Source organism: Vigna umbellata, chromosome 11 (assembly GCF_029865625.1).
Source record: "Vigna umbellata cultivar VRB3 chromosome 11, Vumbellata_1.0, whole genome shotgun sequence".
Classification (NCBI taxonomy): domain Eukaryota; kingdom Viridiplantae; phylum Streptophyta; class Magnoliopsida; order Fabales; family Fabaceae; genus Vigna; species Vigna umbellata.
The window spans coordinates 3,425,922-3,570,100 of record NC_142175.1 but is presented as its reverse complement, the minus strand read 5'-3'; the positions used below and the strand labels follow the sequence as shown (position 1 = coordinate 3,570,100).

General features: G+C 34.4%; 6 protein-coding genes, 1 long non-coding RNA gene and 2 pseudogenes across 19 annotated transcripts; 6 read left to right on the top strand and 3 right to left on the bottom strand.

The window, feature by feature from the left end:
• Positions 1–420: 420 nt before the first annotated feature.
• On the top strand, positions 421–1,755 carry LOC124828660 (metallothionein-like protein 2). The gene is made up of 2 exons (XM_047302015.2): positions 421–581; positions 1,305–1,755. The coding sequence occupies exons 1-2, from the start codon at positions 520–522 to the stop codon at positions 1,468–1,470; spliced, it is 228 nt and encodes a 75-aa protein (XP_047157971.1). The 5' UTR covers positions 421–519; the 3' UTR covers positions 1,471–1,755.
• A 12,665-nt stretch (positions 1,756–14,420) lies between these two features.
• On the bottom strand, positions 14,421–20,108 carry LOC124828659 (RHOMBOID-like protein 1). 3 transcript variants are annotated; one of them, XM_047302014.2, is made up of 6 exons: positions 19,641–20,108; positions 17,992–18,155; positions 17,604–17,767; positions 17,244–17,503; positions 15,461–15,587; positions 14,421–14,793 (listed from the first exon to the last, which is right to left on the bottom strand). In XM_047302014.2, the coding sequence occupies exons 1-6, from the start codon at positions 19,952–19,954 to the stop codon at positions 14,671–14,673; spliced, it is 1,152 nt and encodes a 383-aa protein (XP_047157970.1). In that variant the 5' UTR covers positions 19,955–20,108; the 3' UTR covers positions 14,421–14,670. The 3 variants fall into 3 exon arrangements, with proteins under 3 accessions (XP_047157970.1, XP_087958369.1, XP_087958370.1); XM_088102243.1 differs by lacking the exon at positions 19,641–20,108 and adding an exon at positions 18,328–18,912; XM_088102244.1 differs by lacking the exon at positions 19,641–20,108 and adding an exon at positions 18,276–18,293.
• Positions 20,109–30,182: 10,074 nt separating this feature from the next.
• On the top strand, positions 30,183–31,339 carry LOC148190786 (uncharacterized). Its single transcript, XR_015782846.1, has 2 exons — positions 30,183–30,724; positions 31,108–31,339. It is a non-coding gene; the product is annotated as an uncharacterized LOC148190786 (long non-coding RNA).
• Positions 31,340–36,505: 5,166 nt separating this feature from the next.
• LOC148190785 (uncharacterized) lies at positions 36,506–38,659 on the top strand. The gene is made up of 4 exons (XM_088101514.1): positions 36,506–37,444; positions 37,528–37,751; positions 37,847–38,104; positions 38,471–38,659. Exons 1-4 carry the CDS (start codon positions 36,509–36,511, stop codon positions 38,553–38,555), a joined length of 1,503 nt encoding a protein of 500 aa, XP_087957640.1. The 5' UTR covers positions 36,506–36,508; the 3' UTR covers positions 38,556–38,659.
• A 630-nt stretch (positions 38,660–39,289) lies between these two features.
• LOC148190784 (uncharacterized) lies at positions 39,290–39,845 on the bottom strand. Its single transcript, XM_088101834.1, has 2 exons — positions 39,669–39,845; positions 39,290–39,592 (listed from the first exon to the last, which is right to left on the bottom strand). Exons 1-2 carry the CDS (start codon positions 39,843–39,845, stop codon positions 39,290–39,292), a joined length of 480 nt encoding a protein of 159 aa, XP_087957960.1.
• A 3,431-nt stretch (positions 39,846–43,276) lies between these two features.
• Positions 43,277–48,756, top strand: LOC124819948 (Tetratricopeptide repeat (TPR)-like superfamily protein). Of its 8 annotated transcripts, XM_088102258.1 has the most exons (5): positions 43,277–43,531; positions 44,220–46,744; positions 47,319–47,698; positions 47,833–47,872; positions 48,441–48,756. In XM_088102258.1, the coding sequence occupies exons 1-2, from the start codon at positions 43,366–43,368 to the stop codon at positions 46,280–46,282; spliced, it is 2,229 nt and encodes a 742-aa protein (XP_087958384.1). In that variant the 5' UTR covers positions 43,277–43,365; the 3' UTR covers positions 46,283–46,744; positions 47,319–47,698; positions 47,833–47,872; positions 48,441–48,756. The 8 variants fall into 8 exon arrangements, 7 of the variants coding, with proteins under 7 accessions (XP_087958384.1, XP_087958386.1, XP_087958385.1 ...); XM_088102260.1 differs by lacking the exon at positions 47,833–47,872 and having other exon boundaries at positions 47,319–47,533; XM_088102259.1 differs by lacking the exon at positions 47,833–47,872.
• Positions 48,757–54,782: 6,026 nt separating this feature from the next.
• Positions 54,783–58,232, bottom strand: LOC124819947 (transcription factor AS1 pseudogene; annotated as a pseudogene). 2 transcript variants are annotated; one of them, XR_015783006.1, is made up of 2 exons: positions 57,916–58,232; positions 54,783–56,228 (listed from the first exon to the last, which is right to left on the bottom strand). The product of XR_015783006.1 is annotated as a transcription factor AS1 pseudogene, transcript variant X1 (transcript). The 2 variants fall into 2 exon arrangements; XR_015783007.1 differs by lacking the exon at positions 57,916–58,232 and adding an exon at positions 56,360–57,898.
• Positions 58,233–74,495: 16,263 nt separating this feature from the next.
• LOC124819949 (transcription factor AS1 pseudogene) lies at positions 74,496–77,173 on the top strand (annotated as a pseudogene). Its single transcript, XR_015782839.1, has 2 exons — positions 74,496–74,890; positions 75,824–77,173. The product of XR_015782839.1 is annotated as a transcription factor AS1 pseudogene (transcript).
• A 30,519-nt stretch (positions 77,174–107,692) lies between these two features.
• EMB2730 (Ribonuclease II/R family protein) lies at positions 107,693–137,566 on the top strand. The gene is made up of 14 exons (XM_047298467.2): positions 107,693–107,988; positions 108,782–108,938; positions 109,069–109,182; positions 109,280–109,357; positions 109,428–109,559; positions 110,353–110,574; positions 112,922–113,104; positions 122,251–122,313; positions 122,425–122,531; positions 122,620–122,769; positions 127,765–127,924; positions 128,646–129,041; positions 135,804–136,028; positions 136,925–137,566. The coding sequence occupies exons 1-14, from the start codon at positions 107,762–107,764 to the stop codon at positions 137,048–137,050; spliced, it is 2,340 nt and encodes a 779-aa protein (XP_047154423.1). The 5' UTR covers positions 107,693–107,761; the 3' UTR covers positions 137,051–137,566.
• The last annotated feature ends 6,613 nt before the right edge of the window (positions 137,567–144,179 follow it).

Here is a 144,179-nt window from a genome sequence, read left to right as displayed (position 1 = left end):
AACTTAAACACAAATTATTGAAAGATAGAGATTTCTTTTTCACAAATTTAAAGAGAATAATAGACGCATAGATTTATTACAAAATACACTTTCATAATAATTCATAATATTTTAAAAATTAAAAGTTAAATAAAGATAGAAAAAATTAAAAATTAGAAAACTAAAATTGCTTTTAAACAGTGCTTGAAATTAAGAGAACAAACTTTTAATAAAACCAACCTCATTTATGGTGATACGTATCCTTCCAAGAGCATGAAATATTATTATCGTTATCGTACACCACAGAAATTGAAAAAGAATAGTGCGAAAACGACGTCGACATGGGAAAAGTCGTAGCATAGTTGTGCGCCCAATACAGATTGAGACACGTGGACGTTCAAGATTTCACACACTCTCGGCGACTCCTTATAAATTGGGATCACGCTTCGTTTAAACCCATTCGAGTGAGTTTAGTAAACAGCTAATAACCATTTCTTTGTTCTACATCAGTGTGTGCCTTTCGCTTCTTCCATTTTGAGAATGTCTAGCTGTGGCAGCAAGTGTGGATGCGGAAGTAGCTGCAGCTGTGGCAGCAACTGCGGGTATATAATCACTTTTTTTTTTCTAATATGTTTGATTATCTCTTAATTAATTTTTAAACCGCGTTTCAGTATGAAGTTGTCTGCACTACGTGAATTCTTATCTGTTGGTGCTTTTCCTTAAACCGGCTTTTTGTTTTTCTTCTTTACGGAATGTGTTGATTGGTTTCTGGATACTCGTTTTATTGAGTTGTGTGGATATTGATAATTGATTAGTTTCTGTGCTCAGTTTTCTAAGCGATTGGAATTGCTGCTTTAATCCAGGGATTAGTTTAGCTCTGTTTCTTTCATCTCAATTTTTTTGTTGGAAACTTTTGTTTATATTTTGGTTCGACTTTATATATACACATCTCTTTCAGAATCGTTTCTTCTTTGACCGTTTTGTTAAATATCTCGTATTAATTAAAGTAAATTTATGTTATATAATAAGTCTAGATCTCTCTTTAGAGGATATAATTAATATAAATTTATACAGTGAATTTTATAAGATAGAGTAACCTTTCAAGTTTCTTGCGTGTAAAAAAAAGATCTGAGTATAATTGTTACATATTTTTGTACCAAATTCTTCGATAAATTGTCTCCAAAAAGTGACACTTTCCGTTTTCTCTGTTTTCTGCACGGATTTTCTTACACGATCTCTCCAAAAAATGACACTTTCTCTTTTATTTTCACACATGTTTTCAGGAACCTAATTCGTTGATTTTTTTTATTTTTATTTTTCCACAGTTGCAGCAAGTACTCGTTTGACATGACCGAGAACACAGCCACAGAGACTCTAGTTTTGGGCGTTGGACCTGTGAAGCCCCAATTGGAAGGTGCTGAAGTTGCAGCTGAGGACAATGGCTGCAAGTGTGGATCAAACTGCACTTGCGACCCATGCAACTGCAAATGAGGTGAAGATATATAAAGCTTGAAGCAGATATAACTGCAATATATGTATGAAAAGTACACACTTAATAATAATAAGTTTGTGTTGTGTTCAATCAACTCGATTTGAAGTTTCATAATAAAGTGGGCATGGCTAGCCTTATTGCAAGTTCAAATGCTCTGGGATTTGTCGCGGGTGTTATAAGCTATGGTCACTTGTGTTTGTTCTGGCTTATATAAATTATGTAGTTTGAATCATCAATCACTATGTGCTTATAAATGGAATACTATTGATGTTGATCTCTAAAAAGTGACCTCACTTTTCTTTAATTGCTATCTCATCTGCTTGCGATGAGATTACAAATTTGAAAATCAAACGCGGAGACATAAAAAGGAGGAAAGCCAAAACCTAAAAACGAAGCTTTCTTGTTTCCTTTCTGGTATATGTAGTTCTCTTCTCATTCTTCATTCTGCTCCGGTTGACATCATTACAAGAGATTTTACTTCCTATTTGAATGAAGAATTTCATGATTTTTTAGATATTTTACTGTATTAAATTTAAATTGATATTGTTTTTAATTATTTTATTTTAAGTAATTTAAATTTATTAGCTTTTAACTGTTTTATTTGTATAAGGTATTTTACTTACTATGTAATATGGAAAGAAAATTAAACATTAAATAATTAATAGTTTAAAAATATTAACATTAATAATTTTCTTAATCCATTTTAATTAATATAATTTCTTGCTCATGAATAAGAGAACAAAGTTGTCGAATACATTTATTATAATTTAATGAATGAAAAAGTTTGATGAACACCTATTGAGTTTTTAACTCCTATATCACACCTACTGGAAACAAAATTATTATTCTTATTTCTCTAGGAGATTTATTTTAAATTATTTTATATTTTAAAATAATATTATTTAATAGGTGTGGGATAGAGGTTGAATGAAAATTTGGATGTTAGTTAAATGAAAGGCTAAAATGAAATTTTAAATTTTGAGTAAAAATTAATGGAAAGGACTTAAAGTTAAATAATAAAAATAAATAAATATGAATTGATAAAAGAATAATAACAATATCAAAAGAATAATAGATAAATGAGACATTTTCTATTATTAAAGGAGAAAAATAAATTAAATGACTTAAATTTTTTAAAGTAAAAAAGTTGGAGATTGAAATGATAAAAAGAGTTATTAGAAATTGATTTCCCGTATTTCATTTTTCCTAAACTAAAAAGTGTAATTTTGATTCAACTCGATGACATCATTTTATCCATGAATTCAAATCCATAGATAATAATAATTTTTATGAAATTATCAACCGATATTTTTCGTTTATTAAAGATTTGTTAATATTAATAGTAGGTAACGTGTTATGAATTGTCCGTCAATAACTTTTATCAGTAGTTACTTAATTACTAACTATTTTTATCTGTTGTAAAATTACTCAATGAAAGGATATTAAAATTTCGTATCTCCCTTTGTTTTGTTTGAGTCGTTGAGAAATATTATATTAAACAAAAACTAATAAGGGAGTAAATTGACTTGTTTGATAAAAATGGATATTTTAAAATTGTCTTTAAAATTTATCATTTAATTAAAACATTTTATTTTATTTCGATAATTTGGCTAAATTAAAGAGATTAAAGAGAGTGAAGAATACAAAATTCATACATTCTTGTTAGTCTTTCTAAAGTGAGATCAACTCAAACACTAAAAATAAATCAAACTTACAATCATACAAAAAAACGTAAGGTTTAGATAACTCCTCTCTTGAAGACACAAAGATGAAAGACACTTTCCTAGAATCACATAAGGAATAAAACACTTCATTTGAGTCATACAAAGAATGAATAATTTCTTCTAACAACAACAACACACTCAATCACACAAAAAACCCACTTAGTTGTAATCTTGTTGACTAAGAAGACCAAGAGTGGTATGAATACTCAGTTGTAATCTTATTAAAGATTATAATTGAGTCTTATGCGAAGAAGAATGGATGTAGCTTGGTTGGAGTGAACCAGTATAAAAATATGTGTGCAATTGTTGTTTACCCTTTGTTTAAACACTTTTCTCATAAAACCTACAACTGCATTTTTATTTCTATATACAAGAAAATTCCAGACTAAATGATTCTTATTCAACTGAGGAAGTTCTTATAAATACTACAGTGTACATTCTGAATAACATGTCCAAAGAAATTATCATTCAGAATCATTTACAAGGTTGAGCGTTTGAGTATTCATTTAATAAATTCAAAACTCGACAAATGTACTATATTAGAAGGTTGTGAGAAGAATTTTTCTATTAACACTATTCAACCCCCTTCCCCTTCTAGTGTTTTTCAGGTACTTCAATTGGTATCAAAGCTAACCTTGCAAGGTTAGTTCTTAGCATAACTCGAGGAAACGATCCTGAAATATGAAAAACAAGAGGTGTAACTTTGATGGTCTCTATCATCTCTACAACAACTTGTTTAACAAGGAGCAACACAACTTCAAGAGCATTGACAACATCCTTGAAGAAAAAGAAGACGATCTCATGTATCACTCATAAGACAATGATGGTGGAATAGACTTTTTTTTATCTAGATTCGGTTACTAAAACTTGTGACAAAATTCTAGCAAAATGTGCAAAACTGGTCAAAGCCTGTCAAAGAATGAAGATACTAATTAAGGGAATTAAACAAAGAACTCACATCATTCAAAGAAAAAGTAGAAAAGCACCAAAGGAATGTTCACAATACAGAAGAAGAACTGGCTATCTCAAGAAGAGAAAACGACCAATCGATATTGAAGCACAAAGAATTGGTCAAGGATACAACAAGGGCAAAAGACACCAAAAGTCTCAACTTTCTCACACAAGATAACCACATACTAGTTGACAAGTTACACAAAATATATGGAGAAAATAGGGGCTTGAAAACGCTTATCAAAAGAAGTCAATACATACGTATCAAGAAGACATCAGAAACATCAACAGGAGAATGAATCATGTTACAAAATCAAAAGAAACCATTCCCAAATTCACACTCTAACTATGTGATAAGTCTATAGCCAACACAATCAACAAGAAAGAATACAAGGTTAGATGAGTACCAAACACTCAAATTCTCAAACTCCCTAATGTGCTGGATGATTGAGTGGAGACACCGGTTATGAGACTCGGGAAATGGCTTTTGACAGTACACAACAGAAAAAGGGTATTCATCCCTAAGCTAGATGAGTCAGAAGTGGGAAGCAATCACCAAAGCAAAGAAATAGAAAGGAAAAATCAAAAGTTGAGGAAGAAAAAGGTACCATCCTCTGTTGTAAAATAACATATCGCACAATATTATTTGCACCTTGGTTAGTAAATATATGTGTGTGTGTGTGTGTTTGTGCATGTGATTCACCTATTCACACTAAATGCATCAATATAGAATTCAAAAAGAGAAAATTGATCAACATCAAACAAGCGTCTAGACACCCTTACCATTTAGGAAACATTAAACTCACCCACGAGTCTTAATTAGAACCCACAAAAACCTTAGAGATAATTAAAAATAGCACTAAATTGTTCTAGCTCTCTAAGTTTGAAAACAGTTGAAAGAATTTGATGCAATACATGCTAGTACACTCATAAAGCGTCTAGAGAGTCAATCGTATAGGATATACAAACTAAGTTACATCATGCTTGATATCATCTAATACAAACTCCCTATAAGCAATTGCAAGCGTAGGCACAAACCATGTTTAACAAAGTCACAAATGACACTTGACACGTCATTCAAAACATAATTCCTTTCACAACTTAACCCTCCACGTCATAGTCTGGCGTGTGGCACTCTTTAAAAATTAGTAATGATGGCTCTTTTTGAAATCTCTGACAAATACAATTTCTTAAACCTACCTCATTCTCTCACATCACAACCGCCAAGCCTAAACCCTTCGCATTCCTCAAGATCACCAAAACCTCATTCTTCGTGTCCCTCGAGCATTCTTAACCCTATCCTCAAAAACCTCAATTTTCTAAAGGGAACCTCAAAGAAATCATGGTTGATCAAGCGGAAGAAGTTATCACTATCGAGGAAGTATTCTCTAATGAAAGGAGAGCATCTACTCTACTTCATCAATGGACAAAGGAATCAGAATCTATGTGGAACACTGGACTAATCACAAAGAAGTGAGAATCCACGATTATGACATATTGTGTGACAGACTCTGTGAGGGATTCACCATTTCTTTGAATGGGATTCTCCCATCCTACCATAACTTATCTATTAGTTCTAGAAAAATATGGAACTAAGAGGAAAAAAAGAAATTATTTCGAAAATTCTAGTACAAGAAGTAACTATCCACATTGAGACCATAGCCAAGGCTACCGAGTGTCCCAGAGTGGACAACTGCTTCTACGATAATTGGGACATAGTGTACAAAGAAGAAAGAAAAGTTGAAAAGCTACTCTACGAGAAAAACTTCAAACTAGAATATGTTGGTATAAAGTTAATCTACAAGGATTTGACCCGACATGCAAAGATACTTCAACATGTTTGCTCTAAGACCTTTCTCCACAAGAATAATGCTCATGACCACATCACAAAACTGGGTAGATTTTCCATCTACCATATGATGATTAGTATTTCATTCAATCTTCCTCACTTGATTAATTTGATGGGTTGTATTAGAGGAATGAATGGTTACAATTTTTAGACATATTATCCTTGCCTGATCCAGAATAATGCAACATTGAGGGATTATGAATCGTTTGATGTCAACCTCCCTCTCAACCCTAGTCAGAAATGCCATACTAGTGAATGGTGCAGTTAGAGGCCATAAGTTCAACACTGGGAACCTCAAGCAAAGAAAACTATAAGTGAAGAAAGTCAACAAAGTTCCCCCTATAGAAAGAAAGCTTATAGTAATTGAAAGGAAAAATAAAGCAGCACCCCTTCATGAAAATGTTGAACAAAAGGAATGGCTCTCTATGAACTGTTTCAAGAGAGGATTTAGTGAAGTAGATAGAGGCCTAAAGAATTGTGAGGTCTTGAGAGATGAAGAACAAGTGCAGTTGCTCAGCGTTCTCCAACCTCATCTATCGAAACAATGTCCAACTCTTCATCACTCTATCTAATAGAGCAAATACAACACCTTAATAGTGGTAGGATTATCAAGCTTCCTCAACCCGAACACTCTAAATAGGAAGAAGAAAAGAGAGTGAAGTTATTGTCAATTGAAAAACAAAATCCTGAAGAAGAATTAAACTCCAATGATGGACTTGTCATCGAAGAACAAAAGAAACGTACAACCTCTAATGATGGACTTGTCATCGAAGAACAAAAGAAACGTACAACCTCTAATGATGGACTTGTCATGTTTGGAAGTTTAATAAAATAACATTAAACGAAATAAGAATCTAAAATTTACATAGGATGAAGTATAAGACTTAGGCTCAAAAATCCCCAACACAAAAAACTCTTAAGAAAACTCTTAGGATTGTAGAAAACATAAAAACACCTAAATCAAAATACTCAGACACAATGTTAAACGACTGATAAGTCAAAGCGTCTAAGAAAGTTATGTTAAATGCGTAAGCTTACTATACTCAAAGGGTATTCGGTTAAACTCTCGGGAAAACGAAGAATGTCAAGATAGTGTCTTCAACAAAAACACTCTAAAAGCTTAAACCTAAAACACAAAAGAAAACATAACATGTTAAACACTATTGATTTAAAAAGGTAAAGTTACAAAAAGTAACAGTTTAGACGAGTCGTGCATTCTTGCATGAAAAAAAAAGCTATGTGATCCAAAGTTAAAACTTGGATACAAAGTCTTGGTACATTTTATCAAATAATTGTTACGTGAACAATATTTGTAAATTCTTAACTTTTATGAAGTTTCTCAATCAACAAATTATGTTTCACTAAGCAAATTAATGTTATAAAGTACAAGTATTATTTGTGCTTGTAGACACTCTTAACTAACTCCTTCAACATTATTTCGACCTATAATCACTCTTAACTAACCTCTCGAGTATTGTTTGAACTTTTAGTCACTCTTGGTTAACCCCTTAAGTATTGTTTTGAATTGCAGTCACTCCTGATTAACCCATTTTAATTAATTAAGTATTTTTTTTTCAATAATTCAATTTTGATTTAGTAAAGTATTCTTTCATCAAGTCACTTTTAGCATAACCAAATATTCTTTAAACAACCCACTTCTAGCTCAAATAATTATTATTTGAACAATAGTCACTTCTGGTTACTAACTGATTATTCTTTATCAAACAAATACTCCTAACTAAGATGGATAAATTATTTGAATAGTGATCAACATATTACAAAGTTTCTCACTAGAGAGGAGGAATATTGCCTTTCAACGTATACAAGGTTAAACACATTCTACTAGTTTGCTAAAATGAACACGAAAAATGTTCTTACAAAACTATTTAGGTGCACAAATATTTTTGCAACATTTTGACACTTATACAATGTAAGTTTTGTCTTCTTCTTCTTAGATGGCTTTATATAATTGTGGAAGATAAATAGTTGTCACGAATTATTCTCTAGGCATTAAGTTGACTTTAGACTCACTTGAGTGTCCTTCCTTACATTGAAAAGTTTTGGCACTGAAGAGGCCTTAAATGCAATTCTTCTCTTCAAGAAACATCTCAATAACTTGTTCAGACTTATCATGTTTTGATCAATGAGCCTTTTACTTGAAATCATATAAGGCTTAAATTTGTAGTGAGTAAATAGTTTTTTCTAGAGTTGATAGAATAAGTGTCAATAAGTTGGTGAAGTACCTTGATATTGTTTTTGAAGACATAGTTGAGGATAAAAGTTTTGAAGTGAATCCTCTAGATTATACAGAAAATGAACATTCCATATAACATAAAATGACTATCTATCTATATATATATATATTTGTGCAGTACAATGTTAATCTAATATGTGTATCATCTAATCATATAAATGCTTATATCCAATGTAAAATAATATATCATAGTGCCACATCGTTTGAGAGATAAAACACTTGTGCTTTACAAATGAACATCAATCATGTTTTAAATAAAATTTGTGTCTTTCGTATTATTTCTGTTGCTCTTCACATATTTGAATTAGATGAAAACATAAGTGAATATTTTAGGAATTGATAGTTATACCAATTATTTAGTTTTACTTGTCATATATTTTTTTTGAAATGTTAAAAATTACATTTAATATCATATTAACTTGGTTACATAATTTTCTTTTATTTGTTATGACTTATGACATTTTAAATTTAAATTTACAATATTATGAGGTTACGAATATTGATATTGTTATGCTTTGAACTTTAAATTAGTATATTCATAAGGCCCAATTTTAAAAATACCATCATTAATTCAATTAATGTATTTATTTTATTTTTTACTACTTGAACTATTTTTTAAATTATATAATTTTTTTAAAAATATTTTTCAAAATAATGGTATAGACAAATTTGTTAACTTTTTATATATTTATAGTTCCATGTTCTATAAATAATTAACTTCAAATAAATTATTGTTGAAATTAAAGATGTAAGAACTTTTGTAGAACCCATTATTCAAGAATCAAAGAAAGATTGGTGATTGGAAATGTAAAGATATACACTTTTCATAAAATTACATATATTGGCAAGTGTAAAAGTGAATGATATCTATCAATGTGACTCATCATATATATATATATATATATATATATATATATTATATATATATATATATATATATATATATATATATATATATATATATAAAAGTTCTCCATGATGGACGTCCTCAAGAGCACTTCACTTTATTTCTCATCACAAATGTTTTCGTTTGTTGTCTACTTTCTTATTTGGGTTCCTTTCGCATCCATAGATGTCTGTATTAAAGTTGTTGATACCATGTTTGTTACCTTTGCATTTATACCTTGGCCACGATATATATGATTCCCTACCCTTTTAAAATGAATCCAAGCACCATATATAACCAAAGTCCAGTAGGTTTTCTTTTGTTAGCAACAGAAAAGAAAATTTTTGACAAATTCTAAAATAAAATTCATATCTATAACGTAGTATCCAAATAAATCAATTTATAAAATATCACTTTCCATCCAAAATTAATTATTCTGTTAATTTTATATACGTCATTCAACTTTTTTTTTTACTACTCGCATTTCAATTCCTAACCATTTGTGTCTTTAATTAAGACGCGGTTTTATAACACAACTAGATAAAAAAAATGGATGCTTCTCTTTTTTATTGTGGAAGTTTCAAGACTAATGTTGGGACATTTTTTGTTTTGAAAATAATAAGAAATGTGTTTTAAGGAGAAATTTGTTATCTTATTTTACTTATGAATTTTGTACATAGAATATTACCAAATATTTACAATATTTCAATCATACTTTTATAAATCTAAATAATAAATAAATATATTTTTATATTTATATAAAATATATTTCTAAAAAAATATTTTTCGAAAAATTAATTTAAATAAAATAAATATTAATCAAATATTTTAAACATTCCTCCTTATCTTAATATTTGTTTATTTGTATTTCAAATTTCAAATTTATTTTCCATAATTGATTCCTTCCTCCATTTTTTTCACTTGTAAATCTTATCCTTTTTTTGTTTTCTTTTATATGGAATCACATTTTCATTCTATTTGACATTCTTCATTCAATTTTTTCTTTTATCAACGTTATCTTCTTTGTCTATTGTAAATTTTATGATAATGACATTCAACTTTTTACTAATATTAGAACGTGAGATTTTATCTACTTTCTTCACTTAGACATCAAACTTATTAAAGATATATCTATCTTCTTTTGATTTTGATCTTTTTTCTATTTTATTTTCTTAAGAAGGTAGTCAACTCTTATTTTCTTAAATTCAAAGCAAAGTTTTTGTCTTTCATAGGAGCTTTGAATATTTTTTTGTTATTTACATCTTAAATAACAAAAAGTTTGTTTCTAAAGGACACATTATAACCTTTATCTAACAATTGAGTGACACTTAACAAACTTTTATTAACTTAAGAAACTATAAGATGTAAAAAATTAATCTGACACCTAAATGATTTTTAATTGCAATTGTTTCTTTACAACAAGTTTTTTTCATTCTCAATTCTTACTTTACAAATATCATATTTGTTGAGTTGTTTTAAAAGTTCTTAGCCATTAGTCATATGATTTGTACAATTACTATCTATAATTCAACATTTTATGAATTTGTTGATTGTAACACATGGTGTTGCAAAAGGTAGTTCCTCCTCTAATTTCCCCTCTAAAATGTTGACATCTTCTTGAGGATGTTGAGATTTTCATATTTATCTTTTCAACATGTCCTAATTTCCTAAATTTGTGGCCTTTTGCATCTGGCCTCCACCAACACTTGTTTGTGTTTGGTGATTATTTTTCTTGCAATAGGATCAAGATGAAAAAATATGTATTGTTGTTTTGGTTGTATTTGTTCCTTTTGTTCTTCACTTCAAACATATTACTAATGTCCAACCAAACAGATTCAAGCTACCATTAAAACGGTTTAAATACAGCAGAACGAACTACTAACATTAAAGGAAGGGGCAAACGAAATAGCAACAGAAACTGGAACGAAAATGCACAACAAAAAATAGTAAAACGAAATGAAATTTGAAATGAAAGCAAAGCTGAAATGCGAAAATGAAAATGAAAACGAAAGTGAAATGCAAAAGCAAGAACAACAACGAAATTGGAGTGAAAACTAGGGAAAATGAAACTGTAAACGAATTGAAAAAATAAACAGAGAATAAGAACACACAAAATGTAAATGGAATGAAAATGAAATTTATATAAAACATAAAAACGAAAAAGGAAACCTAAAAATAAGAGCAGTTGTTCTACATTTAGCACCAAGGAAAAATAGAGAATGAGAATAGAATAGTGCATAGGCACTTCACCCTAGGTCCATCCCTCATTTGGGCCTCTTACTAATTCACCAAAAATGGCCCAATATTCAATTCTCACCCAAAATAAAAAGAAATAAAATTACAAATGAAATTAAAACAAATGTTGATGTGGAAAGTAATAAATGATGTGACAACCCTCTTAAACTCCCAATTCTAATTCCAAAATTTTCCTTTAAACTAATAATGAGAATAATTAAGCTCAAATAATTCATATTAATTAAAATATGAATTATTGGTCAAATTAAGCCCAAATAGAAAAATTGAGAAAATTATGGAAAGTTAAGCATAATTCACTAATGAAATTTGGTACGGAAATACCTTCAACTGCATGACCTTCTCTCATTAATCTTCATTGTTTTTGTCCTTGTAAGACAAGTATCACTTCTGTCAAAGTACAAGTCGATAAATCTTTCCTGTTTTTCAACAAAGTTGTTAGATGTATTATATTTATCTTATCTTTATATTTTATCTTTATTTAGTTTGTTATTATTTCTTATTTGTATTTGGGCTCAACCTATATTTCTTTTATTATAAATAGACGACCCTGTTTGTATATTCAACTACGGGAAATTAATCTCATACATTGTTTTCACTATATTCAACATGATATCAAAGCCTAGTTCTTTTGAGGAAAAATTTCTATTGCCTCTGTCACTACACCTGTCATTGTCGGCGGCAGCGCCGACTATCGCTACTGGTAGCGTCACTGTCTATCGTTGTCACTACCGAAGTTTCAGTTTCAACTTACGATCACATGATTGTGATAGTCTCGGTCAGGCGACCACCATGCCGTCAACGACGCCTTCATCGGAGATCCTATGCACTATTAATGCCTTTTGAAGTTGTGGATTTTCTCCTTTTACCGTCATGCGTGGTGGTACGTCCCGTCTCCTCTCAGGTAGCGATTCAGAGCATCGAAGTCGCTCTTTTTCCTTTTTTTAGGTTTGTCGTGTGTGGTTACACATCTTGTCTCCTCTCATGAAGCTATTTAGAGTGTCGATGTCGCTCTTTTTCCTCTTTAAGGTGCCTTGATTGGAGAATCTTGAATTTTTAAGGTTTCTCGCTTTTGTTCATCAATGACTTCTTCTACTGCTTTCTCTTTTGGCCTCCCTTCTGTCACCATTACGTTTGACCTATTCATATATGTTTTTTTCCTATGGCAAAGATGGCTTTTGTCAGTTTATTTATAGTCATGGTGGCTCTTCAACAATGACCACTTTATCCATTGGATGTCAACAATGCATTCCTCAATGATGATTTGCAAGAAGAAATTTCTATGGAGCAACCTCCGGAATTTGGTTCTCTAGGGGAGTCTTTTGGGTTGGTATTTTGTCTTCTTTGTCGTTTTTGCAAATCACTAACAATTTAGTGTGCCACTCAAGTGTAGAAGCAGATATTTTCACTAAGTCTTTATTCATTATATTGGTAACAAGCTTGATACATACGATTTGTATGTACCGGCTTGATGAGGAGTGTTAGATATATTATCTTTATCTTTTATCTTTAGCTAGTTTGTTATTATTTCTTATTTGTATTTTGGGCTTAATCCATATTTCTTCTATTATAAATAGAGGACAATATGTGTATATTCAACATAAGGGATATTAGTCTCATACATAGTTTTCACTATATTCACCAAAAGCAACATATGTTTTGTATCTCTATGGGATTATTACTAGAATTTTTTTCAATATAACTGGAATTTGAAAATACATTATGCAATAATTTTATCTTGTTAGCAATATCTACGCTTTAATATTCCTTAGTTATTTTAGGCTCTTCATCTTTTTGTAACTCAAACTTTCTTATCAAAACTTTCATATCTCAAATTTTTTTTTTTAATTCATATTCTCCTTTCAAATAATCTCAAATTTGTTTATCTCAAATTTGTTTAGGTGATTTGAAGGTCATGATTTTAGTGATGATCATTTGTGAAACACCAACAAATAAATTTGACTTCACCTTTATCTTCTTTGTTTTTTTTTCTTTTTGCATATTGATTTGGGCCATGGTATTTTTCAAGCAAGAAATCAAAGGTGTCATCTTGCTCTAGAACTTTCTATAAGTATATCCTCTCGAAATAAGTTTGCATTATCAAATCGTGAAAAAAATGACTTGAGAAATTTTCTTCTTCCATTCCACACGTCCCATAAGAATGATAACTTTGATACTATTGTTAGAATTTTTGGATTTTAGAAATATGTTTTGAAAATATAAGATATTTAATAGATATGTTAAATAAAGAAACTTATTATTTAATTTTATTCATACACTGTATATATAGAACAAAGTGTCACAAAATATCAAATATTTACAACATGTCAAGTTTTATTTTCTAAATTTAAATAATTAATAAATATATTTTTATCATTATATAAAACATTTCTAAAAAATAAATATTTTCTAAAACGTAATTTAAATAAAATATATTAAGTAAACATTCTCACTATAACATAGTGAGATAAGAGAAAAATGCAGGTTTCTAGACTAATGTTTAGAAAATTGTACCTCAAAAAAAACGAAATAAAACTGTTAGAAGAGAGGGGAGTTCTTTCTTTTATTTTCCCTCCATTAGGCCATAAATAAAAGGAGAAAAAAATGCCAAATATACAATGGGAAAATGTGAGGAAGCTAGACTAGGGTTTTGTTGAGAAGTGAAATTTTGGATTTTACAAGTTTTTCTATGCTATGGTTAAATTTTAACAAAGGAAAACAAAAATGGAAAAATGAGAAGGAAAAAAAGTGAATATTATGAGAAATAATTTAGCTAATATATCAAGTTCTAAAAAAAAATTATTTATGCATACTCTGCACTAAAAAGGAATGCATAAACTAATTTCGTAAATGAAATAATTTATTCCATTTTTTTCGACTACTTTTATTTTTCCAAGAGTATATTGAAAAATTAAACGAACTCTATGTGATTAGTTAGCGTTAACTAATATTAAATTAGCTTACATTAATCATAAATGCAGTCTATTCTTAACAACATTTTCTTAAGCTAAATTTGTAATGCAATCACAAGCTATTAGCAAACAGGAGTTAGGGTGATACATTAATCATCAATAACTGTATCTTTGATCTCACACAAAGGTAGTAAAGAAATAGAAAATCAATCGATATTATATACACTGGAAAATGAACAAATCTACAAAAGCAAAATGAATATTTTCTAATCGTGTCTATAAATAAAAGAGCACTGAAGTTTGTTTGAGAGCCAGAAACACTACTATGGACAGATGAACATCTTCCAATGATCATCACTTTTGTAAGAACTCAACTGCAAAGTTGAGTACATAGTTGCTGGATCTGGGAACTGGTTGGATCTTGCATGAAGTATGTACTGGATTTACCATTGCTTGAGCATGTTACATTCAGCTGGTTACCAAGCTGATTTGACTGCATTAGTAGTATTTAAACAACATTAACACCATACATTAAGAACCAAAAATAACAGAAAACAACATTTTAAAACTGTTAATGAGTACAAGGCAGTTTTGGAATTTGATGATAAAAAAGTCTTAAAAATTGAACACAAAATCTAACTTAACCTTATAAAAATTGTTTGTAAGAGATTTGAACAGTTATATACGGTAAATTTGACTTATCTATGTCAGTGAGATCTCTAACAAAAAGCTGCATTTAATAAAAACATTGAAGCAAATATTTTTTAATCCCTTTTTGTCTAGTTTATAGAAAAGTGTCAGATGTGTTCTCTATTTCCATGAACAAACAATGGACCAGAAGGAAACAATATTCTCTGATGATCAAGGACTACATCTAATACATTTCCATAAATGAGATAGACTAAAGGAAGACAACTTTTGTATGACTAAATACAAACATATGCCCTGTTTGTAAGAACTAAAAACATTTTTAATCTGGGAACATGTGTTCGATTGATGGTAATACCAAGATGATTTCTTCTTCGCAGATCGCTAAATAGTTGAGACATGTTGTACAATAATAGTACAGTAATACATGGAAACGGTGTGAGATGTAAAATATGTAAATTCATAGGATATGATATTACTCATGAGAAGAAGCTTTCAGGTAAAATGCTTACTACACAATATGATGGCTCTGTATGGCAGCTCCATTTTGACGTTGGAACACAAGACAGATAATGGCACCAGGAGCAGTGGTCATTTGCATCAACACCACGGAGAAGCGCGACAAGCCCAACAGAAAGCCTGTTACATACGAAAAGTTAACATGGACAGAACAAATGGTCTATATTAAATATGAATAAACGGAAAAACACAAGAATACAAATAAAATGAGGGAGCAGGCACAGCTCTGAAAAGAGAATTCCTATCGTATTTAAAATTCTTGAGTTTCAAAGCAATCAAATTTCTTTAGCAATTAACAACTAAAAAGCATGCATCCACTCCAGTGTATAGAGTTTCACGAATTTAAATTCTTTACTAAGTTTTTTGTGCTGTCCTTCTACCGAGTCTTCAACATACAATGATGTTAGTATATTTAAAAAGTTTATTTTATATTTTAAAACATTAAAATTGGTGTCCATCAGTGTATTTTGAATGCTCAACATAGAGACAGCACCAAAAACTCAATAGAGAAGAATCTGGACTCAGTTTCACCGACTACACATCAATAGAGAAGAATCTGGACCAGTTTCAGCGACAACACATCCTGTGAACATGGTGTAATCAACTTGTAACTTTAAGAGCAAGGGCAAAGCTTCGTTTGAATCTTTATTATTTAAGACATCTCTAATTATATTTGGTGACATTTTATCTTCTGTGACCTCTGCTTCTGTAAGCAGTAGATTCTTACCTAGTACAATCCTGAAAAGGTTGTTAGGGAAATTCTGATGTCATTCAAGCCAGTAAAACATTACCACAAATTTTTCAAGAAGCATTAAACACTATTTTCATGGGTTGACCTTAGGGTCCTTCTCATATATATATATATATATATATATATATATATATATATATCAATAGGACCAAAACTTTTCATTGATTTACTTAAACCACTTTTGTACTCATACTCCCCATTGAACAACACTGAATTAAACCACCATTTGAACGAGTTTACTCCACTATTTAAAGGAGATTACAATAGATGAATACGATATTCATCTACCAATGCTATCAACAATTTGTTCACTATTAAAAAAATATAAGTATATGGTTCCACTCAATCAATAACAACAATACAGTGAGTATTAAATAGATCAGCTTTGCACGATATAAAAAGAACCATCTATCAATGTATGGTTCGTGTTGTGATCTTTTCTGCAGAACTTTAATATTAGCTTTGTTGCCAAAAACCTACGATCTAGTATCTGTTTAACATTATTCATTTCATCAGTGCCACTTGGAATCACATGTTTGAGTTCTATATAGTCCTCAGAGATTCAAGTAGAAATTGCAGTTAGTCTTTCTAAAATTGCATATAACTACAATAATTGTTTAAAAGAATCTTCCTTTTTCACACCAGCCATTTATCTAATTAATATTAGCAAGAACAATTATTTTACAAATGACTGTAAAATTAATTAAAATCATGAAACTGAGTTTCAATATACAGTAAATGTAAGAGCAGAATTTTTATGGGTTTGATATGTTTCTAGCTTCTGCCTAAAGCATACAACTTGGCTTGTCAAGGTACATGTATTTTTCTTTCAGTATACTACAAACTGAATCCAAACCTCTTACTACCTGCGGTAAACCAAGACTGCATCTACCCCAACATCTAGAGGAAAGTCCAGGTTTCATGTTATATGTCAGCAGGGTTAATTATGTTAAGTCTCTCCTTGCATCATGCATTACAAAGAGCAACTTGATCTTGAAAAAAATGACACTTTAAAGAATGCTTACCCAACAACTAGAATGACAAGAGAGAGGACCCATAAGATGCACTGATACTTTTTGAATTTAGGCTTAGCTCGTTCTGGAGAATAATTTAGGGGAGCATAGCGTTGGTTAACCCATCCAAACTGGGGACGTATCAGAAACACAAATCCGAGAAGAAATCCTGTAAGAAAGCCTCCAATATGAGCAAAGTTGTCCACATGTGGGAGAATTCCCACTGCTAGATTGATAACGATGATGATCACAAGGGTGAGGAGTGCTGCCAGCTTCACATGAAAAGAAAACCTTGATTGTCAGTAGGTTGCTTTTAAGATGTTCTCTCCTTTTGAAACACTCACAGTTTCAAACGAGCAATTTAACAAGCACCTTGTTCTCATATATAGTCCAGTTAGTAATGAGTTCCGAAAGCATGCCTCCCAGCAAGCCGAAAAGTGCACCAGAAGCACCCACAGAAATGTTTGACTGGATGAAAAGAGCAGAAAGCAAACTTCCCCCAAATCCAGATATGACAAATAGCAGTCCAATAAACACTGTTTCACAAGTATTGAAGAATCAGTTAAGAATTTAGAGCTAAACCAGGTAAACAATAACATGACATAAGAAAAGCACACATCTTAGTTGAGAAACTAAAGTCTAAAGGGAAATTTTAGAGAGATCCAATCTAAATTACTATGACAGAAGCTGATAATCACAAGCCACATAAAAATGAAACAAGCCTTAATCTTGAATATGTCACATCATCACACATACATACCAAACCCAAATTCTTGCTCAAGCCGAATTCCAATTACTAGAATACCCAACATATTTGCCAACAGATGGAAAACCCCACCATGCAGCCACATACAACTGATAAGGCGCCACCCCTGGTGTCTATGAACCACTCTGCTCACATCAAGAGCCCCCATCTTCTGTAACCTGAACAATAATCAAATCCCGTATCTTCAATTCCAGCAACAGTCAAATTCATAATCCAAATTTCTCATCAGATAATGAAAACCACACAAATAAATCTCAGTACTATTTCAACATCATTACCATCACCACCATTATGCGATAATAAATTTAAATAGTATATAATCATAAACACCTAATAGCCAAAGCAATTAAAACTTGTTGATATCTCAACAAGGATAACTCAGGTCTTTAAGAAGTCCAATGATGTCATGTGATCCATATAGCCAATTTCCCCTCGCAAGATAAACATTCTGCCTTGTCATCTATGATTTTTGGATCACAAGGACATTAATATTAGTTATCTCTAGTAAAATCTCTCTTCTCAAAACGTTTTCTCAAACTCAATATATTACTTAAGGTATCTAAGTCAGCCAACAACACTTTAACAATCTATGATCTATAACAATTACTATGTGATATTCTATTTTGGTTTCCCTTTTTTATTGGACACTTTTATTCTTGATTTTTTTTAAGTAACTGGCATGTTTATCTCCATTTCATGCTCTTTTTAATTTCCTCACTATCATATAGAGTTAACTCCTTACTATCTTTTCCTATTTCTCCCTCATTCTCCTTTGTTTGCACCCTCCTTCATTTTTTTTTCTTATTTTAAAAAGACGAATCTCAGAAACATTTTTTCAAACACTTCATTTTTATCGTGACACTTAATGAAAACGAAAGAGAATTAGAGACAGTAACATTTCTCCATTTCTTAGGCTTAAAATCACGGTGAGACTTAAACAATAACAGAAATAAACTAAATGAAAAAAAAAGTACTGAAATATTCAAATACATTAATAAGAGTAACAACAATACAATTAAACGTCTTAAAGGAAAGTCCCCACTTCCCCAACCGCAATTACAACCACAACATCAAGGTTTCCATTGAACCACAAATTGCAGCCAGATTTGTCCACAGCTTTTCCTAATATCAAGATCATAACGATTCCGGTCCCTTTTTATCCATAACTTTTTGCAATATCAAAGATCACTATTTAAAACATTGGTACAATTATCCATAACTGAATAACACTTTAAAAACAATTACTTACTTTTTAAAACCCATTTTAGTAAGAAAAATAAACAATTATTTACCCAAAGTAAACATAAACAGGCTCACAAAACTCATTAAACCCAGAGTAACACCAACGCAAATTAGTCTCATAGCTCGACCAAAAATCCAAGCTTGCAAAAACAAAAACATACAAGATTCTAATTGAGTTTCTTAAGAAGGGAACTTTGAGGCTAACTCAATACTCCAATATCAGCTTTCCAAGAGATGAGGATTGCTCCATTTATATGATGTAAAAGTAAAACTTTCTTATCTATATGGGATCTCGAACAGAGTTGATTGAACCGCGTGTTAATTGTAGTAAAAAAAAAATTAGCTTTGTTCAATTCCTATGAATCAAAAGAGTGACAAGAATAATAAAAAAACTGACTCACGTCAAGGATGAAGGGCCCAAGAGGGGGTTTTCTTTGAAGGGCTGGAAGGAGAAGCGACCCAAGAAGGTGGCAATGCAGGAGACAGAATTCTGGGGGCAGTTGTTGACATACATAGTGATCACAAACAAAACTATGTTAGCAACAACAAAGAGAGGTATCAACCAAGGAAACCACTTGCGGTAATGCTTGACTTCCTGTCTCTGGGGCTGAACCGGGTACACAGTTTCCACGGCCACAGGGTGCACCATGTTGGCGTTGCTTCTCTTGGAATTGACCCTGAGGTGGATCTCCAAGGGGCGTGGTTCTCCGGGCATGAATGTGGGTTGATTTGGTAAGAGTTTGGGAGTGGAATGGATCGAGTCAGAGGAAGGTGATGTAAGGATTTTAAGAAGGGAAAATGGGAGGTTTAGCTCAACCACTTCGGGTGGACTTTTTGTACATTATTTGTATTTGTTTATCGTTCAACATGGAAATCTCTTTTTTATAATCTCTGAATGAATTTTGGCAAAACGGGGATAACGTACTACAGAATGTTCTCATTTTCAGCAAAGAAAAAAGAAATTTTTCTTTTGGTTTCAGATAAGAGTACTGTGGTTTTTGAATTTTTACTCTTATTTTCGGGCTCAGGAAAATGACTCTTGGGGTAAAATATTACTCAGTGACTTTCCTTTTCATCAGTGTATAGTGTGATGACTCTTGAAGGGTAAAAGCTTAGTACTATTTTTCAAGAGTCTTGGTTAAATCTTTAATACATACATATATATATATATATATACATACATATATATATATATATATATATATATATATACATATATATATATACATACATATATATATATATACATATATTATATATATACACCGTTGAGTTAGTTTTTTTTTAACTTTAGATTATAATATAATTTTATTAATTGATAAGCATGATCAATGAAAATATAATTTGAATGAGAAAATGATACAATTATCATACTATAGGTTCAGATTAACACACCAGTTTCCAAATTTGGATATAAAATTAAAATTAATATTTTTCCAAATCCGTCAATTTCTTTTTATGTATTGAATGTATTCTGTATTTACATTATAATTTTGAAAGTATTAAAATGGTTTAAAAAGTTAAAATATTAATCTGAAATATCTTTAAATACATAAAAAAACTTTTACTTATAAAAATTATATTTATTTATTTTTAAAGTTTGAGAACTAAATTATATTAAAATTTATGATAAACAAATTCTAATTAATATTAATGTTTAAGGATTAAAAACATTTTTGATATATATATTAAGCCTAAAGTGTAAATTGTTTGTCTTTTAAATTTAATCACCGTAAATGTTTCACATCAACTTTTAGGTTTGGGACAAATGTAGACATGAAAATGGATTAAAAGTCAATAGCGTTTCACTAGAAAATATGTCGAATGTTAAATAGGTGTGGCAAATTCAAATGATGAATAATTCATTATCGGGCACGTTCTTTTATTTCTCAACTACAACTAACTTCAATGTTTTATAGTAACACCTCACATCCTTTTCAGTAATTTGAAGTAGATTACAAAGATATTTCTTGATCTTGAAAAAGTTATATAACATCTTTTAGGTTTTGTTAACTTAAATGGATTTGGGGAGAGTGATTGAATGAATTTGAGAGGATTTAAAGATAATTTTTTTTTGTTATTTATTTAAGTGGATTTGGAGGTAGGTGAGAGTGGATTTGGAAGTAAATTTTTTTAATCTGTCACATCAATCAAATCCTATACTAATTCTCACAAACGTTGCTTCCAAATTCACTCTCACTTACCTCCAAATTCACTCAAATAAACAACAAAAATATTTATCTTCAAATCCTCTCAAATCCACTCAATCACTCTCCCCAAATACATTCAAGTGAACAAAGGGTTAAGAACATTTTGTCACTCGTTTAAGGGTTAAATAAGATTTTCTAAAACCACACATTCTTATCAAGAAACATGATGAAAAGCAAATTTCAAAAAGCTCCAAAAGTAATTGAAAATAATGTCAGCCTATCAAGACTTCTAATTTGTAGGGAGGGGAGTCTCCATAATACCATCAACAAAGGGATCCCTACGACTTCCTCCAAATATGAGTAAGGTATTCGGCGTGCCTCTAGTCTTAGTGTTGTTGTCACCACTCCCTTCTTCAGTTTTTGGTACCGAGGATGAGATGTAGTCTTCTACATAAAAGTAATGTTCTTTGGGTTTTCCTTCTCCTTTCCATTTTCACCTCCTTCAACGTCCCCTTTTACCTTGGCTTTCTCTTGCCTCAACACATCCATCTATTCAGCTATTTTCTTTCTATACTTAGTGAACTCCTATTGCATTTCCAATAAGATTACCATCTTTCGTGAAATTTGGACGATCTTCAACCATAACCATGCACCTTTAAGTCAAGATATCCCAGGTCTACATCTCTTCAAGACCAAGATAGGACGTTTCACTCGTAAGTTTTCAACTTATTACTGAGTATAGTGCTTGGTGTGCGATGCATCGAAGTTTTTACTAGTAAGTCCTTAACGAGCAGGAGAGACAGGTCCTTGATGTGATGGTAGAATGACTCGAATCGTCCTATTTTGGTAAACAACTTGTGTAACGATAGGTTATGGAAGAATAACATAATTGTTTTTGCATTACTAGAGTGGCGACACTCGACTTCTTGTTTTAATGAATGTGGTTGAGATTCAATGTTTGTAATAAATTGTTTGGGTTATTTGAATTGTGTGGGTGAGTGCAGTTATTGTGTATTATTTTGTATTGTTTATTGGTAGCTCACCCTAGTTTGTTTGTGTTCGTGTGATTATCAAATAACTCATATTGTTTTAAGGAGCAGATGATGTTATAGATGATAATGGTATTGTGTAAAGTGAGAAGACAAATGGGGAATATTATAGAGATTTTTGAAATATTCTTAAGACATTAATGGAGTTTGTTTTTATAATTTTTCAAAAAATATTATAAGTTGTAATTGGATTAATTGTTATTTTTGTATAATTTTAATAATTTTCGATTAAAGTTTTAATTTTTCATTATTTATGGTGGTATCAGAAGTATTTTTTATTAAATTAGCCAATTACAATCGACATATTGAAGGAGTGTTACATTTGGCCATTAGAGATGAAGAGGACAACTGTATATTGGAGCTAAACCTTGTCGAAGATTGGATGTGACGTTGAGGCAACCTATAACAGCTAGTTGGAAGCCGATTGGACACTTCTCACACAACCCGTTGATCTGTTGTAGCCAATGCTTTTGGACATAAGCTTTGGATTAGATTTAGGTAGTTAATTAGTTTTGAAGAGTTAAAGTTACCTATAATTGAAAGTTTTTAGTTTTAGATTGAGTGGTTAAAATGTCTGTATAAGACTATTATGAGAAGTAATTAAAAAATTGTATTGATTAGAAAAAAAAAAGACAATTTTGATACCATTATAGTATAGAGTAAGTAAAAAAATCGTATTGATTAGGAAAAAAAGAGACAATTTTGATAACATTATAATATAGTGAAAATTTGAAAACGTATTACATTATAATGAAATTAACTAAAACTTGCGAAAATAATTAACAATCTCAATGCAACTCAAAATAATGTACTAAAATTCTCTAACATAACTTATTTAAAAGAAATAAACATTTTAAAACCCTGAAAATAATTCTCCACTCGTTTATCAATCTACACAACATCAACATCATCCTCTGTAATATCATTTGTTCATGTATAAATACGATCATCGCAGGTGAAAATCATCACCACCAATGGAAGGGTGAGCTAACAACATTAACATCCAAAAACACATATAATAATACAATTATCAAATACAGTTACCATATAATACATAAAATCATGTCTCCTATTCATGTAACAGGTGAAACCATAAAACCATTCATAATATTTTACGAATAAAACAAATGACACAGTACACATGATGCATGCCCTTACCTTCCCGACCATACATAATTAATCAAACATAGACATTGAAGGCTAGCTCCTCTTACCTCTACTCCAAGCAAACATTTATCCTTACTCAACCTCCAACACTTTCAACTTTTAGACCTTGGTATGACAAACCCGAAAGCCCTCTCTCTTTCCGTGCAAACTCCCTCAAGGTAGCTAGGTTTAATTATGAGGCTAGCCCTCATTAATTTAGTATTTATACACCTAAACTAGGCTTAAAGCCTGTCCCAAGTCTGGCCCAAATCCATAAATACACATACTAAAGTTAAACATATCGTTTTGGACCTTTTAAAAATTAAAAAAACGTGAAACAGGTCCTTTTGGACTATTGGTCGAGCTTTTCATGTATCTAGATCAACATAGCTCGACCCAATGAGCTCAGCATCCTAGACCAGCTCGTCTAATAGGAAGTGGTCTGGCACAGCTCGGTCTAATGAGCTCAGCATCCTAGACCAACTCGTCCAACAATCCTAGGTCGTAGTCTAGCAAAACTCAGCCCTCTCCTCACTCAGCAACCCAGGTTCGAAGGTTGGTCCTCGCATGTATGTAGAGTCAGGGTTAGCACTTCCACCATTGGGCCAACGTGCCTAAAGTAATAATTGATGCTAAAACTAATATATAATCCTTTTTTATCCCTTTTGTAGTTCTCTAACATCATAACAAAATTAACAATCACCTTTATAATATTACATGCATTCATCCAACACATTTAAACTATAGTAAATTCATACAAATATTATTTATAATTATTTTTAATTTTTTCCAGGTCTTACAAAGTGCACAATTTACATTTATTGTCAAAAATCATGTTAAAGCAATTTGGTTCTTTTGTTATCAAATTTCATTTCACATAGTGAATTTGTGATTTCTACATATTTTGGCAATTATAAAACATATATCTTCCATTCATACATTCATTTAAACATTTCAATATCAATTCCATTTCATAATTATGATATTTAGTTCTCACATACATTTTCTCGAACAGTTGGTACAAATTATGTTTTCAAATGATGTTTTCATTGAGACATTTTACCAAACAATTATTTTTTTTGCATTTATGCACTGTTTTAGGTAGATCTAGAGTCTAGGTCCTGTCTCATTCATGTTATAATGTTATATTACATCTTAACCATTCGCATTTCACTCGTACAACGTCATCCAAGCATTGAAATCATCATTTTCCATCATAAACATGTCATACAAACCACTCATGCATTTGCATTGTTGTTTGATTTGCTTTTAAATCTTTTATTGATTCGTTCTACAATGTTTTAAAGTGTATAATATCTTGTAATATCGTGTATACCTTTTCCTTATCATTTGCTTAGTTTTTCATGGTTAACATAGCATAAATAAGCTACTAAAATATAGGTCTCCTTTGATTTATGCTCAAGTTAGTCCTTATACTACAATTAAGGGGAATTTGAGGTTTTTGTCACTCTTATGCAACTTAGAAGGTCTTCTTTTGTCTTCTTGGAGCTACCAAAAAGTTATTCAAATTACTATTAAGGGTCTAAGCCAACCTATAAGGTTGTGTATATTTTGTAAGATAATTGTAAGAAAAGATATGACAAGTTTCTGTTACCAAGAGGGGGGTGAATTGGTAATTGATAAAAACTCTTTCTTTTTAAATCTTTCTGGAAAATTAAGATGATCTTTAAATTTGCACAACACAATTATCCTAGTTCGGTCTCAATGCCTACATCCAGTCTCTTTCAATCAACCTGAGATTGAAAGACTTTACACTATAAAGATTTTAGTTTTTACAACAAGGATTTATAGAGAACACTTCTCAAATGTAAAATACCTCTCTAACTAAACCAATCTAATATAGCAAATACAACCTGCAGAAGAACAACCCTCTTAACTGCAGCAACCCTTTGAGACTCTTCTCAAAGTACCAAGAAGCTCACCTTCTTCTTCCTGGCCAGTGCACAGGGAAACAACAATCCCCTTGATTATAAAAAATAAATATGATCAGAAAATAATACACCTTAGTCTTGCAGAAATTGATCAGCCAATAAGCGCTTCAACTTGTTCTTCAAGAATCCTTCAAGAGTATCACTTTCTTTGAATCTTGATTCTTGGAGCAATTTTGTGCACCTGCAAAATCTCTCTAAAACTCTTTGATATCAGATATGAAAGTTCTCAAATGATCAAAGTGTTAAAAGTTCTTAATACAGAGCATAATGGATCATTACAGTTTTTCTCATATCAGACGCATTTCAATCGATTACGTAAGTAATATAGTCGGTTATACAATTTAACAGTTGTAACAGAATTACAATTAAAACAATTGTAACAAAATTACAATTAAAACCATTCTAATTGATTACGCATTTAATGTAATCGATTGCTAATAAATGTTAGTCAAAATATTTGAAAATATGACCGTTATCACTATTATGACTTAGCATGAAAACAGTTTTCAAAGAATAACAGACTTAATTGATTGCATAAACAGTGTAATCAATTAAGCTATACACTTAAACAAATTTTGAAAACTTTTTCACTTCAAAACTCATTACAGCACATTTCAAAAAGATGTTTGCAATGACACGAGTTTTAATCGATTATAGACTTAATGTAATCGGTTAAAATTTGTTGTTTTGCCATAGTTTAAAACATAAGCTACCTGATGAACTTAATTGATTACAACATCACTGCAATCGATTATTTCATACAAAGTTGCTTTGTGTTTGTGCTTTTATAACACAAAAACATTTAGTATGCATGCAGTAGATTTAAACACAACTATGATCATAGAAATACGCAGACCAAACAACATATCATCATATGTATCAATCATAAAGAAACATTTACATACCAACATATGTATCAATCACAAATACACATTTTTGTTGTTGTCATGAAAATATATGTGTTGTTACAATCAATTTGTTGTCATCATTAGAAACCAAACACATCAGGGATTGGGTTTAGCACTTATATTGTTCCCTCTATCAACAATAGTCACTGTCTTACCTTACCTCTTCCCCCATTTACTTATGTTATCTTGCATTATCAGTCATTGTTTTTATGTAAAATAAAAGTCAAATAAATAAAAAGAAATGGTTGAATTGTGTATTAAAATTTATCAAATATTTTTTCAAAGTTTTATCTAATAAATTATTAGACAAAATTTATACTATTATAGACATACTGTCAACCATTTTTCTTTATAAGTAACATTTGATGAAGAATGTTAGACATAACTACAAGTTTGACAAATGCGTTATCAAAAACTCTTTTCAAAACTTATTTTCATAAAACTCGCATCCTTAAGTTAGATGCAGGTTAATAACATTGAATATGAAGAAAATAAGAGATGGAAAGATTTATACAATATTTTTTTTATTGGTTCGTCCGATAAACCTAGACTATGTCTAGATCTCAACCGATATGATTAAGATTCCACTACAGCAAGCTAATGTTACAAGTTATAAAGAAAGTTTTATTTGGACTAGTCCACTCCAAGCTAAACATGAGTATTATTTAGAACACAATTATTCGTAACTAAACATGAGCAATTTGGAACAAAAATCACTTATGGCTAATATGAAGTATTATTATAATCAATCACTCCTGAAATAAAGTATTCTTTGGAATGTAGTCATTCATGGCTAAGAATTACTACTATTTGGATCACAATCACTCTTAACTAAAATCGAATATTATTTAGAACACAATCACTCTTAGATAAAACCAATTTTTTTTTAGACTGCATTTACTCTTGGTTAGAACTGAGAATTGTTTAGACTGCAACCATTCTTGGCTAAACTTGAGTTTATAAATAATGTGATTGAAAGATCACATAGTTACTAAATAAAAGTGGATAACATCATAAGACAAAAACAAGATGATAAACACTCTTTTAGGTTGTCCTCAGATAGGAACAATATTCTTCCACACAAATACAAGGTTAAGGATTACTAAGATTATAAGAACTTATTCTTGTTCTTGTTGAAAAAGTTTCATCAAACTTTGTTCTTCACAAATATATTATTTATATAAAATAGAGAAGAAAAAAGTGATTGCAAATCTTTTGTATATGTTTTGAGTCAAACTTAAGTTCTTCTTCTTTAACTATTGTTCATCCCTTGATGGAGCTTAAAGATATATTAAATTCTCTTAACTTAGCATTAAATGTGTCTGACTTTATGCCTTGTTTCTACCTCAGTTTGATTAACTGTGCAACACCAACATTTCTCCTTTTTTTATAAAAGTTGTTTACATCGAACAACTTTCAACTCGTTCTTCTAAGAATTTTGATGTTGACAAAACATTCTCAAGTTCATAAAATAAGTATGAATAATTTTGACGTGTATAGTGAAAAGTTCAAGGCTCGTGTCTTTTAGATGAAATATGTTTTTCATTCATCCAAGCAAAAGCTTATAAGGCAAAACATAAGCAAACTATTTTAACCATTTGTCTTTGTTTAATCATATTACTTCCTTCTATAGGCGAAACATGACACTTAGGTTTAATATAATCTAATACTCAAAGATATTTGTATTCGTAGTAAGCTTTCATCTTTAACCTCTTCCATCACCTAAGCTTATCAAGAACTCCCTAAATAAAAAAAAAGCAAGTTTCATCCCTTTACTCACATCCTTGTGCAAAACCTAGTTTCTCCAATAAACTACCGAGAATCCTTGCTACCACCACCACATCATAGTTCATGTTATTTTAACTTTTCACCACCTAAAACTCGCCAAAATTCACAAAAACCTAGAGCTTTCTAACCCTTATCATATCCACAATTGTTATATATATATATATATATATATATATATATATATATATATTTTTTATTTATTTATTTGGACATTCGTTGACATGTTGGGTATCTATCCTTGAATCATATGTCGATGCCTACAATTAACAATGCTTTACAATGTGTCTATTTCTCATCTATATATGATAAATAAATAAGAAAAATGAGTCCAAATTCATATGTTATAGTTCATCATTAATAGGTAATGGTAGTATATTCAGTTCATTAACTATTCATGAAGTTTTGCATTACCTGCTAGTCAGAAGGCTAATAAAACACGTGAATCAGTCAAACATTTAGATTTATTTATTTTACATTATAGATGTAAAATATTAAAATATTACTATTACAATTAGAATAAAATAATAATAATTCAAAATATTACAGTTGACGTATTAAATTATTTAAAAAGAGAGATATACAATAAAATTGTAATTTAAATTATAAATATTTATAAATTAAATTTCAATTATTTATTGTAATTAAGCAATTTAACATTAAAAATAAAAAATATTAATTTATTATTAATTAAAACTTTAATAAAAATTATAAAATTAAGTATTTTTTAAATATATATATATATATATATATATATATATATATATATATATTACTAAGTTTCTCAAATTCATGTTCATCAACTGAGAAATAGAGATTAATACCAACAAGTGTTCGACACTCATTAACGTATGAAGTCTAAAGAACATGAAAGAAGTATAATGCCTAATTGGTAGACTTGTGTCACTACCACTATTCAAACCCCAAGTTTTTTTTAAGAGAAACAAAAAAAAACAAGGCCTAGAATCCAACTAAGGGAAAAGTCACACACCTTCAAATGGGATGCTCCAAAACTCTAAAGAAAGTCATCTTCACTTTGGAAACATCGGCATGCCGACTACTTCTCTATTTCCAAATTCAAACTTATTACTGTCTTAATAAACAACCCTATCTTAAAGGTCTTGAAAAAAGTATGAGCTTGTAGGAGAAATTATAGCTTGATTTGTTTATAGTATGTCAGAATATGAGTTAAGCTAGACTAATAACTAGACCGGTAAATTTGATTTCCTCATATAGTTTGGTCCTTTTTCACATAGATTAGATTAGGAAAACCCACAAGTAAAAAAGAAATCTTTATTAAAACAATCCAGAGGATCAAATTATTTATAAAAGTCTTGTGAGCCAAGTCGTCCATGAGTTTTTTTAGAAAAAAGATTCATTTTGAATAAAAAACATATATAATTAACTCTTAATTTGTTGGAAATATAAGTGTTCTTAATTTATTAAATAACTATCACCAGTAAAAAAATGTCTTTTTAACGCACTATATACGCCTCAGTTTTACTGAAACCGAAGCGTATAAAAGCGCGGTGGCATTTTTGTAGTTTTAGAGAAGTTATATGTCTCGGTTTAAAAGAAACCGAAGCGCAAGATGTCTACTACCTCGGTTAAGTTAGAAACCGAAGCATAAAGTTTTGCGACATACCTTCCCCTCCTCTGCAAATTAGCTGACAAACTGACAAACTTTTTGAAAAACACATACTGCCTCGGTTACAATCAGAACTGAGGCATAAAGATCACGCTATCGCATCGGTTTGGCACCAACCGAATCATATAGATTCAATATATTTTCAAAATTGCCATTATATTTTTCATTTTTTATTATTTTCTGATACAATAAGCATCGGTTAAGTTTGAGAACCGAAGCAGTATGGTTATATTACCTCGGTTATATTTCGAACCGAGGCAGTATAGGCTGTTATGAGCACAAACTCTTCAGAAGCGTTCCATTTCTCTTCTCGCGCAAACTCTTGCCTCTCACTGTTGTTTGCCTCTCACTATTGTTCTTCAACCCCTTCGTGTTTCATGTTATTAATTCTCAGGTTATATTATGAGGTGAGGTTACTATTTAATTGTAGTTAAAATGCATTTAGGGTTTCTTTAGACCTAGGGGTTGATTATGCTTAGGGTTTTGTTATTAATTTCTTTTTTTCCTAAAGCCTAGATCCTCTTCTCTTTCTTATTCCAAGTGGGCTTGAACTAGTGACCTAATTAAGGGTTCAACTTTTTTTTCCTTTCGAGGGTCATGTTCCTCCTCTTTCCCTTGAACGCGCTAGCTAGAGGTTGAAGCTTCTTCCCTTTCTCTTCTTCCTTTCTCACGAGCATGAGCAACGAGAGTGTTGTGATGGAGGTGAGTGGCCAGCAAAGACGCGGAGAGACGCGGGGAGGCGTGACGAGGTCGCGTCCGACAACGGTAGCGCTTCCGTGAAGGTTCGAACTCTGACTTCTTCGATGGCGACGACTGCGCGAGGACGTTGGTCGTTCTGATTCGCGGCGTAAGTTTCCTTCTCCTCCTTCTTCCTCTGTTTTCGTATGAGTTTTAGGGGTTTCCTGTTTTGTATAAGAACACGAGTTGGGTGCGAATGGGGTTGCGATGATGGACGAAGGCGGCGGTGGCGTGTTGCGAGGAAGGCGGCAGCGGAGTGAATCGTTTTTCGATTTGGCATTTTAGGGTTTCTGAAATTGAGAATTGGGGAATTAGGTTTTTCATTTTCAAATTTGGGGTTTCTTTCATTGTTTTTGCGACTTAGGGTTTCATCTATTCATCTGATTTAGGGATTCAGCTTTATTATCTGAGTTTGTGAATTAGGAGACAGGGATTTCATTTCAAATTAATTTTTGGGCTTCTGTCTTTGTAATCTTAATTTTTTTTTTTCAGTTTGGGAGTTTGAAATTATAATCTGGAATTGAAATCAGAACCGAGATGTAAAGGTGGCGAAAGAAGAAAAAAAAAAGGACTCTACTGCCTCGGTTTAGGTTCCAACCGAGGTAGTAGAGGGAGACAAACTAACTCGGTTCAGAACCAAGGCAAAAATTGCCTTGCCTGTATATGCCTTGGTTCAAGAACCGCTGCCTATGGGCGAAAATAATCGCTGTAGTTTTTCCTGACTGCCCTAGTGTATATACAAACATTTTAATCCGATTAAATAGACTTTATAAAAAGTTTCGATAAAATATATAATTTCTTACTTGTTAATGAACTTTTATCAAAATTAACGATAAATTTATTACTACTAAAATAAATACTTAAAGATTATATAATAATTCAATTGTTCGTTTATCAATTTGTCCTTTTTCTACTCTTGTAACTTTTTTAAACATATACTTATATATTTCAATTATTCTTTATGTTGATTTATTCACTTTCAAAGTTTATGTTTTACTATGCTACATAGAAAAAAGTGAATAAAAAATTAATATAAAATATTATCTTTAATTCAAATATTTAAAATATAGTTTTATTGATTTTGTTTTTGCATATTATGTTTTTAGATGAAACCTCTATCTTTATGGTTAAATTTCTAATTTTGTTGGTTTTCTTCTTTATAGAATTAAAAGAAATTAAAAAACTATTAAAATCTTATAAAAAATACATAATATATAAAAAATAAATTATTTATCACATTATAAAAAAATTCATTGATTAAGCAAGTCATTTATATCTTTTAAAATGTTTATTTGAATTTAAAGAAATTAAAACCAAATTAAAACAAAGAAAATTCATTTTATTTATTTAACATCAACACTTTTTTTTTTACCGAGATTAGGTTTGGTTAGAGAATAGGTTAGAAGTGATGACTTAAGTTTTTTTTGTTGTGTTTTTATTTACAAAAGTTAGTAATTAATAAAATTATTAAATATTTGACGTGGTTGTACAGTGATATATGAAAAATATAGAAAAAGTGTTATTTTATATGAAGAATTTTATATATGAGTATGATATAAAAATATAAAAATATATATTTTATTTAATATATATGAAAATTAAAAAAATATGAAATGTTATTATAAATTTTTATTTAAAAATAATAATAAATATGATATAAAAATATCGATTTAAATATAATAAAATCATAACATATTAAATTATCTAATAAAATATATAATTTTACATGTGTATTTAAATGATATTATTACTAAAAATTAATTAAAGTTTTGTAATGGAACTAAACCCATTTTAACCTTGACCCTAACCCGTTTGAGAGGGAACTTTAAGATTGGGGTATTTTTTTCACTTGAAGATTTTCTTAAAAGAAATTTTTTTGAAAAATAGATTAAGACTCACCCATGAACCATGAATCAAGTTGACAACTCTACTAATAACTCACAATTACCTTAGTGTCTGATGAATCAATATTTTATATTATTCACTTAGTTTTCCACACTGAATTGTGTTAGTGAATTATATTTAATTATCCATTATTGTCTCATTTTCACTGTTTGGATTCAATTGGTGGACTATTAATTCTTATTTTCATTAATTTGAATTATTTGGACCTAATTATTTCAATTATTATTTGCAGGACAATTTTGGAATCATATTTTGGGACAATAAGGGTGTGACCACGTCAACATTATAGTTCAATTTCGTTTTATAATGTAATTGGGTCAAACTTTATGACTTTGGAACCATTTTTTGTCAACATTAGGAGAAACCCATTATAAGGGCATTTTTGTAATTTGAGACTTTTAAAACCCCAATTCAGATTTCAATCGCTCTCTTCATTTTTCGTTTTCTCCTTTAGGTTTTGGAGCTTTTGGGGGGTTTAGGTTCTTTCTTTCCCTCTCTTGTAAATAATCATTTACGTTTTCAAGTGCAATTTCAGTTTCGTTTCTTGCTTTCATTTACGTTTCTATATGCAGTTTCGTTTTGCCCATTTAAGTTGTATTTTGTGCTCTAATTCCATTTTGTTTTGCTGTTTGGGTTTTGTCCTAATGTTAGCTTAAACATTTTTGGTTGATCATTAGTGATTTTGCATTGTTTCCTTGAAATTTCTGAGCTGGAATTGTGTTTTGCTGCTCTGACTTGGCTAATATTGAATCTGTTTTAGCACTTGCGATTGAGTATACACTTAGTTGCTTAATTGGTGTCTAATCTTCGCTTAGTTGATAAAACTGTATGGTGCAAGATTGGTTGAATATTAGCATTGCATTTGCTTAATTTGCTTTTATGAAAACATGGTTAATCTTTGCTTAGTTGGTTAGCTTGTATTGGATTAGGGGTTATAGTAGTGTGTAATTGTTGTTAATCTGGAATTGGAAGCATTGAAATTGAGTTAGTGATCTATCATTTTTATTCTGTGTTGAATTCGAGTTTTAATTTAGTGCATTTCATACTACAAAATTGTCCACAATCCCCCAAGTATTTGACCTAATTCTTGAACCAATATTTGGTCCTTGAGAAATGACTTAGGAATCACTTCCTAGTATTATACTGCACTTAATTGCATATTAATTTTGATTGGGGTACGATCTCCATAAGTTTCCATCCATCACATCAAATTTTAATATTATCATTTTATTCTTATTCTATTTGATAATTTTAATATTTTACATGTATAATTTAAAATAGATAAATCTAAATATTATCATTTTATCGAATTCTAATAGTTAAATTTTAATATTTTACATCTATAATCTTAAATAAATACATTTAAATGATTGACTAAGCCTCCTGCCTTTTTCGACTATTAGCCTGCATGCTAACATAGAAATCGGACCCATTGTTCTCATCTATTTGTCATATACAGAATAAAAATGTTTGTACATCCGCACTTAAAAATAATAACTTTTACCAATTCATTGAAATATATAAATTCTTAAGAAACTATTATAACAATAATTTGTCCATATCATGAAAATATTTGATTCAGCTATAATGTAGAATATTTCTTTAAGATTAAAATAAGAAAAAAAAAGGTATTTATAGAATGAATTTTACAGTCATTTAACACTTTTTTACAGTAAAATAATTAATTTTTGTTACCATTACTTTACAAGTTCTACTAACGAGATTTGTTTTATATTGCAATTACGTAACCATTAGTTTCTTATGACATTTAATATTATTTCAATTTTTTTTTTATAATTTGACCTTCAATTAACAACCAACTAACAATGTCAATTGCAAAAGTTTCTTTGGGATCACGCAACCTATTCGAATTACTCTTTTGACCCTTCGGGTTTGCTGGGATGATAACTATTGTTTAGAATTATGTATAACTTACTTTTTAAATTGTTTTCATTTGCCGTACACAATCATGTTATTGTAATAAAATAATTAACCTTTAATATATTTTTATTGAAACTTATGCTTTTAATCATATTTATAAAGCCATAATCAATCTTCAAAGTTTGAAAAATTCAACTTTTTTTTCTCTTTTTATTTAATGAAGTTACTTGGGTTTTTAAGTATAGGTTTAAACCCTCCCTTGGTCCTCAAGTTTGTATGAAAATCTCATTTGGGTCCTCAAGTTTTTTTCTGTCTCAATTGGGTCATATTTTTTGTAAAAGTGAGCACATTGTACCATAACCGTTAAGTGGTGTGAGACGGCGTTAAATTGGTGTGAGCTGGTGCACAGAGAACGTGGTGATGTGTTTAGGGTTTCTTACGTGGACTGTTTTGTTTAAAAAAATAGTGCTGATGTGGCATAAGTACCCTTTATTCATATTAGGTATATCAGAATTAGGGATTTGAAAATTGGAATTGGGGATTTAATTTCGTTGTTGTGAGACGAAGCGGAGGACGAACAAGAACTGGAATCTTGAACAAGACGAAGAGGCCAGCTAATAGTTGACGCGACTAAGGTAAGATACTTGGTTTCGTCTTTGGTTTTCTGTTTCAGTGCATAAGTGTGATTTGTGGTCTTCGGCAATTGGGTTTTTGTCTTGGTCTGTATGAATTTTTATAATGCTTTGTGGTCCCCATTTTGCATGTTCAATTGTTACATTGTAGTTTACACATTGTGGTCCCGAGTTTTGTTTCTTGAATTGTTTATCAGTTGTAGTGGTCCCCTGTCTATGAGTGTTTCGTTAGTGGGGATGTTACTTTGTTCCCTGTCCCTCTGTCTTTGTCGGTGTGAGTGTTTAGTTAGTGAGTGAGTGTTTCCGTAGTTGTAGCACTGTAATATTCGAAACAGTTGTTAACCCCCATAATGTACAGGTTATAAAAGGAAGTTGTTGATATGGATGAGGAACGTATTAAGGTGGTGGTCCACCATTCTGGAAATTTTGTGAGTGATGATAATGGGAACTTAAGCTTTCAAGGAGAGAGAGCAGAATGGTCTTGTGATCCAGACTTGTTTAGCTATTTTGGCATAGTAGCGTCAGTCAAAGAATTAGGTCATATGGACATCAAAGAGTTATGGTACGGTTTAGGAGGTCAGTCTGTGCACCCAGATAGGTTAGAATTATTAACTGATGATAGGGGTGCCATGCACATGTTGAACATTGCTAGGTTAAATGATGAAGTTCATCTGTATGTGGTTCATAATATGATGGAACCAGAAATAATAGAAATGATTGATTGGGTTGGTGGTCAAGTTGATGATGAAGGTGATGTTGCAAGACAAGTGGAGGAGGTTGAGGTTGAGGTTGTTCGTGATGGTCAACTTGGAACAGAAATGGTGGAGGGTGAGGGTGAGGGGGATACCCATGAGGGTGATGTTGAGGTCCATACTGAAGTTGAAACAGAAATGGTGGAGGGTGAGGGGGATGCCCAGGATGGTGATGGTCTGGATCATACTGCAGTAGGAAGAAAAATGGTTGAGGGTGAGGATGAGGCCCATGAGGGTGAAGGTGATGGGCATGAGGGTGAAGGTGATGGGCATGAGGGTGATGGTGAGGATCATAGTGATGTTGGTAAAAAAATGGTTGAGGGTGATGGTCAGGATCATAGTCATGGTGGTACAAAAATGGGTGAGGGTGAGGGTGATGGTGAGGATCATAGTGATGCCCATGAGGGTGAAGGTGAGGATCATAGTGATGCCTATGAGGGTGATGGTGAGGATGTTGAGATCCATCATGTAGAGGAAGCTGAGGTACATGATGTAGATGATTTTGAGCTAGAGGATTATGAAGAGGATGATGATGTAGAAGACAGTGAGGGTGATGCACATCAGGCAGAGTCTGAGGACGAAGATGTAGATACAAGTGAAGGAAGTCTAATTGATGTCAGCGTGCATTGTGACATTGGGACTTCTAAAGGAAATGTGGGAGAACAAGCTTCCAGTGCCTTACTTGAGTCTGAATGGTCAACAGATAATGAATTTATTCATGATATGTGTGGGTTGTCTGACAATGAGTGGTTATCAGAGGAGTTGTTTAGTGGATCAGATAGTGAGGACAATGATGTGAGGACTAAGATAAGGTTTCCCACTTTTAGTATGCCTAAAACTTTGGTGGATTATAAATGGGAAGTAGGAACCTATTTTGCTGAGAAAAATGAATTCACAGATGCCATAAGGACTTATGCATTAAGTAATGGGAGAAGTTTAAAATTTATTAAGAATGACAAGAAAAGGATTTCTGTCAAGTGCTTGGGTGGAAGTGGAAATTGTAAATGGTATGCGTATTGTTCCTTTAGGACTGATGTCAGTGCATGGCAACTGAGAAAAGTGTTTGATAACCACAACTGTAGTAGAGATTTCAATGTTAAGTTGATGACTTCAAAGTGGTTGAGTCAAAGGATGGAGAAAACTGTGAGAGAAAATCCTACAATGAAGGTCATGGACATTAGGGACAAAGTTACTAGGAAATGGAATGTAGGAATTTCAAGAAATATGGCGTTTAGGGCAAGAGCAATGGCAAGAGATAAGGTTGAAGGATCATTCAAAGATCAATATAGAAGACTTCACGATTATGGTCATGAGCTGCTGAAAACAAATCCAGGAACAACAGTACAAATTAAAGTTGATAACAGTAATGGTGAGGTCATATTCCAAAGATTTTATGCATGCTTGAAGGCATGCAAGGATAGCTTCATTTGTTGTAGACCTATTATTGGCTTGGATGGATGCTTTCTGAAAAGCAAGTATGGAGGGGAGTTACTAACAGCAATGGGAAGAGATGGAAACGACCAAATGATGCCCATAGCATATGCTATTGTTGAGGTAGAAAACAAAGACTCCTGGACTTGGTTCTTGGAGCACCTTATTGAGGACCTTGGTGGGGCAGCTGTATGTGCAGGATGCACATTTATTTCAGACCAACAAAAGGTTAGTGAATGTTCAATATGTTTTACATATAACTGAATATCTTCATTAAAGAAATGTTAATTACAATATGTTGAATATGTCAGGGTCTGTTGCCAGCAATCCAGGATCTTCTACCTGGTGTAGAACAAAGATTTTGTGTTAGGCATTTATATTCAAACTTCAGAAAAAAATTTCCTGGAAAAAACCTTAAACGTCTGATGTGGCGGGCAGCAACAGCAACACACCCACAACAATGGGAGACTGAAATGAGGAATATTAGAGACATAAATTTAGACGCATTTAAATATCTGCTTGCCATCCCACCTAGGTATGCATTAAGTCTTCTAATTATTAACTCTTATAAATATTTCAATATTTGCTTGCCATGACACATACTTGACTAGTTATATTGACTTATCCCAGGTTTTGGTCAAGATCTAGATTCAGCTCTAGATCACAATGTGACACTCTTGTCAACAACATGTGTGAGGGCTTTAATAGTGTGCTAGTTGATAGTAGGTCTAAGCCTATTATTAGCATGTTAGAAGACATAAGGGTTTACATAATGAAGAGATGGGCTGCCAACAGGACAAAGATCACATCATATCAAGGTTCAATCTGCCCCAAGGTTTTTAACAGATTTCAGAAGGAGTCCTGGTTAACTAGATATTGGTTATCAAGGTAACTTTTATGATGTGTGTTTCCATTCATGTTAACTTTCTTTCCATTTATAGTGATCCATCTAATTGTGTTTTGCATTGTGTATTACATATAGGTGGTCAAGAGAAAAATTATTTGAAGTGAAACATCTTTCAGAATTTGGTCACCAATTTGTTGTGAATATTGACACCATGGACTGCACATGTAGAAAATGGGCAATTACTGGCATTCCCTGTACTCATGCCATCACTGCAATGAAATTTTTGAATATAAATGTAGAAGAATACATTGGCCACTGGTTTAGGAAGTCTACTTATGAAGAGACTTACAACACAATAATTAACCCTATCAATGGACAACATGTTTGGGATGTTACACCCTATGCAGATATATTACCACCAAAGAAGAGGACAATGCCAGGAAGGCCCAAGAAGAAACGAAGACTAGAGGAGTGGGAGTTGAAGAAGAATAACAGTGAATTAAGAAAGGGTGGGCAGAGGAAAACATGTGCCATCTGCAAAGAACTTGGACACAACAGAAAAGGCTGTCCACAAAGACCTCCAACAGTAGAGGTTCCTACAGCCCAATCTTCTCAAGTCACCCAACCTCCAGCAACTATGCCTTTATCTGATGAATGATGTAATCAATGATCTAATGTACTGAACACAGTGTGTACTGATCCTACATTTATATTTTGTAGCAAATGTTTGCTCTATCATTTTGAACACAGTCTGTGCAAATGTATTTTGGATATGTAAGACAATGTTGTTATCATTTTGAACAGCTTTTGTTATCATCTAAGACAATGTTTGTGGTTATCAGAAAGTGATTACTGCCCTTAGTCATCTAAGACAATGTTGTTATCATTTTGAACAGCTTTTGTTATCATCTAAGACAATGTTTGTGGTTATCAGAAAGTGATTACTGCCCTTAGTCATCTAAGACAATGTTGTTATCATTTTGAACAGCTTTTGTTATCATCAACTTTATTGCTCATTACTTTATCATGTTTCTCATTACTCCACTTAGTCATGATTTTGCTTTATCATTATTCCACTTAAAGTAACAATACAATTAAATGAAATTAAATGACACACATTAATAAAACACACATTACATATAAGCCAAGTTTCAAGTCTGATAACATTAATAAAACACACATTACATATAAGCCAAGTTTCAAGTCTGATCACAGATGACACAGCATCAACCAACTTTCACCAACATTGCTAATACAATTACATTCAAAACAAATATGACAAAGATCATCCCCACTAACAATTTAAACCACTTATCTAACTTAACTAAACTTTTCTCTATACAACCCAGTCTGATCTTTGGACAATATGTTTCTTCCATTTGCAACACACTGTCTTCCATGCTCATCACACCCATTTCTTCATTTCTTTCACTATCAGTCCTTTCTTCTACATTCAGCCATTTTCCTTCATTTCCTTCGTCAATGCACCACTTGAAGAAGTTGCAACCAACCAATTCTCCACTCCCACCCTGTTCAACACCAACACACACTCCTTCGTCAAAACCCAAATAAATAGACATAGATTTATTGTTATATCAAACTGACCTTGAAGTTAGGGCAACCCCAGAATTTTTTCCCCTTGTTCTTAGGGGTTCTCGCAGTACGAAACACTGCACTGTGACCATAGAGGCATCTTGGGTTTCCATCGAAGCTCCTAACACTGCCACTACTGCGTTGCATGGCCGAACCCAAACATTTGCAAGAGGAAGATGAACGAGACATCCTTACCACCACCTCAAGACGTAAGACACCAGCTCTGGTTCACCAAGACGAAACACGATCCTCTCCAACACGAGAATATACTTTGGATGACATGGGATGCCCTTAAATGTTAGGGCTTCGTAGCCTACGTGGATAAAACACAACAAACAGTCAATTTTAATGCACAATGCCACGTCCGTAAATGGAAAAATCCAGCTCACACCAATTTAACGCCGTCTCACACCACTTAACGGTTATGGTACAATGTGCTCACTTTTACAAAAAATATGACCCAATTGAGACAGAAAAAAACTTGAGGACCCAAATGAGATTTTCATACAAACTTGAGGACCAAGGGAGGGTTTAAACCTTAAGTATATGTCATGTCACAATACGGTATATTAGGATAATAAAATGGGCCGGTTATTTTATTACAGTTCGTTATTGACGTTTTTGACCTGTCAAAAATAGGATAAATTGGAGTAGTTTGAAAAGAAAAAACAGATCAAAAATTATAAATTGTTCTGTTACAGGGTAGGCTGGTTTTGTTACTTCTTTTTTATAATTAAAAAAAATATATTTTTAAAATTTGTTTATATATATATATATATATATATATATATATATATATATATATATATATATATTTATAAATTAATATTAAGAGCATATTTAATTATATAAATATTTTTTAAGCTTTTAATTAATTATTTATTATTTTTAACTAGATAAATTTAAATAATAATTAAAATTTCATATTAAATTACTTTATTATAATTAATAATTAAAATTTAATTTGTAAATTTTAATGTTTTATATTAAAATTATATAATCTTTAAAAATATATAATATAAAAATTTTAATATTTAAATTATTTTTAATTTAAACATAAAAAATAAAAAATAAAACAGGCAAGTAAATCAAGATATATGGACCTGTCTTTAGCCTATCAATTTGGTGAAATAGACGCGCCAGACGACGAAAACGGATTGATAAATTAAAAATTCTAACTTAGTCTTTCTAATTTTGATAGGTTGACTTACTGCAGACCACATTCTATTTTGTCACCTTAAGATATATTATTCATTTTATTATTTTCCATATCAATTTTTTTTTTCTTTCTACTCGCATATAGGTTTCCTCTTCCTATGCATCCTGTCGTAGAGATTAAAAAAACGTAAAAAAAATAGAGTAAAATTTAAAGTTATTAAGTTGAAGGAAGATGAATAGAAAGAAAGCTTATTATGTAGGCATCCAAGACCTTCTTAAACTTTAGTTTTATTAAATTACATTGTTAAACATATAAAAGTATGGTATTATTTTTGTCATGAAAGATCATAGGTGTTTATAATAGAACCTTAAACTTGAATTTAATTATATCAAAATTGTCTATTTTTTAATAACCTTTATTTTTATCAATATCATTCTTTTCAAAAGGAAATTACATATTATTTAGCTAGTTATTTGTAGTATTTAATCTTTCCAAAAAATATCAAAGTGAAAAAAAAATTAATATGATACATTAAGTGTGTTTGATAGATTGATGAAAGCTTAAAGCATATCTCATTAGATAATAGGTATAAAAGATATATAAAACTTATTGTAGCATTAAGTATAGTTCTAGTAATTATATGTTTTTCGTGAAGAGGAGGTGATGGATATACTAACCTGACGTTAAACTGTGAAATGAAGCAGTAGAGAAGGAGCAACAATGCTAGTTTTCAAATCACATAGGAGAACGAAGAAGAAAATCGTTCAATGCTCTGTTATTTCTTTTTCTTTAACTTTGGAACACATACGACCTTAGTTCTTTAGAAAACCAAAACAATATAAGAGATATGGTCTTGGTTCTATTAAGAACCGTTTCCTAAAGTTACTTAAAAAAAATCTTTTGTGATAATTTTAAAATTTAATCCAACTTTTAGGTTTTGGTTTGCGTTACAACTGAAGCATAAAATTTTTATGGCATCGGTTTCAAAAACAACTGATGTCATATGTTATGATTAGATAATAAATAAAATAAAATAACCATTTTTTAAACATGTTATGACACCACTTTTGAGACAAATTGAAGCCATAGAGCATATACGGTCTCGGTTTTGCTAACAACAAAAGCCAGAATCCGTTTAGAAAGTTTGAGTTCAAACATTAGTTACAAATGAAAATGTCAAGATTTTATAGCCTGCAAAGAACTGAAGTAAAAGATTTTGTACAGAAATTTAGTCAATTGAAATCTTATAATTTATATTTTTTTTATTTGGTTGATATATTTACTAAAATTTCATATTGAATCATTAGTTCATGAAAAAAGAAACTATTTTACATAAAAACAAGATGAACGATTTGGTCTATGTGATATATAATTTGAAGTTGAAAAAAAAACAAATTAAAAAAATCATTATTTTTCTATTTGATAATTGAGTCAAATGATAAATGAATAACCGAAGAGGAAACTAATATTGATTCCGAATAAACTCAATAAATATGATGATGACAATATTCACTTATATGTAAGAACAATGTATCCAACTCAATACACTTTATCTTGTTAATATAACTTTTGAAAATGAAAATGATGGGAAGAGGAGGATGTCATTAGATAATTTAACATAAATACTTAATATTTGTCCATTTCCAGTTATTCAATTTCTATCACTATATATCTTATAATGTTTTATTTACTTGGAGTGCTTTGAACTTATATAATAATTATTTACTACTAAATGTAGTTATTTAATTATATATACGTTTTTTTAACTATTTTACTTGATTATATTATTGAAATAGCATGTTATTTGTATGAGTTAATTTCTTTTTACACATAACTCCCAGAAGTTTAATAACTGTAAGAACGAGGATGCGAGTAAAATTTAGGAGATCATGATAGAAAAGCTTGCACTTTTCTTGTTTAGTCATCCCTATTTACATGTACATCTTCTATTTTTCTTTTTTCATTATTACAGTGGTTTTCTTGACACTGTTTGCCAGATATAAAGGTAATGTTTTCAAAATTTAAGAAATTATACTTGTAAAATAAAAATAAATTTTAATTTAATATTTTAAAATAAAAGAATTTAAAAAAAGAAAAAAAGTAGACGACAGAAATAGTTTGAAAAAAAAGGAAGGCTTAATACATTATTTTGTCTCCAGTTTCGCTCGACAATGTCAAATTAGTCCATCTTTTAAAAAGTGCGTCAATTACATCCTTACTTAATAAAATTTATATAAATGAAATCTCTTCCGTTAAATCCGTATAAACGGCGTTAATATTGTACGAATTTAATGGAAGATATTTTATTGATATAAATTTTATTAAGTAAAGACATAATTGACGCACTTTTTAAAGGATGGAGTAATTTGACGAGGACAAAATAATTTATTAAGCAAAGGAAAATAGGGGTATATTAATACAATCTACTGTTTCTTTCTATTCTACAAACACTTGAGAAGTACTTACATTAACGCCTTGAGACACTGTGTTAGGTCGGAAGCAAGCCGCAAAGCCCGTTGTTTCAAGCCAAAGAAACAAGCAATAGCGAGGATGCGCCTTTTCCTCAAACACTTTAACCTCTCCCACCGAGACATTTGGCTGCATTCTCGCTATGTTTCTTCCCTTGCTCTCGCACTTCGCCCTCCATTTTCTGGCAATCCAAAGGCGGCCCTATTCTCAAGCAACCTCGACTCACCTCTCAGTTGTTCCACTCCAGGTGAATGTGCGCGCTCATTATTTTTTGTTGTGATTGTTGAAACTGATCTAGGAATCGTCTCAACACGGTCTATTATTATTATTATTATTATTATTTTTTAATTTTTGTTCTGTTGTTGATTAATATTATAAGTTGGATGAATTTAGAACTAGGAGGAACTATTTGAACTACAGAACTTTGAGATTCTCAAGCATGAATATAATCCGACAAATGATATTGATTTGGGAAAAGATTGCAAGAACTGCGTAATTGAAGTTTTAGCGTGCCCAACTCTGTTTAGAGTTTGCTTATTTGTAGAAATGCCTTGCACCCACTAACTATTAATGCCATAAAGAAAAATCGTGATAAATTATTCAGAATTAAACTGATTGGCTGCCACGTGGCTTCCTTATTAACTTCGTAGATGAAAGTTCTGTCAGTTTGTATGTCATTTTGAAATTCGTATGTTATGGCTAGCTAGCCAACTTGCCCGAGAAAAAAAATTACACTTTAGGTCTTTATTTTATTACGTGATTGGAGCGTAGTGCTAATTGTTGTTTTACCCCCTACCCTTCTTTAGCTTATAATAGAAGATTTTGATCAGGTTGGTGTCATCTTAGGCTGAGGGTTTCTGATTTTAAGTCAATGAAGCTGTTGAATAAGGAGACATGAATGGTTTTAAATCATATTTCTAACAATTTATTTACAGGAACTGCCACTGAATTTATCCAGCGGGCAAAACGAGAACAGCTAGCTCCAATTGTCTATTCTGTTCATAATATGATTGAAGTTAACGCTGAAATGAAGCAATTAGTGAAACAGGGACAACTTTGTAAAGCTAGGAATATGTTTGAGAAAATGGATCACAGAGATGAGGTTTCGTGGACTACATTAATAGGTGGTTATGTCAATGCCTCAGATTCATACGAAGCTTTGTTCCTGTTCTCAAATATGTGGGTCCAGCCTGAACTTCAAATAGATCAATTCATGATTAGTATTACACTCAAGGCATGTGCACTTGGTGTCAATATTTGCCTTGGAGAATTACTACATGGATTTTCAGTTAAATCTGGTTTGATAACCTCAGTGTTTGTCAGCAGTGCCCTGATAGATATGTACATGAAAGTAGGAAAAATAGAAGAAGGTTGCAGAGTCTTTGAAAAAATGATGGCTAAAAATGTAGTATCATGGACAGCCATTATTGCAGGGCTTGTACATGCGGGTTACAGTGCGGAGGGACTGTGGTACTTTTCTGAAATGTGGAGATCAAAAGTGGGCTATGATTCACATACATTTTCCATTGCTCTAAAAGCTTCTGCTGATTTGAGTTTTTTACATCATGGGAAAGCCATACACACACAAACAATAAAACAAGGATTTGATGAGAGCTCATTTGTGATTAATACTCTAGCAACCATGTATAATAAATGTGGAAAACCAGATTATGTCGTGCGATTGTTTGAAAAAATGAGGATGCCAGATGTAGTTTCATGGACAAATCTTATTACGACATATGTGCAGGTGGGTGAAGAGGAACATGCAGTGGAAGTATTTAAAAGAATGAGAAAATCAGATGTCCCTCCTAATAAATTCACTTTTGCAGCCATAATTTCTGCCTGTGCAAATCTTGCTATTGCTAAATGGGGGGAACAAATACATGGTCATGTATTCCGTCTTGGTTTTGTTGATGCTTTGTCAGTGGCAAATTCCATCATCACCCTTTATTCAAAATGTGGGCTGCTGACTTCAGCTTCATTAGTGTTTCGTGGTATAACTAGAAAGGATATTATATCTTGGAGCACTATAATTGCTGTTTATTCTCAAGGAGGTTATGCAAAAGAAGCTTTTGACTATCTATCATGGATGAGAAGGGAAGGGCCAAAACCAAATGAATTTGCTATTTCTAGCATACTGAGTGTTTGTGGAAGCATGGCACTTCTTGAGCAAGGGAAACAGTTGCATGCACATGTACTTTGCATTGGCATAGATCATGAAGCAATGGTTCATAGTGCTCTTATTAATATGTATTCAAAATGTGGAAGTGTACAAGATGCGTCAAAAATCTTTGACAGTTTGAAAATGAATGACATTATATCATGGACAGCCATGATTAATGGATATGCTGAACATGGTTATAGCCTAGAGGCCATTGACTTGTTTGAGAAGATTTCTAGAGTTGGTTTAAAGCCAGACTATGTGACATTCATCGGGGTTCTGACAGCATGTAGCCATGCTGGAATGGTTGATCTTGGTCTCTTCTATTTTTTGAAAATGACTAATGAGTACAAGATCAGTCCTTCAAAAGAACACTATGGTTGCATCATTGACCTTCTCTGCAGAGCAGGGCAATTGAGTGAAGCTGAGCACATAATACGAACTATGCCATTCCATATTGATGATGTTGTGTGGTCTACCTTACTCAGGGCATGTAGAGAGCATGGAGATGTTGACCGTGGAAGATGGACAGCTGAACAGTTGCTTCGGTTAGATCCAAATTCAGCTGGAACTCATATTACTCTGGCTAACATATATGCTGCCAAGGGGAGATGGAAGGAAGTTGCAGATATAAGAAAGTTAATGAAGTCAAAGGGAGTAATAAAGGAAAGAGGATGGTCTTGGATTAATGTCAATGATCATTTAAATGCATTTGTTGCTGGGGATCAGGCTCATCCACAAAGTGAACATATCACAACCATTCTAGAATTATTGAGAGCAAATATAGGAGATGCTCTGCTGGAAATAAGATCTCTTCATGAAGATGTTGAGGTTTAGCAGACGGCTACATTCTGTGTCATTATGGGAATGCTCAAAAGTAGTTTTTTTTTTCTAATTTCCAAATTTCATAGATTATTGGGAATTGGGTTCCCTGTTCTCATCATTTGAAAACATTAGCTTGATATGGGTTCTCCAAAAACTGAGTTAGACATTTTCAGAAGATCAAAAGTTCTTTCTGAAAAAGCAAATTAATGAAAAAGTTTGCTTTACAGAAAAACAGTATCTGATGCCAGATGAGTCCAGCCGGAGAGAACTTATTGGATCTGAAATTGAGGCCAGGGTTACCATTCTCAATGATCAGTTTGCTGAAATTAATGATTGTGTAAGATGCCATGATTATATTCCCAAGGAACTGCTGTGGTGCTAATCCAATGGACTGACCTACCAGCATTTCAAGCCCCATGGGAACCCATGAAAGCCATCATGAAGCAGTTTCCTTCTTTTCACCTTGAGGGCAAGGTGACTATTTTGTGGGAGACTATTTTTAGGCTTTTTACAAGTAAATATTATAAACCATAAATTGGGTTTTGAATTGGGACCGAATTGTTATGTGATAGGTTTCTGGATTAGGAAACCTATCGAACTCAACACACACACGCACAAACAAGAATCCAGATGGTAAAAAGAATGTATCTGTATTAATGTCTCAACCAATGTACAACCCTATCACCTCCATGGGAGCCTAATTCCCCCTCCACTGGATCATGGTTCTTGTCTTTACAAAAGAATTTCAAAAAACTCCCTTTACAAAATACAGAAGCTCTATTTATTAGAGTGTTTATTTCCCGCCTCACCTAACTGTTAAAACAGTTATATCTCATTAACTTCTCTCTCATTCTTCCTTCTCCTCTCATAAACCCTCCAAATCCTATCATTATGGTTATGGAAAGTACAAGCATCTTCTGTAAATAGTTGTATCCTTTCTCATCGTAAGCAACTTTTCAGAAATACAGAAATACAATTTTTCTCCGTTTACTTCTATCTTTCCTTTCCGCTGTTTTTCTAACAGTACTGGTCATTTTAAATTGTACAGATGGCAATAATATCTCTATATTCCACATAAGGATCAACCTATTTGAGCATTGCTCTGTGGATAGCTATCAATGGGCTCAGGTGCCTTTGAGGTCACTCATAGTCGCTGACCACAGCCACAAGCCTGCAACCTAGCCCAGATTCAGCTCCGATGGATTATTTGGCTGTGTCTCTGCAAATGTACAAAAAGGGAATAAATGGGAAAATAAAATGCAGGTGATAGAATTTTATCATTATTGATTACTAATGTCTGCCAAAATATCAGTGAATGATGAAATAGGGATGCTGCTGCTGACTGGATAAGGGATTGATAATCTATGAATTATCAATTCTGCCACTAGAAATTAGCGCATATATGCTCCAGTAAATGGTCTTAAAGAGGTCGACTATTTAACTCTTTACTGATTATATATCATCTTAATCAGTTCATGCAAAATAGAGTAATTTCATGCCAAAGTAGTTTTCAACTTGCATTATTATAATGGTTTTGATTTGTCATTTTTTCTTATGTTCAGTATGCCCAAGATTTTGAATGAGTATTTAAACATTATATAGGTAAGTCTTGGAATTTGGGCACTTGTCTTTATTTATACATCCTAGTGAAATTGTACAAAATTGTTGCAAATAGTGTATGACTGAACAGGTGTTACTTCATGTTTGGAACATGAACATTGTTCTCTAACGTATATGCATGCTACCCAAATATATAAAGGAAAATGTTATTTGGACAACAAAAGTTTGACACAATTTTGACAACGGCGACGTGGCAGCTGTGCATTGGCTCAGTGAACCGGGGTGAGGGGTATTTTGGGTTTTTTCTGGTTTGTTTTCAATTCACTGAGCCAATGCACAGCTGCCACGTCGCCGTTGTCAAAATTGTGTCAAACTTTTGTTGTCCAAATAACATTTTCCATATATAAAGTAGCTTTACATATGAAAATTGATATATCTAACAGCTTTGAGCATGATTGTGTCTTCTTGCATTCGGCATTTTAATTTCCGTGCTTTGTTTCTTTCCAGAAATGGTTATTACTTTGTGATCCTCTTGTTCTATAACTACCTTTTCTTTGCCTGTTTATATCTTAATTATCTTACCTTTTCAATTGTAAATATGCATGCAAAGATAAAACGTCTGTTGGATCAAGTGAGTTGATGATGACGCTGGGGTGCTGTTATCTGTCATGTCTCAGAAGTCTGAAACCAGAAATGCTATGGGGAGATTGCCCATACTGAAGATAAAGTGTTTGCCTTTTAGTTAGTACAGGTTTGGAATGCAAAATTTTGTTTATCTTGTTTCGTATGTGCCATATTTGCAGAGAGTAATCTGATATGAGGCCTTAGAGAAGATGCCCTTGTTTGATTGTTTGTAGGTGACATTCTCCAAATATCCTGTTTGGTAATTAGTTGTAAAAAAGAACTTATAATTCATTAAAGAAAAATGTTCATGACAAGAGAATGCTCCTTACCTTAGGCGTAACTTTTTCTTTCTTTGGGAGAACTCACGAAATATAGACAAATCTAAACATGAAGTTATGAACATTATTCAAATGAAAGTAGTTGAAAGTACAGAATTGTTGTACACTTTGTATACAGGTAGACAACTCTAGAAATGAAAAACATTGAAAGTACACCTTTTGAATCAGCAGTTAAAAAAGCCTCGGTGATAAAATATGAACAGGGAACTCACCTGCTTAAGAAGCATTCAATTATAAGATACTTACATTTGAAAATCTTCAAAGGAGTCCACCCTATATGTAAAGGGCATAAGGTCATTAAAAATCTTGTTTAGTGCTGTTCAAACTGTGACTTAAAGGGACATTATAAAGTTGAACGAAACCTCTAGGAGATATACTTTTTCTTCAATATTAAAATAAAAAATTATAAGTTCTCAAAATTGTTAGTCTTCGGAGAGGCTTTTGTTTCCCGTCTTCATTCCTCCACTTAAACCCAGGTGTATGGTTGACAAACAAAATCACCAATACAACACACACAACTTCAAGTTAAGAACACTTACCTTACCTAACCTAGGCTTCTCCTTCGAAAACAAAGGAAATTCCTTTCACACAAACTACTTTCAATTACCACAATTTCACATGATATTCCTTTAACTTGCTATGTACATGAAAAATTGATAGTTTATTCAATATTAGCTAAGGTGGATACTATGTTGTTAACGATTTAGTTGTCGTCAGCAAAAATTATCAAATTGAACAAATTTTAAAAAAGAATGAACCACTTTGAAAGCTGAAAAAATCGAGAACCCTTTTGAACAAAAGTGACAAATATAGGGACAAAAATAGATATTAAACCTAATTAATAATAATAAAAGGATACCTCATCATAAATAATAATCATAATATCAAACTATCGATTTTAATTATGATATGGAGATATTACTCTAATAGACGTAAGTTTGTGCTATTCCATAATAAAGAGATTTAATGGACCTTATTAGACTATGTTCTTTAGTATCTCTATTAGACCAAATAAAAACAATATTCTAAACATTGTAAAATATTTTCTATGACCTTAACTCTCATAAGTAAAATATAAGATACAATTTATGAAAATATAATGAATTTCACAATCACGAACAAACAATATAACAATAATAAACTCAACATTTTCACAACTCAACTAACATATAATACAATAATACCACGATATTCATGCTAACCAATTTGAAGGTTGTGTTAAGATATGTCAAATATTCTATTAAGAGATATTAGACAATCAAATGTTGTGTTAGTTATAATTTAGAATTATAATAATTTGTGCAGATTTGTGCACCTGTCATTCCTTTAACAGATGAATAATTATAAGATCCTTGTATGTATATATATGGTACTCTACTCTTTGAAATAATACATCAAAATTATTCTTTAAACCTTGTATTATGGTATTAGAGCCAAACACTGATATCCTCTACAATATAGGAATCAATGCTTCTTCTTTTTTATTGAATATTTCTGATGGCTTCTTCCGATAAAAATCAATCGGAGAAACATGATTCTGGAACTTCCGCGGTTCCAAGAGTTATATTTCTATTGCTGCCGAATTTGTGACCAAGTCAGGTATATCTAACTCTGCCCTTAATCTTTCTATTGTTACTAAGGGTAGTAATTGGATAATTGATTTAGGTGCTACTGATCATATGACTTGTGATCCTCATATATTTACTAATTTTTTCTCTAATTGTTTTAAAACTGTTATTATTAATGCCAATGGAGTCTCATTTCCTATTGAAGGTATAGGTACTGTATCCCTTTCACCCTCCTTATCAATTCCTGATGTTTTATTTGTTCTTACATTAAATTGTAATCTTATCTCCGTCAGCAAGTTAACCTAATCACATTCTTGTGTTGTCTTGTTTTACCCAACCCATTGTCTTTTTCAGAACATTCATTCCAAGGAGAAGATTGCCAGTGGTAGAGAGAGTGAAGGACTGTATTATTTTGAAAATGTATCACAACAAACCCATAAAAGAGGGTTGGCTTGTCTTGCGAATGATCACATACAAGATAAAAAAAAAAGTAAATTTGGTTATGGCATAAACGGTTGGGACATCCCTCTTTTGGTTATTTAAAAAAATTATTTCCATCACTATTTCATAAATGCAATATTTCTGATTTTTTTGTGTGAAACATGTGTTATGGTAAGAAATCATCTTTTTGTGTTTCCTTTAAGCAATAACAAAACTGATTTTCCTTTTTCATTAATTCACATAGACGTTTGGGTTCCTGCTCCACAATCTACACATAATGGAAAAAAAATGGTTTATTAATTTTGTTGATGATTGTACTCGGGTAACTTGGGTATATTTGCTTAAACATAAAAGTGATGTGGTTCGTTTCTTCTATCATCTGATCGTTACACAATTTAACACATCTATTAAGGTTATTCGATCAGACAATGGAGGGGAATATTTTAAGACTGAATTAATAGAGTTCATGAACTTTAAAGACATCTTGCATCAAACTATATGTCTTTATTCACCACAATAAAATGGAGTGGTTGAGAGGAAAGATAGACATATATTAGAGGTGACAAGATCAGTTTTGATAGATGGTAATGTCTCATCTCATTTATGGGATGAAGCTGTGAGCTCTGTTGTTTATTTAATTAATCGAACCCCTTCTAGTGCGCTTAACTTTTGAAGGCCTTTTGTGGTGTTTTTCTATCATTGTATCCTTCCTCCCATAGTTTATTTACCACCTCATATTTTTGGATGTGTTATATATGTTCACTTACACCCACATCAACGTACAAAGTTTGAAGAACGAGCGATGAAATGTGTTTTTGTTGGGTATGAATCAACTCAAAAAGGTTATCGTGCGTACCATCCACCATCTAAGAAATTTTATATTTATATGGATGTGATGTTTAATGAACATGAATTTTTTTATGTTGATTCCATACTTCAGGAGGCAATGAAAGTGAAGTGCATAATCATGATGTTAGTATGTTTGAGATATCAAATTATATTGTGAAGATAAATTATTGTGTGAGGATCATTCTGTAGGAAGTGAGCCAATCCTAAATATGGACACTTCTATTTTGGATAATACAGTGTCTTCTGATCATAACCAATTGACTCAATCTTCTCCACAGGTTCAACTTGACTCTTCAGAGGTACCTTCTGATCTTATCTCTGATAACACTAATTTAGATGAAATTGATCATGAAATTGATTCTTGTCTGCGTGAGACCACCAGCACACCAAACACTGAGTCTACTACTGTTCAATATATTCTTCCACCTCGTTCTAACCATGGTCAACCTCCAGCTAAATATGAACCAGACCTCCAAATCAAAGTTAAATATCCCATTAGTAAATATGTGTCATCTCACAGGTTATTTCAGTCTTATGCATCATTTGTATCCCAATTATCTTCAAATTCTATTGCTAGTAATATACAGGAAGCTTTGGCAGATCCTAGATGGACCAAAGCAATGGTTGAGGAGATGAAAGTTTTAGAAAAAAAACAACACTTGGGATCTTATGTCCTTACCAAGAGGGAAGAAAACTATGGGCTGCAAATGGGTCTTTACAATTAAGCATAAAGCTGATGGAACTATTGAGAGGTATAAAGCAAGACTTGTGGCTAAAGGTTACACTCAGTCTTATGGTGTAAATTACCAAGAGATGTTTGCACCGGTAGCCAAGCTCAACACTGTAAGAATAGTTTTGTCGCTAGCTGCAAACCAAGATTGGCCTCTTCTACAATTTGATGTGAAAAATGTTTTTCTACACGGAGAAATTTCACAAGAAATTTATATAGATTCTCCACCAGGCATGACAGATTCAATTGGAATGAACGTTTGCAAATTAAAGAAGGCTCTATATGGATTAAAACAATCCCCAAGAGCATGGTTTGGAAGGTTTACCAAGTCTATGAAGACTTTTGGCTATAGAGCAAGTAACTCTGATCACATCTTATTTTTTAAGAGAGAAAAAGGAAAAATTACAACTTTGATTATATATGTAGATGACATGATTGTTACAGGAAATGACCAAGATGAGTTTCTAGTTTACAACAATACCTTGCATCTGAATTTAAGATGAAACAACTTGGAAACCTCAAATATTTTTTGGGTATTGAAGTTGCTAGATCAAAACATGGTATTTTTCTATGCCAAAGAAAATATACTATTGACTTACTATCAGAAACTGGGTTGCTTGGGAGTAAACCAGCTGATACACCAATTGAACAAAATCATAAATTCTTTTAGTGCTCAAATTCAGCAAACATAGACAAAGGAAGATACCAAAGGTTGGTAGGAAAATTAATTTATTTGTCCCATACACATCTAGATATCACCTATGCAGTGAATGTTGTTAGTCAATTTATGCATGACCCACGAAAGCTTCATATGGATGTTGTCGAGAGGATTTTGAGATATTTGAAGTCTGCTCCGGAAAAAGGAATTTTGTTAACAAATCATGGAAACTTAAAGGTAGAAGGGTACATTGATGCATATTGGGCAGGTTCAAAAGATGATAGAAGATCTACCTTTGGATACTTTACTTTTGTAGGAGGGAATCTTGTAACTTGGAGGTGTAAAAAACAACTTGTAGTAGCAAGATCTAGTGCTAAAGCAGAATTCAAAGGCATGACACTTGGTGTATGTGAACTTTTGTGGATTAAAAATGTTCTATCAGATTTGGGCTTTAAACCAAATGAAGTTATAAGTTTGTACTGTGACAATACTTCGGCTATAGCAATTATTCACAATCCTGTGCAACATGATAGAATAAAGCATGTGGAGATTGATAGACATTTCATTAAAAGAAGCTTGAAGCTAGAATAATTTCATTTCCTTTTGTAAGATTAGAATTGTAGTTGGCTGATGTTCTTACCAAAGGAGTGTCAAGAAGATTGTTTAATGAGTCTTTATTCAAGTTGGGAATGTATGATATCCATGCACCAACTTGAGTGCGGGTGTTAAGATATGACAATTATTCTATTAAGGGATATTAGGCAATCAAATATTGTGTTAGTTATAATTTAGAATTATTATAATTTATGCAGATATGTGCACCTGTCATTCTTTCCTTTCCTTTAATAGATGAAGAATTATAGGATCCTTATATATATATATATATATATATATATATATATATATATATATATATATATATATATTACTTTACTATTTGAAATAATAGATCAGAATTATTCTTTAAACCTTGTATTAGGTTGGACCTATCGATCTTATATATTTAGGAATTATCATTAGACTCTAATAGAGCAAAATAAAAGTGGTTAAGATCCCATTAAAAGAAAACTTAACAAAAGTGTACTACTTAGTTCTTTAAAAAAAAAATTCTAGATTTCCCAAAATACTTCAAAATGATTTGGGTATATAAATTTAACGTTCAGAATTATATTCTAGTCTTAAAAAAGAGGTCAAAAAAGGACACAACTGTAAAAATTTAAAATATTTTTCATGATACAAACGAATTAAAAAGGGAGCTAAATTTTTTTTTTTAATATTTACAACCAAACTCTAGGTTTTCTTACCGATCTCGAGATTGATTGGAGTGAACTTGTTTCTGAAAAACTTTTACACTAATTCAATACTCTGCTAGGGTTTAGTCTCTTTATTTTTTTTTCAAGCCAAACTTCCCCATTAGCATTTTAAAACACTAAAAATAAAAGATAGGATTTAGCCTCTTTAGTTTTTCAAGTCAAACTTCCCCATTAGCATTTCTAAAAAAAAGTTAGGGTTTAGTCTCCTTATTTTCTCAAGTCAAATTTCCCCATTAGCATTTCTAAAGAGAAAATATAAGGAAAAAGAAACAAACTTTCTAAAAAAAAAAAGAAAATGTTGAAATCGACTTATGCTAACAAGAATTTAAAAAAAAATGAAGAACTTCTTGGTAAACTAATTTTATGCAATGGAATAAATCATTTCATTTTTTTTTTCTCTTTCTAGAGTGTTTGTGACAAAGCTTCAAACATGTCTAAAGATTAGATACAATTACATATAACCTTTCAGCTAATGCCACTCCAAGAAAAGAATTTGGAGGCAAGTATGGTGAACAATATAACTAAGTCACATACATGGAAGTGATACTATAATTCAAGTGCTTAAGGAAATTACTCAAGTTGTAGGAACAGATATAACACAACTACAACACTAATATACCAAGATCACAACAAGCATAAACTGGAAATAATTCAAGTCACAAAAACACCTATATCCATTTCACCATAAAAATATCATCATCTTGTAAACTGCATATAGTGGAAGTCACAAGAGAACCACCAAATCTATTTTTCCAAAAGATATCTTCATCTTGTATTTGGTTCAAGGTGCCCTGCTCTGCATCCTATCTGCTCTAGCAACCTAGTAAGCTGCAAATGCTTTGCAGCCCATTGTTCTGCCAACTTTTGTTCCTTGTTTTCAGCATCTCTCTTCAATGCAGCTAACTCGTCTCTATACTCTGCTTCAATTCTGCTCAAAGCAGCTCTCTCCTCTTCTTGAAGAACCCTAATCTTAGCTTCAAACTCTTCCATCTTCTCCCGTCTTCGGCTCGCCTTCTCTGACTCCAACTGCAACTCCACTCGGCTTAACCTCCAAACTGCCTCCTTCTTGTGAGCACTCAAAGCTCGGTGCCCTTCTTCCAGCTCTTTGCAGTGCTCCAACATCTGAGATATCAGCATATTTTCACTGAAAGCTGGTATATTCCCCAAAGCAAAAGGAGCAATGTCTGGTCCCCTATCAGGTTGCAACCATGAGAATGGAGCTGCAGCCACTGTTGCAGAAGAAAGACTGAGTGTCCCAGAAAGGGAACTTGGACCAGCAGCAGCAGCAGCACTACTTGAATTGGAAAGCCAAGAAGGAAGCAAGGCTGATGCAGGTGCTGGTGTATCAGTACGCAGAAATGTCCCATCAGAAGCAGTCATAACAAATGAAGGTGAAGGATGCTGTTCCTTGACTAGTTTTTCTGCAAAACACTCAAGTATGTGCTCGTACTTGCTATTGTTACTGGGGTCAGGGATTCTATTGAGCTCCTTCTTCTCTCTTTGTTGCTTCTCTTTGAACACTTCCCACCACTTGCCTAACCTCTTTGCAGTTCTACCTGGAACTTCTGCTGCAATTTTCTTCCATTTGTTGCCGTATTTTGCTTGAAGCCGGATTACAAGGCGCTGCTCCTCTTCGGTGAGAGATCCTTTCTTGATGCCAGGCTTGAGGTAGTTCTTCCACCTTTCTAAGCATGACTTTGCATCCCTGTTGAGAGGGGTGTTCATGCGTTGAGAAACAAGATTCCATTCCCTAGGACCATACTGTTTGACATAAGAACGTAATAAAGCATCCTCTTCAGCTCTCCAACGTTGCCTCTCTTTCATTTCCAAATGCAAATCCGACATCCCATGTCTTGAATCTTGAACTCATCGTGTCTCTGGAACAATTGTGACAACTCATAGCATCAATTCACAAGAACTAGGTGAGAAATAAAGAAATACCAAACAGGAAACGATTTCATAAAATCTTCAAGCACACTTCAACTCAACAACTAAATCAAAAGATCACCAGTTGTTGGGTGATTCCAATATAAGTAACCATGCCTTTGGATCAACTTAAAGCTTGGTGATATCAAAACACAGCTATGTAGAAAAAACCCTGTAGGGATCAGGAATAAAAACTGACAAACAACAGTACCAGATTATCTCAAGAGCAATAAGAATAAAACTTCAAAATGAAACTCAACACATACATTACAAATTTAATAGGAAGACAAAAATCTACCAACAGAAACCGACTCACAACATCACTAGATTACCACCTCAAGTAGCAATAGAATAACAGTTCACGATGCAACTCACGTTTTTTTTATCCTTTACAAATTTAATAGCAAGGAAAAAATCAACCAGATGCAGTGGCATCATATTATTTTCTCACAAATGTAATCTATAATTGCAATGGCATTGCAGCGAAACAATAGACCATAACATTACAAAAATCAGAGTCCATATGGCAATGGCAAACATATGGCAGAAATTTTTTGTTTACATTCTTTACACATACTTGAGGGATAAAGTATTAAATGTGCAGGGATGTATAAAATATAAAATCAACTAACCAGCATGAAAAATATTTAGCAAGAAAGAAGAAAAATGAAAAGAACATATAAACCTGGAGAACGAATAACTTCAATGCAGTTAGCTAAGTACCAAGATGAAACCACAATCGCTACCTAGGTGCGAGTGTTATAATATTTTACCAGTAGAAATCTAATAGTCCAAAATAGATTAGCGAAAGCAATAAAGTATTAATGTATCATAGTTTTTTTGCTCAGAAGTTAGTACATTAGTTGCAATTAGACAACAAGAAGACGACCACATTAAGTTGTCTGCATGAATCAATTTCTAGCCTTTGTTATTGAGCAAACAGCAATATGCAAAAACAACACCTCCCACTACCAAGAAGTTTAATTTACGGAAATTTGAAAACTAAGAGTTTCAATTGAAATAATAGAGAATTTTGAATTAGTTTAACATAGCAACATGATAAAGAACCATGAACTAAAATCACCACCGCTAATAATTGAAAGCATCTAGAAAACCCAAGTGATTAGATGAATAATCATACATTGAAGTTTAACATTAGCCCTGAGAAATGCAGGAACCAACTTTAGTGAAATTAACTTAAAAAAAACACATGAAAAAAAGAAGCATTCAGTGAGAGTAAGCCCCCCAGCAATTGTATTGCACATGGACACAGATGAAAATAACTAATAAAAAAGAAAAAAAAAAACAAAAAAAAGGGTGAAATGTATCAGCTCCGAAATCAAGAATTCCAGAAAACAATGAGAAAACAGCCAACCGAAATCCATTTTTTTAAAAACGAATTATCTAATACAATATACCCCGTTGTCGCAATTTTTTATCCATTAAATTCATATCATCGAGTAACTTAAATCAAGCGCGTGCTCAATTTGGCTTATTTAAAAGTAAAATAAGAAGCCCTTTTCAAAATAAAAAGAACAGTGAGTGCATTGAAAAGTGAAGCAGCGAACGAAGGAACGAACAGTGGAGATAGTAAAAAAAAATGAATCTTTTTCTAAGGATGCAGAAAGTAGGGCATACCCAGATGGGGGAAGGCAAAGGAGAAGAAGTGGGGAAAGTGAGAGTTGGAAGGATGAATAATCAACAGCATGTTGAGGTGAATGAAACGGCGGCGTTGAGACAGAAGGGAAGAAGGAGGGTCAAAAGGGATGGCATGTTGAGGACGACGATGATGATGATGATAGGATGAGTGTGAGAGAAAGGGAGAGTGGGGTGGTGGGGAGAAGACAGCACTGAAATGGAGCAGAGAGAGAGAGAAAGAGAGGAAGAAAGTGAGAATAGACAAGACATGGAAGAGAGAGAAAATGGGGACAGGTGTGTACGTCGGTTTCAGCGCTTAATATGCGAGAAAGATGGCACGCGAATGATAAGGGAGGGAACCATGACTAGTATTGGTGGTCCGTTCATTAATCCATACTAATCGATTCCATTCACCAAGGTTCTTAGATTAAGGGATGTAGGGCTGAAATTGAATACAAAATTTATGTTTAGTTTAATAAATACGATAAATGGAAAAAGGTATTTTCATTAATAAATTTATATAATTAATTTATTATTTTAATGTTATTAGACTATATAAATATATTAATAAATTATTAATAATATAAATTTTTTAAATTTATAAATATTTGTAGTTCATCTTATTATATAAATATTATAATGATAAATATTAATAAGTATACTTGGATAAAATGATTATGATTCAAAACATTTTATCAATATTTTATTATGTAAAACTTTTAATAAATTATATGTCAGCTTCCTTCACCAATTCATTATGTATCTTAGAAAGTTTTTTATGTAAAAATATTTTTAGTTCACAAATTATTGAAAAATCAATTAATTAATAAAAATAGATATTTTATTTTGTAATTATTATTTAAGGAAAAGTTAAACTCTCATAGTTTGTTTAAGTGTTGAACAATAAAATATTATTATACTTTATACATGTAAAGTTTTGTTAAAGACAAAAAATCATGTTAGTATATGTTGTTTCTATGTTTGATAAACATTTATATGATTAGATGATATGTACATAGTTTTAAAGTTAGTATCTTATTTCATATATGAGGGTTTGTTTTAAAGTTCATGTCATGGAACCATTGTTTTGGAACTTGCGTTTGCTAGGACCGGACGATACTATATCCCATTAGACAAGTTTGCTAAGTGATTTCGATGATTACAAAATCTATTAAGTTATGAAAGTTAATGTTATTAATTGACTAATATGTTTAGTTGTGCAGTTGAATCAACTAACATGTTTAGTTGTGAAGTCCGTTTAGTTGTGCAATTGAAGGACTTCAAGATAATAAGTATTCTTATCAAATTTATCAAAAGATTAGAAGATTATTGAAACATTTAATATAATAGTATAAAACTATTAAATAAAGATTATAAAATTGATAATAAAACATATATACTAAGAGAATAAACATAACTAGAATACAAATATACGTCTAAAGCTTCTCAAAAACTCCTGTACACAAAACCACTCTAAATTAAGAAAATTGCACAATAGCATCATTACCTTTCTTCAAAGGCACATCGTGACCTACTTCTTCATCTGCTCACACCGGTAGATAATCATTGCAAAAGAGATAAACAAACAAAGGGTAAATTAATGTACCAAAGAGTTATCTAATACCAAATAAGTAATGTTATTGATACAATTTAATCATAGATGTATAAGGATATGCACACAAGCAAGATATTTTAGACTCAATTATCTAGATACATGCATTAACATCAGATTCACTAGAAGTATACATTTGTGGTGACATCTACTGCTATGTAGAACTATTGCGAATGAGTTTCATCCTGTCACACATAAGGTTACTCCTTTTCATTTATAACTATTGTGCCACCTCCTGCACCTACACTTTCACCTCAGCCTGATATTGCTACATTTCAGAGAAAAGAGGACCAGGCAGGTCCAAGCAGGACAATTGAGGCAGGTGGTCCTTCTTCTTCCTCTTCAGGTGGATCTTCTTCTTTTTCCACCAGCACTAATACATCTTCTAAGTTGCCACAACAACCAATTCCTCTTCCATTCCCTCCCAAAATGATTCCTAGCAAAAAGATGAAAGAGGTGGATAAAGAAATCTTGGAAACATTCAGGAAAGTAGAGGTGAACATACCTCTAATTGATGCCATCAAGCAAATCTCAAAGTATGCCAAATTCCTAAAGAAGTTGTGTACCCATAAAAGGAAGATGAAAGGTAATGAAAGAATCAGCATGGGTAGGAATGTATCTGCACTCATTGGTAAGTCGGTCCCGCATATTCCTGAAAAAGTGTTAAGACCCAAATACATTTTGCATTCCTTGTGTTATTGGAATAGTAAATTTGAAAATGCCATGCTAGATCTAGGTGCCTCCATTAATGTGATGCCTCTTTCAATCTATAAATATTTGTCTCTTGGTCCGCTGCAACCTACGGATGTGGTCATTCAATTGGCTAATAGAAGTGTTGCCCACCCAACAGGTTACATAGATGATGTTTTGGTTCGGATTGGTGAATTGATTTTCCCTGCTGACTTTTATGTTTTGGAAATGAAGGAGAGATTCTCTCATGGGTTCGCTCCCATCATTTTAGGCAGATCATTTTCAAACACAGCTCAAACTAAAATTGATGTGTATGCTGGAACTTTATCTATGGAATTTGGTGATATTGTAGTGCATTTTAACATTCTTGATGTGATGAAGTTTCCAACTGAGGACCATTCTGTGTTTAGAATTGATATTCTAGATGATGTTGTTAAGAAATATACTACTGATGAGTTTGATTCTTTGCATGATAAAGAGCATTATTTTCTAGCTTCTTTGCATACATGCATTGAATCTATGTTTGAATAAGAATATGTGAATTATGTTGATTTTGATGTGGAGTTTGATATTGATGATGTATTTGTCATGGATATTGATTTTGTGTCTGATGAGATGGGTGTTATGCCTTTGCATGTGAATTCTTTAGAGTTAGATTGCAATAACCACTTTGTAGGAAGTATAGATGAATCTAACTTGCAGACGCCCACTACTAAGCTGAAACCGCTTCCAGATAACCTCAACTTTGCGTACTTGAAGGATAATGAGAAGAAGCATGTGATCATTTTCACCTCCTTTATGTTGTTCAAGAGGAGAAGTTGTTGAGTTTGCTACGAAGCACAAGAAGGCGATTGGTTGGACCTTGACTAACATCCTTGGTATCAGCTCATCCACTTGCATGCATAGGATTTTACTGGAGGATGGAGCAAAACCAGTTAGACAACCGCAGAGAAGGCAAAACCCAATGATTTTGGATGTCATCAAGAAGGATGTGACAAAGCTTCTGCAAGCTGGGATCATCTACCTAATCTCAGATAGTCAATAGGTGAGCCCAACCATGTTGTGCCAAAGAAGACTGACCTCACTATGGTGAAGAATGAGAGGGACGAGCTTATCCCAACTAGAGTGCAGAATAGCTGGAGGAGAGTCTGCATTGACTATAGGAGGTTCAACCAAGCAAACAGGAAATATCACTTCCTCCTGCCTTTCATTGATTAGATGATGAGAGCTTGACAAGTCAGTCTCATTATTGTTTGTTTGATGGTTTTTCTGGATATTTTCAAATACACATTACACCCAAGGATCAGGAAAAGACCACATTCACCTGCCCCTTTGGCACTTTTGACTATAGGAGGATGCCTTTTCGTCTATGCAATGCTTTTGGTACCTTTCAGCGATGCATGTTGGGCATTTTTAGTGATTTTCTAGAGAGTTTCATAGAGGTGTTTGTAGATGATTTCACTGTTTATGGATCCTCATTTGATACATGTTTAAACAGTTTGGAAAGAGTGTTAAAAGGATGCATTGAAACCAACCTTGTTCACAATTTTGAGAAATGTCACTTCATGGTTGAACAAGGTTTAGTTTTAGGGCATATCATTTCTAGCAAGGGTATAGAAGTAGATCTTATCAAAATATCTGTTATTGCACAATTGCCTTACCCCTCTTGTGTGCGAGAGGTGCGACCTTTTCTTGGGCATGCAGGTTTCTACATGCGCTTTATCAAAGATTTTAGCAAGAAAGCGCTTCCCTTGTCCAAATTGTTGCACAAAGATGTTGACTTTCAATTTGATGAGAGATGTTATGACCACAAAATGGGTGTAATTTGATTGTGTTTTCCTTGTTGACTTTCAGTTTGATTCACCTTTTGAGCTGATTGATTATTTTTTCATGTCTTGAATTGTTTAAATGATTTCCATGAGTATTTGCTTTCTCTGATTCTTTATGTGTTGGATGTTGTCTACTCCTTTTCTCTTTTAAGGATTCATTGAGGATTGTGTAAATATGTTTGGTGTCTTGTGTGTATTTTTTTTTCTGTCCGGAAGTTGTGCACTTTCTTGGTGTCTTTTGAATTGTTCCTTGTTCTACGTCTTGATTTTGTCGAGAAGTGCAAAAGACTAAGTGTGGTCTATTTTGATGAATCACTATTTTATACTATTCATTTAGCTTTCTGCACTAATTTGTATTAGTGAATTGTGTTTAATTATAAATTATTGTCTCATTTTCACTATTCAGGCTTAATTTGACTAATAATTTTTATTTTAATTAATTTGATTGATTTGGGCCTAATTATTGCAAATATTATTTGCAGAACAATTTTGGAATTATTATTGGGACGTAAAGAGAGCTACCACATTATTTATTATTTTCCATATCAACATTTCTTTTAATTTCGTTTTTAGGTTAGCTTTAGGCCATTTTTGGGCATCTTTTGTAGAAGTCCATTAGAAGGGAAAATTTGTAATTTGGGGTCTATAAACCCAACACTAGCACAAAATTGGACTTTAACGTCACCCTTAGACGTCGGACCACAAAATAACCAACGTAAATTATTGACCGGTAGCATTTTCGTAAATAAGTGGGCATATAGACATCGGTTAGGATAGGTCCCGACGTCTATAATATTATAGACGCCGAGACCCCTCCTAACCGACGTCTTAATGCCTGACAGGTAGGTGAAATGTCATTTTTTTCCGCCTTAGAGACGTCCGATCCCGCCACCCCGACGTCCATATGCAATTATAGACGTTGGTGCCCCTCCTAACGGACGTGTATATGTCTGACAGGTTGATGAAAAGTTATTTTTTTCTGCCGTACAAACGTCGGATCACGACATCTGACGTCTAAATGGGCAGATAAAAAGTTGTTTTTGGACGTCATATTAGTGAAGGCCCCGACGTCTAGCCAGAATAGACGTCGGTTCACCTGGGGAGCCGACGTCTAGTTTGCTGTTAAATCAAACATAAAACCTGCTGTTACGAGCACTTCATCGTCTTCTTTCTCGCCTTTTCTCTCCGTGGCATTGCTTTTCCAGGTGTGTTTTTGTCTCTTTTGAACTGTTTAAACGTACTTTTATTCCGATTATATTAATCTTTGGTTGATTATCTTTCATTTGAACCAATTAAAATGAGTTTTTGTTGTGTTTTGGTGTAGTTTTTCTCATGTCTTTGGGTAGTGTTGTACTGCATTCTCCCTTTGCTAATTTCCTCGTAAGAAAAGCTTGCGTCTTTTGGATGTCTTATAGCATTTCAACCCAAAACCGAACTTCAGTCCTTGCCTAGTTCTATTGTCACCGTTCGTTTTCATTGGAGGTTTTAATGGAACTAGACAAGGACCCAAATTCGGTTTTCGGTTGAAATGCCATAAGAGATCCAAAAGACGCATCCTTTTCTATGACGAAACTAGCAAAGGAAGAAGGTGCTACTACGCTACCCAAAGACACGAGCTGCAGTAGACGTCGATTAATGCAATGTCCAACGTCCATGGAGCCCTTTAGACGTCGGACATTGCATTGTCTAACGTCTATGGAGCCCTTTAGACGTCGGGGTCTATGAGTCCGACGTTTGATTAACGTCACCCACAAAGCCGTCGGTTTTGGAGCTGACGTTAAAAGGCTAAAATAACATACGTTAAATGTTCTTTCTGCACTAGTGCAAAATCAGATTTCTCTCTTCTTCTCTCTCTCTCTCACTTTCATTTTTCCAGCCCTTTGGAGCGTCCCTCCTTAGGGGGTTTTAGGGTTTGCTTTCTTTTACTCTTTATGTGTTGAATCTTTTCCATTTTAATTCAATTTCGTTTTCGTTTCTTGCTTCCAATTGCGTTTCCAGTTTTGTTTCTTGCTTTCAATTTCATTTTCATTTTCGTTTCTTGGTTCTAATTTTGTTTTTGCATTTTCGTTCCAGCTTGCCATTACATTTCTGAATTTACTTTGCTTTATTGTTTTGTTGTCCAATTTATGAATCTTTTTTGCACTGCATTTTCGTATTCTGCATTTTGTTCCAAGTTTAATGTTGTTTCCAGTATTGTTCTACTGTTTTGGTTTTGTTTTAATGGTAGCTTAAGTGTGGTTGGTTGGTCATTAGCAAAATTGCATCGTTTCCTTGAGATTTCTGAACCGTAATTGTTTTTTCTACTCTGACTTGGGTAATATTAAATTTGTTTGTGTGTTTGAGATTACGTTTAGTTGCCTAATTGGTGTTTAATCTTCACTTAGTTGATTGGACTATATGGTGCAGAATTGATTGAATGTTTGCATCGCGTTTGCTTAATTCACTTTTATGAAAACATGGTTAGTCTTCGCTTAGTTGGTTAACTTGTGTTGGATTAGGGTTAGAGGAGTGAGTATTTGTTGCTAATCTATGATAGGAACAATGTAATTGAGCTAGTGATCAATCGTTTTCAATTAGTAGTTCAATTCGTGTTTTAGTTATTTCATTTCCATTCACAAAATTGTCCAAAAACACCCCCACCAAGTGTTTGATATAATGACTGAACCAAAATTTGGTCTTTGAGAGACAACCTAGGAGTCCCTTCCTAGTCTATACTATACTTTATTGCATATTAATTTGATTCGGGTACGACCTCAATCGATCATCATGCGTGATATTCATTTGCAAAATACTCAAAATGATTATGCAGCAGATAATTAAGCATAGAGTATGATTGTAGTAACAATGCATTACACCATTTTAAACAACAACAAAATGAATATATCAGGGTAAAATGATTTTGCACCATCTCAGTGAAATGTTAAAAAATGAAGTATATGAAATGATTTTCAAAACAGTTTTGAAAAGTATACAATATTTTGATGCTAAACATGTATAAAATAACAATTAAACATGTTAAGCAGTTATATCAATAGATATAAAACATACAAACCAATGAAACAATTTTTAATCGCTTATGTTCACAGTCTAACCAATTAAAATCCTATTGAGCAAATGTTAATCGATTTCATATCTTTTGTAATTGGTTACATTTTGCGAATGTGTTCAGTAACATAGGTAAGATCATTACAACTTTCAAAAACAGTATCAAACCTGCATAACAAAACTTTTCTCAATTGTATTGAGTGTTAGTCTAGAAATAATCAACAATTGTAATGCAATTGAGATATCAAATGAGTATTAATGATCAATGATGTATATGACAGTTAAAATATCATATTGCATTCATATACAACAGATTCAATCATTCACACATATTTTATTCAATCATTCAATCAGAAAGCATTTAACAAGTAAACACAGGATATGAAATCAAACATAATATTTCATTAAACCGGTAAAGCTAAAAAAAAAAAGAAATAGAGTGATATTGTTAAGAAGATAAGGCCTTATGGCCAATATTTACAATAATCCATCAAAAACAAAAATAAAATTCAAAACAGGACCTAATCTAGACTTTATTTCCTAATATGAGTTTGATATTTCAATAAACTCGTCTTCCGTTTGGTCCTCAATATCATTTGTATCATCCTCTAAAGTGCCTCTAAATGCATCAATCTCCAAAGTTTCATCCGGCTTTCTTTGTATTCTGGTTAGTGACTTGTGGATCTTGGTCAGCTTGGTAGATTTCCTCTTGAATTGGTCAACCACAAATTTCTCAAATTTAGATTGCGGCATGAACTTGTACTCAGACTTGTCAACATTCAGTGGTTCAGCTTCTTCAACTATAGCCACATGCTCATCTTTAAACACCCAACCATTTCCGTTCTTTCTAAGTCCCATATGGTGCAAAGCCAACTTTTCGATCATATTTTTCTTGGAACAACTCATGGTTACCTCATTGGTAAGGTCAATATAATAATGCCTTAGAACCTTGCTAATGAAAATAACATACAAAAGATGATAAATCCTTTGCTTGTGAACCTTCACCGTGTGATCACTAATGACTGAAATCCAGTTTGTTGGAATCTTTGCTCTTAATGCCTGTATCAGGTATACATCCTTTGAAGTGAGTTGAGCATGATTCCCACCCTTAGGTAGCAGAATCCAAGCTATCACAAATGCACACAATCGTTCATCTCTTTTCATTCCACCAACTCTGAAAAGAGTGAAGTCCCTTGGCTCATTAGGGAACCTGAGACAATTCTTGTAGATAGCCATTTTGTTGATTCCAGGAATGCCTTTGTGTGACTTGAGTCCTTCTGGATGAAATGTCGCAATGGTAGTCCACATTGCTTCATCAATCTTAATATCAATACCTTTTACCAGAGAAAATATAAGACAATTTTCTTCCTTCAGATTCGCATAGAACACCTTTACCAGGTGAGGATAATAGTCACCCTCCATTTCAACAGATTTTGCTCGCCTTGATAAACTAGGCATTTTTGGAAGAAAAAACCCTCTTTGCGAAAGTAGAGGAGACCCAAAAACTTAGGCTTAATTACCTCCTAAAATCTCCAACTACATGTGAAATTTGTTCGAGCATCTTCATCACTTAACCAACAGGAAGGACTGGCATGTCTGATCATAGGAGCAGCTTTTATCCCACAACGAGATGAAGATGAGGTCATTTGGGAGATAAGGTTTATGATAATTTCTTCCTCAGATAGGGTTAGAGTTTAGATTCAAACACTGTGCGAATAAAAACAATTTAATCGATTGAACTCTTTAACCTATTTGGTTAAGTTTTAGAATCAACCCATTTGCAAAGTTTGAATATTTGAAAAAGCCCAACTTCCAGATTTAATTGATTGCCCAAAGTGTTTAACTGATTAGTTCATATCAATACACAGAAACAACAATCACAACAAGCAGTGACGAATAATAATTGATTACATAAGTACTTGAAAAATAGTGAAATACAAAGAAAAGTCTAATCGATTACATTCTTTATATAATCAGTTAAAATTTGCATAACATGTTTTCACACCAAATCAGCATAGATCAATCTCATATATCAGAATGAACGTTAAAATTAATAAATGATGCATGATTGATAAAATGTAAAACCATGTTACCACATGTAGACCTCAAGGAGTATTTGATTCATTCCTTTAGTCTTCCTTGAGTCATGGTGTGCCTCAAGTACCTTTATTTACCTGTAAAAGCATCATAAGGTTTGGTTGCTGGTACCCAAATGAAATTGCGGTCTTTGATATTAGTAATAGGAGTTGGTTTCTTGGGAATCCACTTGTATGTTCCCTTGGGAATACCAACTTTCTTGAAATAACAAGATTTTGAAATATGCCCAGTTGTATTGCAGTAAAAACATGTAACAGAGGAAGGTTTACTCAAATCAACAAATTTCTTTGAATTAATTCTTTCACTTTTTGCAGAGTAACCTATGCCTTGTTTATTTATGACCCTTCTTTGAGAACCAAGTACTACATCCAAATTTGATCTGCCTAGAGTAAACTTAGATAATGTTCTAGTCAAATAGTCAATTTTCTCTAGGTAAGCAGGGTAACCAATACAGTCTTTAACAACCATTTTCAGTTCAATTTTAGCATCTTTAATAGACTGTAAAGCAATAACAAAATCAAATTTCAAACAAGTATTATTATCAACAAGGTTATTCAATCTGTATTCTAAATCTTTTTTCTCACTATTTAATTGATTAACCTTGTATTGGAGTCTCATGGCTTCTGCATGTAGTTCTTGAAAGGCATCTAATAATTCATCATATCTCACGTGTATTGGTTCGTCATTGAAACTGCATCCACTGCCTTCTGAGTTCACAGAACCTGCCATGAGACATAGGTTTGTCTCTTCTTCTAAACTTTAATCATCTTCATCACTTGAAGAGATACATGAGTCACATTCTTCACAGGCAATATAAGCCTTCTTTTTCTTACTCCTTCTGTCTTGATTTGATCTTTCATCAATTTTCTGCTTCATTTTCAAGACAGGACAATTTGGTTTTATATGGCCTTCTTTGCCACATTCCTAGTAGGTAGGAGTGACAACCTTACTTGTCCTTTTGTTTCCTCTACCATTCCCTGCAAAATCAGATACAAAATTCCTAGATTTCATAAATCTTGAAAATTTCTTTACCATTATGTTTAACATTTCCTTTTCTGGTAGTTCTGAATTTGAGTCTGCATCACACTCATGCTTTCTTTAAGTATGCTTGCTTATATTCTTGAGGCATTTAAATGTTTCTGCTCACTTTCTTCTTCCTCCCTCAATCTTCCTAGTTCAAGCTCATGTTCCTTAATCTTCCCAAACAAGGTGGCCATATTTATTGTATTGAGATCCCTTGATTCTAAGATTGCAGTAACCTTTGGTTGCCATTTTCTATTCAAACTCTTCAGAATCCTGATATTAATTTCCTCCTTGTCAAATGATTTTCCAAGACCAATTAGATGATTAACAATGGGAATAAAACGTTTCTAGACATCATAAATGTTCTGTCCAGCTTTCATTCGAAACATTTCGTACTCTTGGATCAAAGAATTTTTCCTGGCCCACCTAACTTTATATGTTCCTTCATGAGTAACCTCTAGGACAACCCATATTTCCTTTGTTGAAGTTTAGTTTCATATTCTGAAGAATTTATCCATAATTAGTGTCGAGGAAATGACGTTCTTTGCCTTTACATCATAATGCGCCCTTCTGCTCTCGTCCAGATTCCATTCATTGAAGTTCTTTTTCACAATTTTGCCATCAACCACTTTAACAGACTCATATGGACCATTTATCATTGCATCCCATACACTTTTATCAACTGATTCCAAGAAGATTTTCATTCAGATTTTCCAAAAAGGATGATTTTCTTCTACAAACAGAGGTGGTCTGTTTGTGGAAGCACCTTCTTCAAATGTTTAAGAAATAGAGGTCATTAGAATCAATTTAATCGATTATACTGAAAACCTAATCGATTAAAATTCGAGTAACTTTGAAAAAACCAACTCTGGTGCCAATTGTAGAAATAAATAGGCCAAGTTTCTCAACCAAGAGAGGGGGGGTGAATTGCTTTCCCTTGTAAAAATAATTTGTTTAAAAATATTTTTTATTTCTTTTGATCTTTCTTGGAATGCAATAAACAAAGAATGAAATCAAAGTAAGAGTATAGGAAAAGAAGGAATTCACACAGCGATATATACTAGTTCAGCCAAGCCTACATCTAGTCCTTTTTCAATCAACCTTAGATTAAAAGGATTTCACTATAATTATTGAGTTCTTACAAGCAAGATACAGATACAACCTTCTCAATGTACTCTCCTCACAACTTCAAATCACTTATAGCAAATACACCCAGAAAGAACAATCCTCTTTTTGTCAACCCTTAGAGATACCCTGCTTTAAGTCATAAGAACTCCTCTAAGTCCTTCTTCCTTGCCAGCAGCAACAGGAAAACAATCACCTTGATTGCAAATGAAAATTGATATGGTACAATACACCTTAATGTGTAGAAAGTGATAAGCCAATGTAAGCTCTTCAATTCTTCAAAGAATCTTTATGAAAATATCCAAATGTATGAATTCTTGATTCTTGAACTTTAAGTCATAAGAACTCCTCTAAGTCCTTCTTCCTTGCCAGCAGCAACAGGGAAAACAATCAGCCTTGATTGCAAATGAAAACTGATATGGTACAATACACCTTAATGTGTAGAAAGATATAAGCCAATGTAAGCTCTTCAATTCTTCAAAGAATCTTTATGAAAATATCCAAATGTATGAATTCTTGATTCTTGAAGAGAGTAGGAAACTCCTGTAATAAATCTCAACAAACAATGTCAAATATAAAAGATATGATTCGTTAAAGTTGTTAGAAACAGAAGCAATGCATCTATTTATAGATTTTCACAACTCTGACAGAATTTAATCGATTACGCTATTAATGTAATAGGTTAAGCAATTCCTTGTGCATTAACAAATTTACATTTTCAACATTTAACAAATTAAGCAGATCATGTAGTCGATTAACCAAAACATATATGCCACAGTTTTTTAAAATATGACTGTTGTGACAATTATGGTTATTCTTGAAAAGAGTTTTCTCAAAGCACAATTTAATTGATTAAGAAATTAGTGTAATCAGTTAAGTTCCAAACTTAAGCATTTTGAAAACTTTTCCACTCAAAACACACCAATGCACTCAGTAAACATGTGTAGGCATAACTAAGAGTTTTAATCGATTATACTCGTAATGTAATCGATTAAAACATGATATTTTGCCACTGTTAAGCATGTCCTAATATTTGATGAATCTAATAGATTATGCAAGTTGTGCAATCAATTAATTCATACATATATGCAATGTGTAAAGTGTTTTCATCAAAAATTCATTTGTAAACATTGAATGCACAACACAGATAGTTCAAACACATATACAAATATAAAAAAAGCAACAATTTTGCCATGTGCAAGAAACTATAAAACATTTTTGTTGTCATCATCAAAAACTCATATGTGAGATATGGGTTCAACTTTACATAGCTTCTGCTATCAACACAACGTGAAGGAAAAACTGAAAGGCCTTATTTCTTTGTTCTTTTCTTTATATATACTTTTCTGATAATACAAAAAAGCATTCAACTTTTGTTTGAGGCTTATTGTAGATTCATATTTGACCCTGGATGTAATGACAAATAAACCCATGGTTGTTGTCAATGAGCATCACTTGGATTTGAGGACAGATCCTTCTCAAGAGGGAGGGAATAATGGAGGAAGACTTTAAATTGAAAAGTGAAATACAAGAGTTTCTTTTATCCTCTTAGTCTTGTAAAAATGTAATTAAGTAATTTCTTTAGGCTTTGTATTTTGGTGAAGCTTGCGTTCTTTTGGGTTGTGTATTTTGGCTTTTTTAGTGTAATAACCTCAATTGAAACGATTTTGTAAGTGGCATAATCGGTTAAATCATGCAATGTCCAACAAGTGTGTAAATTTGGCTTTCTAACATTAGTTCTTTTGTGACCAGACCTTGTCAAGCAGATTAGGGTTTTATTTGGTATAGCTTGAGCCCCAAGTACTCTATGACACTTGCTTGGAGAGCTCTATCTTCCATTACACATGTGGCAATATGGAAAGCATGAACTTACCAAGTTGGACAATCACACTTGTAGCGTGCATGTTTTGAAGACAATTCTCAGCTTGAATTTTTGAAATTCCCTCTTTTAATTGAGCATTTGGTATAAATAGAAGTGCTCAGCCTTGTAAAATCAACTTGGAATTTATATGGAGAGTTACAACTCTCTATTGTCTATAAGTTCACTAGGATAGTCTTTTGTTGGGAGCCCACACAACAACCAAATATACTAGCAACTATACTGGATAGTTTTTAGTATAATAAGTGTTGTATCCACAAGAATTTGCCAGAAAATTTGATGTTCTACCTAGTTTGATAGTTGATAAAATAATCAAAATGATTGTGAAGTGTATAAAATAGATTTGATTCATTGAAATAGAGTAAAAATGTTGGAAAGCAGTTTGGATTAAAAACAAGTGACTTTCAAATGATTAAATTGTGTTGAGGTTTGACTCCACCACATTGTCTCTCTCTTGTAACGAATCTATGTTAAATATGACACTACAATTATTCAAGTCTTGGGAGTTCTCTTCAAATGTAATTGTAAGTCCATTCTTGGCACCTAGAGCCTATGATGACCAAACTTCAGTATGATCCCTCAATAACTGCTTGAATGCATCACTTGCATTAAGACTAAGACATTATATCTAATTGTAACCTTATAATTATTCGTAGCATCTAAAAGTGTACAAGAGAATTGATTAGACCACAACTTGAAACTAGTTTTCACTTAATATCAAGCCTGTGAAATAAGATGAGTGATAACTTCATCCAACAACAAGTATAAATTAATTCATAAACATGTAATAAAAAACAAACATTCACAAATAAAAATAGTACCAAATACAAGAGAGTTTCAAACTAGTTTTCATCTAACTTAAACACTTAGGAGATTTAGCTCCTCATAATATATGAAAAAAGTTAATACATGGAAGAAACTTCATCTCCTAGTCCTTTAAGTATGTTCTTTAAATATAAAGAAAGTGTTTGAGAAGACTCTTTAAAGTCTCTTTCTAAATCTCTTTGAAGAATTTCTCAACAGTTCTCTAAAATAGAGGAGAAGTTCTATTTTTATAGACACTAATAGTGTGGCTTTAGGGTGGCTGCAGTTGTGAGGTTTCCTCTCAAGGTGGGCTTCCTCTATTGCTTAGGCCTTGTGTTTCTATGTTGGATCCTTTTGAGACTAGTTCTAGGTGAAGGATTCTTGATAGCTTAAGGTTAAGTCAAGGCTTGAGGTTTCCCTCCAAGGTGAGTTTTCTTTGTGTGGTTCAAGCCCTAGATTCCACGTTGCAGCCATGTTAAAGCTAGTTTGCTATATTTTTCTCATAATTTCTTTGTTTTGTTCATAATTCAAATTTGACTTTCGACATTCATCAAAACTTCCAAAAAAGGTAATATTGGGGTGATTAACATAGATATTTAACAAAATCAAAATAAGATAAGTGTCAAATTGTCATTAAAACTAACTCATATTGGAACTTATCAACACACTGAACTTTAAACTTTGTTTGCCCTTTGTAAAATCTAAAATCTAAATTGAAAGATTTCTATACAATAAAATGTTGGCACAAGGACTAAATGTAGTGGTTGCTCCCTTATCAGATGTTCAAACTAGAAAAAGCATGAATTTTTCACTTCTTTTCCAAAAACAAAAACATAGTGCATGTTTTCACAACTTTTGAGAAATTACAAATATGTTTATGTACAAATATTATTAAATATATCAATTTTAATAAAAATATTTGTATACATTTATAAAAAGGTTAAATTTTTTTCCAATTTGGAGAAGTACAAAATTGCTTAATTTTAAAAAAATATGACTAAATTGAGACAAAATAGAAATACAGATCAAATTGAGACTAAGGTAATGACACGTGACATAATAATGACACGTGACATTGCCATATCACATAGTCATGGCCATGTGTCACAATGCTAGTTTGACACGTGACAAAATTTGTATTTATATTTTAAAAATAAAAAAATAAAAAAATACATGAACTGACACGTGACACTCTCTTTAACAGGGTTAGTCCAATACTAACAAGAATGATGCATCAACTTTTCTAAATTAGGAATCCAATTAAGACAAAAAAAAATAGAAGAAACGATTTTGTGATTTTAAAAAAAAAGTAGAGACAAATTCCTTATTTTTGATATTTTCATATATAATTACATAAAATAATTATTAAAAATATCTAAAGATATATATTTCTCGAATTATCTTTCATTATAAATGTTATTATATTATCAAAACCTTTTCAATTGAAAAAAAAAATAGAAAACATCATACAGACCATTCTTATCTTGGTTTTCCCTATTGTTCGCGGCCCAACATTTCTCTTATTAAGCCGAACTTTTTAGGCTTGTTGGGCGCCAAAAATTCTAGATGAACTATTGTAAAAAAATTTCATTAGGACAGCGGACAACTCGCTAGACTAGACCGAGTTTTCAACATTTTTCTTTTTTTTTTCACTTTTCCATGCTCTTTTTATTGTAGGTGGATGATGCTTGGATTGACTTTTCATGAATATGATGATTTGTTAATTTTTGCTCGTATCATCAAACATTAATTAATTTTTTTCACACTTTTATGAGTTTATCTTTAGTTCTAATTGCACTAATACTTCTTAAAATATCTAAATCATATTTGTACTATTTAACATATTTTCTTAACTTATAGTCAATAAGTCTAGTTATAACAAATTTTAATTCAAATAATTTTTTAAACATAAAAACCAATTAAAAAACTAAAATTAAAAATGAAATAAGACATAAATTTATACTAAGCATCCAAATTTATAAAATAAAATAAAAGCTTAATTATTGTCCTTTGTAGAAAATTGGGCTGTCTCTTTCAATTTGATAATTAAAAATATTAAATAATGAAAACTTAGTGAATATCATTTCTATTGATTCATATAATAATATTCCTTTCATTAAATTATGTTCATTAAAAATTAATATAGAATTAAAAATAAAATTTTAATTAATTAAAATATATTCTAAGATGTATATTTCAGTATTATCAGTACACTATATTCATTACATTATAGTTTTGTTTGGTGACTTTCTTGCAAGACTTTATTTAAGAAGATTGAATTTACTACTATTAATACTTGTTGGAAATATAAGGTGAAGATGATAATAAATAAGTTGAAAGTAATTAAAGTTTATTTTAAATTTTGATCGAATAATGTATTTAAATTTAAATAAATAGGAGGTATATTCTTATAGGATTAGCAGAGTGAATAATTTAGAAAGGAGTAAAAGAGAGAGTGTGGCATTTTGAAACACTGAAACCAACGTACCACCGTGCTCCATTAATGCTTTTTTCCTCTCTTTTTTTCTCTCTTGTGACCCTGTGGCCTTTCTTCCCTTGTCATGTCTAATTCCATCACTTTCTCTCTCCTTCCCAGTGCCTTGTCTTCATCCCACACCCATCTCACTCCCACAAAATATTTTCTCTCTCTTCAACAATCATGGTAACTCTGTGCCTTCCTTTCCCATTTCTCTTTCTTTTAGCTATCCAAATAAGTACCCTCCATCAACAATCAACCAAGCTGCTAGGTAGTTAGGGAGCAACATCAACCCTTTTACCACATCATCACCACTTTCTTCTTCTTGCATTCTCACCATTCCTCTTAGCAACCAACAAGGATGAGTTTATCTTTGTGTTCAGGGCTTTAGGATGGTGCGGTTTGATACAATGTTCTTTTCTATGTTTTTCTATCTCTCTTTGTGCATTTGTCTTTTGATGTTGTTTAAGGCACTAGATTGTGGAAGTTTTGTATTGAAACGCTTTGTTTGTTTCGGCTTTGTTATCTTTGGGTTGGTGATGATTTAAGTTTTGATTTTAGAATAATTCTTTAAAATACTAAATGCATTTACTCTTTTATTGAATATTTTCTTTATAAACTAGTAACTTTCGAGTTTTTATAGCTGATTCTATAATGAAAATGAATCACTGGTTCAGTTCTTATTTATGTGTTCCGTTCATTTGAGATTCTACTGGATACGAAATGCAGTGATATGCTGAAATTCATGTAATTCAATAAAAGAATTTAAGTAGTGTATTTTTTGTCTCATCGAAATGAATGCTTCGGATTCTATTATTCTATTTTGAAAAAAGAGATAAGGAGGATAGTTTTGTTTTATTGAGTGATGTGATTGTTTTTGGCTACTACCCTTATATAATTATTAATAATTCAGAAAACTGTATATTAAAGGACCTGAAAAATTATTCACTTTTAGAAAGGTTTGTTGCGGACATTTTTTTATTCAGTAGTATGCCAATTGAATTTTTCTCTGAAAGATGATGACAAAATAGCCATTATTTTAAACTGCTTTCACCGATTTATAATCAATTTTCACTTGTCTATGGAAGATCTTGACTAAATAGTCATTCTCTATTATGTATGCTTTACATGCATTATACATACTGACTGTGTACTGGATTAAATTTCATTTCTGGGTTTTTAGTAAACCTAATTCCCGAGTGGGTTAAGTGTTCTATTCTTAGTGAAACTCCTGGTTTTTAATAATGTTTGTCTTGTGAATCAACTTTTAAATGTACAAGTTTATGTAACTATCCAATTTCACGTCATTGTTGTGATGAATTATGCAGATACAGTAATGAAGAGTTCAAAATTGAAGAAATGGGCAGTTGGATTTGCAGTTGGAAATGAAGGAAAGGCAACGTTGGAAGGCCGAAGAGGATGCGTTGTTATGTGCTTATGTGAGAGAGTATGGTCCTAGGGAATGGAATCTTGTGTCTCATCGCATGAACACATCTCTCAACAGGGATGCAAAGTCATGCTTGGAAAGGTGGAAGAACTACCTCGAGCCTGGCATCAAAAAGGGGTCTCTAACCGAGGAAGAGCAGCGCCTTGTAATCCGGCTTCAAGCGAAACACGGCAACAAATGGAAGAAAATTGCTGCAGAAGTTCCAGGTAGAACTGCAAAGAGGTTAGGGAAGTGGTGGGAAGTGTTCAAAGAGAAGCAACAGAGGGAGAAACAAGAGATTAACCAAGCAATTGGCCCAGTTGACAATACCAAATATGATCATATTCTTGAGACTTTTGCTGAGAAGCTAGTGAAAGAACACCCTTCACAATCATCATACCTTATGGCTGCTTCTACTGGACCCTTTATCCACACTGATGCACCTGCAACTGCTTCTGCATCTGCATCTGCATCAGCAGCAGCATTCCTTCCTCTTTGGCTTTCAAATTCTAGCACCACCAATCCCTCACCAGCAATTAGGCCACCTTCCCCTTCTGTTACCCTTAGTCTCTCCCCCTCAATAGCACCTCCTCCCCCTTGGTTGAATGTAACAACACCTCATGGTGATAACATAGTAGTGTTAGAGTTAATAGAGTGCTGTAAGGAGTTGGAAGAAGGACATCATGCTATGGTGGCGCATAGGAAGGAGGCGGCGTGGCTGTTGAGAATGGTGAAGCAGCAGTTGGAGGCAGAGAAGGCAGGCAGAAGGAGGGAAAAGATGGAGGAAATTGAAGCAAAGATTAAGGCTCTAGGGGAAGAACAGAATGCTGCTTTGGACAGGATTGAAACAGAATATAAAGAACAGATAGCAGGATTGAGGAGAGATGCAGAAAGCAAGGAGCAGAAGTTGGTTGAGGAATGGAATGCAAAGCACATGAGGGTAGTGAAGTGTATGGAACGACAAGTAGGAGGCAGAATACCCCGAATTGATGAGCCTAATGGAAGATAAATAAAAGGCATTATTCAGAATCCTGTTCTTTGTGTAGTTTGGATTTTGTAGTCCAACTATCTATGTGTATTGATGTACATGTGGAATCTTGAACGAGATGCATCCATCTTCATGAATTGAACTCTGGCTGTGTTCTAATTTTTGCTGCAAACTGTGTTGCATCTCAATGAAGGAACGATGCGTTGTTCCCTAAGAAATTGCCTCTCATTTGGGTATCTTGTTTATATATAATAGTTTCAAACATGTTTGTTTCATGCAAGATCGTTCAATTGGTGCGAAAAAATGTAAACAGTTAATAAATATTGTTATTTGTTTCAATCCCTAAAACTCTCAAATTGATTTCTATTGGAAGAATATTAAAGATTGAATTCCATATATATGTGTCTCAGTGAATTGAATTAGATAGTGCTATTGGAAGAATGTTAAAGATTGAATACCATTTATATATAATAGAGAATTGAATTACGTTGTGTTGTATAATGAAAAATTGTATAGAAAGCTATAATCTTTGATTTCAACATAGATATTTGTTAGAGAAAAGTAAAACATAATATTTATTAAGTGTTTGATCCAACGAAAGTATAAAATATGATTATGTTTTTATATTTTAAAAACGATGTTTTAAATAGAGCTGTCAACTGGTAACAGCCTCGACCTGACTCACCCACCACAGGTTGGTCACTTAGTGAGTTAACTCAACCCGACTCATTTATTAATGAGTTCAAAAAAATTCGAATTCGGCCAGACCCACCACGGGTTGGTGAGTTAAACGAAGACAATTAAAAAAATATATTATACAATCTAAGCGTAGTCCAAAAACATGTACAAAAGGTGAACAAATGAGTTTTTAATATTGATAATTTTTGTATCACTTGTCCATTTATAATATTAGAGTCTTGAATACATAAATCTATAATATTTTTCTCTCTTTAAACATCTTCTTTATCACCATCTAACATGTAATAAAAAAAAAGCTAACTAATAATATTGAAACACAAAATAATAAATAATTAAATTAAATTAGGTGGGTTGGTGAGCCAACTCGGCTCACCACGGGTTCAATCAGATGAGCCGAGTTCTATGTGAGCTGGGTTGAAAATTAGCCCGCATAAAAAAATTACATTTTTTTTCAAACCCAACCCGGCTCAAATCCGTGGTGAGCCGGGTTGGCCTGCACGTTACAACCCATTTTGATAGCACTAGTTTTAAATGAACAACATATCATGTAAGACATAATTGTCTCATCTGACTTTGCAAACTATATAAATGCATATTCTATGTTGAATAGAAGATCTACTACTTTTATTTGTCAAAGAGATCCTTTGGCCAAAGGACAAGACAAATGAAAAGATCTATTGAGCAAATAGTTAAAGATGTTTTCCTTAACCAAATCCTTGAACAAACACATTGTCAACTTTAGAATAATTACGAACTTTCTACAACAGTGCAATTTCGAATGAGAGATGTTGTCAAAATGAAGAAAGGGTATTAATTACTACATGAAGTGCATTAAATGCACTCATTTCTACCAAGTTCATCAAACAAAGGAAAATGCACTCAAGCGCACACACACACAAACACACACATATAGACACACACACACACATACACACACATACACAAACACAAACACATACAGACACACACACAAACACAAACACAAACACACACACAACACAGACACAAACACACACACACACATATTCCCGTATAAAACGATCATCACAGGTGGAAACCACAACTACAAACATAAGGGTGAGCTAACTGAGAATCAAATATAAGCAGAATAACAAAATACACCAAGGCTAAATATTCATCACAATATGAAACAAATAATAACACACTAATAACTTAAACATGGTTACACATCATTATCACAAACTAGTGGTTTATCCCATGTACCCTACCATACCACTTGTTCTCTTCCCTCATCCACGGCCAATAAGAACCTTTTTTTCACATCCACGACTGAAAGAGTCATCTCTAGATTTACTAGGTACAGCGAGGCGACCCCATAATAACTTGTCACATTTTCACGCATATACATCAAAATGACAACACATATATACAATATTCACACATGAAAAAAAAAATCAAGAATATAAAAACCAAGAATAACAAAAGTTAAGAATGTAAGATCCCTACGATACACATACCTCATTTAGCACCTATACAACATATACAAATCAGTATCGTTCAACAAAACTCAAATCAACACCCACACACAATAATTTACCTAGGTTTGCACCCATGCAATGTATTCATGATCACTATCATTCCAAGAAACTAAAACAATGGATATACAAACCCAAGTCAACAACCCATAATAGAAAGAAACCAAGGTTAACTCCCCCCTTACCTTTAATCTAGCAAAGATTTTTAGATCTTTTAAGCTCTCCTAACAGCTTGGCTCTTAGGCTTCTCCCTTGATATAAAATAGTGCTCTCCTCTCAAACCTCTGTCACGAATATTATTGGATGTTTTGCCTTTTTTTTTTCTAATGGTCAAGGTTTCTATGCTTACATAATATAAATAAGAGGCATACATTGTTAAGACAAAATCGTCTATACATCCAAACGCTCTCATGTTTTAATGTCTAATTAAATAACATTAAACGAGATAAGAATCTTAAGATACCTAAGACCAAAGAATAGGATAGGTAGAAACACAAATACTAGAAACAAGATTCCCAAATCATCCATCAACGTAGAAAAGCCTTAGGGAAATATGCAGGATAACAAGTAGGATAAAAGCTTCGAGACGCAACGCTAAATGACCCACAAGTCACAACATCGAAAAAGAGTTATGTTAAACGCTTAAGTTATTTGTACCCAAGGGTATTCAATTAAACTCTCAAGAAGCAAAAAGGTGTTGAGAAAATGTCTCTAACCAAACCCTCTAAAAGCCTTAAACAAAGATAAAGAAAGAAACATGTTAAACGCTTAAGCTCTAAAAGACAATATACCAAAAAGTGTTTGCATTAGCCTAGACGATACCATAAGCTAAAATCTTTACTTCATCCAACGATGAAGTTCCAACTCAACGCTTGCTATCTTAGAAAAAGCTTAATTGACAAAAGTTACCTCAATGGTAAAAAATTGAAAAAACACTTTGTTATTCTAAACAAACATTAAATGTCACTAAATGCTTAACGTTCAAAAACAACAAAAGTAATAAGAGATAAGACATATTTTCTGCATGCACAATCTACTCTATTCTATGCAGATTGCCTACTACACGCATCCATTACTTTATTTGGAATATATCAGAAGTGGACGTTAGAGACAAAAGAGACAATCATAGAATATTCTCTTCATAAGAAAAAGTGTTTAAAAGAAAGTACAACCTACTTCAATCAAAGTACTGATAAAACATGTCTGTTTTGACAAGTTGACTTTAACTAACGGCTACTTTACACGAAGAAAGAGAAGACACAAGATTCAAGGCCAAGACCTCAATCTGACGGATATGTTTTTAAAGAGCCTTTAAATAGAAGATCAATCAAAAGAAGAATCAAGAGGATAGCTCAAGACAAAAACCTACAACGAATATCCATCCTACGGAAAGCGTTTAGAAGAGAATAATAGAAAAGCTCGAGAGAAAAAAAATCTTAGCAGAGAAAAAGAATAATAGTCAAGCAACACTCTCGAGCTTCATTGTAATATTTGCTTATTATTGTAGGAAGAGAGAAAAAGAGAAAAGGGAGAAACACCCAGCGAGTCTCTAAACTGTATTGTATTGTACACATATCCTCTCTACGAGAGTAATAGTCTAAACAACTTGTAAGCAATCCTTAATTGTAATTCTGAAGAGAATTAAAACACTTTTGTTGAAACTCTAAGGAGTTAAGGAAATCTAGGCAGCGTATTAGAGGATACTAGGATTGTCTAACAAGAGTGGTGTGAATACTCAACTAGTCTAGGGTAACGAAAGGTTATTCGCTGACTAGAGATACCATGAGTGGTGAAGAATATTACACAACCAGAAGTGGGTGAAACTTAATTAGGCAGTGTATCAATGGATACCAGGAGTGCCTAGGGATACCAAGAGTGGTGAGAATACTCGGTTGTAATCTTGTTGAAGATTATAATGGAACCCTCCATGGATAGAGGAGACTGGACGTAACTCAGTTGAAGTGAACCAATATAAAAATGTTTATGCATTTATTATTTACGTCTTCCTAAACGCTTCTAATTGCATTTTAGTTTTACATACAAGAAACTTCTCACACTAAATGATTGTTCTTTAACGAAATAAGTTCTCACAAACAGTGCGATGTATATTTTGATTAGCACGTAAAAAGATTGTATATTCTCACAAACTTCCCATACTAAATGATTGTTTTTTAAGCACATTATCTTCAGAAAATAAATTCTTTTTTATCTTAATTGATTATGATAAGTCTCTAAATAATATATTCTATAAAATGATAACTAACACGCTTTTCTAATTAAATTATCCAAAACCTTTTAATTAAATCAATCAATTTTGGTTGTTAACCAATCTAGAGTAATATTTGTCTTCGAGCGTTAATTACTATAAGCAAAGACTCACTAAAAACATTAATAAGTATAATCTTAATTATAGTTCATTAGGTATTATTTTATCACCTTAATACTAATTTTAAGTTTCATAATAACATTTAGAACCCAAATAACATATTTCATTAGTTAATTATATAGTATTTTGTGTTTATGATTAAGGATGGCAACAAACAAGGTGGGACCAATTTCATTATTACATTCTTATCCTCACAGTAAAAATTTAATATTTATTATCATCCCATACTCAACAGGTATCACATTTTTGTTTAATCTCATTTCCACTAGGTAACGAGTGTACTAGTAGCTTTGTATTTGTATTTTTACTATTTTCATATCAATTAACTTTTTTTTTTGTAAAAAATAATGAAACATTAGTGGAAGAAAATCGATAGAATTATATAAAAAATTTGGTAATTAAACATAAACAAAATTTTATGACAACTTAAACTGATTTTGAACCCTTGAATCTTTGCACGAAATTCTGTTGGTATTCTCAAGTTTTGCAACAAGTGATAATCATCCAAAATTGTTATAAAAGATGAGCAGTGAGCATTTGGATCAATATCCACCCTTCATGAACTCATCATTCATCCAACGCTTTTCACTTTACCTTTCCATGATGTTTTGTAATGTCTATCACATTGAAGGTTAATTTCCTTGGGTTAAGTTTCTTGTAATTTCATAGACGATTATGAAGTTATGTGCAACTAATGAATTGTTCTTTTATTTTATTCAAATGAAGTTTATTTTTATTTATTATTTTTTTTAATTTTTATCTTAGAATTATTCTAGAATGGTTGTTGATAATTTAATTTTTTAGTTTTTAGTTTAATTTTTAAGATTAAATATATTTTTAGTATATCAGGTATTAAGCGATTTTAGTTTTTTTTTCTTTTTTTCAAATTTTGGTATACTATTAGCTGACATAATTTTTTTGTCGTGTGTCACGTTTCTATTATTCACTCATGACCGCTTCTACCAGGAACCAAACCCTCTCTTCTTGCCACCACCAACAATCATGGTGACCTTGCCGTTAAAACCTCATCACTCAAACAAACAAAGGACCTTCTTCTCACCATTGACCACTTTCTCGTCGTCGATATCCTCTGTTTATTGAGTCATCTGTTAAAGTTTGTTCCCAAACTAATATACACTAAATATGAAGAATTAAAGATTTCTCAAAAATTCATCGAAGTATTCAAAAAGTCAATCACTAACCCAAAGAATTGCTTTTCCTATACAATAAGCAAGGTGACCAACTTTATGAGACAGGTAGCTTGATTTATTTTGGGCTCCTTCTTTTTCGTTCTGAGAAATCTAACCTTCCCCATTTTCTGCGGTGTATCTTCTCTCTTTTGAAGAAGTGTGTGAATAGATTAACAAATCAAAAAAATTAAGCAGAATTTTTAATGGTTGAAACCGCCCACTGTTTCAAAACGGAAAACCAAAACCTCCTGAAGTGTTTTAATGGCTGAAACCTTCCTCATTCATTCCTATTTCCTTAATTACTTAATTAATTTGAGATCATCATTTAGGATTCTAAAGGGCCCTTTAGAAGCGTGACACACACTCCTTCAGTTCCTTTGTTGCTTTTATTATTAGGCCCATTTGAAAAATGATTTTTCTATAATAAAAAAGTATATATATATATATATATCAGAACACTTACTGCTACCCTCAACTACCCACCTACTGCTACAATGCAAAGGTAAAGGCAAGGACTTGTACACTGTATCAACATATATCAGTAAAATACTGGTATGAATTGCATGAAACAAATAAAAGTATTGTTACTCTGAATATTTAAAGGCTTAATTACCTATTTAGTCCCCATATTCGGAGGTAATTTGCTGTTTAGTACCCGGTTTTAAAAATATAGGCATTTGATACCTATGTTTTGAAATTTGTATCAATTGAATCCTACCCACTTAACGCCGTTATAAATCTAACGTTTTTCTGACTTTGTATGTGATTTGTGGACGAGCGTTTGTGGACGAGTAATTGATAACGCTCGCCCTGTGGACGCAAGTACGTTCAGTGGACGCTCGTCTAGCGAAGCGAACACCCAGTCAGGCAGAAGAGGACGCTCGTCCAGCGAAGCGAACGCCCAGTCAGGCAGAAGAGGACGCTCGTCCAGCGAAGCGAACACCCAGTCAGGCAGAAGAGGACGCTCGTCCAGCGAAGCGAACGCCCAGTCAGGCAGAAGAGGACGCTCGTCCAGCGAAGCGAACGCCCAGTCAGGCAGAAGAGGACGCTCGTCCAACAAAGCGAACGCCCAGTCAGGCAGAAGACGACGCTCGTCCAGCGAAGCCAACGCCCAGGCAGAAGAGGAGGCTCGTTCAGCGAACTAAGAGGACGCTCGTCCACAACCGCTCGTCCACAAATCACATACACAGTCAGAAAAACGTTAGATTTATAACGGCGTTAAGTGGGTAGGATTCAATTGATACAAATTTCAAAACATAGGTATCAAATGCCTACATTTTTAAAACCGGGTACTAAACAGCAAATTACTTCCGAACATGGGGACTAAGTAGGTAATTAAGCCTATTTTCTATATGTAATTAAATACCTAACTCAATCACAAGATAATTAGTGTAATTCTGCATGTATTGACTATTAGTTTATATTTGATTGTAAATCAATAATATTAAGATCAGACTAAATTAAAAATGAAAAACTTAATATAATTATAAAAAAAATGTAGTGACTAAAAGTCACAATTGCTGATGAAGTGATCATACCAATATAAACTATCATTCTGTATCTATGTAGCAAAAATATTGTTATTTTATTCTTAGCCATAATATTTATAAAAATTTAAAATTTTCTGAATAGTTCCACTGATTTTAACGACAATGTTAGAAAAATAATACAATTACTACCAAATTTTAAAATAATAGTTAAACTAACTAGTTTTTTAAATTGCTTAAATTTTATATTGTTATATAAGCCCACGGTTAGTTATTAAGAGATGAACTTGATTTGAAATTAATTATTACACATGTTTTTGGGAAAGAATGTGGAAATTATCAATGCATTACCATTTTAATATACATTTTTAACTAATAAGAACATTATCAGAACGTATAATGCATACCAAATATATTGTTAATTTATTCTAAGAAATTATAATTTATCTTAATTTAATATTTTATATTATTAGTCCCAATAACTATGGAGATAATTTTAGAAAAATAATACATATATATTAAGAAATTTTAAAATGATAACTAAATTAATTAATTATTTAAATTATCTCTAGTACAAAATATGGTTTCTAATATGTCCATTAGGTTTCGGTATTGATGAAAATGAATCATAAAATGATGCACTGACCTTTTTGCAATTTCTGCAAACGTATTAGAAGAAAAAGGATGTCACATTCCTTTTTTTACATCGGTTAAAAAATAATCAAAGCCTAAAAGTAAGTCACATAAGCACCAATTTAAAATTTTTAACTCTACACAGGTTGATCAAGATCTATTGTCTCGATTCACTTTAGAACCGATGTCATAGGATCCTGACATTCCCCCTGCAAAGAGATATGTTAGATTTTTCAGATTCTGAAAAAATAGATTTATGACATCGATTCTTTGCATAATCGCTGCCATATGGTCTTGAGTTTGTACCTTATAATAGAAACTTCAGATTATTCAAATTTTAAAGTGAATCTAAAACATCGGTTGTTGAGAGAACGAGTGTCGTATTTATGTTATTTTGGTGGTTTAATCCTTTAGTACATTCCTATTTATGTACGAATGTCTCAATTGGGTCCTCGTTTTTTAAAGTGTATCAAAATGGTCCTTAATTTTGAAAATTCATATCAATTGAGTCCTTTCCGTTAAGTTGGCTGGACGGCGTTAAAAAAATTCATGAGTGGATGCTGAGATGACGAATGAACGCTCGTCCACCAGCGAACGAACGCTCGTCCACCAGAGAACGAACGCTCGTCCACCAGAGAACGAACGCTCATCCACCAGAAAACGAACGCTCGTCGACCTCTTACTGCTGGACGACCGTTCGTTCCACACTGGACGACCGTTCGTTCGGTGGTCGACGAGCGTTCGTTCGCTGATGGACGAGCGTTCGTCCGCTGGTGGACGAGCGTCCGTTCGTCATCTCAACATCCACTCATCAATTTTTTTAACGTCATCCACCCAACTTAACGGAAAGGACTCAATTGATATCAATTTTCAAAATTAAGGACCATTTTGATACACTTTAAAAAACGAGGACTCAATTGAGACATTCGTACATAAATAGGGATGTACTAAAGGATTAAACCTATTTTGGTTGTTTTAGTTTTATTGATAAAGATGTGTCACGCAAGTATTAAGTATACATTTAAAAAGATACCATATTATTGTTTTAAAATATTTATCTCTGTAATATACAAATATATTTTACGAGACTTGTGAGGAATGATTGTAAAAAATCTAAAATCAAAATTAAAATTTTAACTTAATTATTTTAAAAATGTAATGACTAAGTCAATTATTCACTGGATGAATGTATGGTTATATGATCATATTCTATATTGATTAAAGTGATGATGTGATCATAACAATATATACAATCATTCTATGTCTCTAAACATACCACTATTTTATTATAAGTAATAATAATTCATCTTATTTTAATATTTTATGACAAGCCTCGAAGATTTTAAAGATGATTTTAGATAAATAATAAAAACATTAACAAAATGAAAAATAAAAACTAAATTAATTAACTAATTGATTAAATTCTTGTGAATTACTTAAATAGTTTAGTATTTTATATAAGGAGGAGAGATTAATATTTATATAGGAATTTGAATTGAAATTAATTAATACACATGTACTTTTAAAAAGGAATATGGAATTCATTAATTTATTACCGTTATAATACTTATTTTTAAAGGAATAGGAACATTATCAGATCAACATAATAAAGATATATAATCGGGTATGTAATTAAAAGTATATTTTCTCTTTGCTAATATGTATTATTTTCCTAGTTTATGATCATTAAATTCAGATTTTATTTTTTTATTGCGTAAGTTTTGAAATTAAAAAAGAAATTAATTGGATTAAATTCAAATAGGTCTATAAATAATATCATATATACAACATTATTCATTGTCTAAACAAATTGAAGAATTAAAAATTGTATTTGTGAGATCAAAAATGGTGAAGATTTTGATTGCAACTATCTTACTTGCTGTTGTCTCACAAGGTCAGATTTTCTGTCATGAAAGAAACCTAAGTTTTTTTATTATTGAATATTGTTGGTGATTTGTGTGATGTATGCTGATTTCAGGTTATAGTCAATGCTCTTTAAGCGACATTCATGTAGTCCAAAATGAAACAAGACTTAAAGTAAATGGAAAATAACAATGGACTGTGACTATCACAAATCGGTGTGCATGTGTTCAAACCAATGTGCAATTGAATTGCAAAGGATTTAAAACGGTTGAAGCAATTGACCCTCAATTTTTGAAAGTTTCAGGTGATGTTTGCCTTGTTAACTCAGGTAAACCTCTCTTTAACGGTGCCATCGTATTTGAGTATGCTTGGGACACTCAATTCCCTCTGTTTCTGTAGGGGTGTGGAGAACGAGATACGAACCTAACAAACTTGCTCTGCGCTGTCTCTCTGTGCTGCTTTCACTGTGTTATCTTTTTTCTGTCTCCTTTGAACAAGGTGGGCTGGGTACCTGCAAAGGTACTCCGACGCTCAAGTCAACAAAGGTGTTGTCTGAAAATAAGAATATCTATCTGAAAATAAGAATCTCTCTTTTCTTAGGGGAAAAACGTACCTTTTTTCTCAGATGCTCTGTGTATTTAAAACAGTAATAATAAACCGTTACCTGGCAATCCGGTCAGTTACCGAAGCTGACTGCCTAGGAGTTGTAACTGCCAGATTGTGTATTGATACCGAGTCAACTACCTCCGTGATTCATGGTGTTGGTTAGCTAATTATGTGTAACATGTGTAACTGCTTATCTGTAGCTGCCCTCTATGACATTGCGTCCTGTATGTCGGACATACTGTGTGTCGACATGGCTAGGCGACACGTTGTGTGTCGTGTGATTGTTAATTGTCGCGATGTTGGTTGTCGAGGACCAAGCGGTCGACCATGCTCTGTGATCGACTGTCGTCGGGCTATTGGTCGACCTTTGGGGGATTAGGTGTCCCATAGTACAGTGATCGACTATTGTCGGGCTATTGGTGATCGACTGTTGCCGGGCCATTGATTGACCTGTGGGGAATTAAGTATCCTACAGTACATGCCCCCCAAGTCCGAGTAAATGGGGGACCGAGTTACGAAGGGCTTTTGAGTATTGTTGGAAGAATCGAGGTGACGTGGAGGAAACGAGGAGACGTGGAAGAAACGAGGAGATGTGGATGACAGCTGTGCGCGGCGTTACGAATTTTAGGGTTTTCCCGCTCCTTTAGGGAAAGGAGGGGACGCTAACTAGGAGCCGTTAGATTAAAAATAATCCTACGGCATCTGATAATTAAACGGTTTGGCTTCTTCAACACGACTCAAAAGAGGTTTATCCCCTTTGGCAGAAGAGCAAATACTGAGAGTGTATACTGCGAACGAGATTGTTTCTTCGTCAATTTCGTTGCCTTCGCTACTACGAGAAACAACCAGGTAACCCTAGAATCTCTTTTGTCTTAGTGTACTTACTATTGATAATGGAAAGAGAGGGTCAGGATACTGGTGGCGATATGCCGGGGCCGTCATCTACGGCGGGATATCCTGAGGTTACCACCATACCTCATGGGGAAGAGGCCTTTATATACGGAAATGTGTGCGGTGAGGGCCCCGGGGGTCGTGCAATATCTCTGATTAGCGGAGATGAGTACGCGTGGGCGGCGCGTGAGGTGAAAGAGCTTAGAAGTCAATTTAGGAGTAAGGCTACATTAACAAACTGGATTGAGGATAGTTGCCTGTTAAGAACCCTAGAGTATCAAACATGTATAAAGTTGAAAGCTTGTCGAGATGACGAAAGGGTATGCTATGGTAGGGAAAATGCCTCTGATGATTTCTTCTATTGTTATGCTGCCTTGTTTTACGATTTGTATGTGAGGTTGCCGTTTACCACGTTCCAAATGGATGTTCTGCGTACCCTAAATGTTGCACCGAGTCAATTGCATCCTAATAGCTGGGGGTATATGCAGGCTTTTGCCGTAGTATGTCGGGCGTTAGACATTAGGCCCACTGTAGGCTTGTTTTTGTATTTCTTTAGATGTCGACCGTTGGCCACGAAAGGGTGGGTATCACTAATTTCTGACCCGGGTAACGCACTCCTAGAGCTGTACTTGCAATCCTATAGGGGTTTTAAGGAAAAGTTTTTCAAGGTGTCGATCACCGATGTGGGTCGACAATTCTGTTTCGATGGTGAGGGGAATCCCAGGTTTCCTTTATACTGGACCCAAGATCCTCTAAGATTTACATCGTGGTCGGAAGATAAGATGACGATCGAAGAGTTGGAGGCTTTGAGTGTGTTGACCTCGTTGCCACGCCCCTTCTCTTCTCGTCAGATTATTGAATGTCTCGAGTTCGATGACGCGGGGGCGAGGGTGTTTGGTATGTGTCTTTGCTTTTTACTTTTGAAAATTGCTATGTTGTTGCTGACCATTTTGTATGTGTTTCGGTGTTCGCAGAGATAATGGGGAGGAAAGGAAGCGGCCGCAGCTGGTTTCAAACCATTGACGACGAGAGGGATGAAAGCGCCTGCCCGGGGTCGTCTGTTGGGCAACAACGCCCCCAGGTGCCACCAGTTGGGGTACCTGCAGTTGTAGTGGCGTCAGCCACGGAAACAACGCAAGTTGAGGTGCCCCTCGTGCGCAAAAGGAAGGCCAAGGCAGCCGACAATAAACGCGAGGCGTCAAAGAAAAGTAAGGAGGTGGAGGTGGGTGAGGACACTGAACGGCCCCTTCCGCTGGGAATATGGGATCGTGCCTTCATGCCAGGTCATAGGGTGGACCTCAACCTGGATGCTTCGGAGAAGAAGGTGATCGAGAATATGAGCGAGCAACAAATTGCTGATAGCTTGCTAGAGATGAATACGCGAGCGCAAGCGTTGGCTTGGCATTTGGCGTATGCTTCGGATAGGGGTCAGATGCGGTCCGAGTTGGAAAAAGTGCGCGCCCAACTGAAAGAGCTAGGCGAGGTCCATGCTGGCTGTGAGGTCAGGCAGAAGCGTATGGAAGAACGTTTGAAGGAGGGCGAGGTACGTTTGAAGGAAGCTGATGTGGCCTTCCAACAAGAACGCGAGCAGATGGCGCGGGACCTGGATCAAGCAAAGAATTCCATGCTGATAGTGGCCCGAGAGAGGAACGCGCTGAAGGTAGAAGTCTTTGAACATAAGGAGTTGATTGAGGAGCTGAAAGATGCGGTTATGGATGAACATAAGAAGGGCTTCAGGAAAGCCTTGAGGCAAGTCGGGCACTTGCTTCAAGTATCCACCAAAGGAGTTGAATTTGACGTCCGTAAGGACGTGCATGAAGGCCACCTGAAGCCTTTGAGAGAAATACCAGAGGATGCTGTCCTGGAGGGGGAAGAGGATGAAGAGGTGGCCGTCAACAACGAGCCCGAAGGAGCGATGGAAGTAGACGAGCCCGCCAAGGAGAATGCTGAGGCTGCTGAAGGCGACTCGTCTAAGATTGTAATAGATTAGGATGTAGGAAAGGTCTGTAGATACATACTTGAATATTTGGTTGACGACTATGAATGCTAAACTTTGATAATTTTATGAATGCTCGACTTGTATGTTTGGTGACTTTGCGGTTTGCTTTTTAACTTAGCTGATTCTGCAATGTATTTGCTGTAGTGATCGCTAAGTGTGAGTGTCGAGTGTCGAGTGTGTTGATAGCATGTCGTGTGACAGTTGAGAACGATGGTTGAGTGAAGGAAATACTGGGTGTTCGAGGGTGAACCTCTACCAGATATTGGATGTTCAAGGATGAACATCGACTAACGGGAGTGTATTCCACGTGTGTGGGATGTTCAAGGGCGAACATCGATTAATGGGAGTGTATTCCACGTGTGTTGGATGTTCAAGGGCGAACATCGATTAATGGGAGTGTATTCCACATGTGTTGGATGTTCAAGGGCGAACATCGATTAATGGGAGTGTATTCCACGTGTGTTGGATGTTCAAGGGCGAACATCGATTAATGGGAGTGTATTCCACATGTGTTGGATGTTCAAGGGCGAACATCGATTAATGGGAGTGTATTCCACGTGTGTTGGATGTTCAAGGGCGAACATCGATTAATGGGAGTGTATTCCACATGTGTTGGATGTTCAAGGGCGAACATCGATTAATGGGAGTGTATTCCACATGTGTTGGATGTTCAAGGGCGAACATCGATTAATGGGAGTGTATTCCACATGTGTTGGATGTTCAAGGGCGAACATCGATTAATGGGTCTGCTCTTAAATCCTTTGTAGGTGGAAGTGTCCTGTACGACAGCCTTGGGACTCGACATCATAACATTGATAAACAGCCTTGGGACTCGACATCATAACATTGATAAATGAATCGAGACAATAGGCATGATGGAATGTAATCTTTATTTGATAACTGAACTTGATAGAGTTGTGAAAAGAAATGAACAATAAACGGATATTAGCTAAAATAATATTTAAGATGAGTGGCGTTCCAGGTATTGGGAACTGGTTGTCCATCAAGCTGTTGGAGGCGATATGCACCGTTCGACACGTCTTCTGTAACCCGAAAGGGTCCTTCCCAGTTAGCTGCAAGCTTGCCATGGGCTCGATTCTTCCGAGCCTCTCCCCGCTTTCGCCATACCAGATCGCCGCTTTTGAAGGCTCTGGGCTTGACTTTTGTGTTGTATCGTCGAGATAGTATGCGTTTCTGGGCCTCTGCGCGGATGGTGGCAACCTCTCGACGTTCAGGAAGTACGTCGAGGTTTGTCCGTAATTGCTCTTCATTAAGTGACATATCAGTGATTTGTCGTCTTAACGAGGGTTCGCCTATCTCGACCGGGAGCATGGCGTCGGTGCCGTATGTTAAGTTGAATGGCGTGTCACCTGTAGATCCGTGGGGAGTGCATCTGTATGCCCACAGGACCTCTGGCAGCTCCTCTACCCATAAACTCTTGGCTTCGCCGAGTCGCTTCTTTAATTCTGTCAGGATGGCTTTATTCGCGGCCTCGGCTTGGCCGTTTGTTTGAGGGTGTTCGACTGATGACGTGACGTGCTTAATGCCCAAACTGCTGAGAAAATCCTCTAACTTGCGTTCAATAAATTGGCGACCGTTGTCGGTAATGATCTTTTTAGGGAGACCGAACCGACAGATCAAGCGCCAAATGAATTTCTGCACTCGTTGCGCACTGATGATGGATAATGGCTCCGCCTCGATCCATTTTGTGAAGTAGTCGACCGCCACGAGGAGAAATTTGTTTTGTGCTTTGGCGACTGGCAGTGGTCCCACTATGTCGAGACCCCACTGGGCGAATGGCCAAGGAGAGACAATATTGTGCAAGTCTTCGGGAGGTGCACGGATATCGTGGCCATGTGCTTGACAGGAGATGCATTTCTTGACGAATGTCTCACAGTCGTGGTCGAGAGTGGGCCAGTAATATCCAGCACGGAGAACACGGCCTCTCAAGGTCCGCTTGCCAGAGTGAAATCCACATATCCCGGTGTGTAGTTCACGTAGCACATAGTCTGCCTCTTCCGCGGATATACACTTCAATAGAGGATAGCTAAAACCACGACGGTATAGGTCGTCGCCTATACATACAAAACGCGCGATTCTCTTGGAGTCGGCTGCCGTAATGCTACCTCCTTTGTCCTGCTGCTCCATAAGATCTTTGACTTTCTGTCGCCAGTCGGTTACGGGCGCCGACACATCGGTGGCGAAAGTTTCTACCCCAGGATGGTCGAGGGTCATTCTGATAACAGATGATAGCTGTGCTCGCTCCTTAGAATGAGTTAACTTAGACAATAGATCGGCCCTTGCGTTTTGTTCCCTGGGTACATGGATGATATTAACTGTGACGAAGCCTTGTAGTAAGGTTTGAACCTTGTGGAAGTATCGCAGCAGTTGATTATCCTTGACTTGATAGGTGCCGTTGACGTGGCTGACTACTAACTTTGAGTCCATCCGACACTCTAAATGATCGACTGAGAATTCTCGGGCTAAAGATAAGCCTGCAACCAAGGCTTCGTATTCGGCTTGGTTGTTGCTGGCAGGGAATTTAAATATGATGGCTTGCTCTACGACCACACCGTCCGGGCCTTCTAGAACGATCCCGGCTCCACCTCCCCTCTTGTCGGAGGATCCATCGACACTGAGTAGCCATGTGGTAGGGGAGTCGGCCGGCGTAGACGTGAGGTCAGCTGCGAAATCTGCCAGATGCTGACCCTTGATGGATCCGCGTGGCTCGTAACGGAGTCCGAATTCGGATAGTTCTACGGACCAGGCAACCATTCTCCCTGCCAAATCTGGCTTGCGGAGGATCTTGGCTATGGGATGATCCGTACGGACTACCACCTGATGGCTCTGGAAGTACGGGCGAAGTCGTCGAGAGGCGTTGAGAAGGGCCAAGGCGAGCTTCTCGATTCGAGAATATCGTTCCTCCGCCCCCTGCAGTATACGGCTGAGGAAGTAGATCAACTTGAAGGAGGGTGCTTCTTGTATCAGGGCAGCACTGACAGCATGCTGGGAAGCTGAGATATATAGCTGTAAGTCGAACCCCTCGTCTGGTCGAGCCATAATTGGAGGACTAGTGAGGATGCGCTTGACAGTGTTGAATGCAGTCTCACAATCCTCGTCCCAGTGTTGAGTGGAACCCTTCTTCAAATTCTTCAGGATGGGTTTGATGTGTTCGGCCAGCTTTGGAATAAACCGTGACAGGGCGGTTAGGCGACCCACAAGACGCTGTACCTCTCTTAGGGTCTTCGGAGCCGTCATGTCGAGTACCGCCCTGCATTTGTCGGGGTTGGCTTCAATGCCTCGACGTGTAAGCAAGAATCCTAAGAATTTTCCGGCTGGGACGCCGAAAGTACATTTGGAAGGGTTGAGACGCATGCTGTATCGTCTGAGTTGCCCGAAGACCTCCTTCAAATCTTGCAGGTGCTGGTCTATAGAATTGCTGCGAATTACCATGTCGTCCACATACACATCCATGCAACGCCCTATCTGATGATGGAAGACCTTATCCATGAGGCGTTGATAAGTGGCTCCGGCATTTTTTAATCCAAACGGCATTACTTCATAGCAGTAATTGGCGCGTTCAGTGATAAAGGCTGTCTTGCTTTGATCGGGGTGGTACATTGGGATCTGGTTGTACCCCGAGTAAGCGTCCAGAAAACTGAAAATGACATGACCAGAAGCTCCATCTACAAGGCGGTCGATGCTGGGCAAGGGGTATGAGTCTTTGGGGCATGCCTTGTTGAGATCAGTGAAATCGACGCACATCCGCCACTGACCGTTTGACTTCTTGACCATAACCACGTTCGACAGCCATGTGGTATATGTTAACTCTCTGATGAATCGGGCATTTATTAGCTTGTCGATCTCAACTTGAATGGCTTGACGCTTTTCTTCTCCGAACCTACGCTTCTTCTGGGCGACTGGTCGCGCCTCCCGGAAGATGGACAATTTGTGGGACATAACTCCTGGGTGAATTCCTGGCATGTCGACGGCTGTCCATGCAAATAAGTCTGCATTGTTTCGCAGTATCTGACTTAGGGCCTGCTCCTCGTTTGAGGTGAGATCATTGCCGATGCTGGTGGTTTTAGACGTGTCACTCGTCAGGGATAGGAGCTTGACTTCGCCTTGCGGATGAAGGCGCTCGTCCACATTGGTTCGGGGGTCTAGGTCGACTACTGCTGCCTCGACTACTTTTGTCCTCTTTGTTGGAATAAAGGGGGTGACCTTTAACCCCGCCACATAACACTGTCGGGCCGTTCGCTGGTCGGCCCTCACCGTACAAATAGTACCATGATTTGTTGGGAACTTCATGGCGAGGTGGGGAGTAGACACAATTGCTCCAAATGCGTTCAGACAGGGACGCCCTAGCAAGGCGTTGTATGATGCGTTCGCCTCGACCAGCAAGAATCGAACTCGAAGTTCAGGTGCCTCCCGACTGGTTCCGAGTCGAGTTCGCAAATCAAGGTATCCCCTGGTGTCTACTCGCTCTCCTGAGAATCCGACAATCTGCTCATTAAATGGGGCGATGAGATCCTCGGATAGGTCCATTTTCTGAAAAGTGGACCAATATAAAATGTTGACCGAACTTCCTTGATCAACGAGGACCTTGCTGACATCATACCGAGCTATGTTAGCCGTGATGACCATAGGATCATCATGATCAGGGTCTGGAGCGTGGAAGTCAGCATTCGTGAACGTGATGTCCGGGATCGACCGAGCCTGTCGCTCGACCATATGGACCGATTTCAGCTGTCTCAAGTGTCGTTTTCTCGCTGAAGACGACACGCCTCCTCCAGCGAAACCACCAGATATAGTGTCGATGCGGCCCCGGACTGAGCGTTCCCTCTCTATGCGTCGAGGCGGACTGCGTGATCGCCTGCGGTGTCGATCATCTCTAGGGGGAGATCGTCGGGGACTTCGCCTGGGAGGGTCCCTTCGACGAGGAGTTGTTGCTCTTGCGGTAACTCTCTCCTTGATGTAACTCTGGAGATAACCCGCACGGATGAGCCGTTCTAACTCGTCTTTTACCGTATTGCACTCTTCCGTGTCGTGCCCCTGGTTCATGTGGAACCGACAAGATTTGCTCCTATCGGCGTTCTTTGGGGTGGTCTTTCGCCGCGCTGTGAGAAGTTCGGTGTGTAAGGCCTCTTCCAGTACCCTCGCCCTGGGGGCGTTGAGGGTCGTGTAGTGATCATACTTAGATATCCACCCCGACTCCTTCCGAGGTGCTCGGTCCGGTCTGTAGTCATTAGGGGGTCGCTTCGTTTTTTCAGTTTTCTGGTTGAGGATATCTTGGTGGTGCTTCTTTCTGGCATTGGCATTACGGTGGTCTTCAATGCGAATGAATTTTGCCACAGTGGATTGCAATTCTTCCATGGATGATGGGGGATCAGCATATAACTGTTCCGAGAACTGCCCCGGCCTTAAGCAGGATGACAGATTACTGATGATGAAAGTGGGAGTAATATCCGGCACTCGCCTGGCCGTTTCGATATATCGCTGCATAAAAGCTTTCAAAGTCTCCTCCTTCTCCTGCCTGGTATGGACGAGCTCCGTAGCAGTCATTGCCGGCCTTTGATTGGCTGCGTACTGTTTTCGGAATAAGGATTCTATGGTTGCGAAGCAATCTACAGAATTGCGGGGAAGTTTATGGAACCATTCCAAAGCTTCACCCTTAAGGGATAAAGAGAAAGCTCTGCATATAACCGGATCGCTGTCTGTGTAGAATGCCATGGTATCGATAAAATTGCGTAGATGGTCATCAGGATCTTCAGATCCATTATAGCGTTCCAGAGTTGGGGGAGGCTTGTCCGGCATATTCGCTTGCATGATGGCTTCCGTGAATGGAAGCAGGTTGGTGAGGCGCGCAGGAGTAGGCCCCCTCCTTCTTCCACCAACCCGTTCGGAGGGTCCCCCATGATGGCTCGCTTCGTTATCCTCCTGCCTGTTTGAAGCAGATAACTCGGGTGTTGGGATTTGCGCTCTCAATGCCGCTATCTCCTCTGCATGCTTGCGCTGAATCTCCTGCATGGTTTGTGCCTGTGCCTCAACTTGCGCTTGCAGTTGCCTGATCAAATCGTGCGTATCTGAATTTTCCATAGTTCCGGTGGTCGTTGTTGGGATAGTAATCTCGAGCCCCACGGTGGGCGCCAAAATGTTTCTGTAGGGGTGTGGAGAACGAGATACGAACCTAACAAACTTGCTCTGCGCTGTCTCTCTGTGCTGCTTTCACTGTGTTATCTTTTTTCTGTCTCCTTTGAACAAGGTGGGCTGGGTACCTGCAAAGGTACTCCGACGCTCAAGTCAACAAAGGTGTTGTCTGAAAATAAGAATATCTATCTGAAAATAAGAATCTCTCTTTTCTTAGGGGAAAAACGTACCTTTTTTCTCAGATGCTCTGTGTATTTAAAACAGTAATAATAAACCGTTACCTGGCAATCCGGTCAGTTACCGAAGCTGACTGCCTAGGAGTTGTAACTGCCAGATTGTGTATTGATACCGAGTCAACTACCTCCGTGATTCATGGTGTTGGTTAGCTAATTATGTGTAACATGTGTAACTGCTTATCTGTAGCTGCCCTCTATGACATTGCGTCCTGTATGTCGGACATACTGTGTGTCGACATGGCTAGGCGACACGTTGTGTGTCGTGTGATTGTTAATTGTCGCGATGTTGGTTGTCGAGGACCAAGCGGTCGACCATGCTCTGTGATCGACTGTCGTCGGGCTATTGGTCGACCTTTGGGGGATTAGGTGTCCCATAGTACAGTGATCGACTATTGTCGGGCTATTGGTGATCGACTGTTGCCGGGCCATTGATTGACCTGTGGGGAATTAAGTATCCTACAGTACACCCTCTAAATCCAATTTCCTCAAATATTAATTGTTAAGTGTATAACCAAACCTTGTTCTTTAATATGTCAGCTTTTTTATTATCATTTTATAATAAGAAATTAGATTTATGTTGTTGAACTTTTTTATATAATTTTTAATTTATTAAATACTACTTTTTTATATTTGCATTCCTGGCAATCAATAATACATATTATATATATATATATATATATATATATATATATATATATATATATATATATATATATATATAATTTATTTAATTTAATATATGAATTTCAACTTATTGCTCCAACATACAATCACTCAATAATAAAACCCTAATTTTATGTTGTTGAATTTGATTTTTATAATTTGCATTTTGTTAAATACTACTCCTTTATAAAGTATTTATTATAGGATCAATATTTTCTTTTTCATAATGAATGAATTATTTATTGTTAATCAATTTCGGTTGTTGACCAATCTAGTGGAATATTTGTCTTCCAATGTTAATTACTGTAAGCAAAGACTGACTAAAAAAGAGAGTATAATGTTAATTATAGTCCATTAGGTATTGTTTTATCACTTAAAACTATTTTTAAGTTCATAATAACATTTAGAACCCAAATAACGGATTTTATTTGTTAATTATATAGTATTTTCTGTGTTCATGACTTAGGATGACAAAAAAGGTGGGACGACTTTTATTATTACATTCTTATCACGAGAGTAAAAATTTAATACTTATTATCATCCTATACTCAAGAGGTATATGATTTTTGTTTAATCCTCATCTCCATTAAGTAAGGGGTGTACTAGTAGCTTTGTATTTGTATTTTTACTATTTTTATATCAATTAATATTTCTTTTTTGTAAAAAATAATGAAATAATAATGGAAGAAAATCGATAGAATTATATAAAAAAATTTGGTAATTAAACATAAACAAAATTTCATGACAACTTAAACTGATTTTGAACCTTGAATCTTTGCACGAAATTCTGTTGGTATTCAAATGGAGTCTATTTTTATTTATTGTTTTTTTGTTTTGATTTCTATCTTAGAATTAACCTAGAATGGTTGTTGATAATTCAATCTTTTATTTTTTAGTTTAATTTTGATTTCTATCTTTTGTTTAAGTAAATGTAAATATTCATATGGGAGACGCTTGAAGTATGTGTAGTATAATAAAACACAACCTATATATTACTGAACAAGAAAAGTATTAATAGGTTCTCACTTGTAAATGCACGAGACAATAGAGGAACTAGATGAATTGATTTAAGGTAATTCAATCGTGTATAGTAATTAGCTTAGTTAAAAGATAAAACAATACATTAAAACTTAAATCATAGATGTTTGGAATTGGTAAATATAACTATAAGCTCTACAATAAACACTTGAAACGAAAGAGTTTTAGGGAATTAAATAAAACTAATTTATTTAATTCAAAGTATCTATTTAGAAAATAAATTAATGAAGATAATGCATAACCAATGAAATGTTTTACTATTAAATAATTGCCTTATAAAATTTTTTATTTATTTTATTAAAGGACAAAACTTGGCTTAGGAAATATATTTTTTTTTTTAATTTTGATCAATTTTCTATATGTAGTGAAATATCTAACTCAATCACAAGATAATTAGTGTAATTCTTCATGTATTAGACTATTAGTTTATATTTGATTGTACCAATCCATAAGTATCACTCAATGATATTAAGACCAGACTAAATTAAAAATGAAAACCTTAATATAATTATAATAACAATGTAGTGATTAAAAGTCCCAATTGTTTAGGGCACTAATGAAATGATCAAGTGATCATACCAATATATACGATCATTTTGTATCTATCTAGCCAAAATGTTGTTATTTTATTCTTAGCAATAATAATTATAATAGTTTAAATTTTTTGATTAGTTCCACTTATTTTAACACAATATTAGAAAAATAATACAATTACGAAATTAGATTTAATTCTGGATATGCTCATTTTCATTCTCAATTCAATCACAAAAATTACAAGGCAGTAACCATCATCATTCATCTTCTGGGAAGTAACCATCATCCACGAACCGATCGTTGTCGCTCACCATCGTCAACAACCATCAATGTCGCCATTGGCCGAGGGGTCCTTTCTGTTGGAAAATAAAGATCAAGGTTCACTGTGGAAATCTCGCATTTAATATTGATTGCTAATTTGTTGTGATTAGATTAGATTTGTTACTGTTATTGTTTCTTTCCTAATTATATGCTCTGAATTGTAACAACTCCTAAAGTTAAGGGAGAACCATGTATTATAAGATACTGCAGTACAATGAATAAAGGTAAGAGATGATTTTATCCCAAAATATATTTCTTCATGGTATCAGAGCGGTAATCGTATCCTGAACCATGACCTCATCCAGTTAATCATCCTTCACCACCACCGGCAAGAACTCATCCTCAACCGGATCTTCCCTTAGCCAAATCGCTATGGATTTCTTCACTCCGCAAATTACAAACCATAAACTCTCTGGTCACAATTATCTTTCGTGGTCACAATCCGTTCGTATGTTCATTCGCGGAAAAGGAAAAGATGACTTCCTTACCGGTGCATCCATTCAACCTGCTGAAACCGATGCTTCATACAAAAATTGGATTGCAACGAACAGTATGGTGCAATCATGGCTCATCAGTTCAATGATGCCCGATATCAGAGAGAATTTCTTGCTTTTCTCCACTACAGCTAAAATTTGGGAAGCCGCCAAGTTGACCTATTCGATTGTAGATAATACCTCTGAACTCTTTGAGACCGAGACCACTCTACATGATCTCCGACAAGGTGATAACTTTGTCACTGATTATTTCAATTCATTAACTCGATTATGGCAGAAAATCGATTTATACGACATTCATTCATGGAAGTGCTCCGAAGATGCCCTCACATACAAACGGGTTGTTGAAACGAAGCGAGTTTTCAAGTTTTTATCAAGTCTCAATAAAGAACTCGATGAGGTGCGAGGACGCATCATTAGCACCAAACCGTTACCCTCTTTATGTGCTGCCTTCTCTGTTGTCCGACACGAGGAGAGTCGGAGGAAAGTTATGTTGAAAGAACAGATTGTAGAAGCGCCAAACGAAACCTCAGCGTTGAATTCAGTTGATTCCAACGCCTTTGCACCAAAGGGCCAAATCGACAACAGACCACGCAAAGGCAGGCCATATTGTGACCATTGTCGTCGTCCGGGTCACTCACGAGAAACATGCTGGAAAATCCATGGCAAGCCGCTTGACTGGAAACCTTTCAGACCCACAGGAGATTCATCAAATCGCACTACGAATGCTTCCGTTACAACACCTGCTTTCAACAAGGAACAAATGGAAATTCTTCAACGACTTATCAGTGGAAATCATTCCATGAAACCTTCGGTCCAAGCCAACACTGTCATGCACGAAAATAGTGAGCATAAAGCCCTCCTCACCTCCGCCGACAACCTTTCATGGATTGTTGATTCTAGCGCATCAGATCATATGACTGGTAACTTGTCTCTATTCACTACATTGAATTCGTGTACTTCGATTGCCATTGTGACAATTGCCGATGGAAGCAAGTCACCGATAAAGGGAGTTGGAACTGTTAAACTTTCTGAAAAACTCACATTGACTCAAGTTTTTTACATTCCTGATCTTAAGTGCAACCTCTTGTCAGTGTCAAAATTAAATAAGGATTTGAAATGCTTAACAGTATTTGAAAGCAATTTGTGTCTGTTTTAGGAGCGGGAGTCAGGAACGATGATATGATGTGCTAAACTCATAAATGGGCTCTACCATTTTTCTGCAAATAAACCAAGTCATCATCCTCATCCACGAGAGTCAATATCACCGTCTTATCCTTGCTGTTTTTCTTCAAATAAAATTGGTGATGTTATGCTTCTTCATTACCGATTAGGTCACCCAAATTTTGGGTATCTCAAACACTTGTTTCCAAATTTGTTCATTAATAAAAAGGTGGATGACTTTTTCTGTGATGTGTGTCAGTTGTCAAAACATACTCGTGCATCTTATATTCCATTACCATATGTTGCATCAAAACCTTTTTCAAAAATTCACTGTGACATTTGGGGAGCCTCCGAAGTCTCTTCAATCAATGGAGCTCGGTGGTTCCTCATTCTTGTTGACGATCATACACGTCTATGTTGGGTTTACCTTATGAAAACAAAATCCGAAACCATATCAATAATCAAGCAGTTTCACTCAATGGTTATTACTCAATTTCAAACTCGAATAACCAATTTTCACTCGGATAATGCAAAAGAATTTTTCAACTAAGACCTTAGCAATTTCTTCTCATGTAATGGAATTATTCATACGAGTTTGTGTGTTTACACACCTCAACAAAACGGCGTTGCAGAACGTAAATTGCGTCATTTGTTACAAGTAGCCCGGTCAATCATGTTCACCTCTCATGTTCCTAAGTTTTATTGGGGTGATGCTATTCTCACCTCGGCATATTTAATCAACCGAATGCCTTCAAGAGTCCTCAAGTTCAAAACACCATGTCGGAAACTCCAAGAGTTATTTCCAGCTTACTGGTTAGTTTCCCGAATCTCTCCAAAAATCTTTGGGTGTTCCTCTTTTATCCACTTATATAATCAGGGAAAACTTGATCCAAAGTCAATTAAATGCATATTTGTGGGATATTCACCAACTCAAAAGGGTTACAAACGTTACTCTCCCTCACATAAAAAATATTTCATCACCATGGATGTTACATTCAATGAACAAGAATTTTTTTATCCAAGCTCTCGGCTTGAGGGGGAGAAACAAAATCATGTTGAACCCTCAATCTTGTCCTCAGTTTTCCCAACATCCATACCCTTGCCAACAACCGAACCATCTCAAATTTCACGTCAGTTTGACGCTGCTAGTCCACCACGAGTCTGTCAATTCCAATTATCCCAAACACGAGTCAGTCGAGTGTCTCAAACACGAGTCCATGTCCAGCAGAAGAGGATAGAGCTCGATCACATATTCAATCTGAGTTCCTGACTTCTGACACTGAGCAACATGAAGAGCAACCAGGTACTATTAATTCATCCCAAGTTCCTAATTTTAATGATACTAATGTGGATCTCCCAATTGCACTAAGAAAACAATCTCGATCATGCGGCCCTTATCGGATGGAGGACTACATATATTATGGAAATTTGTCAGATAGCCACCATGCATTTGTATCCTCTCTTGATGCAATCCAAATTCCAAAATCCATTGAAGAAGCTCTTAGCGTCACTGAATGGAAGCAAGCCGTACAGGTTGAGATGAAGGCTCTGAAAAAGAACAACACATGGGACTTAACAACTCTTCCTCCGGGTAAGAAAGCAGTGTGTTGTCGATGGTTGTTTACGATAAAGCATAATGGAGACGGAACTGTGGATAGATTAAAAGCAAGATTGGTGGCAAAAGGGTACACTTAATCCTATGGCCTGGACTATAGTGAGACATTTGCCCTCATAGCAAAACTTAATACGATCTGTGTCATACTCTCTCTTGCAGCAAATTTAGACTGGTCATTACATCAATTTGATGTGAAAAATGCCTTCCTCAACGGTGATTTGGAAGAAGAAGTATTCATGTGTATTCCTCCCGGGTTTACTACTCAACAAAATCAAGGAAAAGTGTGTAGACTCAGAAAGTCATTGTATGGGCTGAAGCAATCTCCTAGAGCATGGTTTGACAAGTTCACTAAAGTCTTAAAACAAAACAACTACAGTCAAAGTCTAGCCGACCACACATTGTTTACTAAACACTCATCATCCGGGAAGTGCACCATCCTGAGTGTGTATGTAGACGACATTGTAATCACAGGAGATGATGTCGAGGACATAGCTCAGCTTAAGACTCTTCTTGCTGCAGAATTTGAGATTAAAGATCTTTGTCAACTACGATACTTCTTGAGAATGGAAGTTGCCCGTTCTAAGCAAGGTATTTCGGTATCTCAGAGGAAATATACGATGGATCTACTCAAGGAGACAGGTATGATCAAGTGCAAACCTATTGATACCCCTATGGACCCCAATCATAAACTGTATAGCCGAACAACTGAAGCCGGAGTTGATCGAACACGATATCAAAAGCTTGTTGGAAAGCTCACATATTTGGCTCACACTAGACCTGACATTGGGTTCGCTGTAAGTATGGTGAGTCGTTTCATGAACAACCCATCTGAGACTCACATGGAGGCTGTTATGCGAATTCTGAGGTATTTGAAATCAGCCCCGGGCTTGGGTTTGTTATTTAGAAAGTCTGACAGACGGGGAGTTGAAGTGTTCACCGATGCTGATTGGGCTGGTTCTCCAATTGATAGGAAATCAGCCTCGGGTATGTGCACCTTTGTTTGGGGAAACCTTGTCACTTGGAGGAGCAAGAAGCAAACCGTCGTTGCTCGAAGTAGTGCAGAAGCAGAACTCCGATCTCTTGCGAATGGTGTATGTGAGGGATTATGGATTCGTAGATTGTTGGGTGATATGAAGATATCAATTAGTGGACCGATTAAGCTGAATTGTGACAACCAATCTACACTGAGCATCGCCAAAGATCCAGTACAACATAATCGTACCAAACATATCGAGATAGACAGACACTTCATCAATGATCACATTGAGAGCAAGCAGATTTCGCTGAATTTTGTGCCTTTAAAACACCAAGTTGCTGATGTGCTTACCAAGCCACTTCCACGAGTGAACTTCACTGATATGACAAACAAGCTTAATCTAGTTAACATCTATGATCAAGCTTGAGGGGGAGTGTTGGAAAACAAAGATCAAGGTTCACTGTGGAAATCTCGCATTTAATATTGATTGCTAATTTGTTGTGATTAGATTAGATTTGTTACTGTTATTGTTTCTTTCCTAATTATATGCTCTGAATTGTAACAACTCCTAAAGTTAAGGGAGAACCATGTATTATAAGATACTGCAGTACAATGAATAAAGGTAAGAGATGATTTTATCCCAAAATATAATTCTTCACTTTCCGGTCGAGACGCACCATAGCTTCCAGCATTCAACTTTCTAACCTGGTCATCCAATGCTCCCTCCTCTGCTTGAGTCGTGTTCGGTGCAAATGAGTGGTTCATCGGAGTTTAAGAGAATGCTCTATAGGATTCCAATTCGTCTTCTCACACTAACCAAATCAATAATTCCCTTTCTCTAACCCTATTTCATTAAAAATCTCCTAATTTGTAGAAATCCCTAATCTAAACAATTTTAATATAACATAACACGTCATATAACACTTATACAAGACTTAATAACAAATTAAATAACAAATTTCACGTAATATAAGATGTATACATCAACATATTATGTGTGCACCACGTTAGCATCTGTTAACGTTATTTTGGAAAACTTAACGAAAATGGCTTAATTGGCTTAATTTTTCAAAAATTTGGACCCAATTGAGACAGTTCAAAATAAGAGGACCCACTTGAGATTCCCTTACAAATACGAAGACCATCTGAGAGGTTAAACCACACTTTTTTTGTCTATGGAATAATCGATTACCAGCCTATTATAATCGATTATCCATAATCGATTATGACTTACCATAATCGATTATCACAACTAGCCGTTGGAGTTTTTAGGCATGTTTTCAGATGTTGTACATTCATTAAATACATAATTGATTACCATAAGTGGATAATCAATTATCACGGGAGAAAAAGCTAACAACGGATTTTTTGAAGGTAAGATCTTTATAACACTAGTGCAGAACGGGTTATAGACGTCCGTTCTGTGGGCCTTTTGACGTCCGACCTCCAACGGACGTCTATGCGGGTGACGTCTATGTAGACGTCCGTTGTGCCAGGCCGGACGTTTATACAAACGTCCGTTGTGTCAGGCCGGACATCTATATAAACGTCCGCTATGTCAGGCCGGACGTTTATATAGACGTCCGTTGTGTCAGGCCGGACGTCTATATAGACGTCCATATAGACGTCCGGCACCTCGACCCTTGACGTCTACTTGGCTGTAGGCTGTATTGTTAGTGGTAGGGGCTGGGGGTTTGACGTCCGTTTGTGCACTGCCGGAACGACCTAAGAATGTAGCCCAGAAACAGTCAAAGGGAGGGAAATCAAGGAGGGAACGGCATAAAACGTAGCCCAAAAACAGTCAAAGAATCCGCCCAAGAACACGCAAGAGACTGCAAAAAAAGTACCGAAAACGATTTTTAATCGGTTCAAATCAAAGGTATTTCATCACAGAGCAATGTAATCAGATTGGAAGTTAATTTAAACGGTCCAAAAAAGAGAAAACGCACCTGGAAAATCAATGGAGCAGACAGCGTTTGCGGGGAGAAGACGAGCGTAACTGCTCTCGGGTTCGCGTTTACAATATTAATACTGTTATAGACGTCCGCCCCCTCCCAGGACGGACGTCTATAATATTATAAACGTCTGCGCCCTCCCAGGACGGACGTTCAAGTGGCTGAGACATGGGGAGTTGAAACGTTCAGTGTTCAGCCTAGTGAACGTCCGCGCCCTCCCAGAACGGACGTCTATAATATTCTAAACGTCCGCGCCCTCCATGACGGACGTTCAAGTGGCTGACACATTGGCAGTTGAAACGTTCAGTGTTCAGCCTAGTGAACGTCCGCGCTCTCCCAGGACGGACGTCTATAATATTATAAACGTCCGCGCCCTCCCAGGACGGACGTTCAAGTGGCTGACACATTGGCAGTTGAAACGTTCAGTGTTCAGCCTAGTGAACGTCCACGCCCTCCCAGGATGGACGTTCAAGTGGCTGACACATTGGCAGTTGAAACGTTCAGTGTTCAGCATAGTGAACGTCCGCGCTCTCCCAGGACGGACGTCTATAATATTATAAACGTCCGCGCCCTCCCAAGACGGACGTTCAAGTGGCTGACACATTGGCAGTTGAAACGTTCAGTGTTCAGCCTAGTGAACGTCCGTCCTGGGAGGACGGACGTCTATAATATTATAAACGTCCGCGCCCTCCCAGGATGGACGTTCAAGTGGCTGAGACATGGGGAGTTGAAACGTTCAGTGTTCAGCCTAGTGAACGTCCGCGCCCTCCTAGGACTGACGTCTATAATATTATAAACGTCGGCGCCCCCCAGGACGGACGTTCAAGTGGCTGACACATGGGGAGTTGAAACGTTCAGTGTTCAGCCTAGTGAACGTCCGCGCTCTCCCAGGACGGACATCTATAATATTATAAACGTCCGCGCCCTCCCAAGACGGACGTTTAAGTGGCTGACACATTGGCAGTTGAAACGTTCAGTGTTCAGCCTTGTGAACGTCCGTTCTAGGAGGACAGACGTCTATAATATTATAAACGTCTGCGCCCTCCCAGGACGGACGTTCAAGTGGCTGACACATGGGGAGTTGAAACGTTCAGTGTGCAGCCTAGTGAACGTCCGCGCCCTCCCAGGACGGACGTCTATAATATTATAAACGTCCGTCTCGCCCCAGGACGGACGTTCTAACGTCTGACCATGGGGACTGAAACGTTCACTTGTTCATCCTACTAGACGTCCGTCCCCCCAAACGGACGTTAATAATATTATAAACGTCCGTCTTGCCTTAGGACGGACGTTCTAAGGGCTGACCAGGGGGACTGAAACGTTCACTTGTTCAGCCTACTAGACGTCCGTCCCCCCAGACGGACGTTCATAATATTATAAACGTGCGTCTCGCCCTCGGACGAACGTTCTAAGGGTTGACATGGGAGCCTAGTAGACGTCCGTCCCACTCCCACGGACGTCTATAATATTATAAACGTCCGGCTCGACCAAGGATGGACGTCTCGAGTTTTACTTATTTACGAATATGCCACCGGTCAATTATATACGTTGGGGCTTTTGTGGACGGACGTCTATGGGGGGACGTTAAAAGCCAATTCTGCACTAGTGTAAAGACGTTTTAGACTTTCATTCTAATACGCGAAAACATATCTGATTGTTTTGTGATAAGTGTGATCTAGGGTTTGTGTAATCCTAGTGCTTTGACTTTGAGAAATTGGTGTAGGAATAAAGGAAAAACTTTCACTTTTATATAAATTTTTTATATAAATTTTTTTTAAATTTAATTAACCTTTGACAATTTTTTTAAACTTAATCACTTTTCTAAATGAAAATAACTACCTATAAAAAAATAATTATCTATATAATAAATAAAATTTGTTTACAATAAATTATAAAAATTATTTATATTTATTTTTATAATTATAATAATAATATTTTATTATTTTTATCATAAAATAATAAATATACATAGCACATCTATTTCCATTTATGTTGATAAGTACGTCTTTTAAATAATCTTTTTAAACTCAGTTAACTATTCAGAATTAAGAAAAAATACGACAAAATAAATTACCTATACAAATTACTTATTTTATAATTATTCTTTATATAACTATTTTGTAACTTAATACTATTTTTATTTTAATAATTATTATATTATTATAATAATATTTTTTTATTTTTTACATAAAAAAAAATCGAGATCCACTAGTTCATTACCATTGGTTTGTTTAAATTTGATCAAACTAAAAGTTGAAGTTAATTTGATTTGAAGTTTTTTAGTGTAATTTAAATTAATGAATTATTTTATATTTTTATTTATTTGAATACATGATTCCAGAAAACTAAGATATAATAAACCCAAGCTTGCTTGAATCTGCTCCACTCAGTCACAGACCACAAAACAATACCACCCTCACCACTCCACCCATGCTTCTCTGAAATTTTCTTTAACCATGGCCGTACGGGCAGTTGCCACCTGCTCCCTCTTCCGCCCTTCCTCTCCGCCCCTCTTATCCTCCGCCCTCCGCCTCTTCTCCTCTCCCTCCCGCTGCTCCTGCTCCCTCCGTCATGGCGCCAAAACCTACCACCGCTCCTTCCACTCCGTATTCGACAGCGTCATGGAAGAGCTCCGTGCGGCTCGCAGAAGCCGCCACAAGCGTGTCTCCGCCGCGGGTTCCAGGTACTCTACTACTCTCTCTCGGAAGGCTTATTGACATATATTCTATTTCAAATTGTTTGTGCCTTCATAAACTGCAGACTTAACATAAGGCACTTTCGGTTAAAGTTTTCTTTGTCTCCATAAGCACTTCTTAGATAATAAATAAAAAAGAAACAAAATTAGTTTTTCTGCAAGTTATTCTATGTATAAACAAATAGTTAGAAACTTTTCAATATCAACTTCATCACATTCTCTCCATAACAGAAGAGAGCATTAAATTAATTTGAACCTTGTTTCCCAGTAAAAACTAACAGTTTCTAACATGTTATTGGGAATCCCAAAGGAGCAAGGCTGATGTTGTCTGTCATGCAAAGACTTTGTAAGCTAGTGACTTTAAAGAATATACAAACACAAGCTTGCTCAATGTTCAAGGCTCCAAAAGGGGTGTTCTGTTTTTATTTTATTTTAAAGGAGAACAGGAAAAGTTAGCAGTTGAACAATTTTCTGAAAAACTCCTGTCAAGGAAGTGTTGTGGAGGAATAAGTAATTAAATCCAAATTTTGAAAATATTGTATTTTCATTTTTTATTTGGTTCTTATGTTTTCGGTTCTGCTTACAGGAAAATCATTAATAAGATCTAGTGGTTTCAAACTTTTAAGTTACATGAAAATCTATTTCTGCAATCTGACGTTCCCGAGAGTCATATTTGAAACTACTGCCATAAAAATCCTGAATTGTAATGTGGAAAGCTTGATCTTGTATTTTCCAGCTTTTTGATCGCATCAATTATTAATTATTTTTATGGATTTGGCAGCACGGGATTGTTGAATGAAGAGCTTGTTGAAGATAGACTTGTAAACCGTTCATTGCAGAAAGGGTTGCTTTTGGAATTCAAGAAGGATTCTGATAGAGTATTGCTAGCAGTAGCTCAAAGACCTGATGGCAAGAAGAACTGGATGGTTTCTGATCAGGTTCTAGTAGAAACAACATAATGCGGCATGTTTAATAGGTTGCTAGGTGTTGGATCTTGCATTTTTATAAATGCTAAATTTTGCTGAATTTTGTGTAGTCTAACTTTTTGTTGGTTTTGTTGGGCTGAAGAATGGTGTCACTTCTTCCATCAAACTGCAGCAAGTGACATATATCGTTCCTGGTATTGATAATTTTGACCAAGCAGATATCACAGATTTTGCTCTAAAGGCTCAGGATAACATGGTCAGTTCAAGTGTTCCACAATGGCGATGGTAACAGATAAGCTAATTTGTAACTTTTTACATTTGCCCATTACTAAATTCTGGATGATATACAACAGGACCCGTCTCTACTGGAATATGCTTGGGTTGAGCTCCTAGAAAAGAATAAGTCTGTCACAGTTGAAGAGTTGGCCGAGGTAATATGATTTATTGACTAAATGTCAAATAATGTCATTTTTATCCTTACTTGAGTTGCTTGCTCTGCAGATAATTTTTGGCAGCACCGAGCCCCTTGACAGCTATTCTGCTCATCTCTTGCTATCAAAAGATGAAGTATACTTTACTGTATTGGAGACTAAAGGATCTCGTTCCATTTACGGACCTCGACCAAGTAGGCAGGTAGATGTTTTAGTATCACGTTTAGGTAGTTTTGAAAATTGATTCTTCTTTGCTCGTAAGTTATGTAGCTACTCTGCGGAGTATTTTCATAACATATACACATTGGCTCCTGGGAGAGTCTTCTGTTGCTTTAGCTGTTTTATTTTTAGTTGTTATGAATTACTTGTAAACTAGGATCAGAGAGCGAGCACTAGGTAATTACTACGATAGATCAACAATCTAATAAAACATCTATTGATAAAATAATAAAATACAATATCGAAAACTGTAATCACACTGAGATATACTTACTTCCCCAGAGACAAAAGTTTCCTTGTCAGGTACAATACTTCAATCCACTTATTGTCCCATAGATGAAAGTCTCTTACAGTGAGTATTCCTTGTTCTTAAACTTTAAATAACTTCACCCTCCTCAATTACACAGCCTTTTGTTAGATATAAATTGCCTAATTATGGTGAACAACTAGCACTGGATCTGATTCTGGATCTGAACCAAAAGATGTTACGCACTCGAGAAGGTTAGTACGATGTTGCTAATAAGTCAATAGGTCAGTGGGGGAAAGACGATGGGTATTGTTAGGTTCCTTTCTCCCTCCAACTCCTAACAGGTATTGATTCTGATTGTATTGAGTTAGTAAGGAGAGCCCCTCTTTGGATAGGAGCAATGGGCTCTTGTCGTCTTTTTGTTTGTTAATAGGATTATACCCAAATCCTTTCCCACAAAACTGGTTTGATTTACTAGTTGTTTTGAGAAATGGAAATAAAAGTCTAATATTTTTTTTGGAAACAACAGGTTGAGGAGCTCATTCACAGGAAGCTTGCAAAGGAGGCTGCTGAGAAAGAATTTTTAGAGTTTATTGAATTACTGGCCTCTGTGAAGTCCATGTCTTTACAAGATAAACCTCCAAAATCTTCCTGGACCAATGATGAAAAAAATTGGAGGAGAATTGAGTCACTTGTAGCATATGCTATTGATTCATGTAAAAGTGATGAACAAAGAAAAACAGCTGGGATGGTAATTTTTCCTTCATAAATTGTTTTTTGATTTAATTTACCATTGCAGCAATTAGGGTTTGTTTGGACTACAAGCATTTCTAGAGAAAATAAGAAGAAAAAAATGAAATGGACTTCTCCATAAGCTAAAATTAGCTTATGCTCAAGTTAGAAAAGAAAATTTAGAGATACGAGAGAACTTCTATATATTATAGCTTCCCTAATTTAGCTTCTACGCTTTATGGAGAGTTTTATTTAAATTTTTCTTATTTTTCTTTCCTGTAAGTGTTTATAAAGAAGTTCATACATATAGGTGTGTAGTGTTTTTGTAACATACCATTTTAGTAGAATAAAACTACCAAGTAAAACATTACATAGATGATAACTTATCAAAAACTACTAACTTCCGATGAAGAAGATCTTACACTTGAAGAACAACACCGTATCTATGCGGCTGCTTCATAGTCAACTTCACGCTGAAACGACTAAAAATATGTTCTCCTTAAGCTCACACCATTTAGGTGATCATCGCAAAAGAGAAAACATATACATGAGACAGACAAGAAGGGTAAGCTAGATAAACAAGACAATTCATATATATATTATATTAAAATTTCAAACATTAGTTAAAAAAAATAATAAAATAAACCATAACAATCCATTCATCTATACATGTCATAACCTAGACAAGACTCATCCAAATTAGTTATGAATGTCGAACTATTGGTAGTCTGTGCACTTGTAATGGTAATACAGCTAGCTGAAACCAAGCTACCATACAAGGTTAGTCTATTTCAGTTGCCTAGGGCCATGATCAAAGCCTATAGACAAGAACCTTCCGTTACTTTCACCACATGACTCACCCCTCTCTACTTGAGAACGAATGATCATTAGAGTGTCAGAATAGACAATCAGTCCAAAGCTCCATACATTCATACAGCAACAACAACAGGCACGACCATGAAACCACTCCACGAGTCACGAAATTACGTCCAACAACCATTCACTTCATTCACAAACTTTTCATCACAATATTCATATGCATCATTTCCATTCACATGTAAATCATATACAAATCCATTCATTTTACATTGACTAACATCATATAAGATCACTAATTATAATTCAAAGAACCAAAACCAACCAAACAGTCATCAAAAGTCATATAATAACATAATTTTTCTTTAAGACATCTTATTACCCACACTTAGGTAAGGAAAATAGCTTGGAAACTCTCACCAACAGCTTCGAAAGGATCCAAAACCCTCAAAACGACCTAAAGAACGTCCAAAACTGATACCCAGAACCCTGAATTTGGTATTTCCAAAACCTGAAAAAGAAACCAAAACTGGTGCGGTAGCGCTTAGTGCCCAGAAGCTACCCTCAGCGCCATAGCCACTGGGATGGTGGCGCTCAGCGCCAGAAAGCTGGCGCTCAACACTGGTGCCCCTTGAATGGTGGTGCTTAACGCTAGGAAACTATCCCTTAGCGCCATATTAGTTGACAACACACTGTTTTCATGGACTTTGATGCACTTGAGACTTGTTCTAATGATCAAATGGATTCCTTACACACTAGAATTGATGCAAAAACATATTTAGAATTAAAACAAAGTACCCATTTGATCATTAGACCCGAAATTAGGTGCATTAAGTCCATTTGATAGCTCCAAAAGTACTTAAACTCAAAACAACACTTTCTAATCCCTATATCAGTTTATCAACTGCATAACCAAGTCTAATTACACTTGTTAGCACCTCCAATACCTCAGTTTCATCCCAGTTATCCTACTTTCCATTTCCATCACTTTAAACCTCTAAAATGACTAAAGAACTCAACCTATGAAACACTTTTTACTTCTATGACAGATTTTTCTGATCTAAACCTTCTAACAAGTCCTATTTGATCTCCTAACTTACCAAAAACTCTCCAAAACAGTTTACAATCCTTCCCTCACAATTTCACTACTCAAATCCCAAAGTTAGAACCAAAAACATGTAAAAACTCACTCACAAACCATTCACAACCTCTTATACCAGATTTTACTGGGGTTTTACATTTTCTTCTTGTTTGCAAACAATACGAAGAGATAAGAAAACAGTGACGTGGAGAGCTTTGCATGTGATTACTGAACATGTTTTAGTTAGACTACTAATATATATTTATATAACTAAGAATTGGATCAAATAAAACAGTGCGAAGCTATGCATATCCCAGTAGCAATTACTTATCTTGGCATGATAAAGGATGATTTTGGTGGATCCTTGTTTGGTAGTTCAGTATAAAATCAATGAATAATAATGCATCTCTAGAATGTTGTTTATTATTAAAGATGAATTTAATAAATTCATCTTCTGTGTTGCTAGCAGATACTGAAGGAATTGGGTCTGGCAAAGACAAGTTCCTCAGCCGTTAAACTTCTGATAGATATTGGATATTTTCCTGTACATATCAATCTTGATCTGTTGAGATCCGGAATTCCCACTGATCATTCAGAAGAAATCATATCTGCTGCAGAGAGTCTTTTATTGGACACATCTGATCCAGACAAGGTAGGTTTTAATTTCCTTTACAATGTTGCTCAAATATGAGATCGATCATATATGTTTTAATGACAGGATTCTTTATATGATATTTTAAGTTCCATGGAGTTAAGATGCAACTTTTTGACGCTTCTTGAATTTGGATATGATAAAAAATCAACGAGCATCTTCCTCAGCTGATTATCTCTCTCTCTCTCTCTCTCTCTCTCTCTATATATATATATATATATATATATATATATATAGATAGATATGAACAGAGAATAGTACAATATAAGAAAACATTATATCCTATAACATTCAACTCTTGGCTAGTTACATACACCCAAAAAAGTAGTGTAATGAAAGCTGTAAAATACAATAACAATCATAAGTTTAACACTTCCCTTAATCCGGAGCATATAAATTCTATGCACCAAACGTGGAACATATAAGCTGACTTTTAGGCCTTCTCAAGCACTTAGTGTGAACAAATAGTTATAACTGATAAATCCAGCATGGAGTTCCTTGGACAACAACTTCTCCCTGATAATATGACAACCAATCTCTCTATCTGCTTTGTTCTCTCATTAAACACAGGATTATAAGCAATATGAAGTGCTGCGTGATTATCAAAATTCAACTTGATCTGCACAACATTACAAAATTTCAGTTCTTGAAATTGTTTAACCCACACAAGTTCTAAGTGGTCAAAGCCATAGATCTATATTAAGCTTTTGCACTGGATTTGGCAACAACATTTTGTTTTTTGCTCTTCTAGAGGACAATATTCCCTCCAATGAATACAAAATATCTGGTAGTTGATCAATTGTTAATGGGGCAACTGACCCAATCTGCATCACAGTACCCTATAATTTGAGTATTTCCTTTGTCCTCATACAGCAATCCTTGTCTTGGAGTCTTTTTGATGCATCTTAGAATGCAAATTACAACATTCCAGTCATCAATGTGAGAATTCCTCATGAATTGACTATCAAATCTATTAATGTTATATGTTTTTTGTTTGTTGTTGTTTGTATTTTCTTATTTTCTATTCAGTTGTATCCCTTTTTCTGTTTTCATTTTCTCTTTATTTTGTAATTTTCGAAAGTTACACTAGTTTGTAACCACCCATAACTGCCTATAACTTCTTTCTCTCTCTCTCTCTCTAAGTTTTGTCTGGCAGAACTGCAAAACTGTATTGTATCATTCCAAACACTCAATATTAAGTATTATTTTTACACAGTCACACGCCTATTTCCCTGTTTGTTCAATCTCTATTAAAATCCAATAGCATAAGAAATATTAGATCCTGTTATACCGAGATAAATGAGTTTTCCCATCAACCTCTTATATATTTCTGAATCTAAAGGAATTTTACCTTTTGTCTATGATCAACTTTTTTATTCGGATGCATGACAATTAATAGGCTTGCAGTTTTCCAACCTTGTTTTGTCTAAAATGTCAAGAGCATATTTTCTTTGTGAAATAATACCTTCCTTTGATTGAGTCATTTAAGTACCGATAAAGTATTTTAGATAACCAAGATCTTTAGCTAGAAAATGGTTGAATAAGTGCTCCTTTAGTTAAGAGATACTAGTGGCATTGTTCCCTGCAATAACCATATCATCAACATAGACCATTAGGTAAACACACTTCTCAAGAGAAGTATGACCACAAAAAATGTCCAAAAACTGCATAGTATGACTGAATTTAACAAACTAAGCTCAAAGTGATTGCTTTAGTTCATTGGGTGCTGATAGGATATAATGTGATAGGTTATAATGGGTAATAGGTGCAGAGGAAACAATTTAGGAATTAGTTGTTAGTTTGGTTAGTTGGTTGGGTGGGCCTTTATAACAAGGCAGGGAGCTCTTGTGTCAGGGGACTTTTGGATAATCTTGTAGATTGAGCTTTGGCTCTTTGTGAAGGGGAAACCCTTGGAGGAGAGAGTGCTCTCCTATTCTTTGTGTTCTATATAGTCTATGCAATAAAAAATATTACTCTTTTGTCTCTTTTCAATTTTGGGTTCATAACAATTGGTCTGACCCCCCGGATCAAAGGTTGCAGATCAAGAAGTGATCAAGAAAGGGTTGAAACATGGAAGGAAGAGACAATACCTTGGAGAGGAGGACCAACGAACAGAAAATGAGCAGGGAAGAACCGAAAATGAGCATGGCAGAATGAGGAAGAAATATGCAAGGAATGTAGCAAGAAATTAGGATTCTCATAAAGGGCTTAGAAAGAAGTGAGAAATCTATCATGAAAGGAAAGAAAGAGGGAAAAATGGGTGCGTATTTTGTGAAAGATAGTTTGCTAGACATTAAGAAAGCCAAGAAATCCTCATATGGAGGAGAAAATTCAACCAATAGGGAGAAGAAAAGAGAAACGAAAGCTGCTGTTTTAAGTGTTGATGGTTTTGCAGGAATTAGAGGGCAGGATAAGAAGGAAGAAAATATTCGTGAAGAGGAAGGCAATGACGAAAACTGTGATGGAGACATTGGTGTGGTTGCTGTTGAGAAAGTTACAAAAGCTGCTGTTTTTAGTGGAGATAGTGTGGTAGGTTGTTGTGTGTATGTCAAAACAGTGAAGAAGGGGGAAGAACTGTTGAGGCATGGGGTTAAAACAATGGTGTCAGGGAGCAACCTAGTTGAGTATGTTTACAGAGCAAGAGAGGAAAGAAGAGAGGAACTTCTGCAAGACATCAAGAAAGCAAAGAAACACTAAGGTGAAGGAGACAATTCAATTAATTGGGGGAAAAAAGGAGAAGAGGATGCCATTGACAATATTGGAGTTAGGAAGGGTAAGGAAAACCCAGTTTTTCTGTAGGTGAAAAGAGAAAAGTTGACCACTAATGAAGCGATTGACACCCAAGGTCAAACAACAGGGGCATCAAATGCTTCTAAAGTTCAAAACACCAAAGGATCAACAAAAGTACACCCAAACAACAAAGAAAATGTAGTCCAGGGGTTCAAGACCTGGCACCAAAAATCCAAGAACCTTTCTTGGAAAAATCGAGCAACAAATCTACTAAAGAGAGTTGAAGGGAACAGGAGAAGCCTGCTATGTGAGAGTTGGGAAGCAGATTGGAAGTGTGGAAATTTTACATGAGAGTTTGCAAGTAGATGGAGTAGCTGCCAAAAGTGTTGTTGCTATAAGAGCTGATGAAGTCAGAGATGAGATTCTAAGGATTTCACAAAATTGGGCTAAAAGAATCCAGGAAGAGTGGAAGTCATTGGAGGAGGATTTGCCACCACCCAAGCCTCCATACTTGAATTGGAGGGCAGTAGCCAGTGTGTTCCATTCATATGATAACATGATGATGATGACCCATGAGACCAAGTTTCACGGTTCCAATCTTGAGGACAAGGTTGTTTTGCAGCGGGGTGTAATGATGAGATATAATGTGATAGGTTATAATGGGTAATAGGTGCAGGACAGAGGAAACCGTTTAGGAATTAGTTGTTAGTTTGGTTAGTTGGTTGGGGGCCTTTATAAGAAGGCAGTGAGCTCTTGTGTCAGGGGAATGTTGGATAATCTTGTATATTGAGCTTTGGCTCTTTGTGAAGGGGAAACCCTTGGAGGAGAGTGTGCTCTCCTATTCTTTGTGTTCTATGCAGTTTATGCAATAAAGAATATTACTCTTGTCTCTTTTCAATTATGGGTTCTTAACAGGTGCAGTGTAATATACACTCTACACTAGACTCCCTTTTTTTAGAGTAATGAAACAGAGAAAAGAGAGAGTAAACTGATCAAGCGTCATGAATTTTATTGATGCGTCAACACTTTAAAATGTGTTGTACAATTCTGTATTTATAGAGGATTACTCATATTGATAGTTGTCCACTTAACAATACACATTCCTAGTTGTACAATAGTAACCTCCCTCAAACTCAAGGACTTCGTTTTCACAGTAGAAAAATTCTCCACAATGAGTTTGGAACGTAGAAAAGATAAACAAGATGAAGAAAGATGCTTAGTTAAAACATCTGCCCACTGATCAAGAGCAGGAATATGAGAGACTTGCAGTTGCTTGGTCATACTTGAGATTCAAAACAAAGAAAAAATATATGTTTAGAGTGCTTAAGGGACCCCTTGCACAATCTTCTATTTATAATGAAAAATTGATACAAGAATACATGGAAGATTAAGGGACGAATGCACTAGACATGTAGGTGCAAAACTAGGGACGACTGTAGGTACAATTGATACATGTTTCCAACACTCTACCTCCTATATATAGACTTAATGATAATACATAGATGTAATTATTTTAACACTCACCCTCAATTTAGAGTATACAAATTGTATGCTAGCTCGGAACAAATGAACTCAATCCGAGGTACCCTTAAGGACTTCGTCAACATATTTGCAAGTTGGCCATTTGGTCCAACAAACCCAGTACAAATTTCCTTGAACAACAAATTTTCCCAAACAAAATGACAATCCATTTTTGTGTTTAGGCCTCTCTTGAAACACTGGATTTGATGCAATGTGGATAGCAATTTGGTTGTCACAATACATCTTCATGGTATGAATTTAACAAAAATTAAGCTCTCGAAGAAATTGTTTTACCCATAGAAGGTCAAAAGTAAGACATACCATTGCTTGATATTCAACTTCAGTCGTTGATTGGGCCACTACATTTGGCTCCTTACTTTTCTATGAGATAATATTTTCTCCAAGGAAGCCATACTAACCCAAAGTAAAGTGTATGTCAGTAGGAGAGTTGGCTTAATCAACATCACAGTATGAATTTCACAGAAATTAAGCTCTTGAAGAAATTGTTTTACCCATGTAAGTTCAAAAGTAAGAGATGCCATTGCTCGGTATTCAGCTTCAACCTTTGATTGGGCCACTACATTTTGCTCCTTACTTTTCTGAGATAATATTCCTCCAAGGAAGACATAATATCCCGTAATAGAGTGTCTGTCAGTAGGAGAACTGGCTTAATCAACATCACAGTACCTGAAAACTTTAACATATCCTTTATCCTCATGTAGCAAACCTTGTCCTGGAGCCTTTTTGAGGTACCTTAAAATATAGATGATGGCATTCCATTGGCCAATACATAGGGTTTGCATAAACTAACTAACCACTCCAACTGATTAGGCCTTGTAATAGTAAGATAAATTAGCTTTCCAACTAGCCGCCTATATCTTTTTGGATCTGGGAATGATTCACATTCTTCCGTCGTTAGTTTTTGATTTTGGTCCATAGGACTATCTACAGGCTTATAATCAAGCATACCTGTCTCTTGTAGGATATCAAGAGCGTATTTCCTTTAAGAGATTACAATCCCATCTTTTGACTGAGCTACCTCAATGCCCAAAAAGTATTTGAGACTTCCAAGATCCTTGGTTTGAAAATGTTTGTACAAGTACTCCTTCAATCGAGAAATTCCTGCTACATCATTTCCTGTAGTGATTATATCATCAGCATTGACAATTAGGTAAATACATTTCCTAAGAGGGGTATTACAATAAAAAATTGAATGATCTGCTTCATTGCGTTTTAGCCCAAAAATTTGAACAATTGAGCTGAATTTACCAAACCAAGCATGTGGCAATTGCTTCAAGTCATAAAGAGAGCAATGCAACTTACAAACCTTAATAAACTCCCTTGAACAACAAACCAGGAGGTTGCTCCATGTATACCTCCTCTACAAGATCGCCATGAAGAAAGACATTTTTGATATCCAATTGATGGAGTGGCCAATGACAAATTGTTGCCATGGCAAAGAAAAGGAAAATAGTAGCCATCTTGGCCACTAGAGAGAAAATATCACTATAATCGAGGCCATAAACTTGACTGTACCCTTTTGCAACTAATTAGGCCTTGAGACGATCGGTGATAGGTTTCTTTGGTCAAGAAATCTATCTATCTACTCTCATGGCAAACAAAAGAGAAAAGAAGTTTGTATATTTCTTCTATAACAAAGCTAACCCTTTACAAGACCCTAAAAGAATTAACAAAGCTAACCTTTTACAAGAGTTCCCTAGCCTCTTATATAGGCTCCCCTCCCCTAACTAACTGATGCTAGCATTTATAATCATAACAGTATCCTCCTATCCACCTAACTACTTTATCAATTCTTTTTCCTCCTTTCATAGACTCTTAGTATCCTACCAATCGACCTCACCATTTGGACCAACTTTAATGGTATAAACTCATTGACATCCAACTGCCTTTTTCTCAGGTGGAAAGGAAACCAACTCCCAAGTATTACTCTGGTCAAGAGCTTGCATTTCTGCAATCATGGCTTGTCGCCATCGAAGATGATCAAGTGATTCCTTCACATCTTTGAGAGTAGAAATAGAAGACACTGAGGATAGAAAAAAACAATAGGAATGCGACAATTGGTGATAACTAAGAAAATCATAACTAGAATTTGGGTTTCAAGTGGAATGCATACCTTATCTAAGAGCAATGGGCCAGCTCGAATCATCTTTACCAAGAGTCGTGGTATTGAGCGACGAGGGAGAAGAATTTGAAGTAAAGGATTCACCTTGTTCTTGAATAACTAGACTATCCATTGGGGTCTTGTGTTGGAGGAGATCAATAGGTGAAGAGGATGGTTTAGGAGGACTTTAATTAAGACTGGAATGGGCAGAAACACTACAAACACTGGACTTAACCACTAGTATTGGAAGAACTTGTATGAGATGGGCATCTTGAACAAATGAAGAGAAGTAAGGAGTTTGTTCAAAGAATGTAACACTGAAAGAAATATAGTACTTCTTGGTTTCAGGAGAGTGACACTTTGATTGCACGAGTGGACAATTTGTCTAACCCTAGAGACATGTCATGAACAAAGCAAACACAACCAAACACACAATGAGAAATGTGAAAGAAAGGATCATTTGGAAAAAGAATTGAAAAAGAAACCTTATTGTTAAGAAAACATGCAATTAGGATGACATCTCCCAATGATGGACATGAATATTTGCACCAAGTAGTAGGGTACGAGTGGTCTCAACTAAATATCTATTTTTTCTTTTTGCTATACCATTTTGCTGTGGGTGTGTAGCGACAAGTGGATTGATGTAATATACCAAGTGAACTCAAGACAATAGAGAAATTAGATGAGAATACTCTTGCATTATCACTTTAGAAATTTTTTGATTACTTGACCAAATTGATTCTTGATTTCATTCAAAAATGACAATTCAGAACGAAAAGAACAAATTTGTGGTTTAGAGAAGGGGAAAGTGATATTTGACCGACTCCCTTTGAGGAGGTTTTAGAGCCATTTGCCAAGGTTATGAAATGATGATTTTTTTGAAAGGAAAGGGATGAGAACATAGAAGGATTACTGGAGATGTGATTAGAAACACCTAAGTCAGTTACTAACATATTTTGACCTTCCATGGATTGAGAAATGGAAGTTATTGATGTACTTGGAGTTTCAGATGTTTGTGCCAAGTGAATTTAGAGTTGGTAGTTCCACCCTTAAACACATTGGTTGTTTTGTAGGAAAACCATGTAGGGAGTAGCCGTTCTTTTGGGTGTGACCTATCCTTTTACAGTGTGCACTGAGGACATCCTCGACCTCTATATCCTCCTCCTCTAGTGCCACGTCCTCCTATTGCTTGTGTGGCAACCATGATAGATGGTTCCAATAGTTCATGAGCTTCCTTAATTTGAAGCATTGGAACTCGAAGAAGGCGTGTGGTCAAACTATCCATAGAAGGGACCTCACAACTTGTCAGAAGTTGTTCTTTGAGATGATCAAAGTCTGGATGTAAAGCACGAAGGATCATCACCGTATAATATTTGTCAAGTTTTTGATGTGGTGTGGGGAGACAATTGGACTGATGTAAAATTACCTATGAGGACAAAAACAAAGCTCAGCAAAAAAATATTCTTTAGCATTGTCACTTCAGAAGATTTTAATTATTTTTTCAAATTGGTTTTAATCTTATTAAAGAAAGGCATGAATATGAACAAATGTTCAAATTTGTTTTTCATTAAATAAACCCAATTAAAACGGGAAGATTCATCAGGAGAGGTTACAAAATATTTAAAACCAAAAGACGCGACACAGCTAGGTTTCCAAATATCTAGGTTTCCAAACATCTGAACGAATGGTAGAGAAAACTGAGTTACATATTTTTTCACTTTGTTTTTGAAATGATGACCTAACATGTTTTACTAGTTGACATGATTCACATTCTAATACTTTTGCTTATGGTTAGGAGCTTTTATTATCTTCAACTTGGATAGACTGGGTGACCCATATGATCATGTCCGAGCTTTAGGTTGATGTGGAAAAACAGGGGACAAGTAGACGCTCAGTATAGTCCTTGTGATTCATGTCCTTTGCTAGTTAGATGACCCATACCATGTTTCCATATGACAAAGGAATTAGCGTAAAAGGTTACAAAACAATTTAAAGAGCAAGTTGATTAGTTTAGAGAAATTCAACTATAAGGACAACGTGGAATATACAAGATAGAATTGGGATTTAAAGGAGATAAAGGAACTCTACAAATTCCTTGAGAAGCCACATTGGAAACATTGGTCACAGTGGCGATATGGGGATTTAAAACGAGGGCATCATCAATCATATATATTTGTTAGAAAAACTGTTTCTGACGTTATTCATAGAGGAGCAATTGCTCATAAATAGAATACAAAGACATAGTAACTGAAAAATCCTAATTTATGATGGATATAATCTATCCCTACAATACAGGATCAATGATCCTGTACAATAAATATAAAATACACTGTCTACCTATTAATCCTCTTAGTTATCCTCTTGAATATGGAATGCAATTAAATCCTAATTATATAATTAAAGCAGTAGAAGGAAATATTAAGTGCAGCATAAATCGTGGGATTTTGACGATATGATTTAGGAATTTGAATTGATTAACAATTGTTGTAAAACAATGGTAATTCTAAATATCTAGATTTCTTATTTTCCAATGTTTCACTCCCTTGCATTACGTGATGTCTGTGTACCTAAATACTTTAGAACGATGGATTAACCAAATTCTTCTGTTAAATACTTGACCTGTACAACCACCATGGTTGTTTTAAATTGCTGTTGAGGCTGGACTCAAACTTTTCTTACATCTTGTTGTTCTACGCTCGTAATTATTGTAATTGTTATCTATCACATGTTAATATCTTGTTTTTATATAAATTTGTGTTTTCATTTTGTTCAGATTGACAGGAAGAATCTTACTGATTTAAAGGTCTATGCCATTGATGTTGATGAGGCTGATGAGGTGAACAGTCAAACCTTTTTATTATTTGATTTGGTTGATATTATTTCAAGCGTTACTCCATTTATCTTTAGAAGCTTACAAGTTTATTAACTGATGATGCATAATATTTAGCTTGATGATGCTTTGAGTGCAACAAAGTTGCAAGATGGCCGGATTCAAGTTTGGATACATGTTGCAGATCCAACTAGATATGTTCAACCTGGAAGTATAGTGGACAGGTATCTGGTTGATATTCAAAGAGAAATTTAATTGAATATTCAGTGTTGTGTGTTTCTCTATAATATAAATGTACTTCATGACTTGCAGAGAGGCTATGAGAAGAGGAACTTCCGTTTTCTTGCCCACTGCTACATATTCTATGTTTCCAGAAAATCTTGCCATGGGGGGCATGAGTTTGCGACAAGGAGAGCTTTGTAATGCAGTTACTGTATCAGTTGTGCTGCATTATGATGGCAGGTAATTAAAATGCGCTGTAGCATTGTGTGGTATAAATTCACCTTCTTTACTTGGAGTAGAATATTTCACTAACAAGTGAGATAACCTGTTAGAACTTGTCTGTTGGAGGGAGGAATTAATAGAACCCCATATTTAATAGGTTAGAGGAATGTTGTGTGAGCTCATGAGTTTAGAGAAACCGCAGGAACTATATAGTGTTGAAGTGAGGAAAAAAACGATAGCTCTTCTGAAGGCGTGAGTTACCTAGAAAAATATGCTTGGGAGATTTTGAAGAAACTTTATCTTTACATGGAGTAAGGTCATAAACAAAGCATGTCCAACCAAAGACACAAAGAGAAATGGAGGAAAGATCTTGTCTTGGATATAAGAGTGAGTGAAGAACCTTATTAAGGACGGAGGAAGGCATGCTGTTGATCAAATAACATATTGTCAGAATGGCATCTCCTTAGAATCGAGGAGGAACATTGTGATGAAGAAGGGTACAAGTAGTTTCAACCAAGTGTCGATTCTTTCTTTCGACGACACCATTTTGTTGTGGTGTGCGAGAGAAAGATGTATGATGAAGGATACCTTGTGAACTTAGAAAGGACTGAAATTGGAAAGACATATTTTCAATATAGTGAAAAATATGAGTTTAATCTCCCTTATGTTGAATATATACATATATTTATAATAGAAGAAATATGGGCTATGTCCAAAATACAAATAAGGAATAATAATAAACTAACTAAAGATAAAAGATAGAGATAAGATATCTAATAATATAGTATATCTAACACTTTCCCTTAAGCTGGTGCATACAAATCGTATGTACCAAGCTTGATACTAATATAATCAATAGACTTAGTGAAAATATCCGCTTCTGCACTCGAGTGACACAAAATTGTTAATGATTTACGAAGACTATATAGAAGACGAAATACCAATCCATAAGACTCCCTAAGCAACAAATTTGGGAGGTTGTTCCGTATAAATTTCTTCTTGCAAATTGTCGTTTAGGAATGTATTGTTGACATTTAGTGGATAAAGAGGCCATTGTTGAAGAGCCACCATGACTATAAATAAACTAACAAAAGCCATCTTTGTCATGGAGAAAAAACATATATGGACGGGTTAAACGCATCGATGACAGAAGAGAGGTCAGAAGAGACATAGCCAAAGAAGCTATTGATGAATAGAAGAGAGAAAAAGCCTAAAAATCCAAGATTCTCCAATTAAGGCATCTGAAAAACGAAAAAGAGGCGACCTTAATGGTCTAAATCTTTGCGCGAGAGGAGATGAAATGCGCGACCACGCACAGTGGACCTGAAAGAGGAAAAAGAGCGACCTCAATGTTCTGAATCGCTGCCTGAGAGGGCCAGCACGCACGACGGAAAAGGGAGTAGATCCACAACTTCGAAAGGCACTGAAAGCACGTAGGAGCTTTGATGAAGGTGTTGTTAAAGATACGGTGGTCGCTTAATTGAGACGATCAAAACTTTGTGGTTGTCGGTCGAAACAGGAACTCCGGACTGCGGCGGGTGCAAGGGCACAGGCATCGAAAATTTTATAAAAAAGAACCTTAGGCTCTAGATACGATGTTCAATATAGTAAAAATTATTTATGGGTTTAATCTCCCGAATGTTGAATATACACGTAGGATACTCTATTTATAATAAAAGAAATTTGGGCTAAGTCCAATATACAAATAAAGAATAATAACAAACAAACTAAAGATAAAAGATAAAGATAAGATAGAGATAAAGTATCTAATAATATAATATATCTAACAACATATATTCACAAGCATTGTTAGTGCGGAAAATTTTTAATAGAGGTGCCAAATTGATTTTGAATTACAGTCGAGAAACCTTAGAATATAGAAAAAACAGAAACCTTAGAATATAGAAAAAACATCAAAAAGATTTTTCATTAAAAATAACCAAGTACATCGGGAGAAATCATTGATGAAAGTAATGAAGTAATAAAAACCCAAAGTTGAATGGACATGACTAGGATCCCAAATATTGGAATGAACCAAGGCAAAAGGTGATGAAACCCTTCTATTAACTCGAGTACTATAGGTATGATGAGTGTGTTTTTCTAACTGACAAGACTCACATTGAAAAGACAAACTATGAGAAAAACTTGAAGCATTAGATGCATTTTGGTAGGAATAGGATGACCTAAGTGTTGATCCTCAAGATCTTGAGACATAGTGGAGATACAAGCAATCGATTATGACAGATAGTATAATCCTCAAGACTCATGTCTTGTTCCAATTGTGAGTGAGCTTGCTTATGGAAATTAAATTAAAAGGACAGCCTAGCAATATATAGCACAAAATCTATTGTAAGATTAGAAGAAGGTTGTGTTTGACTAATGCTAATATCATGATTTTCCAGCTTCACAGTGATGAGGTTGGAGACAACATTGTAAAGGCGATGGATATCATTGGAGTATACTTTCTTGGCTTTGTTCCATACATCATAACAACTAATAGTCTGGTATTGAGGCTGCAATAGACATCAATGGAGAACTAGATAACGCTACACAAAGAGGCTTCGATTTGCATCCATTGGGCTTGATCATTGCGAGAAATGTCTTTGACCTGTTTGGTCAAGTGGTCAATATGAATTTGGACTTGAAACCACAACTGGACAACAACATCTCAGGAGCTATAATTACTCGTTTTCACATGGAATTAGCAGAACAGTAGTAAAATTCACTGTAGAGGGGGTACATGAGTGTGAGCTTTCAGAAGCCTTGGGGAATGAACCTGAAATTGGGCTAAAAAGGGGCACTTGGGTGTGAGGAAGGAGGTAGAGGAGGCGTTGACAACTAGGTCTAGCTAAAAATGGATAAAAAACGTAATCTGAGACTGGTGCGTGAAACGCACGTGCCGGAAAGAGGCACATGTGGTTGTCGGAGGAAGGCAGTATTGGTTACAGTGGTCACCAGAGTGAAGGGACGCTTGGTAACAGAGAAAAGGGGCACACAATGGCTGAGTGTACAGTTCACCAGAAAAAGAAAGAAGAAAACTGGAGATCCAAGATCAAAACCTTAAACTGCTAATACCATATAGAAAAGTATATTTGTTGAATGTATTGTGTGTCTAATACATACCACACAATATGTATTTATACTAATTTACAGAATCAATTATAATAAATTTTCACCTAATAATAAAAAATCAATCATCCTAATTTCCTAGAATATGTAAATTTTTATTTCCTAGAAATCTGTAACAGCTAATTACATGCTAATAATATGTATCAAGCTTGTTACAAATATAATGAATTCCCGGTCATGGTAAAGATAGTGAAAATATCTGCTAACTCATCACTTGAATTAATGAACTCAATCTTAATGTCTCTAGATACAATCGTCTCTAGAATGAAATGACATTCAATCCCAATGTGTTTGGTCCTTTCATGAAAGACAATATTAGAACTGATATGAAGAGCAGCCTGATTATCACATATAAGTTAATCTCCCTTGTGTAGAAAATACAAATAGGATAAAGTATTTATAATAATGAGAATGTGGGTTAAGCCCAAATACAAATGGATATGTAAAAAAAAACGTAATTAACATAGGGACTATGTTTTCCGAATTAACATAGAACACAGTATATCTAACAAAAAAAAATTTTCCTTACATAATAGTGACTCTAAATCAAGAGCAAATCTACCAAATAAACTCCTAATCTCTATCCCTTAATTTTAAGAGTTTCTTAAAAACAAATTTATGTTTATTATTAAATTATTTTATATTTATTCTACCGTGACTGTGAAATTTATAATACAATAGATGATTCTAGAGTTATATTCTTGGATTTGCATATGGTTACTCTATCACCATTTGCAACTGCAATATTTTTGTTCTTTAGTCATTTTGACCTATGAATTGAAGAGATTGTGACTAAGAGTCATATGATTAGTTGCTTGAATCAATAAGCCAAACGCCTTGAGACAAAGAGCCAATAGCATTGAATGTATTCTTACCTTAGATGGGTAGGTTATACAATCCGGAAGACTTAGTCATTGATCCAATCATTGTTTTCAAATGATCAAGTTTCTCTTTAAAAGCTTTCATACTAAACATTGGAAAACACAAAACAAAGAGATAAAGATTTAACTATTATCACATTCATTTGTAACAAAAAGAGACATGTTTGGAAGTTGAACTAAATCAAAGTCGTGAGAAATCACCCCTAGTGCTCAAGAGGTCCCTACTTCCTTGTCTAGGGCGGCGACATATGGTTTACACCTTTCTGGCTCACCACCAACCTCAATAATGATGGCAAAGATATTGAGCACAGGAATAAAATGAGGTCTGATGGCAAGTGGCATGATAGGCCCTCAAGTCCCCTCACTAGGATAAACTCTAATAGGCTTTGTTGCTATCTTAGAAAGTAGACTTTAAGCTTAATTCAACCTCAAAATCAACTTGTAAGGTGAAACTTGCATGTACTTATGTATTTTAATATAGTCTTATCTCTAGTTATTATGTGATCTCTAGTACACCTCCGAGAACTAGACATATCGAGCATGAGACTAGATATTTGTAGATAGTTTGACAACAACCTAATAGCTATTGACATGATAAGTCCAAGAAACTTGGATAAGATATGCTTCCTTACCATTTTAAGAAGTGAACTTTAAGTGTAATTTAATTTCACAAACCTGGCTTGTGAAGTGAGATCTTATATACTGTAACTTGGCTTTATTTTAGTTAATGCAAGATCTTTAACAAAGATTAATGAAGTGTTAATGATATAAAACTGTTAACTCTTAAAGCTCTGTAGTAACTCAAGTCTTTGTTTTTCTATGTACTCAGGTCCTGAATTACTAATTCCTTTTCTGTTGAAACAAGTTAACATACAGGCATAGAAGGGTCATTTGAAATATGTGCTGAACCCCTGCTTAATTTTTCCTGTCAATGAGAAGACATCGCAGTGACAATAATAACTAAATGACATTCTAATATTGATGCCCACTGTGGGTGTAACAGCATTGCAGAATATTCAGTTTTTAACTCAGTGATTAAACCAACATACATGCTGACATATGAGAGTGCATCCGAGCTACTCCATTTGAATCTTCAGGAGGAGGGTGAGCTCAGAATTTTGTCTGAGGCTGCAAACCTTAGATCAAATTGGCGTCGTCAACAGGTATATTGTAGTTTGTTCTTTTAACTCAGGCATATAAAATTTGTGTTTGGAGGTATTTGAGTTTTTTCTTTCTTCCTTTTGATAGAAGGAATTCATTCTAGCCTACGTCAGATAATGTTCTTTATTTGAAAAATCATATATCTATTATTCAGTTAAGGAAGGTTTCCATTAACTTCATCAATGATTCCAAGTATTGCAGGTTCTAACACTGCCTTAAAAACCTTAGAACTGTCAATTATTTCTCCATCAATATATTATGTCAAGAGTCTTTGGTCCATTCCACGGAATCTAGTATTATATTTCCCAATAACAATGCTAGTACTACTCTGTTCTGGAATTTGTCTCATAACTTGGAAGTTCATTACCCTCTGATAAGTTACACAAATATGCTTTATTGTTTAATCTTTTGTTATTTAGCAAAGGGAACCACAAATATTGTTAATTGTATCATGATTTGAGGGATGAATTTCATTTTTTACCTTTTTTTTTTGTTGCTGCAGAAAAGCTTCTTTGATCTAACAACACACATATAGGAATGTCTATACTATTGATTATTGTTCAATAATAGTTTTTATCTGAGTGTGCTTGAATGGATTTGGCAGTGATTGAATTCCATGCATGTGGATTCATAAAAGCATTTGGAATTATTTGCATAAGTTAAAAATTGTTGAGAATTAATATCCTCTATTAGTAAACATTTCCTCTTCCTGCGCATGTTCAGGGTGCCATTGAGACGTCAACTTTAGATACTCGGATTAAAGTATTTAATCCAGAGGATCCAGAGCCATCATTAAAACTTTATGTGGAAAACCAGGCAGATCCTGCCATGCGTTTAGTCTTTGAGATGATGATACTCTGTGGAGAAGCTATTGCCACGTTTGGATCTCAGAATGACATTCCCTTACCATACAGGGGACAGCCCCAATCAGATATAAATGTTTCCGAATTTTCCCATCTTCCAGAAGGACCTGTTAGGAGCTTTGCACTGGTCAGGGTAATGCGTGCGGCTGAAATTGATTTTAGGAAGCCAGCACGCCATGGTGTTTTGGGGATTCCTGGTTATGTTCAGTTTACATCTCCCATCCGTAGATATTTGGATCTTCTTGCACATTATCAAGTAAGTCGTTTTCAATTTTATAGTTCATAGTTATAATATAGATTGCAGTATTGATGCTTCTAGATACTTGCTATGAAATTTGAATTTTTAAGAAGGAATGAGGAAAGTGAAACAAAATGAAAATATCATGATACATGTTCCCTTCAATGAGGGACAGGATGCGGACTGTGCATCACTAGGCATTATTAAAAATATTTCACTTGAGATTAATAAGAGAGAATATAAAATTGGAGGGCTTGAAAGACCCTTCCTATGATCTTCTATTTATAATGATAGAAAAATGATACAATGAGGAGATAAAAGATCAAAAGATCACCCTAGACTCCTAGGTACAATTCATAGAGTGCACTAAATTCCTAGGTACAAAACTAGGTACTAATCATAATTATATCCGATAAATGGTTCCCAATGCACTACTTATTACTTATTTCAACACTCTCTCTCAAGTTGGAGCATACAAATTGTATGTCCCAAGCTTGGAACTTATAAACTCAACTAAAGGAACACTTATGCAAACATTTTCAAACCAATGGTCTTTTTAGTCTCAAATATTTCTTCGGTATTGAAGTAGTCTAGTCAAAAGGTGTTGTTACTGCATTTAGGAGTAGACCACACAGCAAATGCGTCTTGTTATATAGATAATTTCTATTGGTCTAAGATGGCTCTAGAAGCACTGGAGGGGATTGAATAGAGCTTGTAAACAATTTATACATTTTTGTGTAGATATAGAACAACTAAATAAGAGTATAAAGGATAGAGAGCACACACAAAATTCATACTAGTTCACCCTTAACGCAAGGGCTATGTTAGTCTCTGAAGCACCAAGCTTAAGAAGTTTCCCTAATCAAATATACCAATCATGGATATCAAACTCACTATTCAACACATAGAATCATCCGAGTTTACATTCCCACACCCATTTCCTGAGTTAACTAACTTGATTTTGGAACAGACTTGCTAAACTTATCATGAACGTGGTGAACTCGACTAAACTCGTGATCCAACACCCGAGATGGCAAGTCCATATGATTTTTCTTCAACCCAAAAAAGACACCAAAGATTATTGTTTCCTATGCGAAATCAGCTCGATTCGTTCTTCTCCTCCATTGTTAGTTGTGATTGTTGATGCAACGTAGTTTTGTTCTGGTCGTTCGCCATTGTCTCGTTGGTGGCCCATTGTTGCACGGTCTTCCTATGCTGTGTTGGTGTTGCGCCACTATTATGTTGGTGCTACACTCCTAAGTGTAGGAGTAAAGTTTCATGAGAGATAATGTTTTAGGATTTCCTTTCTTCTATTATGGGCTTCCATCAACCTTTTTATTATATAAAATATAGTAAATAATGTAACTAATTAAAGTTATATAAAAGAATATTTAAAGTTATTATAAGAGAATAATAATATTAGAAAAATATAAAAAATATTTAAATAATATAATATAATAATCTAATAGTAATAATAGTAATAATAGTAATAATATTATATTAAAAAAATTTAAAAATTATTTATAGAATCATATAACAATAAAATATTATATTATTTATAGATATTTTAATTTTTTTATTTAAAGTAAATTCTTACAAGTTTACGTGAACTCTCGATTTGACAACCTTAATACCAATTTTGATCACGATAAGTACACAAACCTTTGCAAGTTATGACTATCAACCTCTTTAGGAATCATATGTATCAACCTCTCCAAGTGTGTACAACCTCTCAATTGAATAATGAAAAAACACTCTCAGAGAGAGTACAAATAAAGTTTGCAAGGGTAAACTTCATAATATGAAGAATGCTACAATGGCTTTTCTCACAACCCTTTAATGAAGCAAACTATTTTAATGGACGTGATAAGCTCTTGTCTTTCTGAGTATTCTTTTCTCTAGTGTATTCATTGTATATTTTTTCTCTTCTCTTTTATGTATTTGAGTATGTCTATGTATTGCTTTTCATGTTGTGTGTCTCTCTTGATGAACTTGCCATCTATTGTATATTTCTTGTGTGTTTCTTCATAACCTTGTTCCTCAATTTATAGGAATTTTGGGATTATGACCGTTGAGGCTTTTTGATAGGTTTCTATAGTCAAGAAACCAATCTTTCACTCCTCACAGTACCCACACACACAAAAGAAAGAATATGTATGTATATTGCTTTGCAATCAAAGAATGAAGTGTTTACAATCTTACTCTCAAGGGAGCACTCTCCCTCCTTAGGAACAACCTCTTGTCAATACACTGAATATCAAAAGCTACCTTCACACAAGACCTCCCTGCCTTCTTATAAAGCCCCTCCCAACCAACTAACCAACTAACAATTAATTCTTAACTATTTCCTTTGTCCTGTACCTATTACCCATTATAACCTATCATATTATATCCTATCATTACACCCCTCTGCTAAACAACCTTGTCCTCAAGGTTGGAACCGTGAAACTTGATCTCATGGGTCATCTTCTATCATAGGAAGGGAATCCACTGGCTACTGCCCTGCAATTCAAGTTTGAAGGCTTGGGTGGTGGTCGATATGAGAGAATTGTTGACTCCTTTTGTTCCATTAATGATAAGAGTTGCTTTTTTTCTAGAATTCCCATGGACCATGTGATTGTTCTATACTGCTTTGTGACATGGTGACCACTTACATGGGCCTATATATTAACAATTCTCTGATGAATGATCAGTAATTCTTTTCTCTTCTTCTAGCCCCGAAACTTTTTCTGTACTTTTATAGCAGCAACACTAGCTAAACCCTCTCTTTGTCCAGATTTGTTCATCCTAGAAGCTAAAAAGGAAAGAGCTTGTTGATCTAACCATCCAATTTCCTCATCATCATCATGTTGAGCTAACTGTTTCCTCTGAATGTTATATTGCAGTCCTGCAAAAAATATCCCTGCCATTGGTCTTCTGGTATTTTATATGTTTGTGACAACCATATCTTGAATTCTTGGATGAACTTTTCCCCACTCAAAACAACTGCATCTTCTACTTTATTCCCAGCCATAATAGTCACCATGTTCCCACCATATTTTGCTTTCTTTCCTCTATCTTAACCCTTCTTCACTGTTTTGACATACACACCACAACCTACCCCACTATCTCCCCTAAAAACAACAACTTTTGCCACTTTCTCAGTAGCAACAACAATGTCTCCATCACAGTTTTCATCTTTGCCTTCCCCTTCACATGTATTTTCTTCTCTCCTATCTTGCCCTCTAATTCTTGGAAAACAATCAACACTCAAAACAACAACTTCTGACACTCTACTCCTTGATGTAATGGTAACAACATCGCCATCATGGTCTTGGTCAACCCTGTCCTCTGCATTGATAACTGTTTCTCTTTCCTTCTCCCAATTATTTGAATTTTCCCCTCCATCTAAAGGTTTCTTGGCTTTCTTGATGTCTAGTAGACTATCTTGCCCAATCTCCATACTTATCTTTCCTTTTTTCTTTCCTTTCAAGACATCTTGAAGAAATTCCTCTCTCCTTCCTATTTTTCTTCTAATCCTTTTTCCTGGTTACGTGCCCTTCCTCCAAGAACTCGTATGAGTTCTTTGATTTCCTACTGCATTTCTTACATATTTCTTCTCCATTCTACCATGCTCATTTTCGGTTCTGCCTTGCTCATTTTCTGTTCGCTGGTCCTCCTCTCCAAGGTATTGTCTTTTCCTTCCATGCTTCCACCCTTTCTTGATCACTTCTTGATCTGTGTTAGGATATTTATTCTATTTTATCATCATTATAGTGTGTCAAGGGTTACCCTATTTATCATGATTATATTGTGTCTAGGATTACCCTATTTATCATGATTATATTGTGTCTAGGGTTACCCTATTTATCATGTACTTGTGTATCAATTTATTCTTATAAATAGAAGATTGTGAGAGGGATCAATTAAGCCCTCTAGAATTATTTACAGTTTCAATCTTAAGTATCCGCAACCTTTGTTCCGGCAAGTCAGACCAATTTAATAGGTTTCTTTAGTCAAGAAACCAATATTTCACTCTTCACAGTATCACACACACACAAAAGAAAGAATATGTATGTATATTGCTTCTGTAATCAAAGAATGAAGTGTTTACAATCTTACTCTCAAGGGAGCACTCTCCCTCCTTAGGAACAACCTCCTGTCAATACACTGAATATCAAAAACTACCTTCACACAAGACCTCTCTGCCTTCTTATAAAGGGCTCCCCAACCAACTAACCAACTAACAATTAGTTCCTAACTGTTTCATATCCTGCACCTATTACCCATTATAACCTATCATATTATATCCTATCACTTTTTCTCTTCTAAATCTTCGCCAGTATCATAACCTTGTGTGTTTCTTGATTTTCTCCTTTCTTTTTTGGATATTCACGTCAATCTTCAATATAATCTTCAGATCTTCTTTGGACTTTTGAAAATCTTCAATCAATAGAATTTTCTTTAATTCTTGTCTTGTATTCAGGAGGCACTCAGTATAGGAGGTATTGATGTGATTTTCTCTTCTAACATTCATATTTTCTCTATCAAAAGAAACATATAAAATAAAATGTAATATACAATATTAATTTGTAGATAATGTTTGAGCATATATGATATTTCTATAAATATGATCGGTTGACATTTATAAAGATTAATTTCAATTTTAAGATATGATTTGTCTATTAAATCCTGTGTTTCCTTATTTAACTTATCCAAAAGGATTATCATCGTTGTAATCATGATAATAACAAATATTAGAACAAGAATCCTTATTAAAGATGTTAAATCATAAAGCATCTGCTCAGTTCATTATGAATGGTCTTATGGATTTTGATATTTTGTCTTCTGATTAGCGCTTCACTTTATCTGGTCAACTTTGACTATTGAGTCATTTTTTAGTAGAATCGTCTAATGAACTTTGTTATTCTAAGGATGTCATCTGTTCAGTTTTGACTTTTTGAGTTTTCTGGGCAACTCATACTTGATTCATCTAATGAGTCACTTTATCTTTGTTACGTCTGACGAGTGCTACTTTGGGCTTTCATTATTTGATGGTGTTTGTCTTTACACCGTCTGATCAGTACTGTTTGACTTGTATAGTCTGTTCTCAGTCAGAGTAAACTTTGACAAACTTATGTGTACTTTATGATCAGATGTTAGATACATTGCAAATATATCAGGTGCACTCATATATAAGCATCAGACTATGAATAGCAATATTTGTCTAAACATTGTTTTACCAGGTCTAATCAGTAAAGTCTTTTGTAATGTCTGATGGGTTACTTATAGTCTAACATTAGTGTAAGACAGAATTACTCTTGCTTTGTCTAGTCTATGCAAAACACTTTCAAGACTTAAGTACGTGAATGACTCTAACATATGTCTTCATTATATAGATTTTGTTATCATCAAAATCTAATAGTAGATTCCTCTTGAGGTTTCGAATAATGGGGTTTGATCTTTTGGTTCTAACAGTTTCAGCCTCTAGTGCATTCATGTTGACAACTTATAGTCATTGTTTAGTACATAACGTAGACAACCTTGCTTGATGTTCTCATAGTCTTTATGTGGGCTTGTTTTCTTCTCTTCAAAAATAAGGACTTGTTTTTCGCGATACACAATTGTAGAGAGATTAAAATTAGTGTGAACAAATGTGTAGGTAGTAAGCAAAAATTATGATTTCCTTTTTTATCAAAAAGAAAAAATACATTGGTATTTAAAGGAAAGTGAAATAGTAATAAAAGGATCTAAATCAAGAGCAAATCTACCAAATAAACCTCTAATCCCAACCCTTAATTTTAGGGATTTCTTACAAACAAGCTATAGTTATTATTCAATCTATCTATATATATTGTACAGTAAATGTGCAATATTTACATCTATATTTCAACAATGAGCTCATTAAAACTTTGATTTGTTGTTATTAAAACCATAGTCATAGGTTGTTTTGAAAAGACTATATTAGTTGATCAGGATTATACTGTCGATGAAAGGGGTTTATTTATTTGTCAGACTATTTATGCCTTCACAGCCTATTCACCAGTATATCTGTCTCGATATTATCCACTTCCCTTAGATGCTTTGTTCATGGTTGTTTCAAGGGACTGAATGTTTGCTTACTCAAAAGACTGGATAGCGTTGTTGCATTTCTTGTTATGTTTGTTTTTGTTTTCTTATATTTTCCTTCTCTCATTTTTTTTTGAGGATTTATTTCATTTCCCTATTCTGTACTTTCTTTCTGTGCTTTTATTAGAGTATACTTACCCTTATCTATAATCAATGTAAGACTTGGGTATTTTTTTTCCAATAAACTCTCACGTTCAACACTGTTGTCTTGGTTCATGGATAATGTGGTAAATGATTATTTTAATGGATCTAAAGTAGACTTGGATACCATTTTATTATTTAGATTTAGAAGTAGCTGAACTCAACAAAATAAGCTATTTAGTGAGTTTTAAAGTACTTCCATTCCATAGTCATAATTATTGTGCTCGCAACTTTTCATATGATTTATTTTCCTTTTTCGAATCATCTTTTGAGTGATACCGATTTGGGTTATCTTGAATGAATCACTATGCCGTTGGTTTATTTGTATGTAACGATGTCATAGGTGTATTACTTAGGTGTATTTGTGCAAAATATACAGCCTAGAAGACTTGATTATACCAATTTATGTTTTAAACTTGATTAATTGGATTTGCGTGTTACTGAAATACACTACTCCATCTTGGTATGTTATTATTCTAAAGACACTTTTCTATCTCTGTTTTCATTGTCTGGAATGTTTGTTTTCTTTAGGTAAAGGCATTCCTTAGAGGCGAGCTTCCACCCTTTACAGCTGGTAAGCTTGAAGGGATAGCAGCTGTTATCAATGAGAATGTTAGAACAGTGAGGAAACTCTGCAACAGCAGTCTTCGATACTGGATATTAGAATATTTACGAAGACAACCAAAAGAGAAATCGTATCGTGCATTGGTTCTTAGATTTTTGAAAGATCGAATTGCAGCTCTATTGCTGGTGGAGGTAAGCACTTGGCCGGTTTCCATTATGTAATTTATGTGGCTGTCCATGTTATTTGTTGGTTGTTGCAGTAGGAAATCTCAGTGTATAATGCATATAAATTGCTAACTTCCTAAAATTAGCTGCATCTGTGATTAGTTATGGATGACTTTACTATTTTGAGATCTACGGAAAATTGTAATCTCAATGTTCTTAATTTGATATGAATGATGGAATAATTTCTTAGGTTAACTTCTCCAGATGTAGTAGAATACAAAACAAGATCATTGGGAGGCTAATCATCAAATTTTACTATTTTTATTTGGTGACTATCTGAAATTTGGTTACAGTTTATAAGTGGGGGAAATCCTCATGTTACAAGTTAGTTTTGTGAGATTGAGTTAAATTTATAGTTTATTTATGATGGAATATGTATATCCTAAGTTTGATAGGCTTATCACATGCTATAGAACCCAACCTACAAATATCTAGTCTTACACATGAGATATTAATGCTTTAACGTGAAATAAGACCAAATTATAATTTAGAAGTAGAAGTAACTCTCAATTTATAAGTTAGTTTTTTAGGATTGAGATAAATTTAAAACCTACTTAATAGGATGCGCTTAAGAGACATTACTTTTGCCATTGTACACTTTTCATAAGGGTGGTTTTTGGGAAAATTTAGTTTGATAAAAAATATTTTCAATGAGAAAAGGTTCTTCGAAATAAATGCCTTATTATCCAAATAATGCAGATTTTAAAAGTGGTTTGGTATCATAATGCAGATATTACATGGTCATGTTTAGTCCTCGTAGATATTGCTTTTAACGGTGTCTTGCCCCATGTTTAATATGGAGCGAAGATGCAAATTGTGATATTCTATTGTTTTTTACTTTGTAGTGTGATTTTCGTTTGCAGATTGGATTTCAAGCTTCTGCCTGGGTCCCTGTTGGATCACAGATAGGGGATGAAGTATTAGTTAAAGTGGAAGAAGCGCATCCGCGTGATGATATTCTTTTTCTGAAGGAGGTTGTAAAAGAGTGAGCTAAGATAGGATTTTGAATAGACTTTATCATTGTTCAGCGATTTATTCAAGACGGGTAAGCATCTCTCCACATCCCTCATCTTGGCCGGTAGGATGCAAACCTCCTTTCTTGTCAATTGCATGGAAAAGAGATCATACTTCACTGCCAGAATTTCATTATTTGAAACTGTCAAGTTGTTCACATCTTTAAGTGTCATTTCTGGCAGAGTAGTTATGGAAGTTAGAACCGACATATCAAGCCTTCATCCAGCTGCTAGTGTACAGTCCTCCAAACATTTTCTCATTTTGTTGATTTGGTGTGTGGTATTAGCAGCATACATGTAACCAAAAGCAGCCTCTCTTTTTTTTCTCTTTTCTTTTATTCAAAAGGCATGGTAAAGTAATTTGTATGTTACTCCCAGTTACTCATACCTCTATAATGGATCATCAAGGGCTTTGCATCCTCAAGTTTTGAGATTATGTAGATTATTCCTACTAACATAATCACAAATGTTAAATATTGTTTCTTTTAACAATTTCTATGTGTATATAGATGGGAGTTTGTGAACTTGATTGTAGATTACTTTGGTTAAAATTGAATTTTGGTGAATGGAATAAAACATAAAATAAACATTTTTGTAACATGTATTTGTATTTTAATGTTCGTTGACTTTTTTAGCAACTTTGCATATACATTTTGATAACTTTAAATAGAGGATACCGTATTATAGGTATAGGTACCTTTTTAACTTTCTCTACTTCACTAATAATAAGGATGACTCTTCCTGCACTCGGTTTACTTATTTTACATATACATTTCACTTTAAAATAAATCTAAATCTTCTGAACGTCCCTTCGGCTCCTTGCGGCTGTTTCTTCCTGCACCCCATAAAATTTTTCTAGCATCCCATCAAATATTTTCCTGCACCCTATCACTGAAATATAGACTGATGAAAATTTTGTTCTGTAATAAAGGTGGGTGGTGGGAATTTGACATCCGGATTGATTTTTCGGAGAATTAATATGTATTGGTTTAAATATGTTTCCGTCTTAATTTTTGTAAGATATCTCAAATTGGTCCTTCAATTTTTTTTATCTTAATTAAGTTTTGATTTTTGAAAAAATTGATTTAATTTAGTTTTTTCAATTAGTATTGTATTAAGAGCGTTAATGGTATATTTTTTGTTTTTTATTTTATTTTTATTTTTTATTTTTTAATATTTAAAAAAGTTCATGTGTCAAGTCAGTTGTGTTAGAGTATATGGTGGTAGTGACAATATCATGTATAAGTGAGTATTATTGTTAGTCTTATATTCTATTTAATTGTTATATTTATTATTTTAATTAATTTAATTTTAATATTTTTTAAAAGTGGAATAATTATGTCCTTTTCACATTAAGATTAAATTTAATTTTTATATATAATATATTTTTATTAAAATTTATATTTTTATTAAATATTTTTGGATTATTTTTAAATCAATTCAAACTATAATTTTATTATAAGTACTTTTATTAACATAGATACCTTTATTATGTGAAATGGATAAGTTGTCTAACATGGTATTGTGAAGTTTGTGGCAATAAAAAAGGAATTCGGTAGAAAAGATTTATGATCACCATTTTATAACATGTATATGGAATTTTATTTTATTCATGTAAACAATGTGGCACGACATATGTTTATGTTATAATGTATTTGTTTAAGTATTTGATACTTACTTGAAGAAGCACATAGGATAGCATTTTGAATTGGTTTTATAATTGTCATGTTAAGGTTTGATATATAAATACACAACTAGGAAGAAAAACATGTATTGTTAGGTTGTGAATAGGTGATAGATATAAGAAATGTGAAAATGACTTGCAAGTTATTGTAACTAGTATAGAAAAATGTGATTCCTTTTTTAAATTGTGGGTAAACAAATTTATAATGGAGAAAAATAAATGTTTAAAGTAATATATGATAGTAATTGATTTATATATTGATAGTCACCCTTTGTTGGTAAATGAAACAAAATGAGAATTTTATGCTCATTCACATCACTAAAAGTTTAGTAAAATCAACAAATATATTATTCACATGAGAATAATATCAACAATTCACTTCAATAAAGTAAGTGTACAATGTCAAATATGGGAGGATATTGGAGAAAAAGTTTAACTTCTAATATAAGATATATGACGTCTAAAAGAGAGTAAATTTTACAACTACCTACCAAACGTTTTAATAAATTCACCAAATTTAAAGGACACATAACGTTCAAAAAGTGAAACTCCTACGTAAATTGACGTTAGAATTTCACTTTTCAGAAGTCTAATTGCTTTCTTGACAATCCAAGGGTCATTTTTGTGCAAGTTGAAATGATTCATGCATTTATATAGCGTCTTAGGAGTTACTTTCTAATGTTAATTGACGTTAGAATCTAATAATTCTGATGTCAATTAAGCATATGATGTTGGAATATGGGCATTTTCAATGTCTATATAATTCTGATGTCAATTAAGCATATGATGTTGGAATATGGGCATTTTCAATGTCTATATAGGTGAATTATTTATAACAATACCACCAGTCATTTTTAATGTTGATTTTTTTCAATACTGACGTTGAATGCTAGACATGGAAGACTTATTTCACACTAGTGAAAAGGCACTAACACAAATCCTTGCATATCTAACCCTCAGGTCTCTTTAGTTTTTACTATCTTCTTCACAACAACGCGAACAAACACACTAACGACCACTACTCCATTGGTGCTTGTTTTGTTTCTTTTGCTTCCTTTTATAAAACATTATGAACGTTAACGACCACTTACATTTTCCCTTTCTTCTTCACAGCTTGTGAACCACCTTACAAACACGTTAAACAAGCAATGTGAACCTTGGAGGGCCTCCATTGGTGCTTGTTTCTTGCTTTTTCTTCCTTAAATATCAAACCCTCCTTCGTTTCACTAATGTCTTCCCTTTTTTTCTTCACAACTCGCGAACCACCTTGCGAACACATCATAAACCACCTTTCAAACACGCTGCACAAGCATTACAAACCTTAAAGGGCCTCTATTGGAGCTTTTTCTTTCGTTTCTTCTATTATGGTATGTGATTCAATGGAAAACCTCTTTCCCTCCATTATTTTCAGAGGCCAGGTTGGTTTTTTTTTCATTTATCATCTTTTCCCTTTCATTGTTGGTTGTGCGTGTGATGAAGCATGGTTATTTTTTTCCTTATCTTTTATTAGATATTAATTTTAGGGTTTAGATATTTTACCGACCATAATTTGTGTCTCCAGACATAAATTTAAGTATGTTATGTACATAAATTTACATATGTTATTTTAACATACTTAAATTTACATCGGTCAAATCTACATCTAAACTAAACTGAACGTAGAAAGTCAAAATCACCAAACGTAAAAAGTCTTTTTTGTGTTAGTGAGTGGACAAAAAAAGAGTCAACCCCGTGTAATTGAACAACAAAGCAGGGTATACTCTAATTTATGCTTTATCTAAGTGCGAATATAAAAAGTCTTGTAAGTTAAAGATAACATAGAAGATTTGGGACTCCTTGAAGAAAAATTATGAATTAAATGAGGATGTGCAATTAAGAAAGTTTGCCTCTTTCTAACATCAATATGAATCTTTCACGAAGAATAATGATTTTTTTGAGGATATGTCTGGAAGGATGTAAATTCTCTTAAATGGTCTAAAATCTTTAGGTTGTGTTCACTTTAGAGGATGTATTTAGAGGGGAGTGAGTGGATGGATTTTAGGGGATTTGAGAGCGACTTGATTTTTGTTTTTTAAGGAGATTTGGAGGTGATGAGAGTGGATTTGAAAGTAAAGTTTGTAAAAATTAGTGTAGAATTTGACCGATGTGACAGATAAAAAAAATTATTTAATTAGTAGAAATTGAATATTACCCGTGCTCTTAGTTATAATTTTGGTGGGTTTAAATATTTAAAAGAGATATTATTGATAGACTCATTATTGTAAATTAGAATATTATGGCTAGATAATAATAATATATATTATTGATAGACTCATTATAATAAATTATAATTAAAAGTATTATTATAAGTGAGAAAATATTAGATATAGAGTTGAGTGATTCATAAATATTAAGATATAGAGAAAGAGGTGTTTTTGTGTTTAGAAACCCTAGAAACTATAAATCAAAGAGAGAAAAATAGAGGAAGAAAGGAGATTGACGTTTTGGGAGAAGAAGATAGAGCAATGAGAAACTCTTAGTGTAAAAGAAGATTGGTGGTGTTTTAGGGTTGTAGATAAAGCCTTATAATTGAACAAAATATGGGAAAGCTTACCTTTTCTTGTTTATTGTTGTATGTTATATGTGTTCTTGGTTATTTTGGATTGATAATCCTTGTTGATACATGTTTATATGATTATGATTATATGTTGTTATTGTTGGGCAAGGGTTTGTGTATGCATGGACATATGGTTTATGTAATATTTGTGTTGGGTTTTTCCTATGAATGTATGTATGGTTTGTTGGGTTATCCCAACAGAGGGTTTGATGGTAAAGGAGGACAAAGTTATGATGTTTGGGGGTTTCCATGCAAATATATGTCATAAGTGTTGGGTTATTGGGATATTTTCCTATGTGGAGAATATGCCAAATAATGTGGACCATTATGTCTCACTTTGTTTTAGTGGAGATGGGTTATATTAGTAGGGCACATTAGATTCATTTGAAGAGAGGGAAAAACCAAGTAAGAGAGAAAGGAAGAGAAGAAGTAATTTTCGCATAACATATAACCTGCACTGCTGTTTTCGTCGTTGTGAAGTCGTTCACTATTGGATCAGACCAATTTCTGGATAGTGGATTTCAGACCTATGCTTCTTAATTCTTACTATTTGGATTGTCAATCAGACGTCTAGTGTGGGAGAAAACAATTTTGCATCAGCAGCTCTAAATTTTGGATAGTGGGTTCTAGACATATGGTTCTTCACTTTAACCGCTCAGATCGTCAATCTGAATCTAGTTTGGGAGAAAATAGCCTTGCATCACCATCTCTGTTTTGGAGAATTTTCATCTTCTTGTTTCTCATTCGTAAGCATTATGCTTAGTTAGCTTGGTTGATTGAAAATCCTATTTTGGTGTTTTTATCGGAGACTCTTTTACACCCTATTATTGGGGGTATAACATGTCAATGATTGGATCTGGATGATTCAAGGGATGTATTATATGTGTTTGAGTATATTTACATGGCTATGTGATGCTTGAATGCATGTACCATGTGTTAACTATGTTTTCACGTGATCTAGGGTTGATGTATGTATTTTGAATGCTTGAATCATGTCTAGGATGTGTTTCAATTCGGCATCAATTATCATTAGTTATAATCGATTACCTACGCATTGGTTTTGAGTGTGGTTTTGGAAATAATCGATTATCTAGGATGATAATCGATTATCACTTCCTGTGTGATGTTGTTCAAGAGTAGGAAGTGATCTAGTGTGGTGGCGGTGATACCCTTAAAGTTAGGATCTCTCTTTCACATGTTTGACACAGGGGAAGAGGATGGGTTACGAGAAAAGCGATAATGGTTTTTCATGATCATTTGTTAGTTTAGTGAAAGAGTCACGGTGTTGAACCAACCATATGGTGTGATGGTGGGTATGTTTTAAGTATGGTTTTTTGGCTATACTTAGTTAATTCGAGGTTGTACCTTTCCCCTTTCGAGGGGATAAAAAGGTGGATATCTTTGTTTTTAAAAGGCGGTGGAAGAGATGAATCTCTTCATCTTTAAAAGGCGGTGGGAGAGATGAGTCTCTTCGTCCATGAGGACGGTCGAAGAGATGGGTCTCTTCGTTCATGATGGGCGGTGGAAGGGACTGAGATTCGAGTGTTTCTCTTTCGTCTTTCGAAGGGGTAGAAAGGTAGTCACCTTTCCTCTTGTGAGACAATAGAAAGGTGAATCTCTTTGTCTTTAAGTGATAGTGGAAGAGATGAGTATCTTCGTCCTAGAGGGGCGGTGGAAGGGACTGAGATTCGAGTGCTGCTTTTTCCTCTTGCGAAGGGGTAGAAAGGGATAGAGGTCTCGCCCGAAGGGTTCCAACTCGTGTTGAATTTAGTGTTGGGGTGAACAATTAGGAACAGGGGAGACAAGTCCAAAGCAGCGCTGGAGGAACACTAGATGATACAGTGAAGTATAGAAGTTGACATACATTTACAATGATGGTTGGATAGACACAAGTTGCCTTAAATTGACAGATGGTGCAGAGCTAATGGGTTGAACATGATTTCGTTTAAGGGAATGTAGGTGTGGTTATCGCATTGATAATTATAGTCTTATTATGAATTAATGTTGTTTGGTGTGATGGAATTGTAATAAGGACTTAACTATTGTGATATAAATGTTATATTGGTGATTTTGTGTTTATTTTGGTATTATTCTGAATGCATTGATCGATTTATGATAATGTTGTAAGGGGAGCTAAATCTCTATGGTTGTGATTGTAGATGTTATGATTTTCCTAGATCACGTTATTTGATTTAAACGGTGGGGTTTTTGGTGGTGTAACTTATGCATGATGGGTAGATTTCTCTACCATTGTAGGTGTGGTTCTTGGGGTGTGTTTCTTTGATTTTACTCATGGGTGGTTTAGGTAGTAACGAATTGATTATCTTAAGTGATAATCGATCATCACAATGCATTTTGGTGAGAAATGACGAATTTGATGAAGAATGGATGTGAACCAAGCTTAAGGAGCTGTGGAACATGATGATAATCAGAGATTGAGGTTAGTGGTTATGTTTAGGTTCAGTTTGACTTGTGGTTGAGACTGGAGCATGAATGAGTGTTGGGAGGTACCTGAGTATGTGATTGATGAGCATGAGAGTGGAGGATAAGTCTACTTGTTGTACCTCATAAATCCTGATTCTATCTACGGATATGTGCTTCATTTTGCCTTGTGTGCATTGGAAGGAGATGATATGTAGGGGAGACTACAAATGTCCTATAGGGGAGACTACATGTGGGTTGTAGGAGCGGTTATAGTCGGTGAGGTAGGGTACATGAGTGAGATGGACTCTTTCCACTATGATATTATGGTACGGTAATGCTCATGATGTTGTTCTTGATTGAGATAGTCATGAGTGTAGTGTATCTATGATGATGATCATGGT

Coding starts and splice junctions, on each gene's coding strand:
- EMB2730 (XM_047298467.2), top strand. CDS start 107,762: ATGGCCGTACGGGCAGTTGCCACCTGCTCCCTCTTCCGCCCTTCCTCT. Junction 113,105..122,250: donor ACACATCTGATCCAGACAAG/GTAGGTTTTAAT, acceptor CATTTTGTTCAG/ATTGACAGGAAGAATCTTAC. Junction 122,314..122,424: donor ATGTTGATGAGGCTGATGAG/GTGAACAGTCAA, acceptor CATAATATTTAG/CTTGATGATGCTTTGAGTGC.
- LOC124819948 (XM_088102260.1), top strand. CDS start 43,366: ATGCGCCTTTTCCTCAAACACTTTAACCTCTCCCACCGAGACATTTGG. Junction 43,532..44,219: donor TCTCAGTTGTTCCACTCCAG/GTGAATGTGCGC, acceptor ATTTATTTACAG/GAACTGCCACTGAATTTATC.
- LOC124828660 (XM_047302015.2), top strand. CDS start 520: ATGTCTAGCTGTGGCAGCAAGTGTGGATGCGGAAGTAGCTGCAGCTGT. Junction 582..1,304: donor AGCTGTGGCAGCAACTGCGG/GTATATAATCAC, acceptor ATTTTTCCACAG/TTGCAGCAAGTACTCGTTTG.
- LOC148190785 (XM_088101514.1), top strand. CDS start 36,509: ATGTGTGGGTTGTCTGACAATGAGTGGTTATCAGAGGAGTTGTTTAGT. Junction 37,445..37,527: donor TTATTTCAGACCAACAAAAG/GTTAGTGAATGT, acceptor TGAATATGTCAG/GGTCTGTTGCCAGCAATCCA. Junction 37,752..37,846: donor CTGCTTGCCATCCCACCTAG/GTATGCATTAAG, acceptor GACTTATCCCAG/GTTTTGGTCAAGATCTAGAT.
- LOC124828659 (XM_047302014.2), bottom strand. CDS start 19,954: ATGCCCGGAGAACCACGCCCCTTGGAGATCCACCTCAGGGTCAATTCC. Junction 15,588..17,243: donor CTTGTCATTCTAGTTGTTGG/GTAAGCATTCTT, acceptor CGTATGTAACAG/GCTTTCTGTTGGGCTTGTCG. Junction 14,794..15,460: donor CAGAGCCATCATATTGTGTA/GTAAGCATTTTA, acceptor CTACTAATGCAG/TCAAATCAGCTTGGTAACCA.
- LOC148190784 (XM_088101834.1), bottom strand. CDS start 39,845: ATGTCTCGTTCATCTTCCTCTTGCAAATGTTTGGGTTCGGCCATGCAA. Junction 39,593..39,668: donor GGGGTTGCCCTAACTTCAAG/GTCAGTTTGATA, acceptor GGTGTTGAACAG/GGTGGGAGTGGAGAATTGGT.